Source organism: Marmota flaviventris, chromosome 17, assembly GCF_047511675.1.
Source record: "Marmota flaviventris isolate mMarFla1 chromosome 17, mMarFla1.hap1, whole genome shotgun sequence".
Taxonomy (NCBI): Eukaryota; Metazoa; Chordata; class Mammalia; order Rodentia; family Sciuridae; genus Marmota; species Marmota flaviventris.
The window spans coordinates 37,136,303-37,280,481 of NC_092514.1; the positions used below are offsets into that span (position 1 = coordinate 37,136,303).

Here is a 144,179-nt window from a genome sequence, read left to right on the forward strand (position 1 = left end):
GTTTTGTGCCACTTAATGACACGGGTATGTTTTAAGAAATGTGTTAGGTTATTTTATAATTGTGCAAACATTATAGAGTGTGTTATCACAAACCTAGATAGTATAGCCTACTAGGGAATGTAGCTCAGTGGTAGAGTGCTTGTCCAGCATGCACCAGGCCCTGGGTTCAATCCCCAGCACCACCTCCCACCACCACCAAAAGAAAAAAAAAAAAAAAAAAAAAGCATCACCTACTATATACCTGAGCTATAGGTAAAGCCACTGTGCTATATGCAGTCCATCATTGACCAAAATGTTTTTATGTGGGAAATTACTATATATCTATCTCCCAGTGTGTGCCAAGCATTAGGATGTAGTAACAAATTACCCCAGATGAAGAGGGTCAGGAGAAAGTTTAAGGCAATGTTAGAAAAAACAGTTACAGTTTATTATCCATTTCCACTTATGTGTCTAGCATTATCCTAGTCAAGAGAAGTATTAGAAGACCCTGCCATAAAATAAACCACATAGCCTAATGTGGTGGCTGCACCTGTAATCCCAGCCGTTCGGCAGACTAGGACTGGAGGATCACAGGTTCAAAGCCAGCCTCAGCAACTTAAGCAAAAAGCTTAAGTTTTTTGTAAGAAAACTTAAGCAAAAAGGTGGGGGCTCAGGGGATGTTGTCGGTGGTTAGCGCCCTTGGATTCAATCATTCCCGGTACCAAATAAAATAAGCCGCATAGAGGAAAGTCACTTAGTTTTGTTACCAAAATAAATAAATAAATTAATTAATTTAAAAAAATTGGTCTCTTTTTTTGTTTTTTGTTTTTTTGTACTGAAGATTGAACCCCAGCCTGTTTCTCATTTTTTAAATTTTGAGACAGGGTTTTGCTAAATTGTTTAGGACCTCCTTAAATTGCCCAGACTGGCTTTGAACTTGTGATTCTCCTGCCTCAGCTTCTTGAGAGGCTGGGATTACTGGTATGAGCCACCGCGCCTGGCCAATTGGTCTGTTTGTACAGCATAAAAACTAACATTTTATAATCGTATCTTATAGACATAAAGGCAAAAAGCAGGTACAGTGATGAGCTCTGGGTGGTGTACAGGGCCAGACCTTGGGAGCCAGTCATCCCATTTAATCAAGTATCTTCTGAAGGATATGTCTAATAAGATGGGGATACACTTAAAAACCAGGTAGGCAGGTCGCTGCCCTCCTGGGGCCTATCGTCTGGCGAGAACCCTGCTCTGAGTCATTGACAAGCTCTAGCTATGTGACCTTGGATAAGAAAATTCTCCGCTCCCAATTCTGTAAAATATATGGGGTTAACCCAGGGAATCTGGTACTCAAATCCGGTGACCAAAGAGTATCGCTGGCTGCTGTATTCATATAGGGGTGGGTTAGGCTCCCTGCCCCTGCGCTACCGCAAGCCTGACGGCGGGGGCGCTGTGCAGGCATGCAGAGCGTTTGCGTTCCGAAAGCGCGTGTCCCTCGCCGCATGCCGTCGTCCGCGCGGCCGCCACCGCCCGCGGAGCGGGAGGGGCGGAGCTGGCTCTGTCCGGGCTCCCGAGCGGGTAGGCTGCCCAGGAGGAGGTGCGGCGGGTCCCAGCGGCCGAGGTTCGGGCGGAGCGACTGGAGAGGCTGGCAGGTGGTGCTGGCAGCGTGGGGAGAGTGGCGCCGTGGGCTGGGCGCTCTTGGCTGGAGGAGTTCACTCCATGCGTGCGGGCCAAGCACGGCCCCTGCGAGCCTCCGACATGAAGAAAGACGTGCGGATCCTGCTGGTGGGAGAACGTGAGTCCGCGCGCCCGGGCTGGCCGCGGCCGCCCTTGTCCTTCTCTTGCCTCAGCCTTGACCCTCCTCGCCCCTCGCACCTCGGCTGCCTCTCCGTGCCACCAGGCCTCCCAGCTCCTTCGCTCTTCCCTTTCGGCTACGCGCCGGCGGCCCTTATCCTCTCACCGCACCCGGGCCCTCCCCAGATCTCCCTTTCCTGTCCCCAATGCTCCTCGCAAGCCTCGTCTCCTTTATCCCCTAACGCCCGACCTCATCCCTCTGAAGGTCCTCTCATCCTGCTCCTCCTCGCGTCCTTTCCTCCTGGGCCTCAGCGCTTCCCAGGCCGCCTCTTTTCACCCTCTCTTCTTCTGTGGAGATTTCCTTGTCAGTCACTGCCTGGCAGATGCTGGAACAGCAGCCTAACCAATTGGGATTGCGGGAGCCGACTCCCGGGGAAGCTAGGGGGAGGGGTGCAGAACTATGCCACTTGGGGGCAAGGTCAGGTCTCTCTCTCTTTCTCTCCTTTTTGCGCTCGCTGGCGGTCCTCGCTTTCTCGGTGCGTTGACTCAGAGCGTTGGGCTGTAGTCTAGCTTGGTGGTAGAGCACTTGCCTAACCTGCGCCAGGTCCGGGTGTTCGATCCCTAAGGCCGGGTGGTGGCGGCGGAGGAGGCGTTTCGTAGCGATCCTTGTGCTTTGTATGGGAGTAACTCCTGGTACTGGACATTTACTTTCAACTTCACGTTATCCAAGTACTCAATTAGTAATAATTATCTGGGGAGAGTCCGTTAGTTGAGTCAATGATAGTTACCCTAAAACCTAATTCTTCCTACTTTTTTAACCATTGTTTATTCCGCGACTACTTGGTAGTTAATTTATAAATATCAGCAGGCATACAAGACTCCAGCAGGTATATATACACAAGACCCGCTCCTTACCCCAACCCCGCGAGATTCTAAGATTTCACTTTTTGCCGATATAATAAAGGAGAGATGCTTCTGCTCGGTGACATATAGATAGAACAGCAGGGACTTTTCTTATTTTTACTTTTTTTTTTTGTATTAGGGTAAACCCAGGGGCACTCAACCACTGAACCACATCCCCAGCCCTTTTAGAGACAGGGTCTCGCCGAGTTACATAGGGCCTGGCTAAATTGCTGAGGCTGGCTTTGAGAACTCACGATCCTCCTGTCTCAGCCTCGGGAGCTGCTGGGATTACAGGCATGTGCCACGATGTCCAGCAGCAGGGACTTCTTAATACCATTGTGTCAGTTACATCACTCAATTGCCAGGATTAAAATAAAAAGAAAGTAGGCTAGGGAGGGCTGGAGTTGTTTGGTTTTGAATCATTAATTAATGCTCCATTGCTGGTTTTTTTTTTTTTTTTTTTTTTTTAACAGGGATTGAACTCAGGGGTGCTTAGCCACTGAGCTACACCCCCAGCACTTTTTATTTTTTATTTTGAGACAGGGTTTCACCAAGTTGCTAGGGCCTCGCTAAATTGCTGAGGCTGGTTTTGAACTCATGATCTCCTGCTGAGCCTCTGGGATTACAGGTGTGCGCCATTGCATCTGGCTGCCATTGCTGATTTTAAGCATTTTTTTTTTTCCTAAACTACGTTACATATTTGAGGTCTCTGCTATGTACTCTGGAAAGTTAACATATTTTTACTCTCTGAATTGTTTGTTGAAATTTCTGTTCATCTGCTGTTTGGAGATATCTTCCTTTAGAATCAGAATTTGGAAGCAAGCTTAGCCATAGTTTATGTTTAGTTTGCAGTTAATGAATTTTAAGTTATAACTGTATTTAATTGTATTTTTCATGGATTTTCTTGATAAATTTCAGAAAGGTGTTATTTAACATGATTCATGAAGATGCATTTGGAGCAAGATTAGAGAAAGTGGGTGACTTGCTTAGAAAGCCGATCCTTAACTGTATCTTGAAATGGGTTTATAGTACAGTAATTTTTATGCTAATTTTTAGAAAAAGAAAACTCTGGTTGGGGATGTAGCTCAATGGAAGAGTGCTTGCCTTGCATGCTATCATCTACAAGGCCTTGGGTTCAGTCCCCAGCTCTGGGGGAAAAAAGATCCTAGGTTTAGTTTTGAATATAGGAAGCAATTCCACATTGTTGGTATATAAAAGATCTAAATAGAAATGTTGTCAATAGGGGCGGGGGTTGTGGCTCAGTGGTAGTTGCTGGCCTAGCAGTGGTAGGCCCTGGGTTTGATCCTCAGCACCACATAAAAATGAATAAATAAATAAAATAAAGGTATTATGTCCATCTACAACTAAAAAAAAAATAAATATTACAAAAAAAGTTGTCAATATGTAAGATACATCATCAGCCTTCAGACATTTTGGTTAAAACATTAAAGGTGTTGTTTATTTAGAAATATGTAAAATAGGGACTGGGGTGGTAGCTCAGTGGTAGAGTGCTTACCTCCTGTATGTGAGGCACTGGGTTCGGTTCTCAGCACCACATATAAATATATAAATAAAATAAAGGTCCATCAACAACGACAAAATATTTAAAAAAGGAAATATGTAAAGTAATTCAAATATTTGTTACAAAAATCACAAGCTGTATTCTGTAGAAATGAAAGCAAGTAAAAGAGTTGATAAACCTATATATTAGAGTTTTCTGATTACAGGGGGAAACTTGACACAAGACGAAGTCTTATGTTTTGAAGGTGATACTTAAAGAGGTTGAAACCAAAAGCTTTAGGTCATCTACTATAAATAAATAAATAAATGTAAATATTCATTTTTGAAATATTAGAAATAGAGTACATTTAATTAAAGTATATTATTTTATTTAGTCATTCAAAAAGCTGATGTTTGGGGGGAAATATTTGAGACTTTATTTTTGGAGATTTAAAGTAAGTATCTGTCAGTTGTTAGCTCTTTAAGTGTGACCAAAGCTATTTTAATATGGATCTGATACATGGATTTATCTATACCACTAATATTAGAAAACAGTGGTAGCAATTTGAATTATCACTTGCTTACTTAAGTGAGCATAGTTTTCAGATGCCAAGGCGAACAGAAAAGTAAAGAAAATAGAGCATCCTCTCTGGTATTATTGTTTTAAAGCTTGTTCTTTCATTCTGTATCACTTTGTTACATTTTATTGCTGTCAGTTTCTGTCCCTGAACCATGCAGTAGCCGCTTCATTCACTGAAGTTCTGAAATAGTTTTGAGTACTTTCAACATTCTATTAGCTAAACCATTCTACTGTACTGTTGAGGTGCAATGGATCTTTTTTTGGCCCACTTCTGATTTATCCAGGCTTTAATGCTAATTGCTTAATGTTTATTTAGCTTAGATCAAAGAAGTTTGTCTCTCTATACATTTTAGGTATTTGTTACAGAGAAAGTGAAAGTGTCTTAAATGTAATATGTATCTTAGCTTAATTATTGAACATAGCAAATGCTATTCAGACCAGACCAGAAGTCAATTACTATTTTTAAGCCAAAATAAAAATTTAAAAATCTTTAAAAATACACTCACACAGAACTCAGTTCTTCAGGGCATAATTTTTCATGGTCAATTTGTTGGCTAGAATTTATACTTAACTAGATTTGCTTTAGTATACTTAACAGGTATCCTTGTTACAGTAGAATTAGCAAGCACTGTATTACCCTTTTATCTAAATCATGTTGCTACATTAGTAGATTAATGAAGGCTTGAGATATATTTGTCTTCTACTGGTAAAAGTCATTAAGAAAATGGAACTGTTATTTTGTTTTCCAAAGAATCTGGTACCTCTAACCTGGTTTGTCTTACCTAATTTATCTCCCCAACTTCCCAAACTAGTTCAAGCTTCAGTTGTTGTGGCCTAGACTTTTGCAATATCTCCTTAACTGGTCTCCCTCCTACTTTTGTCCATTCTCCGTGAAGCAGGCAGAATCACCTTCAAAAAATATCTCAGATCTTGTTACCCATTTTAAAAATTCTACTTTCACTTAAAGCCCAGACTTTTTAAATACAGGTCTCCGAGACTCTTAACAATCTTGCCTTTGCTTCACTCTCATGCTACTCTCCTTCATTGATTTCTCTACAAGTAGGCCCTGATTTGGGAAATATCCTCATTACCGAATGTATTTTTTTAAAGAGAGAGAGAGGATTTTTTTTAATATTTATTTTTTGGTGGACACAACATCTTTGTTTGTATGTGGTGCTGAGGATCGAACCCGGGCCGCACGCATGCCAGGCGAGCGCGCTACTGCTTGAGCCACATCCCCAGCCCCACCGAATGTATTTACTCATTTGCTTTCCTGTTTCTCGAAAGAAAGCTTCTTGAAGGCATGGGATTTGTCTTATTTGTTCCTCTCTCTCCAGCAGCTAGAACAGACTCGGCACAAGTAAAATTGCATTCAAGTGTCTGTTGAATGAATGAGTTCCTTTTTCCAAATGACTCCTCTCATTCATAAAAATGTGATCATTCCCCTTTTCTCTCTCTCTCTTTTTAAAAAAAATTTTATACTTTTATTAGTGCATTATAGTTGTACATAATTGTGGGGTTCTTTGTGACATATTCATACGTGCATGTACCATAATTTGCTCTATTTCATTCCCGCATACTTCCCCTTTCCCTCCTTCTCGTCTCCTTCCTCAATTCTACTGGTTTTCCTTCTATTTATTTATTAATTTATTTTAATTGGTGCATTATAATTATTCATAGAATGGGATTCATTGTGGTACATTTATACATGCACATAGAATAAATAATTTGGTTGATTTCATTTCACAGTCTCTCCCCTTTCCCACCCTTCCTCTACTGGTCTCCATTCTATTTTCATGAGATCCCCTTTTGAAAATTTCTAATTTCCCTTTAGCTTCTGCATCATTCTCCTTTCTTAAATCCAGGCTCATGTAGTCATTGTTATGATATGAAGGAGTAGCATTCTTCCAATTCTCTCCTTTTGTGTCCTTAGCTCATGTGTGTGTGTCCCCATCCCATGTGATGCTGGGGGTTGAACTCAGGGCTTTGAGCATGCTAGGCAAGTGCTCTACCACTGTGCTACATCCCAGCTCCTTAGAGCTTGGGGCTGGAGTTGTGGCTCAGTGGTAGAGCACTTGCCTGTCATGTGTGAGGCACTGGGAGATTTCTGTGTTCTGGCAGTAAAAGTAGACCAGTGAGTTAGGATGACAATGCCATGTCTAGTTCATGTTTTGGCTGCCAGGAATTCTAGTCCTTGTCAAGAAATCAGCTTTTCCTTGAAACATCAGAGGCTTTTCTAGAGTATGGAAGTTGTTGAGGAATGATTCTTTAGCTGTAGAGTAGGTTTGAGTTTAAGAGACTTCAGGTATAAGCTGGCATTTATTTTAGGGGGAAAAAGCCTTTTAAGGTAATTTTAAAGCCTTATTGCTTTCCATTCTGACCTTTGTTGGAATACTATTTAAAGATTAAACTGCTCCAGTTTCAATTACACTGTGTTTACATATAATGTATCTAGATGATATTCTGTGGCTCAGGATGTTTGAATACATAGAGTTCATTCTGCATAGTCTGTTCTGTACATAGAGTCTTCTATATCATGCTCACACATAAATTGAAACCTGCTTTCTACTGTCTTTTTGCTCCTTTGGCACCAGCTTGGCACGAGTGTTGATCTGGTTTGAAGGAGAGGGATGGGTTGTAGCAGTGGAACAGCCTTTGTCCTGTATCATCTGCATATGATCAGTGAAATCTTCCTTCTACAAATACTAAAGATTATTAGTTACAAATATAATTCCACGGTCACCCTTGCCTCCTCCATGTATTCTAATTACAGTAACTTAGGAAGGGCCAACAATTCTTCTTAATAAAGAAACAAATAAAAAGGAGGCGTTAGTTCTTTTGTCACTTGGTGCAGCAAGGGGTATCTGTTACCAAAAAAAAAAAAAAAAAAAGAAAGTAGGCAATATGGCTAAAAGGGTGGTAACTGGAACCTCAGAATGTTATTTTTGCTTCATGATTATCAGGACTTTACTGTCATTTGGAACTAGAAGTTTACAAGATGTGATGAAAAGACAAAGGAATTTGTAGACTGGATAAATCTAGATAATTTGTTCTATAGTAATGAATTATGTTTTTCATGGATGACCTACTTAGAAGCTGGGAGTCTCAGAACTGTAGCATGTGGTGTTGAACTGATGAATCACAGGCCTCTGTCTTTGGTTGTAATTGTGGCTTTGCTTTTAGTAGATCACTTCAATATTTCTCAGGCAAAATAGAAGAAATAGAGAACATTAAATAACTGGCTGAGAAAGAATAATTTTTTTCTTTTCTACATTAATATTAATACTTACATCAAGTATTTACTTCAAATGAATTTATATTGTACTTTATTTCATTATAAAATTTTATTTGTAATAAATTATAGATTTTATTATTAAAATGTTTATATATAATATTTGCACTACAATCTTTATGTTAAATATAACATTTATTTAGTATAATAATTTAAGAAGAGCTTGGAATTTTATGTCCTTATGAAAATGATTTTTTTTCTGGAGTAGTTAAAAATATGCAGAAAATATACTCATAACTGCCATTGTTAAGGACCTCTTTTTTTTTTAAATTATAGATTATAGTAACTGTCATTTCAGTGCCCCTCCAAAAAAGTTGTAGATAGACACAATTTATTTATTATTATGCAGTTCTGAGGATCAAACCCAGTGCCTCACACATGCCAGGCAAGTGCTCTACCACTGAGCCACAACTCCAGCCCCAAGGGACCTCTTTTAGATTGTAGACTGACTTACATGGATTTTAAAATTTGATAGTCTAAAATGTTTTTATTACTGTTAGGGTACTTCTCAATTAAAATTAGCTTTAAGAAGCCTATTTTAATTCTAAACATACTGCTACATTATTTCTTTTGTAGTCTTACAGGGTTATAGGTAGGCCATAAGGGAAATAAAAAGCCCTAGTTTAGATTCATTGAGCATTTCTTAAATAAATTATATCTTTGTAATCCTTCATTAAAGTAACTATCATTTCAATGCCCTATAAAAGTAAAATTATTGATGAAATGTGCTCATATATTCCTAAATTCATTGTAATCCATCTCTCTTGTTCTAATTTTGAACTTTTTTAAAAAAGGAAATCACTCTTTATGTGGAAGAGTCATGTTCTTTAATTTTTTTATTTTTAGCACTGTGAATTGAACACATGGGTGCTCTAGTATTGAGCTACATTCCCAGCCATTTTTAATTTTTAGACAGGGTTTTGCTAAGTTGCTTACTACCTTACTAAGTTGCTGAGGCTTATAATCCTCCTCCCTCAGCCTCCTGAGTCACTGGGATTACGGGTAGGCACCACTGTGCCTGATTCATTTTTATTATTATTTTTTAAATTTTGAGATAGTATCTGGCTAGGTTGCTGAGGCAACTTAGATCCTCCTGTATCAGCTTCCTGAATAGCTGAGATTTAGGTTTGTGCCATTGCATGAAGCTATATTCTCTGATTTTAAAAAAATATTTTGGTTCGTTGTTGATGGACCTTTTTTTTAAAATTTATTGATATGTGGTGCTGAGAATTAAACCCAGTGCCTCACACATGTTAGGCAAGTGCTCTACCACAGAGCCACAACCCCAGCCCTGTTCTCTGATTTTTAAAGTCTTTTATTATCCAATGACTTCACAAATTAGGTGGGATTTAAGTGTTATAGTGGTGTTAATTGCCTCAAATTCTTTTCCAGATGAAGCAAAACATAAATAAAGAAAAATGTCATGCTTTTTTTTTTTTAAATGTAGTTAAAAAAAAAAAAGTCGTAAACAATAGAAGTAACTTACACTGAATTATCCCCAGTCTTGATACCATTGTCCATGTGCATGTTCATTTCTTCAAACATAAGTAAAGCTTATTATTTTGGTCTTCACAATGTCTCTGAGGCTTGCCCTGTTGGAATAGACCTGATGGCAGCTTTGTACCTTGGCAGGAGCTTGTTGCTATTCAGGCAGCCAGAACTGCCCTTCAGACTAATGAATTGAGCTGTGAAGAAATCTGAATTTCCAAATAAATTTTGGTCTTTCTGTTCTGAAAATATTGCTGAAGACATAGGTGGTCTCTGTGAAAAGTAGGAGACTATGATCAGGAAAAAGTTGTTCTAATAATGTGTTAAGGAGAGAGGTGGGCTGGGGATGTGGCTCAAGCGATAGCGCGCTCACCTGGCATGCGTGCGGCCTGGGTTCGATCCTCAGCACCACATACAAACAAACAAAGATGTTGTGTCCGCCGAAAACTAAAAAATAAATATTAAAAAATTCTCTCTCTCTCTCAAAAAAAAAATCCCCACTGATTTCTTCTTAAAAAAAAAAAAAAGGAGAGAGGTGAGGAAGAATGGTTGATTTTTTTTTTTCTTTCTTCTTCTTCGATTTTTTGAGTTGTATATGGACACAATACTTTTATTTTATTTATTTTTATGTGGTGCTTAGGATTGAACTCTGTGCCTTACACATGCTAGGCCAGTGCTCTACCACTGTACCCCTGAGCTCCAGCTCCAGCCCCAGAATGGTTGAGTTTTAAGGGTCATAGAGGGGGAAGGGACTTTGAAGATAACATGGAATACCTGTTGCAAGCCTGAATTTTGCTAGGGGATCCTAAGCAATTTGGATTAAGGAGCAGTAAATCCATCACTTTCTAGGAAACTAGTAGCCTTTTATTGTAGGTGATTCACTTAATTTTGAGCACTGTGTAGTAGTTTCTTCTGAAACTGGTGAGGACCTTGGAGTGGTGGGACATAAGCAAAATTTCTTCAAAGGCTATTAGGTGAAGAATCAAGAAATTATGGGTGTTAAGGTAGGCAAATTTCTCAAGGATCAAGAATAGGACTTGTTTTCCTCTTGGTTACCAAGGAGCATCATTGGTAACCATTTTTGAATGTGTGCTTCATTTTTCCCATTCTTTTTTTTTTTTAATATATCTTATTTTTTAGTTGTAGTTGGACACAATACCTTTGTTTTATTTATTTATTTTATGTGGTTCTGAGGACTGAACCTAGGGCCCTGCACATACTAGGAAAGCGCTCCACCACTGAGCCACAACCCCAGCCCATTTTTTTCCCATTCTTAACATAGTAGGTCAGAGATAAGGTCATAGAGATGTTTATCTTTTGTTATGCATAATCATGTGGAATTAGGATAGATATTATGGAAGTTGAGAGAAATACTACCTTGAACTATCTGAAGGTTTAGGGTTGCTGGGACTTTAAGCAAGGGCATTATGAAGGGAGTTATATAAGAAAAAAGGACTTTGAAATGTTGTATATAAGTCGGCAAGTTCTAGAAATTCCTGAGCTCTGCATTGGCTTGTTGAGTCCTACTTTGTTCTTGTAGATAGATGAATGGTCTTGCCACATAACTTTCCCATACACAATAAAACAGACAATTTGTGGATGTGTCTGTCATTTCTAGAATACTATATCTTACCTAATATAATATGCATTTTTTCTTGTTTTACACACCTGTTTTCTAGGTGTGCTGATAAAGCATATAATATAAGCAGTTAGATGGCATGTAGTCCATTTTTTTTTTTTTTAAACTGACTTAACTAATGAGAAAATTGAGGCCTAAAGAGAGTCAGTAACCGTTCAGGGTCATACTGATAATAGTGAAAAGCTGATTCTGGAATCCATATTTTCTGGCCCAGAAAGGCCCTCACTTAACTCCTTTAATTCAAATTTGTCATCATTCCAAGAAGAATTGTTAAGAAGTATCATACACTTCTTTTTTTTTGGTACCAGGGATTAAATACAGGGATGCTTTAATACCATATCCCCAGCCCTTTTATATATATATATATATTTTTTTTTAGAGACAGGGTCTTGCTGAATTGCTTAGGGTCTCACTAAGTTGCTGAGGCTAGCTTTGAACTCACAGTCCTCCTGCCTCCAGGTTCATTTATATACTTAACGCATGCTAGTTATTGTACTAAGCATTATATAGCTGTCATCTTAATTAATTCTCTTAACAATTCTATGAGGGTTGTCAGTACTAAATTTTATAGTTGAAAAAATTGAGTCTTGATGAGTTGCCCCAGAAAACACAGCTAAAAATGGCAGAACTAAGATTTTTGGTCCAGTTCTGTCTTGTTCTAAAGCCTGTGTTCTTTTTCTTTTCTTTCTTTCTTTATGAATGTGTCACCAAAACAACAAAAACAAATACCCATCACTTAACTTAAGAAATTAAAAGTGTTACCTGTCCCCAGGAACAGTGGCACATGCCTGTAGTCTCAGAAGCTCAGGAGGATGAGACCAGAAGAATCACAAGGCTGAGGCCAGCCTGGGCAATTCAGCAAAACCCAGTCTCAAAATTAAAAAAAAAAAAAAAAAGTTACCAATCAGTTGAAACTCTCTTTTGATTTTGTTATCTTCTTTCCCTTTTCAAATCTGTGCTGTTAACCAGTAAGCTATGCAGCTGCATTTTACTAAGGGCCAAGTGCCTTGTGATTTGCTGGAAGTGAGGGAGTGAACAAGAAAGACATATTCTGTGTCCTTGAGGAGTTTCCTATGGGTGATAGTTAAATAATTATTCCTTATCTTCTTGGATCATGTAGACATATAAGTTAATATTCTTTGTATGTTCTTTTAGTGTTTTTCCTTGTTAGGTCCAGGGGATGAGTGTGTGTGTGTATATATATAAAACTACTCTTTTTGGATAAAAGATGTGCTACAATGTTTTGCAGTTTTTTGAGCTATAATTACTTTATTATTATTTTGTTTTTATTTTTAGTTGTAGATGGACACAATACCTTTATTTTTATTTATTTATTTTTATGTGATGCTGAGATTGAACCCAGTGCCTCACATGTGCCGGGCAAGTGCTTTACCACTGAGCTATAACCCCAGCCCCCATAGATTACTTTAATAAATACAAAATTTTCTTTTCTCTTTGTGTTCTGACACTAATTCTCTGATATCTACTGGGTGTACTACAATTCAGTTCAATTTTTGGGGGGGGCCAACAGGGGATTGAATTCAGGGGCACTCGACCACTGAACTACAACCCCAGCCCTATTTTGAATTTTATTTAAAGACAGGGTCTCACTGAGTTGCTTAGTGCCTCACTATTGCTGAGGCTGGCTTTGAACTCGTGATCCTCCTGTCTCAGCCTCCTGAGCCGCTTAGTTCCTTGCTAAATTGCTAAGGCTGGCCTTGAATTTGCAATCCTCATGCCTCAGCCTCTCAAATCAATAGGATTACAGGTGCACCACCATGCCTGGATAGTACTAATTTTCTATTTCTATCTGTACTTCTATGCTAATGAGAATTCTACTACATGGAAAACTTTCCCTTCTGATTCATATATATTTATGGACTCATGGATTTCTATTTTATGAATTATAATCCACAATCATAATTATTTTGGAGGTTTAAATTGCTCCATTTTACTTTTTTTGGTACTGAGGGTTGAACTTAGAGACACTCAACCACTGAGCCACATTCCCAGCCCAATTTTTAAATTTTATTTAGAGACAGTTCACCAAATTGCTTAGCACCTCTCTTTTGCTGAGGCTGGCTTTGATACTCCTGCCTGAGCCTCCCGAGCTGCTGGAATTACAGGCCTGCACTATCATGCCCAGCCCCATTGTACTTTTCAAAATCATATTTATGCAGGTATAAATCAACACATGTAATATGACTACGTTTTTGAAATTTTTTTTTAGTTGAAGATAGACGCAATACCTTTATTTGTTTGTTTGTTTGTTTATTTATTTAATTTTTTTGTGGTACTGTGGATTGAACCCAGTGCTTCACACATGCTAGGAAAGCATTCTACCACTGAGCTATAACCCCAGCCCCTATGATCACATTTTATAATCATGAATGTGGATAGGAAAAATCCTGCAAGAATATAAACACCAGGCTGAGGTTGTGGCTCAGCAGTAGAGCTCTTGCCTAGCATGTGCGAGGCCCTGGGTTCGATCCTCCACATAAAAATAAATAAAATAAAGGTATTGTGTCCAACTACAACTAAAAAATAAATATTAAAAAAAAAAAGAATATAAACACCAAGAATGGTTATCTCGGAAGTAAAAGTAACTGTAATTATTTGTCTTTTCATATTTTCTAAAATAAAAGTTTTACTACTAGAAAAGGTCAATAAATACTATTTTAAAAATAATTTTTGATAGTAAAAATTGGCATGTTCTAAACTTACAGATGGTAACTGAAATTTATCTAAAGAATGTCAGGTTATGTGCATTCTTTGGCCAGGTGCAATGGCATATGACTATAATCCCAGCCTTGGGAGGCTGAAGCAGTAGGATCACAAGTTCAAAGTCAGCCTCAGCAATTTAGCGAGGCCCTAAGCAGCTTAGCAAGACCCTCAAAATTTTAAAAAGGGATGGGGATGTGGCTCAGTAGTTGAGCAAACCCTTGGTTCAATCTCTGATACAAAAAAAAAAAAAAGAGCTACTGGAGAACTGTAAATGGTAGGTAAGAGCTGAGGCAATTAAAAAATTCCAAAATTATTTTGCTCAATTTGTTTTTAGTAAAAATTGTTTTTGAAATCAAATAACATTAGAGAGTGTGATATACAACATAATACATCTGGTCTTTGTCCCCAATTTCTGGCACAGAGCTTCAAAATCGCTTTGAATTTCCTAATGATAGGAGTGTTTTTGTTATGAATAATGAGCCCCTTCAACCATAGTTGAGTTCATCCTATTGAGGTAACTCATTCATGAAGGGGGTTAGTCACCAGAAAAACCAAGTCCCCCAAGGATGAATGAGGGACTAATGTTTGAATTCAACCATATTAACCAATGATTTAATCAGCCACATCTACATAACAAGACCCCCTATAAAACCTCTGAGCATCAAAGCCCAGGAGAGCTTCCTGGTTGGTGAACATGTCAATGAACCAAGGTGGTGGCACACCCTAACTCCATAGGAAAGAAGCTCACAGGATGTTTACATGGTTTCAAAGGATCTCCTTCCAAGATACTTATTAATTACCAAAAGAAAAATAATAACTCTCCTATGGAGAAACCTCAGACATCACCATATCCAAGTGATCTAGCTAACATCCCCAGTCATGGGGCATCATCTGCTGTCTGCTATGATGCACTGAGAAAAACATACTGGAATATTCCTGCCCAAAGGTTTAAAAGAATTTTAAATGTTAATGTTAGGAAAGACAAGAAAGGAAGGAAGGGAGGGAGGGAGGGAGGAAGGAAGGAAGGAAGGAAAAGAAAAGAAGATTTAAGAAATTCTTTCAGGGCTGAGGCTGTAGCTCAGTGGCAGAGTGCTTGCCTAGCATGCATGAGGCCCTGAGTTCAATCCCTGGCACCACATAAACAAACTAAACAAACAAAGTAAAGGTATTGTGTCCATCTACAATTTAAAAAAAAAAAAAAAAAAAAAAAATATATATATATATATATATATATATATATTTTTTTTTTTTTTAAGAAATTCTTTCAGATTGACAACAAAAGCAACATTTGCTCTTAGACCATAAAAAATAAATCCTTTTCTGTAAAGGATAATGGTCAGACACATGAAATAATAGTATTGTGTTTGTGGTTAATTTCCTACTGTTAACAATATACATTGGAGTTTGCTTTCAGGAAATATGTGCAAAGATGTACTTATTTTCAAAGGGTCTTATGTAAACCTATTTGTAATAGATACAAATAAAGATATATAGATAGATGGGAGAGGGGGAAAATGATAATATAAATATGGTAAAATGATGTTAGTATGTGAGGAATCTGAGTAAAAGACATGAATACTTTGTATTCTGCAGTTTCTCTGTAAATCTGAAATTTTTCAAAATAAGTTTAATAAAGTAAAATTGAACAAGATCTGGTTGCCAATGAAATGGTGACTTGCATAATTGTTGTTTATTTATTTTGCTATATGAGGGATCAAACCCAGGACACTTTACCACTGATATACATCCCCAACCCCTTTCATTTTTTTTTTATTTTGAGACAAAGTCTTCCTAAATTGCTGAAGCTGACCTTGAACCTGTGCTCCTCCTGCCTCAGTCTCTTGGGTAGCTAGGATTGTAGGGGTACATCACTCTGCCCTGCTAAATTAGTGAATATTTTAATTATACTATGTGATATTTGTTTATGTATGTGATACATGCTGATATAGTCACCATTTCCTGTCTATATTATTAAGTTTTATTAGCAATTTTTTGGAAAATATAGCATAAGAGAAAGCATTGACTTTGCAATCTGCAGATAGATCTGCAACTAATATTTTTGTAACATCTTGAGAAAATTTTTGTCTGTAGGTCCCAGGTTCCTTATCTGAAAATTTTATGAAGAGCTATATAATTTAGCATTGCTGCTAGGTTCTAGCAATTCTGTGATCATGGCTTTGGACTCACTGATGTAGTAGGAACTCAGTCACACTTTATGGTCAGCCACTTGAAAAAGGCCCAGCCCTTCTCACACAAGAGAAGGTTTGTAGAAATCAGAGCTGGAAAACATCTATTAAAACATCTAATCTGTCCGTCCACTAGTACTCAGTTGTTCACAGCAAATCCTCTGCTATTTTGACCAGTACTCATTCTCCTTCCTGTGGTGTAACCATTGATTATAGCCCTTTCCTTTAGTCATCTAGGAAGAGATTGTGATTGTTCTTAACTCTAAAAATATCTATTCTTTCATATTTAGACTTTACTTTTAAAAATTATAATTTGCTACTATGGCAGAGGCTAATAAGCAAGTTGTTTCCTCTGGAATCACAAAAGAGTTTAGATGATAAACAGTTGAATGTCTAATAAAAGTAATTACATGATAATAAAAATTATGTAAATACAAGTCAAATTTCAGAATAAAAATCAAGATTTTAAAGATAATATATTTAAAATGGAAAATGTAACAGGATTTTTTTTTGTTTTAAATATATTTAAAAAGAAAGAGTGTAGGAATGTAAAGAAATAAAGCACTGGTATTCTGTTGATGAAGATATAAATTGGTTTATTTTAGAAATAATTTATCTATTAAAAACAAATCATGCATCATAACTAAAATTCTTAAATTCCACTACAAGGAAATTATTTTGTAAAAATACTAATTACTGCATTGTTTGTAAAAGTGAACATTTGGATTGTTTCCAAATACTTTCATTAAAGTGACGATTTTTATTTTCACAGCTAGAGTTGGGAAGGCATCATTCATTATGTCTTAGTTAGTGAACAATTTCCAGAACAATCCAAATGTTCACTGTTGGGAAATCACATTAATAAATTATAAAACTTTATACAATGGATTCTTATATAGAACTCCCAAAAATAACGTCGGAGGTTTTTTAATATTGATATGAAACAGATTTATTATTACTATTTTTAAAAAATTATATATATATATATATGTATATATATATATATATATATATATACATATATATATATGTATGTACATGTATATGTATGCTTTTAAATATTTTATTAAATTTGGATGCCTTTGATTTTAGCTAATAAGTAATATATTTCCTCTCTGGCTGCTGGATTTGAGCTTATATAGAACCAAACACTTTCATTAAAGTGATGATTTTTCTTTTCACAGCTAGAGTTGGGAAGACATCACTCATTATGTCTCTGGTCAGTGAAGAATTTCCAGAAGAGGTAAACATTTTGATTTCTTTTCCATATTTAGAATTTTTAAAAAAATTATCAAAAGTAAGGGCTGGAGAGCTGGGGTTATAGCTCAATGATAGTGCGCTTGCCTCATGCATGTGAGGCACTGGGTTTGATCCTTAGCACCACACAAAAATAAATAAAATAAAGTTATTGTGTCCATCTTTCTTTTTTAAAAAAAGTAAGAGCTGGGATAGTGGCTCAGTGGCAGAGAGCTTGCCTCACATGTATGAGGCACTGGGATTAATCCTTATCACCACATAAACATAAATAAATAAAGGTATCCATCTACAACTAAAAAATATTTTTAAAAATTATCAAAAGTAAGTTAAAGTGAAATAACTCTTACTTTAAAAAAAATGTTTCCTTTTCAACAGTTGAAACTTTTTTTTAGTTGTTGATGGACTTTTTATTCATTTATTTATATGTGGTGCTGAGAATCAAACCCAGTGCCTCACACATGCTAGGCAAGCACTCTATCTCTGAGCCACAACCCCAGCCCCAGATGAAACTTTTTAAAGGTTTATATTAGTGTATAGAGGCATATCTGAGAAAGAATCAACTAGATCTAAGTTTACCAAGTCCTTTGTGTTTCCTGCTTTTGACCTTGTCTAGGACATTTGTCATCTTGGTGCCTTAGTTGTCTCATCTGTAAAATGGAAGTTGAAAGAGATAATGAGATTGTATAACTCATTCTTAAAAATAAAATGTTACTTATAAGCCCCAAATATAAAAGAGATGATGAGTATTCTGTGAGTTGAAATTAGGGTGAAAAATCTGGATCTCTGCTTGTTTTCCACTGCCCACTCTTTTGAGTGTTTTTGCAGAACCACTAGAATTCTAACACACATATTTGGGAACATTTATCTACCTACCTCATTTTACAAATGAAGAAACTAATTCATTCTTCCTTTGCTCACCTAAAAGAATTGTTTGGATCACAAATGAGATGAGCTTAGTAATAGTGAAGTGCCACCAAAAATCAGGTGGTTTTATTATGATTGACAGTATATATTTATTTCCACTTTCAAAGTTCTAGTGTGAGGGGCTGCTAGCTAAAAGTTAGGCTATTGCTATGGGGAATGGGATAAGTGGAATAGAATGAAAATGATTTCTGTTTTTTTTTCTTTACATAATATTATTATTAATAACACAGTTTGCATTTACCCCTTCTTTGCTCTTTTTTAGGTAGAAATAACAGTGTAATTTCATTGTTCAGGTAGAAATTTGATGTATCCTGTGTTAGGTTTTTTTGGTGCTGGGAATTGAATCCAGGGCCTTGTGCATGCTAAATATGTACTTTCCCACTGAATTACATTTCCATATGATAGTGTTTTCAACATCCACAACAACCATATGACCATTCATTGTTTCTTTCGCTTCCTGCCCCCTTAAATAAGATAGTCAAATAAGTAATTACTTAGTTTGAGAAGTGAAGTATATTTTCATTTGTGGAATTGTTAACATTAATTTATAGTCAGTTGGGAAAGAGGTATAATACCTAAAGGTTTTCTGCAAAAATTTGACTTAGTTTAGAACTATTTTAGCATTGCCCTCCTGAGTATGGATAAGAGATTTTTAATTAATTTAAAAATTATATAGTCTTGGGCTGCGGTTGTAGCTCAGTGGTAGAGCGCTTGCCTTGCAAATATGAGGCACTAGATTTGATCCTCAGCATCACATAAAAATAAATAAATAAATAAGTAAATAAAGATATTGTGTCCATCTACTACTAAAAAATAAAAAATATTTTAAAAAAAGAATTGTTTGCTAATTTCTTTCTTTCTTTTTTTTTTTTTTTTTTATATATAGTCTTGGGGCTGGGGACATAGCTCAGTTGGTAGAATTTAGGTGCACTCTACCACTGAGCTAAGTGGTTCTTTCTTTCCAGCCCCTTTTTATTAAATTTTCATTTTAGAGACAGCATCTTGCTAAGTCTCTGGGGCTAGCCTCAAACTTGCAGTTTTCCTGCCTCAGCCTCCTGAGTCTGTAACTACATATGTGTTCCAACATGCTAGCTGAAAAATGAGATTATTAAGCATATGGCACATTAGGCAGCCAACTAGTTAACTTCTAGAAGTTAATTTGATAATTTACTGATTAATTTAAATATTGCTTTGTTGTTTTTTTGTGGGTTTTTTTTTTTTCAGTTCTTGAGATGGAACCCATGGCCTTGTACATTCTAGGCAAGTGTTCTACCACTTAGCTACACCTCCAGCTCCTGAAAATTGTGTTGGATTACCATAGTTCCTCGTCTGTAGAGTATCTTAGGCCTTCAATAAAATAGAATGAGAATAATATATTTTAAAAACTAATGTTTGAAACACCAAATTAATTTAAGAATTGTTTTTGTCTATATCGGATAAAAAGTGTCCTTAATATGTCTTCTACCTACATAAGTAGAAATGTGCATTGTTTTTCAAAAGAAAAACCTTTTTTAGTTTTCATTATGCTATTAAAAATGTTTTTATCATATGTTTTTCATATATATTTGCATCTGTGATGAGTAAAAAAAATAAGAATTTAAAAAGTTAAAATAAGAATTTACAAGGGACTAATATAAATAAATTTATATAATCTGTTAACGAATTTGATAATATCCCCTAATTTTTTCCTTTTCTGCGTTTGTTTGCAAAAAAGGTTCCTCCTCGGGCAGAAGAAATCACCATTCCAGCTGACGTCACCCCCGAGAGAGTTCCAACACACATTGTAGATTACTCAGGTAATGGATGTCCTTTTGTAGGTGAAGTTCTAGAGTTAGTTTAATAGTCCTGAAGACAGTGTTATTGAGCTTTTAAAAATTCTCAGAGGCTGAGCACAGTACATGTCTGTAATCTTAGCATCTTGGGAGACTGAGGTAAGAGGATCATAAGTTCAAAGCCAGCCTCAGCAAATTGGTGAGGCCCTAAACAACTTGGTGAGACTTTGTCTCAAAATAAAAAAAATAAAAAGGGCTGGGGATGTGCTCAGTGGTTATGTGCTCCTGGGTTCAATTTCTGGTACCAAAAAAAAGAAAAAAAATCAGAGAGAGATGGTCCTTTCTCTGTTGTAGTATATGATATTCCCCTAATGTCTCTTTCAATCTGCATCCCCCATTCTACTCCCTACCTAAAGCCTCCATTTGGTAGTTCTGTGTCCCCAAAATACCAAATTGGGTTCCATAATAATAAAAAAAATAAGGAGAAAAAGTAAATGGCAAATGATATATAAGTCATTACCCTGCTGAAATTGGCACGTTTACAGAAAGAAGTTCTGGATCAATTTTGTTGTTATCCATTCAGATATGTTTTGATGATTTAGAATTCTGAATTTAAGAATATATTGAATTCTGAATTTATTTTTTGTCAACTTTACTAGTCGGTTTTCTGTTACTGACAAAATACCTGAGATAACAACTTAAGAGGAGTAAATGTATACTTTGGCTCATGGTTTCAATCTATGGATGCTTGGCAAGGTTGCTTTTGGACCTGTCATGAGGCAAGCCATGATGATAAAAGCACATGATACAAAAATGTTTACCTCGTGGTGGCCAAGAAGCTTAGAGAAGGGGTCTGAGACAAAATGCACCCTTCAAGGGCACATCCCCAGTGACCTAATTTCTCCAATTAGGCTGTATTTTCTAAAGTGTCCATCACCTTCCAATAGTCCATTGAGCTATGAATCTATAATTGGATTATCCATTTATTATGTCAGAGCACTCGTGATCCAGTCACCTTCAGAAGGTCTCACCTCTGAACACTGCTGCATTGAGGATCAAGACTTCAACACATGAGCTTTGGGGGACATTTAGGATCTAAATCATATCATCAACCTTTGTCACAAGTAAAACATTTGTCAACTTGCTTATATATCAGAAACACATCTATAGTGCTTTCAATAACTTAAAAACTTTTTACATAATACTACTTACATTTTATTCATTTAATTATTTCTGATCTAGAACTTTTTAGAACATGGATATAAATATAATGATAATACTTTGGATAAATTGATATTCCATATATTTTCAAAATAAAACACTATAACTGTACTGTCCAGTACCTATGGCCATTCTAAATTTTTAATGTTCTATAGCTGGATATGGTGGCCCATGACGGTAATCCCAGCAACTCAGGAGGCTGAGACCGGAGAATCACAAGTTTGAGACCACCTTTGGCAGCTTAGTGAGGCCGCAAGCAACTTAGGGAGACTCTCTTTCAAATTTTTTTAAACAATTTTTTTTAACATTCATTCATTCATTCATTCATTTATATGTGGTGCTGAGGATCCAACCCAGTACCTTATGTATGGTGGGTGAGTGTTCTATCACTGAGCCACAGCTCTAGCCCTCATCTCTCAAATTTAAAAAATAACAAAAAGAGCTGGGGATATAACTCAGGGGTAGAGTACCCCTGGGTTCAAATTTATTTTTTAATTTTTAATTTTTATTTGTAGGTGGACACAACAACTTTATTTTATTTATTTATTTTTATGTGGTGTTAACGATTAAACCCAGTGCCTCACACATGCTAGACAAATGCCTTAACACTGAACTACAACTCCAGCCCTGGTTTCAATTCTCAGTACCAAAAAACAAACAAAAAATAAAGTGCTATAAATTTAAAATGCGGGGCTGGGGATGTGGCTCAAGCGGTAGCGCGCTCGCCTGGCATGCGTGCGGCCCGGGTTTGATCCTCAGCACCACATACAAACAAAGATGTTGTGTCCTCCGAGAACTAAAAAATAAATATTAAAAAAAAATTCTCTCTCTCTCTCAAAAAAAAAAAAATTAAAATGCAAGTATATTTTTAAGTGTTAGCATAAAAAATGTAAAAGTGTCTCATTAATTTTTCTATTGAGTGGGAGTTTTAATTTAATTTTTTATATTTTGGGTTAAATAAAAATTAATTTTACCCCTTTTATCTTTTTTTTTTTTGTTTTTTTTTTTTTTGGTATTGGGGATTGAACTCAGGGGTGCTTGACCACTGAGCCACATCCCAGCCCTATTTTGTGTTTTATTTAGAGACAGGGTCTCACTGAGTTGCTTAGCACCTTGCTTTTTGCTAAGGCTGACTTTGAACTTGATCTTCCTGTCTCAGCCTCCCAAGCTACTGGGATTACAGGCATGCGCCACCATGCATGGACTCTTTTTACCTTTTTAAAGATAACTACTAGAAAATTAACAATTACATATGTGGCTTGCATTGTATGTATGTTGAACAGCAGTATACTAGAAATTGAAGCCTCATAACTAGCTTTATTTATAGAATTATTCTTTTTTGATACACACAGCCTTATAATTTGATTAATTTAATTATTAGAATTGAAGCCTTGTTGACTACTCAACATATGGAAAAATATTAAATATATAGCCTTTTTTTTTTTTTAGCATAGTATAACATACCATTACTAGTTTCTTTGTGAGAAATAACAGGCATTTGGGGGGAGACATGTAACCTAAAATGATCTAAATTAATTGCTCTTGATTTCTTTGCTTCCTCGTCCTAGCTCTATCATGTATACCCTTTGAGAGCAGTTCTGGCTAGAAATATGTGCTTGATTCTTCATTGTCATGCTATAGTTTTGTTTCTGGGTCCTGGTTATTATTACTTCTACCTGCTATCTAGATTGTAAGCTTGTATTGACCAGATTCTCACCTGGCCTTTTGGACCCTATTATATAGACTCACTCTGAGCTTCCGACTTTAAAGCACTCAGTTTTCTATCTTGAGTTGCTGATCTCTTTTGCCTGACCCTTTGTAACCCTGGATCAGATGCTGGCCTAGATTTATCACACAATGTCTCTGCTCTTCTATGCTCCGGCTACCTTCTTATGGATGTGTCTTTTATCATTAGCCAGCTTCCTTATCTTAGTTCAACTTTCTCTGCTCCTGGGTTACCCTGGTCTTTGCTACCCAGTCTTGATTTCTTTGCTTCCTCATCCTAGCTCTATCATGTATACCATGGTAGAGCTATACCATGGCATTTTGAAGGATAGTAATTGGGTGTCACATGTATTATAGGTTGACTATTGGTTATAATGAAAGTGTTTAAAATGTGAACATTGACTTTTTGTCACTTGTAGAAGCAGAACAGAGTGATGAACAACTTCATCAAGAAATATCACAGGTAAGTTTAAAAAAATAGTTGTATGTTTTTGTGGAAAAACAGTGATGACCCTAAGAGTGTGCTTTTTTCATTTTCTCACTTAGCAAGAATTTTCAATTCTTTGTTGTTGATGCTAATTTTGAACATGTTTTTATTGTGGATCCTTAGGAATATTTTACTCTTTAGTGGTAAGCTTTTTTTTCCCCTTCAAAATTTTTCTGCCTTTGAGCCAAATATATTAACTAGTTGGTAATTAAATGCTAATGTTTGTATTTTTATTTTAAAATGACATTAATTTGTTAATTTTTCTTCTAGGCTAATGTCATCTGCATAGTTTATGCTGTTAACAACAAACATTCTATTGATAAGGTATAAATATATGACTTTTTCCCATTATATTTAGTTAAATTTCAATGGAGCACTTTCAAAGTTGATCCTCAATTTAGAATTTTAATGATTAGAGGACAAAATTTTTAATGATGATCTACATCATGACTTTGCTCTTGTTCATTTTTGTTTTAGGTAACAAGTCGATGGATTCCTCTCATAAATGAAAGAACAGACAAAGACAGCAGGTATTTTTTCTCTCAAACTTTATACTGAAAAATTTCAAATAGGAATTTTACCAAAAAGATGTGAGAAATAGTAATGAACATCTGAAAACCCTTCACAGATCCATCAGTTGTTAACATTTGCCACATATGCTTTGTCAGTTCATCTGTCTGCTTACATACCTCCATACATCCCCACACTTCTGTTTTGGGAGGAATCACTTGAAGCAGTAAGTATATTTGAGAGCAAAGAAACGGCACTATGCTAATAATTCATAAATACAGACAGATTAAATATTTTGATAATCTTACATTTTTGTTTCTCAAACTGCTGCTTGAAAGTCTCAGTTTTAGAGTGTATCCTCACCTGTATTTTGTGTGCACACACACCCTCTATTTTTATGGTGGTGCAGATTGAAATCTAGGACCTTATACATGCAAGGCAAGTACTCTACCACGGTGCTAGACCCCCAGTAACCCTCTCTCCTATTTTGTACTCCTTTGATGAAATATGGCATCATCGTTTACTCACGGTGTGGGCAATTATAGTTGATTGTATACAGTGTAGTGTATGTTAGAGCAGGAACTTTGAAAAAAAACGAATAACCCTTGAAATCTGGTTTGACCCTTATGAGCTTGTAGACTTTGACTTGTTAGTTTCCTCATGTATAAGTGAGGATAAGGGTAATATCTGTCTTAGCTACATGTGGTTATATTGAGAATCAAATGAAATAATGCATATGTAAGTACTTTATAAATTCTTTAAGGAACTCTTTAGGAATTCATAAAGAAAGATTTCTTTGTAATTCTTTGGAAGATATAAGTATGACAGGGAAAAAGTAAGAGAGTGTGCATTCTGTATTTTTCTGAACCAGAATAGTAGTTCTGAGCATAAACATTTTAAATTTAAATGGAAACAAAATATTTTCTTGCAATATTATTTAATTGGAATAACATTTATGAAGCGCATTTGAGTCTTAAATGTTAAGAAATTCAAACTCATATTTATTAATTGAGCACATTTGGTCCTGTACTCAATTTTTTTAAAATTTATTTTCAGTTGAGCATTTTTGTCTTTTGAAACTTTGAAAGCCTAGTTCTTTTTTTTTTTTTTTTTCGTTTTTTGGGGGTTTTTTTGTACTGGAGATTGAACCCAGGGGGTGCTTGACCACTAAGTCACATCTCCAAACCCCTGTTTTTTGGAGGGAGGAGTACTGGGGTTTGAAGTCAGGGGCACTCAACCACTTAGCCACATCTCCAATCCTATTTTGTAATTTATGTGGAGACAGGGTCTCATTGAGTTGCTTAACACCTTGCCATTGCTGAGGCTGGCTTTGAACTTTGCCATCCTCCTGCCTTAGCCTCTCGATTTGCTGGCATTACAGGAGTGTGCCACTGCACCCAGTCAAATCCCCAACCCTTTTTATTTTTTATTTTGAGACAAGTTCTCTCTAAGTTGCTTAAGGCCTTGCTAAATTGATTCCCTTGTCTTAGTCTTAGTCTCCCGAGTTGCTAGGATTAAAGTTGTATACCACTATGCCCAGCTGAAAGTCTGGTTCTGAACAGATTAATGTGATCATTCATCTGTTTTACTTAGTTATGGAAGAGCAACTTTGGACTGAGATGGCATTGTAAGTGCTATGCCTAATGGTGCCTTCTTATCATGGTTTTAAACTTTATGGTGACTTATTGACAAGATGGAAAGGGGAGAGTGGACCCTTCAAAGATGTGGTTCCCACTGCACTAGTCTCTAGTCAGTTGTGGCATTTTAACTTTAAATAAATTAAAATTAAATAAAACTAAAATTATAGTTTCTTCAATATGTTTAATCACATTTTAGGAGCTTTATAGCCACATCTGGCTAGTTGTTAACAGTAATGAACGGGGCAGGTAAAGAATAGTCCCACCATCATAGAATGTTATATTGGACAGGGCTCCTTTGGAGGATCCAATACCTGTATGCTCCTGATATTTGTTCTTCTTCATTAAGCTATTTCTGGGAGGGACTCTTCAGAGAAGGCATTTCTGTATACATCTGTTATTATAAACCACTATGTTTTTGGAAAACCTTCTGGATTGGTTGGGAATCAATATTTGGGTAATAGAGTGGGTCAGTTTCTTTAAGCATGATGGTCATAGCAGGGAGGTAAACTAAATGCTTCAAGGATTTCTATTGCAGTTTCGAGTTCCAGCAAGATAATTTGCTTTCTGCAAGCTGTCTTGTAGGATTCCTAAATAACAGTTCTTCATTAGACTGATCCTCTTTGATAACCTATTTCGATTTCCCACAGTCTTCTCCAGATTTCACTTGTCTAAAACAAAATCTTTAATTCTCTGCCCACCCACTCTCCCACCAAGAAACAAAACTCCCTCCATCTTCTATGTCTTATGGAATCTCTTCATTTTCTCTAGCCAAAATCCTGTATATTTTCCCCTTTCCTTCAGCTTCTGTGTTTATCAGATACTAATATCTGTGTTAGTTGTACTCCTAAAATGTCTTAAATCTGAATATTTCTTCTTCAACTTCACTGTGAATGCTCTATTCCAAGCTATCAGATTTTTAAAAAGCCTTTTCTAAGTGGGCACAGTGACATGTGGCTCAGGAGGCCGAGACAGGAAGATTGTAAGTTCATGGGTAGCCTCAGCAACTTAGTGATACCTGCAGTAATTTAGCGAGACCCTATCTCAAAAAATAAACTAAGTGCTAGGGATGTAGCTCAGTGGTAAAGCACTCCTGGGTTCAGTCCCCAATACTGAAAATAAAAGGGGAAAAAAAGCTTTTTCTTTTTGTTTTGATGGGAGGAGGGGTACTGGGTATTGAACTCAGGGGCACTTTGGCCCCTGAGCCACATCCCCAGCCCTTTTTTCTTTTTGGTATTTTATTTAGAGACAAAATCTCACTGAGTTGCTCAGTCCCTCACTTTGCTGAGTCTGGCTTTGAACTCATGATCCTCCTGAGCCACTGGGATTATAGGCACACACAACTGTGCCCAGCAAAAAAGCTTTTTCTTAATGAAAAAATCAAACATATACAAAAATAGAGAGAATAGTGTAATAATTCCCATGTATCTGTCATCCAGCTTCAACAATTAACTCATTGCCAGTTTCATTTCATCTATTACTCCTCCCATTCGAGTCATTTTGAAGCAAACTAACATACTATATCACACTATGTATCTTTCAGTATGTATGTTTTAAAAGTAACAAATCATTGCATTTAAAAATGTGGATCAGATCGTGTCATGCTCCTGCTTTTAACCCTTCAGTGTCTTCCACTCTCCTTACTGCAGCTTTTAAGTTCTATATGTCTGGCCTTTGATCGTGTCCAGCCCCATTTCATAATTTTCATAACCTCTTTTGCTCAGCATCTCTTCATTCCAGCATCTTTGCCCCACCAGGATCTTTTTTTTTTTTTTTCAATTTGAGGCCTTTGAATGTGGTGACCCTTCTTCCCAGGTAGCTTTTCCTTGCTCTTCATATAACGAATTCTAATCTGGTCTTTCATTCCTTTGTTCAAATACTACTTTGTTGGAGAGTTTTTCTCTGATTACTATTTGTAATTAACTTCTTCCATGTGCTCTATCCATCCTATATGCCCCTTTTCAGTTCCTTCATAACACTTACTGAATTGAAAAATTGTTTATTTACTTATTGTTCATTTTCTGTTTTCAGTGTTAGAATTGGAAGAGATCTTCCTTGTCTTGTGTCTTTAATATGTTTGTGGTTTATTATAGGTACCCATTAAATATGTGTTCAATGGTTAGATGAAACTGACTATAGTAAGAGTTCATGAGTTTTAATAAGATTTTTACTTAGAAATTCTGAGTTATGATGTGAATTAAATGTAGATATAAGGTCTTTTCCCTTTCTTATTACAATTCCTATTCATTTCAGGCTGCCTTTGATATTGGTTGGGAACAAGTCTGATCTGGTGGAATACAGTAGCATGGAGACCATCCTTCCCATCATGAACCAGTATACAGAAATAGAAACCTGTGTGGAGGTATGCCTCATGAAAATTTATTATTGGTGAATTCTCACTAACCTGAGATTCTGAATAGGAATGGGGGTGATGTGTGATGGAATAAATTTTCTGCTCTTTGTGCACTCATGTAAACCCAAGTACAACAGAACTAGGTTGTGTGTAGACATGATATTGTGATGTCCACAAAGGAAAATGCAGTTTTCAGTTTCTTCACAAAATCTGCCACCTTATTTTGATAGTTTTAAAATACATTTTTTGTTCTCATAATTGATTTTACAGTATAAAATTTTTAACCTTTTCTTTTCAGTGTTCAGCAAAAAACCTGAAGAACATATCAGAGCTCTTTTATTATGCACAGAAAGCTGTTCTTCATCCTACAGGGCCTCTGTACTGCCCAGAGGAGAAGGAGGTAACCACCAGACTTGTTTACTGGAATGTAGGAGAAACTCTAGTATGATAGTACTTTTTAGTAACTCTTATGTGTTTTTTGCAAAAGTTAAACTTTCAAAATTCAAAATTTATTACTTTATTAAATAGCAACATTTTCTTAGTATTTATCTAATTATTTATACAACTTTGCTATTATAAAATCTGAACTTAACACAGAAACAAAAAACTTGTGCTTTTCTAACAATCGTAGTACTGGGGATTATGTATGTTTAGTGCTCTTGGTAGCTTTACCACTGAGCTACACCCAAGCCTTTGTGTAGTTTTTAGAAATGAGTACAATATATAACTTTAATGCTCCTTTTTGTTTTATAGCTAGAAATACAGTTATTCCTTATTTAAATATCTAAAATTTAATAATATGTTGCCATAAACTTAAGAAAAACTGATTATATTTTTAAAATATTTACATGCCATAAAATTCACATTTTAAGATAATTCAATTATTTGTAGTATATTAAATACATTATGCAAATATTATCTAATTCTAGAACCTTTCATTACTCCCAAAAGAAATCCTGTTCTCATTAGCAGTCACTCTGTAAACCCTCTTTTTCCAAGCTCCTTACAACAGTTAATTTATTTTTTCTGCATTTAGTTTTGAACATAATCAAAGCTGTCATCATGGGCTTGGGCTGTGACTCAGCTGTAGCGTACTTGCCTGGCATGTGTGAGGCACTGGGTTTGATTCTCAGCACCACATATACATAAATAAAATAAAGGTCTATCAACAACTAAAAAACTATTTTAAGAAAAAAATCTATCTTAAAAAAAAAGTGGGGTGGCTGGGGTTGTGGCTCACTGGGAGAGCTCTTGCCTTGAATGTGTGAGGCACTGGGTTCGATTCTCAGCACCATATATAAACAAAAAATAAAGGTTTGTCAACAACTAAAATGAATAAAATAATAAAATTTAAAAAAAAAATTGTTTGGGGCTGGGGTTGTAGCTCAGTGATAGAGCGCTTGCCTAGCATGTGTAAGGCCCTTTTGATCCTCAGCATCACATAAAAATAAACAAATAAAAATAAAGATATTATTGGGCTGGGGTTGTGGCTCAGCAGTAGAGCACTTGCCTAGCACATTTGAGGCCCTGGGTTCGATTCTCAGCACCACATAAAAATAAAAATAAATAAAATGAAGGTATGTGTCCAACTACAACTAAAAATATAAATATTAAAAAACAATAAAGATATTGTGTCCATCTACAACTAAAAAAAAACTTCTCATCATTACTATTGCCTAGCATGTGTGAAGCTTAGAGTTCAATCCTCAGTATTACATAAAAATAAATAAATTAAAGGTATTGTGTTCATTTACAACTAAAAAACATAAATAAATAAAAAAGACGAAAATCTCATTACAGATCAGCCTTAACATGAACATTTGCAATTGATTTTCACAGTAGTGAACACTAATTTTGATTTCCAAATAGGCACAATATTATCCCTCCAATAAAATCTGTTCTCATTAGTAGACCTATACAGAAAAGTTATACTCATTAATATATTTTGAATTTATCAGTAAAAACTTGATGAAAATTTGATTTATCTTTTGCTATGTAAGTACCTATATGGTATCCTTGATTTTGCCTTTTGGCTCCAAAGCCTAAAATATTTGCTGTTTCCCTTTACAGAAAAAGTGCTGACACCTTGTAAAACTAATTTGTGTTATCCGTAATCTGATCATGATTTACTCTTCCTTATTCCTGATTTACAATTTCTTAATTGGGATGCTTATTTCTGATTCACTCTAAGCCAGTATTTCCCAAACTTGCCTCATCATAATAATTAGTAGGTATAGATATATTTATTACAAACACATGCCATTCTTATTAGTCAGGTGCTGTATTTTATAATAAAGGAAATTGGAAAGTGCTTTTATACTATATTTACCTCTGAGGCCTTAGTCTGGAGGTACATTAAACTCCCCCATTAGTTCTCAGTTCTTTACTTGCTACTTTGTTCTCAAGACTATTATTAGTTCTGATAATCTGCTAATCCCCTGGCTCTTCCCCTAGTCCTGCAAGGGTAAAACACCTACCACCATCTGTTGCTCATTTCTTAAGTACACCTGCCTAATAGATAAAATTTTCAACTTTAGGCCGTATCTTATTCGTATATATGTACAAGCTTTAAGTCTAAGCTTATACCAGAATCTTTTATTTCAACAACAATAAGTGTTTTTTGGTTTAGTTTTTGTTTTTGTTTTTGTTACTGGGGATTGATTTTAGGAGCACTTAACAACTGAGCCACATCCCTAGCCCTTTTTATTTTTTTTTATAGTTTTTTTTTTTTTTTAGTTGTAATGGACTCAATACCTTTATTTTATTTATTTACTTATATGTGGTGCTGAGGATTGAACTCAGGGCCTTGCACGTCCGAGATGAGTGCTCTACCGCTAAGCCACAACTCCAGCCCCCCGCCCCCCCCCCCCCTTTATTTTTAATTTTGAGACAGAGTCTCACTAATTTGCTTAGTGCCTTACTAAATTTGAATTCTGCTTCTTCAGCCTCTCATATCACTGGGATTACAGGCGTGTGTCACCAGGCCTGGCCAATAGTAATAAGCTTTTTTTTTTTTTATATATATTTATTTTTTAGTTTTCGGTGGACACAACATCTTTATTTTATTTTTATGTGGTGCTGAGGATCGAATCCAGTGCCCCGCGCATGCCTGGCGAGCACGCTACCGCTTGAGCCACATGCCCAGCCCCAGTAATAAGCTTTTAATACAGATTTGAATCATCAATTTCAAAATTAAAAGCTGAGCTAAAATGTTAAATGATGATTAACTCTGTGTGACCTATGTTGTCCACATTTTACCTACTAATGAAAAAGATGTGACTACTATGTAATAATAATATTTATTGTGTGAGTAGATCTCTCATATAGAAAATGTTTTTATTGCTGGGCATGGTGGCACACACTGTAATCCCAGTAGTTTGGGAGGCTAAGGCAGGAGGATTGCAAGTTTAAAACCAGACTCAGGGCTGGGGTTGTGGCTCAGTAGCAGAGCATTTGCCTAGCATGCATGAGACACTGGGTTTGATCCCCAGCACCACATTTAAAACAATAACAACAACAACAAAAAACTAAATAAACCAGACTCAGCAACCTAGCAAGGCCCTGTTACAGAATAAAAAGTAAAAAGGGCTGGGATATGGCTCAGTGGTAAAGCACCCCTGGGTTCAATCCCTTGTACCAAAAAAATATAGTTTTTATTACTGTAAAATTTTTTTACAGTTTTACTGAGGTATAATTTTTAATACTTTCTACTAGTAGTCACTTTTTAGTGTTATATTTTAGGTAGTTAGCACTTTAAAAATTTCATTGAACCAACACTTTACAGCATTTTAACTTCTGATGCATTCCAAGTTTGTTTGTTTTTTAATATTTTTTTTAGTTGTTGATAGACCTTTATTTTTTAATTTATATGTGGTACTGAGAATCGAACCCAGTGCTTCACACATGCCAGGCAAGTGTGCTACTGCTCAGCCCCAGCCCCAGCCCAGCATTTCAAATTTTGATGAAAAATGCATTACTGTTTATATTTTGCTCACAGTATTATTTTTTAATGTCTTTTATTATGTGAGGAAAAACCACTTGAACAAAATGAGAAGTTATTTTTAGGTTCTGTTTTGTGCATCATTCTAGCTACTGCTTCTTTTGTAAACATTTAGATTATTGTATAACAATTTTTTCAAAGAGAATAAATAAAATATAATAATCTTTATTAATCTTGAATGTTAATGTTAGGATCATATTTATAGAAGCAATATATTGCCATTTATTTATTTAAACAGAAGTCACCCATGAGGGCTGGGGCTGTAGCTTAGTGGTAGAGTGCCTGCCTCACACGTGTGGGGCACTTGGGTTTGATCCTCAGCACCACATAAAAATAAATAAATAAAGATATTGTGTTCATCTACAACTAAATATACATATATATATAGATGAACACTATATATATATATATATATATATATTGTCACCCATAATTGTAGATGTTATATAAATTATGGTCCACTTAGTACTCTTGTAAAAAGAAAGCCATAGCCAATACTCTTTAAATATTTAACTCTTCTTGTTTCTTTCTAATATCTTTGTAGCTTTCATTTTATTTTTTCTCACTATGTCAAATTGCTAAGAGACCTCATTTAACTAAGATTTATTGAAGAAAACTATTTCCTATCTTTTAAAGAATATTTTTTCTGCATTTAGTTTTGAACATAATCAAAGCTGTCATCATGGGCTTGGGCTGTGACTCAGCTGTAGCGTACTTGCCTGGCATGTGTGAGGCACTGGGTTTGATTCTCAGCACCACATATACATAAATAAAATAAAGGTCTATCAACAACTAAAAAACTATTTTAAGAAAAAAATCTATCTTAAAAAAAAAGTGGGGTGGCTGGGGGTTGTGGCTCACTGGTAGAGCACTTGCCTTGAATGTGTGAGGCACTGGGTTCGATTCTCAGCACCATATATAAACAAAAAATAAAGGTTTGTCAACAACTAAAATGAATAAAATAGTAAAATTTTAAAAAAAAATTGTTTGGGGCTGGAGTTGTAGCTCAGTGATAGAGCGCTTGCCTAACATGTGTAAGGCCCTGGGTTTGATCCTCAGCATTACATAAAAATAAACAAATAAAAATAAAGATATTATTGGGCTGGGGTTGTGGCTCAGCAGTAGAGCACTTGCCTAGCACATACGAGGCCCTGGGTTCGATTCTCAGCACCACATAAAAATAAAAATAAATAAAATAAAGGTATGTGTCCAACTACAACTAAAAATATAAATATTAAAAAACAATAAAGATATTGTGTCCATCTACAACTGAAAAAAAAAAAAACTTGTCATTACCATTTTGCTTGGGATAGCCATATGGCTGAAGTTATAAACTAAAAAGTATACATTTTTCTCACCGTGCCATCTCATTTCTCCATAATAGATGGGTCCATAAGAGATCTACCTCTAAGTCTAAACAAACTTCAAAGATCTTCCTGAAAATTTTTTTGTTTTTTTGCAGGGTTAAGGATCAAACCCAGGGCTGGGGATGTGGCTCAAGCGGTAGCGCGCTCGCCTGGCGTGCGGCCTGGGTTCGATCCTCAGCACCACATACAATAAAGATGTTTTGTCCGCCGAGAACTAAAAAAAAATAAATAAATATTAAGAAATTAAAAAAAAAAAAAAAAGGATCAAACCCAGTGTTTCACACTTACTAAGCAAGCACTGTGTCACTGAAACACATCCTTAGCTACTGAAAGATTTTTTTTTTTTCATTCTCAAAATTGTTGGCACTGGTGACCCTATGCTAATTATGCAAACTAGAAAATGTGGACCTTATTTTTATTTACTTAGTTTTTAGGATGAGAGTTTATATATATATATACCTTTATTTTATTTATTTTTATGTGGTGCTGAGGATCGAACCCAGGGCTTGCACATGCTAGGCGAGCACTCTACTGCTGAGCCACAACCCCAGCCCCAGAACCTTATTTTTAAATATTCAGATATTCTATTCTTTTTATATCGTAAGATAATTGAGGAAGCTATCAAAACATATTTCCAACAGCATTACTTATAAAAATTTTACAGGGACTGGGGTTGTGGCTCAGTGGTAGAGTTTTCGCCTAGCATGCATGAGGCACTGGGTTCCATCCTCAGCACCACATAAATGTAAAATAAAGATATTGTGTCTACAATAAATAAATAAAACTAAAAAATAAATATTTTTAAAAAATAAAAATTTACAAAGTCTCAAAAGGCAAGATTGTTTTCTAAATGTAGATAATTCTTAAGCAGGTGTAGTTTTGCATGCCTATAATCCCAGCAATTTGGGATTGCAAGTTTGAGGCTAGCACAGGCAACTTAGTGGGACTTTGTCTCAAAATAAAAAATAAAATGGGTTGGGGGTGTGGCTCAGTGTAAAACACCCACCCCTGGGTTCAAAAAAAAAATAAAGATAGATTCTTATCTCATAATACAAAATTAGTAAAAGTTTTTTACATGTATTAACCAATGATATTTTGCCATCTGTTTGTGAATAAGTTCATTTTACATCCTAGCTCTAAAACATATAAGGGGTAGATCAAAATATCATGTCCTATTCTACTACCAGAAGTTGGGAAGGAGAGCCTTTAATATATTTATGTCAGTTCAAATTCATTATGGAATGAGGGAGGACATAAATATATAATGAATCTCCCTGAATCCTCACCCAATGATGAACTTCTTTATTATGATTTTTTTTGGCCTGTTCTCAGAGGAATTATGGCCATGAGAGAAGAATGTAGCCTTTCTAAATATTAGTGCAAGTAAATATTGCCTCATTTACCTAAGGCTCCAATGTAAAAGTAAATGGTTTTGCTTTAGATCATTTTTCATGTTGATTATATTTGCAGTTATGTGAAAACAGTGACAGTTGTTCTTACCTTTACTTATGAAAATCATATTTAAAATCCTACTTTAATTTTTTACAGATGAAACCAGCCTGTATAAAAGCCCTTACTCGTATATTTAAAATATCTGATCAAGATAATGATGGTACTCTCAACGATGCTGAACTCAACTTCTTTCAGGTAAGTGATTTTAGTTTTAGGCATTATCATGTCTTTGTCTTTGTTGATAAAAACTATAAAAATTTTTTAAGCTTAAACAATAATTTGTTGCTTGCCTTAGTCTCTTTCTTGTAAAACTATCACATGAAGCTACTTAAACTCTTATGGTATAAAAAACTCTTATATGTAGGAATTGAGGGGATTCTTTGATAGTTTCATTTCATGGTATAGAATGGGTATATTAAGAACTTGAAGTTTGAACTATGAATCATTTTGCTTTCTTAGTTTTGTGTAACGTAGCTATACAAAGACCCTTGTGTTTTAGAAACAGGATGAGGGGAGTTGGGAAGTTTCTTTTCTTCTAAGTAAATTATTCAAAGTGGGGACTATTTTAATTTAGAATTTATTTTGGTTGCAACTACTTGATTTTTTTTTAATTGGTTGTTCAAAACATTACAAAGCTCTTGACATATCATATTTCATACATTTGATTCAAGTGGGTTATGAACTCCCATTTTTACCTCATATACACATTGCAGAATCACATCAGTTACACATCCACGTTTTTACATAATGCCATACTAGTGACTGTTGTATTCTGCTACTTTCCTATCCTCTACTATCCCCCTTCCCCTCCCCTCCCATCTTCTCTCCCTACCCAATCTGCTGTAATTCAATTCTCTCTCTTTTTTTTTTTTTTAATACTTATTTTTTAGTTGTAGTTGGGCACAATACCTTTATTTTGTTTATTTATTTTTATGTGGTACTGAGGATTGAACCCAGGGCTTCGCAGGTGCTAGGCGAGCGATCTACCACTGAGCCACAACCCCAGCCCCTTATTTTCTATTCTTAGTAGATTATTGTTTTATATTTGTGGTTTTAATGCTGGTTTATTTTTAAACTTATTTTTATTTTATTTATTTGTTTATTTTTGCTAGAGAATTTGTTTCAATACTCCATTAGCTCCTCAAGCTCTGGAAGATGTCAAGAATGTAGTAAGAAAACACATAAGTGATGGTGTGGCTGACAGTGGATTGACATTGAAAGGTGGGTTAATGGTATTTTTTCAACACTTTTAAATTTAATATTTTTGAAATTTCACAGAAAGTGAAGGTGTTTATAGCATTATTTATGCCTTAAGAAAAATGCCTAAAATCTGATTTGGATATTTAAGAGTTGGAAGATAGTCCATATTATCTTTACTATCACTATAAATTAGAGGTAGAAAACTTGGTTGGGGGCTGGGGTTGTAGCTCAGTGGTAGAGCATGTGTGAGGCACTGAGTTTGATTCTCAGCGCCACATAAAAATAAATAAATGAAATAAAGGTATTGTGTCCATCTACAACAACAACAAAAATATATATATGTGTGTGTATATATATATATATATATGCACAATTTTTTTTTTTTAATTGGTTCCATCTCAGGGATGCTCAGGACCATCTAAAGGAAAGAGATATCTGGAACAAATAAATTTATCTTAAAGTCTTTTCTACTCATAAATAGTCTTTAAATAGAAATTATTTTCAGAGAATTTTGTCTACAAGTTATACTTATCAAGTATAGAATATTCCCTGTTGAATATATTATAGAGCCACAAGTAAAATAAGAAATAAAATTGAATTCCAGAATTTTCCATTATAGAAATAAACTCAAAATCTAAAAAACATTTTCATTTGCTTCATCATATAACTGTGATACATGTATTCCTTGGAACGTAATTTTGGCCCTTTCATCCAGTGGTGTCTTGCTGAGCTGGGTGTATATGTAACTCAACTCTGAAATGAACTCTGTTTCATTAAGGCAGTTGTGAAATTTGTTTTGATCTTCACCGTGAAACTGGTATATGAATATTTACAAATCTAGCTCTTGCAATTATATGCTTTTCTGTTGTGTGACTCTGTACCTTCCTTTACATCTATTGTATTTACTTTATTTCAGGTTTTCTCTTTTTACACACGCTGTTTATCCAGAGAGGGAGACATGAAACTACTTGGACTGTACTTCGACGATTTGGTTATGATGATGATTTGGATTTAACACCTGAATATTTATTCCCCTTGTATGTACCTTTGGTTTTCTAATTTTTTTTCAAATTGTTTTTTAGTTGTTGGTGTACTTTTTTATTTTATTTTTTTATATGTGATGCTAAGAATCGAGTGCAGTGCCTCATACATTCCAGGCAAGCACTACCACTGAGCTATAACCCCAGCCCACTTGCCAAGTATTTTTAAATTTTATTTAGCATACAGATTGGCAGGCTTCAAGTTCCTCAGGAGTAATTTAGATTTATAGGCAAACGTTTGTAGCAGGGTTTCTCAGTTTTGGCACTATCAACATTTTGGACCAGATAATTCCTATACAGCCTGTCCTGTGCATTTGAGATGTTGGGCATACTTAGATGGCAGTAACACCTCTTTCTTTCCTTAGCTGTGACAACCAAAAATATCTCCAGAAATTGCCAGGTATCTCCTTAGAAACTTAAAACATCCATCCTTGAGAGCTACAGACTTATAGCAGGGCTCAAATTCTTGCTCTTCTTCTCACAGAGAATACAAGTTATGTTTTTTTAATTCATTTTTACTGGAGAAGGAGAAAAAGAAGCCATATAAACTTGGTTTTGAGTCAAGAGGTCAAAAATATGCATTTTTCTTTAGTTCTTCAATTTTATAGCCCGTTATTAGCTCAGGATAAAGTATTTTCCCTAAATACCTGGTCAGTTTGTTTTATTTTCCTTTGATAATGCTGTTTAAATACTGTTTATTTAAAAGTGGACCCAGTGCCACCTCATATAGAAGAGTGATGTGCCATAGGATGCCTCTTCTTTACCCTGGGGACATGGGCTTCTCAAAGTTCATGACTTCCCAAGATCTGGCTTTGGAGCCTTTGATCTTTCTTCCTCTTTTTCATGGTGTTATTTCATAATGTCTTTTTTAAATTTTAGAATCGCATCTCCAGCCAACTATGTAATGGTTCAGAAAGACGTAGTTGTTCCCTTCCCCATTGGAATCAGAAGTCTTTCAGATTAAATTCCTGGTTCTTTCATCAGTTTTAAGTTCAAGCTTTCCTTGTCTAAGGTACTAAATCTTGGCTCAAGTTAATTTCCCAGGGGCTGGAGTTGAAGCTGAGTGGTATAGAGCTTGCCTAGCACATGTGAGGTCCTGGGTTCGATCCTCAGCACCACATAAAAATAAGTAAATAAAGATATTGTGTCCATCTACAACTGAAAAAAAATATTTTAAAAAAGTTAATTTCCCATATTTTTTGATCAATACATAATGAATGAATTAGTCCTAGGACCCCTCAAAAGTTTTCTTTCTTGTGCTGTTTATGTGGGCAAATATATTCTATAGGTGGTTGCTTATTGCTTTTTTAAGACAGTTAGGAAGTGCCATCTCTTATTGCTTTGTGGCTTATACTAATCATCTCTTTGAGTTTCTTTATACTTTCTGCATTTAACTTTCTGTAAAATAATCCCCTAGAGCCGCCATTTGCATTTTTATTTCTTATTAACTTTCTGCTCTGTTCTTCACCTTGCTACTAGATTAGTGTATGTGTACATTTACATACATATACACAGAAATTTGGCCATGTCACTTCTCTTCAAGGCACAGCATAAAGTCAAGCTTCTTTTTTTAAAAAATATTTATTTTTTTTTTTTTAGTTTTAGGTGGACACAATATCCTTATTTTATATTTATGTGGTGCTGAGGATCGAACCCAGTGCCTCATGCATGCTAGGCAAGTGCTCTACCACTAAGCCACAACCCCAACCCCCAAAGTCAAGCTTCTTAATGTGGTATCTGAGGTCATTCATAACCCCCTCTGCTCATGTTCTCCCCTGCCTTCATTCTAGAAGTAAATACCAAACTATTTTTAGTCCACAAAACATATGTTGTTTCCTACTCCCGGCTTTCATCTATGCTTTTTATCATTCTATCTCCTTTTCCCCAATCTTATTAATGCCTCATACTTCAAGTTTCAGTTTAGGTGACAGTGACTCTTAGCAATATTGACACCTTCCCACTCCCAGGCCAGAGATGTTCCCCTCCATGGAAGCTCTTCTAGCATCCTTAACTTACGTACTTAGCACTTACCTCATTCTGTTGACATCTGTTTGTGGTCTACCTCCCACTTGAATGTGGTTCCTTAGAAATAGGGAGCCTATCATTATCAAAATGACACACACACAAAAAAAATGGTAAAGATGAGAAGAAAAGGAAACTCTCAAACACTGTAGGTGGAAATGCAAATCAGTTCAGCCATTATGGAAAATACTATGGAAATTCCTCAGAACAACTGAAAATAGCTAGGCATGGTGGCACGTGACCATAGTCCCAGCGACTTGGGAGGCTGAGGCAGGAGAATCACAGTATAAGGCCAGCCTCAGCAACTTAGCAAATCCCTGTCTCAAAATAATAAATAAAAAGGGCTTGGATTATAGCTCAGTAGTAGATGTCCCTGTCTGTATTCAATCTCTGTAATAAAAACAAAACAAACAAAAAACCCTGAAAATAGAGTTACCATCTGATCCCATACCCTTGCTACTAGTTATGGAATCATTAGATCAGAGAGATACCTACATTCCTGTGTTTACTTCAGCACTGGTCACAATAGCCAGGATAAGGAATCAACAGAAATGTCCATCTATGGATGAATGAATTTTTAAAATAGCGCATATATATGATTGAATATTATTCAGTCATAAAAAGGATGAAATCCTGTCGTGGGTAGAACTGGACGACATTATGTTAAGTGAAATAAGCCAGGCACAGAAAGACTAATACCACATTTTCTTACTCATTTGTGGAAGCTAAAAAGGTTAATCATAAAGAAGTAGAGAGTAGAATGGAGGTCACTAGAGGTAAATAAGGGGAGTGATGCAGGGTAGATTGTTAATAATGGGTATCAAAATACAGTGGCAGGGGGAGTAGTTCTGTTTTATTTATTTATTTATTGTTTTATTTATTTATTTTTATGTAGTACTGAAGATCTAATCCAGTGCCTCACATGTGCTAGTCAAGTGCTCTACCACTGAGCCACAACCCCAGCCCCAGTCTATAACAATTAATTGAATATTTCAAAATTAGAGAAAGATAGATGTGGTGGCCCACATTTGTGATCTCAGTGGTATGGGAGGCTGAAGCAGGAGGATTATGAGTTCAAAGCCAGCCTCAGCAAAAGTGAGGCACTAAGCAATTCAGTGAGACCCTGTCTCTAAATAAAATACAAAATAGGGTTGGGGATGTGGCTCGGGTCAAGTTCCCTGAGTTCAATTCCTGGTACAAAAAAAAAAAAAAAAATTAAGAGTTTGAATGTTTCCAGCATATAGAAATGATAATATTTGAAAAGACAGAAATGCTAATTATACTGATTTGATCATTATACATTGTATACATGTATCAAACTTTAATAGTATATATCCCACAAATAAGTATAAATAGGGCTGGGGTTGTGGCTCAGTGATAGAATGCTCGTGTAGACAGGTGAGGCACTGGGTTCCATCCTCAGCACCACATAAAAATAAATAAATAAAAATAAAGGCATTATTTCCACCTATAAGTAAAAAAAATATTTAAAAAATAAGTGGGCTGGGGATGTGGCTCAAGCCTGGCATGCATGGGGCTCTGGTTTCGATCCTCAGCACCACATAAAAATAAAATAAAGATGTTGTGTCCACCAAAAACTAAAAAATAAATATTAAAAAATTCCCCCCCTCCCTCCCTCCCTCCCTCCCTCTCTCTCTCTCTCTCTCTCTCTCTCTCTCAAATAAGTATAAATATTATATGTCAGTTAAAAAAAAAAAAGTAGAGAGCCTGTCTTGTTTTTGGTCTCCCTAATACTTAGTTCAGTGAATTTAATTAATATTTATTGAACTAAATTTAAGATGGTTCAAAAGGTGAAATAACATCTATTCATATCATTTTCAAGTTGTTACATATTGGCATTGATATTAAGGCCATAATTGTGATGATTTGTTTATAGGAAAAACAAATCTATTATAGTTTAATCATTACTATTTGTAAAATTTTTATTTCAATGTGCCCTTCTGATATTTGGGAAAAGATCTATGTTATTATTTTTTTTTTAGAATTTTTTTTTAATATTTATTTTTTAGTTTTCAGCAGACACAACATCTTTGTTTGTATGTGGTGCTGAGGATCGAACCCGGGCCGCATGCATGCCAGGCGAGCGTGCTACCGCTTGAGCCACATCCCCAGCCCAGGATCTATGTTATTTTGGAAAAAGCATTTGGAAAAAGCATTATTATGACTCTTCTGAGGAGTGTTATACTCCAGAGACTTACCCTGGGAAAGTCTAAATGGCTCCAGGGGAAGAAAATTTTGTAAATAGTGGCATCCCACAAAAACACTTGTTGCAATTTTGTATTCATTTCTTAAATTAAATTTTAATATTTGATTAATGATTTATTTTTAATTTTTTCATTAACAGGCTAAAAATACCTCCTGATTGCACTACTGAATTAAACCATCATGCATATTTGTTTCTCCAAAGCACCTTTGACAAACATGATCTGGTGAGCATTTAACTGACATTTTCCATGATATATGGTAAAATATTCTTCTGTGGGAGATTTTTCTCTGTTTCCTTAGCAATGTGATACTTATGTATGTAGCCCAAACTGTTCAATCTCTCCAAGTGGAACTAGCAAAAATATTTTCTACTTTTACTTTCATTGTTTTCTTGGGGATGAAAAAGTGCAGTTTCTGATAGATTCATTATTATATTTTTATAGTTTTGATGAAATGTAAAATTTCTTATTGTTAGTTCACATTTTTAGAGGCAAGTCTTTCATGGACTATGGGGTTTTTGTGTTTGAGAATTATTCTCTTGGATATCTAAACATTATGTATACTTCCTTGTGTTTTGTCAGGATAGAGACTGTGCTTTGTCACCTGATGAACTTAAGGATTTATTCAAAGTTTTCCCTTATATACCTTGGGGACCAGATGTGAATAACACAGTTTGTACAAATGAAAAAGGCTGGATAACCTATCAGGGATTCCTTTCCCAGTGGACGTGAGTATAGAGCTCACTTCTTTCCTCTAGAACCACCACTAGTTTAAAATTGTGGTATATTATATTCATTATTTTGTAAGCTTGTCAGAGCCTATGAAATTCTTCAATCATAACTGTTTCTTAAGCAGGATTTGTAGTGCTGCTGGGATTATAAACACTTTATAGATTTATCAGGAAGCGATTATTTTCTTTTGGATGATGTACTAGGAAACAGTAATCTAAGTCTTACATCAAAAATGAACTTTATTTTAATACTTTTTTGTTCGATTAAGAAAATTGGGGCTGGGGTTGTGGCTCAGTGATAGAGCACCTACCTGGCATATGTGAGGCACTGGTTTCGATTCTCAGCACCGCATATAAATAAATGAATAAAAATAAAGATTCATCAAAACTAAAAATATATATAAGATTTTTTTTTAAAAAAAGAAGTTTGGAGGGCTGGGGTTGTGGCTCAGTGGTAGAGCACTTGCCTAGCATGTGTGAGGCACATGTGGGTTTGATCCTTAGCACTGCATGTAAATAAATAATTAAAATAAAGGTCCATCAACAACTAATAAAAATATTTTTTTAAAAAAGAAAGAATTGGAAATGATATTGCTGTTGCACAATTACTCCTTCAGCATATGAGGAGTAGCATATTTTATTGGACACTGAGGTCTTACTGCATTATTTGTTGTTGTTAATAAAAATTTAGTAAAGTTTAGAGCAGATTTGTCTACAGCTTTGTTATGTTCTGGTTGACATTGTATTTAGTGTCTTCAGGGAATTCCCTGGTCTTGTGTGATGACATAATTATTTTAACCTTGGTGAGACTAACTTTTTCAACATTACGATCTTTTTTTCAAATAAATAAGAAAGGATAGCTGATTTCAGAAGTCTTTTAGTTATTTTTGTTCTTTTGTCAATCCTTTTCCGATTTTTTAAAATTATCATTAAGTCTTCAGCTGGTCAGTATTTGCAGAACCCACCATGTTTCCAACCCAATATTCCCAACCCACTTGGGAAGCAGATAATTAAAATATTCCTACTGTGGTTTTTCAAGGCACTATCTGTTTACCTGTGTGGCATTGCTTTCTCTGGCAGTGGAATAGATAGGGGAATCTGCCCCATCTTGCATTGTCTTCCCTTTCTTTCTGCTTTAAGAATGGCAGTATAGTGGGGGGAGGGGGGTTGGGTTGTGGCTCAGTGGTAAAGTGCTCGCCTAGCACATATGAGGAGGCCCTGGGTTTGATCCTCAGCACCATAAATAAATGAATGAATGAATGAATGAATGCACGATTAAACAAAAGCTAAAAGAATTCGCAGCCAGAAAACCAGCACTGCAAAGCATTTTGAGCAAAATACTACAAGAAGAGGAATTGAAAAATAGTGCCCAAAACTAACAGCAGGAGGTATCTCAGTAAAGGGGGAGGAAAATAACCAAAAAGTAAAAACTAGCCAAACTAAAATAAATAAATAAATAAACATGACTGGAAGTACAAATCATATTTCAATTGTAACCTTAAATGTTAATGGCCTAAACTCACCAATCAAGAGACATAGGCTAGTAACCTGGATCAAAAACAAATCCAACAATATGCTGCCTTCAGGAGACTCATATGATAGGAAAAGACATACACAGGCTGAAGGTAAAAGGTTGGGAAAATCATATCACTCACATGGCCCTCAGAAGCAAGCAGGAGTGGCCATACTCATATAGAATAAAATCAACTTCAAACCTAATTTAATCAAAAGGAATGAAGAAGGAACCATCCACCAACAAGACATAACAATTATCAATTTGTATGCACCAAACAATGGAGCTGCAACGTTCATAAAACAAACTCTCCTCAAGTTCAAGAGTCAAATAGACTACAACACAATAATTATGGGTGACTTCAACACACCGCTCTCACCATTAGACAGATCCTCTAGACAAAAGCTGAATAAAGAAACTATTGAACTCAATAGCACAATCAATAACCTAGACTTAACCAACATATATAGAATATATCAACCGTCATCAAGTGGATACACGTTCTTCTCAGCAGCACATGGATCCTACTCAAAGATAGACCATATACTATGCCATAGGGCAACTCTTAGTAAATATAAAGGCGTGAAGATAATACCATGCACCATATCTGATCATAATGGAATGAAACTGGAAATCAATGATAAAAGAAGGAAGGAAAAATCCTACATCACATGGAAAATGAACAATATGTTACTGAATGATCAATGGGTTACAGAAGACATAAAGGAGGAGATAAAAAAAATTCATAGAGACAAATGACAATACAGACAAAACATACCGGAATCTATGGGACACAATGAAAGCAGTTTTAAGAGGGAAATTCATTTCTTGGAGTTCTTTCCTCATAAAAAGAAAAAACCAACAAATAAATGAACTCACACTACACCTCAAAAACCTAGAAAAGGAAGAGCAAAATAACAGCAAATGTAGTAGAAGACAAGAAATTATTAAAATTAGAGCAGAAATCAACGAAATTGAAACAAAAAAAACCATTGAAAAAATTGATAAAACTAAAAGTTGGTTCTTTGAAAAAATAAATAAGATCGACAGGCCCTTAGCCATGCTAACGAAGAGAAGAAGAGAGAGAACTCAAATTACTAACATACGGGATGAAAAAGGCAATATTACAACAGACACTACAGAAATACAGAAGATAATTAGAAAGTATTTTGAAACCCTATATTCCAATAAAATAGAAGATAATGAAGATATCAATAAATTTCTTAAGTCATACGATCTGCCCAGATTGAGTCAGGAAGACACACACAATTTAAACAGACCAATAACAAAGGAAGAAATTGAAGAAGCCATCAAAAGACTGCCAACCAAAAAAAGCCCTGGACCGGATGGGTATACAGCGGAGTTTTACAAAACCTTCAAAGAAGAATTAATACCAATACTTTTCAAGCTATTTCAAGAAATAGAAAAAGAAGGAGCTCTTCCAAATTCATTCTATGAGGCCAACATCACCCTGATCCCGAAACCAGACAAAGACACTTCAAAGAAAGAAAACTACAGACCAATATCTCTAATGAACCTGGATGCAAAAATTCTCAATAAAATCCTGGCGAATCGAATACAAAAGCATATCAAAAAAATTGTGCACCATGATCAAGTAGGATTCATCCCCGGGATGCAAGGCTGGTTCAATATACGGAAATCAATAAATAGTATTCACCACATCAATAGACTTAAAGACAAGAACCATATGATCATCTCGATAGATGCAGAAAAAGCATTTGACAAAGTACAGCATCCCTTTATGTTCAAAACACTAGAAAAACTAGGGATAACAGGAACTTACCTCAACATTGTAAAAGCTATATATGCTAAACCTCAGGCTAGCATCATCCTAAATGGAGAAAAACTGAAGGCATTCCCTCTAAAATCTGGAACAAGACAGGGATGCCCTCTATTACCACTTCTATTCAATTTAGTTCTTGAAATAATAGCCAGAGCAATTAGACAGACAAAAGAAATTAAAGGCATAAAAATAGGAAAAGAAGAACTTAAATTATCGCTATTTGCGGATGACATGATAATATATTTAACAGACCCAAAAGGGTCTACAAAGAAACTGCTAGAGTTAATAAATGAATTCAGCAAAGTGGCAGGATATAAAATCAACACGCATAAATCAAAGGCATTCCTGTATATCAGCAACAAAACTTCTGAAATGGAAATGAGGAAAACCACTCCATTCACAATATCCTCAAAAAAAATAAAATACTTGTGAATCAACCTAACAAAAGAGGTGAAAGATTTATACAATGAAAACTACAGAATCCTAAAGAGAGAGATAGAAGAAGATCTTAGAAGATGGAAAAATGTACCCTGTTCATGGATAGGCAGAACTAACATCATCAAAATGGCGATATTACCCAAGTTCTTTACATGTTCAATGCGATGCCAATTAAAATCCCAACGGCATTTCTTGTAGAAATAGATAAAGCAATCATGAAATTCATATGGAAAAACAAAAGACCCAGAATAGCAAAAGCAATTCTAAGGAAGTGTGAATCTGGAGGTATAGCAATACCAGAGTTCAAACTGTACTACAAAGCAATAGTAACAAAAACAGCGTGGTACTGGTACCAAAACAGGCAGGTGGACCAATGGTACAGAATAGAGGACACAGAAACCAATCCACAAAATTACAACTTTCTTATATTTGATAAAGGGGCTAAAAGCATGCAATGGAGGAAGGAAAGCATCTTCAACAAATGGTGCTGGGAAAATTGGAAATCCATATGCAATAAAATGAAACTGAATCCCTTTCTCTCGCCATGCACAAAAGTTAACTCAAAATGGATCAAGGAGCTAGATATCAAATCAGAGACACTGCGTCTGATAGAAGAAAAAGTTGGCTACGATCTACGTACTGTGGGGTCAGGCTCCAAATTCCTTAATAGGACGCCCATAGCCCAAGAGTTAATAACAAGAATAAATAAATGGGACTTACTTAAACTAAAAAGTTTTTTCTCAGCAAGAGAAACAATAAGAGAGGTAAACAGAGAGCCTACATCCTGGGAACAAATTTTTACCCCTCACACTTCAGATAGAGCCCTAATATCCAGAATATACAAAGAACTCAAAAAATTAAACAATAAGATAACAAATAACCCAATCAACAAATGGGCCAAGGACCTGAACAGACACTTCACAGAGGAGGACATACAATCAGTCAACAAGTACATGAAAAAATGCTCACCATCTCTAGCAGTCAGAGAAATGCAAATCAAAACCACCCTAAGATACCATCTCACTCCAGTAAGATTGGCAGCCATTATGAAATCAAACAACAATAAGTGTTGACGAGGATGTGGGGAAAAGGGTACACTTGTACACTGCTGGTGGGACTGCAAATTGGTAAGGCCAATCTGGAAAGCAGTATGGAGATACCTGGGAAAGCTGGGAATGGATCCACCATTTGACCCAGCTATCGCTCTCCTCGGACTATTCCCTGAGGATCTTAAAAGAGCGTACTATAGGGATACTGCCACATCAATGATCATAGCGGCACAATTCACAATAGCTAGACTGTGGAACCAACCTAGATGCCCTTCAATAGATGAATGGATAAAAAAAAATGTGGCATCTATACACAATGGAGTACTACGCAGCAATAAAAAATGACAAAATCATAGAATTTGCAGGGAAATGGATGGCATTAGAGCAGATTATGCTAAGCGAAGCTAGCCAATCCTTAAAAAACAAATGCCAAATATCTTCTTTGATATAAAGAGAGCAACTAAGAACAGAACAGGGAGGAAGAGCATGAGGAAAAGATTAACATTAAACAAAGACGAGTGGGGGGAGAGAAAGGGAGAGAGAAGGGAAAGCATATGGAAATGGTAGGAGACCCTCAATGTTTCACAAAATTACATAGAAGAGGATATGAGGGGAAAGGGTGGGGGGAACAAGGGAGAGAATTGAACAACAGCAGATGAGGTAGAGAGGGATGATGGGAGGGGAGGGGAGGGGGGATAGTAGGGGAAAGGAAAGGTAGCAGAATACAACAGTCACTAATGTGCCATTATGTAAAAATGTGAGTGTGTAACTGATGTGATTCTGCAATTTGTATTTGGGGTAAAAATGGGAGTTCATAACCCAATTGAGTCAAATGTATGAAAGATGATATATCATGAGCTTTGTAATGTTTTGAACAACCAATAAAAAAAATAAAAATAAAAATAAAAAAATAAAGGAATTATAATGCTGGCTAGACTTGGCACCAGGGTACCTGGCCTTCAAAAAATGCTGAGAGCAATAGGCAATGTTCAGTGAATAAATAGAGATATGTGGCTAAATGCTCAGGTAGAATTATGCACAAGAAAACACAGAGGTACAGAGGAGTCAGCCTTTAACAACACCTAGGCATGCAAGGGAAGGTTCTCAGGCAGGGTTCTCTTGTGTTAGAAAGCCTTTTTTTTGCCAGGTTGAGAAAGAGGAGAAGCAAATTTCATATATTCTGATGGGAAAGAAAAAATACAGAGATAAAAAAGAAAAAAAAAAAAAGAATGGCAGTATAGTGGGGGGAGGGGGGGTTGGGTTGTGGCTCAGTGGTAAAGTGCTCGCCTAGCACATGTGAGGAGGCCCTGGGTTTGATCCTCAGCACCATAAATAAATAAATAAATAAATAAATAAATAAATGCATTGTGTCCAACTAAAACTAAGAAATAAATTTAAAAAAAATAAAAAATGAATGGCAGTATAGCAGTCAGCAGTGGTGGTGGTGTATGCCTTATAATTCTAGCAACTCTGCAGGTTGAGACAGGAGAATCACAAGTTTAAGACCAGCCTCAGCAACCTAACAAAACCTTGTCTCAAAAAATAAAATAAAAAGGATTGGTGGCTGGGGATGTGGCTCAAGCGGTAGCGTGCTCGCCTGGCATGCGTGCGGCCCGGGTTTGAATCTCAGCACCACATGCAAACAAAGATGTTGTGTCTGCCGAAAACTAAAAAATAAATATTAAAAAATTCTCTCTCTCTCTCTTAAAAAAAAAAAAAAAGGATTGAGGGTGTAGCTCAGCAGTTGAGTGCCATTGGGTTCAATCCCCAGTACCTTGCCAAATAAAGAAAAAAGAATGGCAGCCCCATGGTTGGGTACACAGGAAATTGAAGTAGTGTGACAAACACTGGGTCTAGTAGGAAACATTTTTTGAGCTGTTGGAAATGTTTTCCTCTCATGAGTGTTCACTTAGGAACTTTTCACCGTGTAAACCTTCCCTTTCTTAGGCTCACAACCTATTTAGATGTACAGCGGTGCCTAGAATATTTGGGCTATCTAGGCTATTCCATATTGACTGAACAAGAGTCTCAAGCTTCAGCCATTACAGGTAAGCGTTGGCTACTATTCAGTTTATGATTAGGAACATTTTTAGACTCTAGTTTCAAATGTTACAAAGAATAAAAGTAAACTCATCTTCCTTAGTTTTCCATGTCTACACTGTATTAGTTTTCCTCAAGATTTAGTACTTTCTTTTGAGTTGTGATGCCTGATTTTATTGTTTGTCAAAAAAGAAAGAGTAGAGCTTTTGTTTCTAATATACTGCCTTGGGATACTCCACTGATGAAGATGGGGAAGAACTATGGACATTAAAGGGTTTACCATTCTGTCTTGCATTTTAATTTTCTTTGAATATTAAAAACAATGCCAGGCTGGGGTTGTGGCTCAGTGGTAGAGCGCTTGCCTAGCATGTGCGAGGCCCTGCGTTCGATCCTTAGGACCAAATAAAAATCAATTACAACTAAAAAGTAAATCTTTTTTTAAAAAAGCAGTGGGAATTACTGTCAACAAAATGCCACTTAAAAAGAAAGAAAGAACAATAAAAATAAAGGTCCATAAACAACTAAAAATATATATGAAAATTAAAAAAATAAATAAATTTGGAGGCCTAGGGTTGTGACTCAGTGGTAGAGCACTTGCCTAGCATATGTTAGGCCACTTTAAAAAAAACTTAAACACTTGATCTTGATTTCAGTCTGGAACTAATTATACATTTATCAACTTTGTAATCTTTTTCCTTATTAATAAATCTTTCACAGATCTTGAATTGTAAACCACACATTCTTGCCAAAGCAGTGTACTTCATTTAAAGGAAATTCATAGGTATGAAAATAAGAAATTTAGCAATTGGTCATTATAGGATTTTCTTATATACCAATTGATGGAAACTCTGCCATGTGTTACAGAAAGCTCTTACAAGAAGCTAGCCTTTTTTTTTTTTTTTAATAATGTTATTGTATTTTTTTATACCTTTATTTTATTTGTTTATATTTATGTGGTGCCAAGGATCAAACCCAGAGCCTCATGCATGCTGGGCAAGTGCTCTATCACTGAACTACAACCTCAGCCCCAGAAGGTAGCCTACTTAAACTGACAGAACAAGTACCCTTTCAAGTTCTTAACTAATTAGTATTTAATTCGGCACCAAAGAGTAAGCAGTTAATTTCTAGCCAGCTGTGGGGTTCTTTCACTCAAGAACATGTTGTGAACATCTTTGCATATCAATAAGTATACTTCTATATATCTTTAATGTGAAATATTGTGCCATTGTATAATGTTCTATAATGTACTTAACTATTACATAATTATTGTGTATTTCTATCATTTTGACTTTGCTATAATCAGTAGTGCCTGTGATGGGCTCTACTGTTGTTGTACCTTTGGGTGTAGCTTAAGGAGCTCTCTTTACCTCAAGAAGAGATGTCCCATTTTCCGAATGATACAATATTGTTTCTGTCATGCTTTTTTTGACAGATTGATGCCTAAGAGCCCAGCTAACCCAAGAGTAAAAATCTATTTCCAGCTCCAAGAGGTTGAAGGTTTCAAATAGCATTCATAGTTGATAATTTGTTATGCCAATATATATATATTTTTTGGTAGTACTGGGAATTGAACCCATAGCATTACACATGCTAGGAAAGCTCTCTACTATTGAGCTACACTCACATTCTGTGTGACAATGACATCAAATTAGATAGGATATAATGTTAGATATATTCATTGTAATTTTTATTCATTTTATGGATATTTTCCTAGTGAAAATATACTGCTTATTTTATGCAAACTATCATTTTTTACTGAAAATTTATAGTCAACTTTCAGAAATGCATCTTTTCCACTAGGCTATACCCTTCTGCATTATATGTAGTACTTTATTTTACATAAGCTTGCCTATTTTATGTGTTTTTGTAGATTAGATACTGCATAAAAGTGATAAATAGCAATACCTTATTTTGAGAAGGTGGAATGAAGGCTCCAAGAATCTGGTACATATTTAGTGTTTTTTTTTTTTTTTTTTTTTTTTTTTTAGTAACAAGAGATAAAAAGATAGACCTTCAGAAAAAACAGACTCAAAGAAATGTGTTCAGATGTAATGTAATTGGAATGAAAAGCTGTGGGAAAAGTGGAATTCTTCAGGCTCTTCTTGGAAGAAACTTAATGGTGAGAGTTCTCAAAATATAGAATTATATCCAACAAATTTCTGTAGTTTATGTAATTTTTATAGCCATTATTAACCTTTTTAGATGATTACTAGAGCTCATTGCCCTATATATATTAGTAAAGTGTTTCATTGGTGTTAGCCATGTGTGTGTGTGTGTGTGTGTATGTGTGTGTGTGTGTGTGTGTTTATTTTATTTATTTATTTATTTGGTAGTACTGGAGATTGAACCCAGAAAGCATGCTCTACCTTTGAGCTGCATCCTCAACCCTTCTATTTTTTGTTTTTTATTTTGAGACAGGGTATTGCTTGATTGCTGAGGCTGGCCTTACAGTCCTCCTGCCTTAGCATCCCAAGTAGCTGGGATTAATGTGCATGTGCCACTGTGCCCTGCTCTCATTTGCCTTTTTTCTTTTTCTTCTTCTTCTTCTTTTTTTTTTTTTTTTTTGTTTTAACATATATAGGGCATGCTGTCACAGGAAGGCCAATATATTCTGCTTCCTGCGATGAGTAAACCCAGATTTCTGTTGGGTGTGTTGTAAACAGAAAAGCCATTCATCAGGTCTCCTCTCCTGAGCACACCCCTCATTTTTTAAAAAAAACCAGTTATATTTAGATGATGATTAAATGACTACACATACGAAAGCACCTCAAATAGTCCTTGGTAGGAAATAAATGCATGGTAAATCTTTCAAATTGAATACTAATACCTAGTCTGTTTACTTTGAGTAAAACTGACATATTTCCAGATGAGGCCAATATCAGACCAAACTATAGTGTAATGTGAATTGTCAGCAATGGCTCTAGAATCTACTTTCAAAAATACAGTTTACTTCCTCTTAACCTACTGCTTTTACTTTGTGCAAAACAAATGCATATTTTGTCTTAGACCCTAAAAACTAAAAAACATAAAATTAACATCTCTTTTATACTGATAAATAGTATTTAGTATAGAGAAGAATGTCCTTTTATTTATAACCCACCTACACATGTGTGTATTGATGAAAACTAGTAATTCCTTCCTATAAATATTGACATGTTTGGTTCTGTTTTCAGAGACAGAAGAAAATCCGTGACGATCATAAATCCTACTATGCAATTAATACTGTTTATGTATATGGACAAGAGAAATACTTGTTGGTAAGAAATTCTCAATATAAAAATTTTAATTGGTACATTTTAAAATGACAGAAACAAAATGACTTTAATTTAATGTCTGAATGTAGAATCTGTGTATGATTTCTCCCCCTCCTGGTTTGTTTTTTAGAATATTAATTCCTTTGATCTATGTGATTATTACATGAATATACATATAAGTAAAAAAAATCACCTGTAGAAAGTAAAACAGAAGAAAATGAACTTACTTTTTAGTCTCCCATTTTGACTTTTTAAAAATTCTACTGCTATTCACTAAAAATTAATATGAAAACAGTGCTGATGCTTGGTTGTTTACCTATAATCTGAATCAAGTTTATCTACTTAGCAGGAAGGAGTATAGCATAAAAATGTATGAAAGGATCTGACTGAAAAGATACCACAAAATACAGTAAAAAGAGGTTCAATATAACCTTGGTCCACCATTGATAAGTTCTGTGACCTTGGGCAAGTGGCTTATTCTCTCTGAGCTTATTTCTTAATAAGTTAGCTCCTCAATGAAAAGTTTCTAACAAATAATAGACATACTAGAAAATTCATTTGTCTATTTCTTTTTGGAAATATTTATTTTACCAAATTATCACATTGAATATTACATATATTTTATTCTTTCTGATGTTTGTCAGCTTCTTATTATATCCCTTTGTCTCCTAGTCTCCTATAAGTATAGTTTTAGATATTGGGTACTTAGTTAATATTGTTGACTGTTAATTTTCCTGTTTTATTTATTTTTTTTTAATTTTTTAAAATATTTATTTCTTAGTTGTTTTTTTTTTTTTAAGGTGGACACAATATATTTTACATTTATGTGGTGCTGAGAATCGAACCCAGTGCCTCACGCATGCTAGGCGAGTGCGCTACCACTTGAGCCACATCCCCAGCCCCCTGTTTTATTATTATTACACTATTTTTGCAAATTGTATCTTTCATGTCTTTGACTATGCATGCTATAATAGTGTTTTATTTGAATATATTCAGTCACAGCTTCTTTTTTCCCCCCAGTATTAAGGATTGAACTCAGGACCTAAGCACATGCTGTACCAATGAGCTACATCCCCAGCCCAGGATATTTCTTCAGGAAATATAATAAACATTGAAAAGATAAGGCAATGCAGTACAATCAAATGACTTTAATTAAAAAGTTTTTGCTTAGTGATTTTGTTAGGAGAAATGTTAGTGTGGTAGGAAAAATAATACACTTGGCAATTATATCTGAGTTCATGTTTTGGTCTGATGACTTCTTAGGTATGTTGTCTTTTGTATTTGACTTATTCTAACCTGTTTCCCTATCTATAGAGTGTAGACAATATACAGAAAAGGCTTGCCAGCAGCACATCAGTCAGTCACTGAATGCTAGCTTCTGTAGATTCTTAATCACCACCATTTTTAATGCACAAAATCAGCAAAAAAATACTTGTTTGTTTATACTTTCTACTTCTAAAAATGGTCTGAAAAGTTATGATTAACCAGGAGTTTTTTTATTAGGATGTCCAACCAAACAATTATAATACATCATGACTTTATCAAAATTGTGATACTTGTGTTTCTCATTATCTTTTTCTTTTTACCAGTTGCATGATATCTCAGAATCGGAGTTTCTAACTGAGGCTGAGATCATTTGTGATGTTGTATGCCTGGTATATGATGTCACTAACCCCACATCCTTTGAATACTGCGCCAGGATTTTTAAGGTTTGTAGTTCTTATAGACTATGATTAAATATAATTTTATATGGGGTTTTAATGAATTTCATGATGTTTCCTAACCAGAAAAATGCAACAAGATCATTGGTGGAGCTTTTAAAAAATATATACATCTTTGCCCTATTCCTGAAGGTTCTGGTTTTATTCTGCAATGGTAGAGTCCCAGCATATGTACTTTAAAAATTTTCTTCCACACGTGATTCTGATTTGCGTTCCTGGTTAAGAACTTTTGCTTTAATGGGGGGTTTTCTTAGCTGTTAGGAATGCATGTGGAGTATGTATTGCCATTTACCCAAGAATAACAGCCAGAGCAAGGGGATAAACCAGAGGCTTGGAAAGTGTATCAGTCACTTTGAGATTATCAGCAAGATTCAGTAGGAGGAAAAAGCTACAAATAGAAAGGTATTTATTCTAGTATTATTTTTAATAGCCTGAAAATAAAATATTCCAGATGTCTAACACTATTAAAAGATGGTTTTCTAGCCGGGTGAGGTGGTGCATGCCTGTAATCCCAGCAGCTCAGGAGGCGAAGACAGGAGTTTGCGAGTTCAAAGCCAGCCTCAGCAATTTATCAAGGCGCTAAGCAAATCAGTGAGACCTTGTCTCTAAACAAAATACAAAATAGGGCTGGGCATGTGGCTCAGTGGCTGAGTGCCCCTAAGTTCAATCCCTGGTACCAAAAGAAAAGAAAAAAAAGATAGTTTTTTATATTATGATAAAATAATCTAGGAGATTAAGCAACCATGAAAAGTGATAGTTCTGAATTCTGAAAAATAGGGGAGATACAGTGTTACATTTTTAAAGAGTTATACCTAACATGACTGCAACTATATAAACATATATAAATGCAAGTACTCAAGGATTAGAGGTAATATAAAAAAATGAAAATAGTCATTTTTAGTTTAGAGGTTAGGCGGATTTCTCTTATTTCAAAATGTTTATTGTGGTTTTTTTTTAAAAAAAATTTAGTTGTAGTGGACACAATACCTTTTTTATTCATTTATTTTTATGTGGTACATAGGATCGAACCCAGCACCTTGCATGTGCTAGGCAAGTGCTCTACCACTGAGCCACAACCCTAACCCCTATTTTTTTTTTTAATTTAAGAAATGTATTTTAAAATTATAGTGAATCTAAAGAGTTAGAATTGGTTTCTTTTGTTACCTACATTGGAAAAGTTGGGCTAATCATATTTATTATATCAGACTGTCCTAGGCCACTACCAAACTTTACCTCTTGGGTCATTTTTCCTCTTTGAAACTATTGTTTCTTTGCCTATTAGAGAAATTTTTTAGTTCACATTGAATTGAATAGTAACTTTTGAATTCTTCATCAGATTTTGATTTCATTTTTTTATTTCATAGCAACACTTTATGGACAGCAGAATACCCTGTTTAATCATAGCTGCAAAATCAGACCTGCATGAAGTTAAACAAGAATATAGTATCTCACCTACTGATTTCTGCAGGAAACACAAAATGCCTCCACCTCAAGCCTTCACTTGCAATACTGCTGATGCACCTAGTAAGGATATCTTTGTTAAACTGACAACAATGGCCATGTACCCGTAAGTACCTGCTCTGTCTTCATTTTCATGTTGCATGGTTCATAATAACATTGCATGCCATTATTAGCCATGAGGGGGGAATCTTTGTCATATAGAAGTTGTTCAGCAACAGAAAGAGACTTTATAATGAGAAGGTACAAATTTGAGCAAATCCAAGTTTGGTTTGGGTACCATAGTAAAATAATACAAACAGTGCTTCTTACAATGTTTGTATATTTTTGAGTAGGCTATAGCTCTCTTAACAGGATAATTCAATAAAGCACAGCCTCCCACCCAGCATTAAAAAATAGTCTTAGTGCAATAAAATGGGGTTAACATCATGTTGCTTTATGCATTTCCATACACAAAGTTCATTTTTATATTTGTCTGTTGATTAATTGACCTTGAGTATGTGAAGGATTCTAAAATCTTTTGTCAATTTATGTTGAACATGTGATTTCAAAATATTGTGTCTTCTTTAAGTGCTATTAAAAAAAGTATTTATAATTGGAATTTCCAATATGTAAATGTTTTGCATTAAGTATTATGAGCCACAAATTTCATGTACATTTATTATATATCTATACATACATATATGTGCAAGCGCGTAACTGGTTATATTCATAATTTACTAACTGCCTTAAAATTGCATGATTCTTAATGGCATTCTCCTCAAATAGTGTGTTTGTATAAATTCTGTTTTGTAACAAAATAGTTTTTCAGGCAGTGCGTTTCTCTAGTCTATAGCTTATGCTATATTTTATTATATTAATTTCTAATTATTTGCCTTCTTATGAAAACTACAGTGTAAAATAGAGTAATAATCAAACACTGCTACAAACTGAGGTTTTCCAGAAAGGTGTTAATTTGTAAAGATTTTTAAAATCAGTTAATTTTCCTGGTATTCCAGTAACTCACACTTTAAAAAATGCAACAAACCTTTACATTTCTATTTTATTAGAAGACAACTTGTTCCTATTAATATAAGATAAGCAAAACTTTATTTATGTTTTACCGTTGCTTTAAAACTCTCATGTATGTTATCTACAGAGAGGATCATTACAGAGACAGACTCTGCCGAGACATGGGCAACACTGATAGAATAGAGAATTTGAGAAAAATCTGGGTCTTTCTAAAAACTGCTTTGTAAGTTACTTTTTCTTTATGACTTCTGTAGAATTTTGTTTACATTTTCTTATAGGGTGACCAAATCTCCTTTCTTGCTATAATTAACATTTAGTAATTATCTAGAAACGCACTGCTTGGTCAGGTTTAACCTGTTTATTATGGTGTCGTCTTTACTATGTAAATGTACTTTTAAAAATCCTGTAAATAACTGCAACTGTGTTTTTAGATCTGCATCTTTAAAACAGTTTACTTTAATTCTTGTGTGTGTGTATATATGATAAATGTACATACATGGACACTTGTTTATATGGTTAATCCCAAACTACTTCTCATGAAGCATCTCCCTGTTGCTAAGCATACTTTGCATCTCTCCTTTTTGGTGGGTGGAGCCTTGTATATGTTGAAGAATCAGATTCAATTTATAAAATAACAGATGGATTCCAGTATGACAGCTGGCAGTGACTTAGTAGCAGTGCTATGTTCATCATCACAAGTCAGGTTTTAAAAAGGAATGTCTTGAGCATTAATTTTCAAAATTAATTCTTGTTTTTCTCCATGTTGAGAATTAGGCATTATTGGGATGCTGCTAATCTCCACAACCATGCTACCGTGTGCTGTGGTCTCATCAGATCTTACAAGCTAAGCCAAGTCAGATTGGGCCAGTCCTTTGACTGAGAAGCCTCTAAAAATGATCAGGTGTTACAGGAAGTGATGGCATTGAATCATCAGGCGCTCTTCTGAATGGGTTCTGCGCCAGTGCCTCTTCACGGGTGGTGTGATGGTTTTGTATGTCTGAGTGGCTCCGATCACTGAACAGTCATTGGAGACCCCCTACTTTGGTAGATAGGGCCTAGGTGATATGGGTTGCCCCATGTGCCTGCACCAACTAGTGCAACTCCACTCAACCAGAAAGGAGTCAGAAAGCCTCCCTAAATTTCATATCTAATTTCAATTGGATCCATTGTTGATTTTTACATCCTTACTCAGAGTTTCATATTATCATACTTAGCTGCTGTGTTTTGGTAGCAGATGAAATCAACCCTATATTTTGTTGGAAATTTATGAAGCACTTTGATTTCCTTTGGGAGCCAGGGTGCTTGATGAATTAAAGACGATATTGTTCATATCTTCTCAGGGTTGAATATACTCATCTTTTGACTCTTTTATGTATTTGTCACTCTTCTCCTTCCTGGTTTTCAGGCATGTGTGTATGCTGAGGGAGGAGGAGGGAATGGTTATTTAAATGCTAGCAAACTTTGTCCTTTTGGTGGGTGCTATGGCTTATTCAATTTTTATTTTTATTAATTTAGATGAAGGTGCCATCTATTGCTGTGCATACTTATTCCACTAAAACTCATATAATAATTCCACCCCCCTCCAAAAAAGCTAAAGTGTTTAGAAAATGTTCCCTAGACTTTCTATAGGGAGGGAGGAGGAAGCTATTACTGGTTATTCTGTTTTTGGTACATGTGGAATTCTGCACAACTTTAGTATGGCCCACACTGTCCTTTTTCTTTCTTCAAAGAGTGTTGCTTATGCCTAAATCTTTTTTTTTTTCTTTTTAGTTGGCACACCCTGACTTGTGCCATATTTGTAAGTAAGAACTCAACCCTGTCCTTCTGTGTGTTTTCGCAGCCATGCCCGGTTACGCTGTATGTGCACCTGCAACAGGTGCACATTTTGCATCTGTCAGAACTTCCTCAACTCAGACTTGCTGCAATCTGTAAAGAACAAAATCTTCACTGCAGTTCTTAACAGGTTCTTAACTTTATTTACTGGGTACCAGGCATTCTGTTAAAATACAAAAAAAAAAAAAGTGGATAACTATTTATTATACAGATATTCACTACATACGCAACAAACCAACTGACACCCAACTAACTTCCACTAAAATTCTCACTGTGACCACAATGTTCAGTTTTTGAAACAACCATAATAATGTTTTTAAGTTAATAGGTATATTTCAAGAATATTTTTTGTTAATTCCTTAGGAAAGTTAAAATACCTTTCATATTAGAAGATAATATGTGTAGGGAGATTAAAATCTTTTTGCTGTAAATCCTAGAAATAGATTAGGACTTTTGTAGTAATGAAAAGAGACATTCATCCCAAGTAAAAGATTATTTTGCTGTGCTCAGCTAATATTCAGATAATGTATCTTAGCAAAACTATACCAATGTGAACAATATTTCGGTTTGAAAAAATTCTCTAGTCTTGAAACCATTTATAATTATAATCTACCTTTACTTATTTTTAAAAAAGTACTTGGAATGCTTATTTGAAAAGAACATGATTTCTGGCAGTGAGGATAAGAACCAGCTTTAAGGACTCAAAAGTATGGAAAAGGGAAAAAAAGAGATGTGAAGTATTATTTTTCATATCTTATTATTGAGCCAAAACATGAAATGTTCCTATAAAATAATATGCTTTTGAAAAGAAAAAGAGAAAAAAAAGGATGTATACATTCCCTTAAAGCAATGAACTTGAAAGGTTATATTCTTATTCTGATCATGCTGCCTTTGTTCAAATCAGTTTTATTTTTTCTGAGCATTTAAGAACCTATATAGTATATATGTATCTGGTTGTCAAATTTATATGTGACAGGATTAGGGTTTTGAAGTTACTTATATATGTCATTGAGAGCTGGGCTTGATTACGGTGGATGATCAAGCTAAATACAGATTTTGATTAGAAATGGGTCATTTTTTTCCATTATTGAACACTTGCTAAATAATAGACTCCAGCTAGACCAAATGATCATGGTTTATGTCCACCAGCAATATAATAGTGGTGTCTATGAGATGGTTACCTATTTCTTATGTGAGTCAGAAACTGGTTTTGAAGGCATTTTAAAAGCATTTCAGTGGTTTTTTGAGCACTACCAGCTCTGGAATAAGAATGCAGCCATCTCAGGGACTGCTTTGAAGGGATTACCACATTGATTTGTAAAGTTCTGCCTCTGTTCTTTGAGTGACACCTGTAAAGGAGTAACCCAGATAGAGTCCCTCATGATGACTAGCTGAGAAAATGCAAGGCTAGTTCAAACCAAACAACATTCAGGAGCTCCACTGTTGGGAATCCTAGTGTTGGAAGAGATTCTGGAATTCATCTGGCCTAACCTCCTGGTAGCAAGCCTTCCTGAGAGAGTACTGTTTGTTTGCTTATGGCTTTTTTCTTTGGTGAGGGTTTTTGCTTTTGCTTTTATTTTTTAAAACTAAAATATTTTCCCTATAACTTTCTCTCCTTTAGTTTTAGTTCTGCCCTTTAGAACAACATACGACTATTCTACTCCCTCATCAACATAGCAATCCTTCAGATATTGAAGACGATCATCATGTCTCCCCTAATTTTCTCTTCTCCAGGTAGAACATCCCCATTTCTTTCAGCCTTTCTAAAAATTAGATGATGTAGTGACTTCATCATTCTTGGTTGGTCTCATCTGAAAGCCCCTTAAGTTCTCAGAGTACTTCTTAAGTGGTGCCACCAAGGATGGAAAGATAACAGTGCTCCAGATGTGGTCTGACTAGTCCAGAACAGTGGGCAGTCATGTTCCACACTTAAGACAACACCTGTCCAGTGCATGAATTAACTTTTTAGTTGCCTACTGTCGACATAGTATTATCTGGGGGTTAATCGAAATTAAAAAAAAAATTTGTATGATGTGCTGTTAAAGCAGATGTCCCTTCCTTTCTAACTGTGTATTTGATCTTTGAACTTAAATGCAGATACATATGTATCTCTATTAAATGTCATATTCTTTTTGATCCATTTGTTCTAGCTCAGTCATTTCAAACATTATTTCTATCATTTGTCCCATTATATATATTTTGTTATTTGCAAATTTGGTAGATATGTCATATCTTTCAAGTTATTAATAAAAAATAATGTCAATTACCCAGAGGTTGGAGAGAGAGAGAAGTAAAGCAGCCAAGCCCTATCATACTCCAATAGGCAACTCTTGCCAATGACAGGTTCAGATTCTTGGGGAAGGAATTTTCAATTAAAAATATGTTATTATCCAGCACATATTTTATCTTGTCTTATCAGAGATTTCGGAAAGGATTTTTCTAAAATCAATGTAATTTTTGCCTCATACTTCTGACCCACCAATGTAGTAATTGTATCTATATACTAAGTATTTGATCTCTTATTTTTTGTGCACCTATCTTAGCTCCCAGTAATTGCCCATTACAAACTACATATCTTATTATTAATTCTAGATTGTCCATGATACTAGATTGATTCACTGTCTCCATTTTTGGTGATATTTTTTTTTCTAGGATGGTTTAATCAGCTTCCAAATGAAATGAGTTAAGATGTGTGTTAAATTGATGTACTTACTCATAAATTACTCATAGTAAATCCTCAAAGAGAAATCAGTATATTTTGTCATATCTATTTATATACTGGAAATAATTTAATAGTCATGTCAGCACACATACTGATATCTCTGGTAATCAAGAATGAGAAGGATGAATAGGGAAACCAGTGTACTTTTCAAAGAACTCCTTCCTTATCCCTGTTGGTATATCAGTCATTTATTTGATGCAAGTACAGTGGAATTTTAGGGGGTCTATGTTGAAGTTACTTCCAGTGTTTGGAAAAAGATAGGTAATTAAGGTAGGTGGGTGGGGGTCAAAAACTCAGTTCCTGGAGGATCCAAATGGATAATGGAAAGGAATGAAGGTAGCCAAAGTGGAAGAAACAAGGAAAGGTGGGGTCTGAGGCCCTGTCTAAAAGGCAGCACTGTTCACTGGTGGCCCTTAGTTGTACAGGCCCAGTGTTGCTAGGTTTTTTTTTATCTACAAAAGATAAGAAATCAAGATTTTTATATGAAATTTAATAATATTTAAAGAATAGCAATTTAAAAAAGTACTAATCAGAACAAAACATGTTTATAGGCTACTAGTTTGTAATCTTAGTATTAAGGCCTGGAATCAAGAAAATGAGCAAAAAAAGGGAAAAAGGGACAGCAAATAAATGAGAATCTGCCTGTTCACCTCTATCCCGTAGTTTATTCCTTTCCCACACAAAAGTTCTTGAATAATGGGGTGAGAAAAAAACCTCCTTTCCCTATTACTTGTCAGATATTGGCAGCCTTTGGTGGTTGGTCACTATTGGTTTGCCATGCTAGATATATCTTAATTCTGAAAAAGCAGAGGAAATATTTAATTAATTAATTAATTTAAAAGTCATTTAAGATATATTTTACTTTGTTCCTACTTAACACTAAGTCTTGTATCTTTGTTTCTGGAAATCAGAACTTCCATGCTTAGTATTTGATTTAGAATTTACTGTAAAAGATTATAAAAGTTTTTTATTTTTATTTAAGCCAAAAACTTCTTTAAATGTATGAAAAGAGCTAGGCACAGCTGGGCACACCTGTAATCCAGGCCACTCAGGAGGTTGAGGCAGGAGGATTGCAAGTTTGAGGCTAGCCTCAGCAATTTAGCAAGACCCTGTCTCAGAAATTAAAGAGCTAGAGATGTCGCTCATTGGAAAAACACTCTTGGGTCCAATCCCAGTATTAACAAAATTTTTAAAAAAGAAAAAAAATAGGTAAAGAATTAAATTAATAGACAAATATCAGTAGGTACATTCTGGTCTCAAATTAGTACATAGTTTTAGTACATTTTATTTAAATGTTCATCACTGAAATAGAAATCACTACCAGATACAATACATGTTTGAGGTCACATTCTCCTATCTTCTCGTACTCCACCTCTTCCCCGACCCCCAATTCCTTGATTTATTCATTTGGAATATTTCCAGTTCCTGCTCTGGATAGTAACCTGCTATGAAGTGGGGCAAAATTTGAAAATGAAGATAGGTTACCTGCCTTTATCTTTCTAAATATTGTATCATTTAAGATATTTCTTTTGAATTTTAGTTACATTTTTAGTGACTTTAGTCCATCATATTGAAACTAACTGCTATCGTCTGCTCATAGTTTAGGCAGTTTCAGTGAGTAAATTTCTGAAAACTTAGATTTTTCTTCTTTTACCAGAAAAAAGAAAAAGAAAAGTCTTTGTTCTTGAGCTTTTTTACTGACACTACATATTTTAATAGAAACTACTAATAAAAATGTTTTTCTTTCTGATTTAATTGATTGTGTATTCAACATATTAGAGTAGTGTTAAATCACACATGGATCAATCTCACATAACTTTGTTCTTTGGTAACTATGGTCTCACCCTTAAAATCTGTATGGGTTTATGTTTTTCTTTGGAATAATTTATGAATAACTAGAATTGTTTTGAATTTAAATACATTTGGAGGATCATTAACGTGGTCAGATGATTTTAATCTTTGGGAATATTACTGGGGAAAAACATCTTTTGAATTTTAATTTTTAAATACTTTTAAAATATGAAAGTATTAAACTGGTTGTGTAGGAATGAGCTTGATTGTTGGTTTGAACTACCCAGGATATCTATTTATTAAGTATTTATTATTCTGACTTGAGAACACTTCTATTTTGCATGAGAATGTTACTGTATTGTAGTGTGCTATGAATTTTCCTTAGGCATTCATTTTCTTGTTTGTCTGTGGTACTTAGTCGCTTAGTTTTTTTTTTGTTGTTGTTAACACTTTCAGTCTTTTTTCTAGCTAGGTTTCTATGTATAATTCTCCTACTTCTCCTAAACTATAATCAAATTTTTTATTTTATAATTTATTATTTTGATGTTATTTCCTTTGAAGCATATTTTGATTTTTAGGATATTTTTTTCATTCCATTTTATTATTTGCATTAGCCATATAAATTATTTGTTCATGTTATTTCTTAAGTTCAATAGTAGCATTTTACTTTGGCAACTAAGAACATAATTTAAAGAGACAAAGATATGATGGATAGCCATCCTACCATTGTATTTTTACACTATTTTTAATGTATTTTTAAATTGACTATACATACATTTATTTTAAGCCACTCATTAATGATTTACTTCATTTACTCATATTCCTTTAATAATCACCCAACTTCCTCCTTTATGTAGTTTAAACTCATGTTATTTCATATGGAAGCCCTTTTTTAAAAGAAAGAATTTTACTATCATCAGACTAAAATGAACTGCTTTTTTGTAGGATTGCCTTCTGAAGAGGATGGATTCTTAGAATCTTAGTGTTAGATGTTGGGATTCTTAGAATCTTAGTGTTAGATGTTCTTGGAATATCTGTTATAGTAAAATAACACATTCAAGGAAGTGCTGTTTAGTTTCTTATGAAACTTTTACATTCCTTGTATGGAAGTTCTTACAAGGTTGTTCTTTATACACACAGTGAAATTTAAAATTATACCAGAGTTTGTGTTATACATTCTAAGTAAATAAGTAAGCTGCTACTGCTCATAATTTTTTAAAAATTTGCCATTTGGTTAGTGTATTAAAGGGCTTAGGAAGGTAGAGTTTGCATAATTTTATCTTCAAGTATCTCTACTTAACAATTAGATAGTGGAGCATTTCCTCTGCATTTATGATCATTTATAAATTTGGATTTTTCTTCTGCTGAATGAAGCATTTCTTGATACTGGCATTTATCTGTGTCCTTTCCCAAAGTACAACACTATTTGGGCATGCTCAGTTAACAGCTTGCTTATGATTGGAGTTGCAGTTCATCTTTACTATATACTATACATCAACTTCTTAACCTATTTTGAGAAATATTTTATTAAAATATTTCATGTCTTCCAGTTCAATTAGGAGAATTATTATTAGCAGGGCTGGGGATATAGCTCCCTGTAGAGCAGTTGCCTGTCATGCACAAGGCCGAGTTCTATCCCCAACATTGAATTGGGGCGGGGGGCGGGGGAAGGAAGAAAGAAAAAGGAAAAAATACATATATACATACTCTCTCTCTATATATATATATAGAGAGAGAGAGTATGTATTATGTATGTATATTCATATTATTAGCAGTAATGACATTATTGGAAATAAATATAGAAAATGATAGGTAGAAAAATTTGAAGGAATAAAAGAAAGGAGGTCCAGAATTATTTTTTTCTATTTTTTTTTTGAAATAGAAGACTATTTAAAAACAAAACTTTTATTATTTTTGTGAACTCAGTATAGTGTTCAATTGAGATACATAATTACAAATGATAAAAGGTGATATATGATAACTCTGTGCCCTAGTAACTTTAAGTACACATGCATTACAATTATATAGGCCCTTTCAAATTATTTTTTAAAAATTTGTATTCAAGATACATAAATAAATAGAGTTATAAAATTAGAAGACCATTCATACTAGTGTATCTGTTTACCTCTGAGTTCTATTTGGAAAGGATAAAATGGCAAGACAAGAGGAATGAAAAATTCAAATTCATTTTTGAGAAGTGTAGGAAAACTGATAAAAATGACTCTGTGGGTGTCTTACCTTTGCTGCTTTTGAGTATGTTCTACTAAATTTTTCTTTTCCTTAGTATAATAGCCAATAGTGTAAGATAAGATTGGTTGAACTGCGGTTGTAGCTCAGGGATAGAAGCACTTACCTGGTATGTGTGAGGCACTGGGTTCAATTCTCAGCACCACATATAAATAAATAAAGGCCCATTGACAAAAATCATTGATTGTTATCTGGATCTTTCAGAGTTCTCACCCTTTCCTAAATTCTATATGTTCAGTCTTTTAGGTCTCTGCAATATAGTTTCTACATTGTCCATATAAAGTCCTATGACAGATGATAAAAAATCTCAACTAGAATATTAAAAATACCCTATTTGGAAATAACTAGAATAGATTTAATTCCTTTGGACCCTTTAGAATTTGGTATTTTATGTTTCTAAATAATTACAGTGATAATTTCCCTTTTTTATTATTGTTTAAATATATTGAGCCAATAAAGCATTTTAGTTCATGTCTTTATAGTCACCATAAATTGTTGAGTTAATCAAATGTGTTTTTGTCTGCCTTCTTTTAAGGTAGTCATTGCAAAGTCCACAGGATCGTTGTCATCCTACATATGCCATGAGGGACTGTTCATAGAAACAATTCATTTAATTGCCTGAATTGTGAAACATTTTCTTCCATCTGTATTATTAAGAAGAAACCATAATGATACCTAAATCAGAACATGTTGCTTCTCACACCAGTGTGGAAGAGAGTAAAAAGAGATACTGCTGAACTAAATGATTATATTCCACATACAGTAGGAAAAATTGGGGATTCTGCTGTATCACTGGGTACAAAAAAGAACCTTTCTATATACACACATACACACACATACACATTTTTGACCATGTAATATTCATTTCTGTGAGGTCTAAGTAAAAGTATCCTAAACAGAAAAATTTTATAGGAGAAAGATGCTCATTATTTTTAGTAATCAGAAAATGGAGATAGCCAGAGTAGGAGGATGGAATACAATGCAGCTGTTTAAAATGATATTTCTATAATCTATAGAAAAATTCTTATAGTAAGATTACATATAAATACATATAATATGTACTAATATATATGTAAATTACACCTTGTGTTTGAAGCTATCTGAAAATGCATAGAAAAAAACTAAAAGGAAGTACTCAAAATTTAGATATCTTAGTTTCTTCCTTCTTTGCTTTATTTTCCAATGAGTGTATATTACTTTTTTATAGTTGAAAAGAAAGTAAACTTTAAAAAAGAAGAAAAGTTATACTATAAGATATTATAATTTATTCTGATGATATATGTGAGTCATTTTGAAAGAATTGTTTTTGAATGTGGAAGAATTATTTCTGCTTGAGTTTAGAGATGAACTAGATATAGTTTTATAAAACTGTTACTTTGCTTCTGTTTGAGACCTGAAATGAGAAACATAAGTCATTTTTTTATACTTATGGGACACATTTAAGAACACACTATTCTGTATTCAGAAAATATCAATTATCTAAGCAATGACAAGTATGCCATCTATTATAAATACTTTCTCTTATAAATACAGCCTGGTAATGCAGCTTTTAAATGTTCAGTAAAGACATAAAATAGTACTTTAAGTAGCTTTTCATGTCTAAAAGTATCTTAAACAATTTGTATAACATTGATGGAGCCATTGAAATATATTTTGAGTTAATAGTTGCCTTAAGTTTTAAACTGGCTTGTCTAAGTATGTATCTATACTGTTTGATAAATAAATACATACCTCTATTTTACCTCTGAAGGCTATATCATAGCTTGGGGAAAATACAGTTACATCTTGAAATGCAGAAAAAAACTAAGCAATGTTGTCAGTCAGAAGACTTTTATTTCATGAACGATAATGCTGTCCTAAAACACAACCAAGGGAGCTATGTGAAACAGATACCCCTATGTAAAGACTATTTACCAAGAAGTCATTTTGAGGTATTGGAGTGGTGCCTCAGTGGTGGAGCACTTGCCTAGCATGTGAGAAGCCCTGGGTTCGATTCTTAGCACTGCATGTAAATAAATAAAATAAATGTCCATTGACAACTAAAAAATATTAAAAAAAGAAGTCATTTTGACTTATCTTCATTATGAGTATGACTAGCTATAATCCTAATGCCTTTCTTCCCCCAGATTAAAGAACAAATGTAAAAATTGGAAAACAAAATCAGCTTATCAGTGAAGATAAGTACTGGGAAACCAAAGCTGAAGCAAAAGCTCTAATAGACATTTTCCCTGTGCTTTCACTTGAAATTCTGCACATCACTATTAGAGATGTAAACCTTATTTTCTCATCACAAGTCATTGGTGGTCTATGAGTTTGGGATGTTGGAGTCAATTTTTCACAGATGTATATTTGTAGTTTTTGATAGTTTTGAATTATAGAAGCATCAATAAACTTCATGACTAATAATTGCTAACCTCATTTTGAATGAATACTGTGATTATCATATGTTGTCAGGTACTGTTTTGGGTATTGTTTTCAAGGACTTCTGTTAGTGTTTCAGATATATCAAGACTAGCCTCAGAGTGATATATAGAATGTATGTGACAGCTTTAGGTTTCCTTGTTGGTGTATGAATGTTTAAGAGTACATACAGAATTTTTTTTTTTTTTTTTTAGGTTTGGCAATTTGCTAGGGAATACATTTATTTTAATTATAGAAGGCATGAGATGCATCATATAGGGTGGCAACTTAGTATACGCGTGGGACGTTTAATTGAGAGATGTTATTTTGAGTCCCTTCTTTCATGAGTTCTGCTGTGAACTGCAAACTGTGTGCATGTGTATAAAAGGTTAAGAGCCCGGGTAGCTGAGTGGGGTGCCATGCTGTTAGCAGACGACGAAGGCAGTATTACTCACCAGGTGCACGCCGTCAGCTCTGTAGAAGATTCCATCTTCATGGAGTCATCTCCTGGTCCACTTTTTCTTGAAGCCAGGTAACATTTCCCACAACAATGGGTTGACCTTGTTAGAGGTTTTCCAGCTAGAAAAACTGAAACCTAAATATTCTCTAACTTTAAAAAAAAAAATAAAACATTGCCTGTTGAAAGAACTAACTTGGAAGGTAAAATGAACGTGTGTTATCACTATGCTTTGTGAAAAATAATTATATGAGGAATGATTTTTTTTTTCTTCCTTAAACTGGTGAGAGTGAGAAATGGGAATGGCATGTGTTACTTGGTCATGGAGATGAGCATGGAGCACTGAATCGTGGAATTTTGTTTCTAGGGATGTACAGACTGCATTTTGTGATAACTAATCTAATCATTCTGTGACTGTTACTGAGGCACAGTAGTTTTTTTGCAATTTGAATTCATACTCTTGCATATATCAGTGTCTTGGTCTTTTAATGATGTCTCACTTTTGCTTCAATCTGTTAAACTTAGTTGTAAAATAACCTAAACTAGATAGGCTTTCCAAGCTTTTAATTCTGGAAGTTTTTTACATCACCTCAGTTGTGTTCACTAAACTAAGACTTCAGTGACACTTGAATAAAATGTTCCAACCTTTACTTTAAAGCTTTATCCTCTTCATGGTAAGCTGTCATACTTGAGACTCTTGAGGGTGCTTAGCAGTGTTATTAACTGAGCATGCTCACAAACTCAGTTTGTGGTACAGGCTGTCCCCATTCTTGTCATGCATCAGATGATTTCTTTTATGTCATTACCTTTCAACCCATCATGTTACATTATGTCCTTTATTTGGTATCATTATCACTGCCTGTCTGACTAACATCAGGGTTTTGTTTTTGGTTTTGGTTTTGTTTTCTGTTTAATTAGTAGTAACCAAATGAATGTAAACTGGCAAATCTTACCCATTCCCTTTGGGATTTTTGGGGGGTAAACTTTAATGGAACCCACTGTTTCCAAAGTTGACTTTAATCTTTGCTCTTAAAAAAGTATTGTCACTTGTCGCTTAACTGCTTACAAGATAGCTTTTGGTTCCTGGGATAGAAGATTGTACCTTAGTTACATTCCATGAATATGACCCTCAAAATTATGAGAACCCAGCCTTAATTCTCATTTCACAGGGCCATGGTGGTATTAAAAAGTGGTGGATTGATTTCTCTAATTTCATTTACCATGTGAAGAAATTTCAAAATTTTAGATGCCAATACCCAAGTAGTATCAAAGACATTTGCTTTTACTAATTTGTCTGCATTATATTATTTTCTTAAGATAGTGGTTATCTAAGCAATGTGTATACATGGCTGTACTGATAAAGGTTTTGGTAAGCATTACTGTATGCAATTAGTCTGACAAGTGTGCTAATACTTCCCTAAAAGTAGACTGTTATATGACTGGTGTGAGATTTTCCTACTAACCATGTTTTAAATATTAATTATATTTTCTGACTACAGGCATGTGACACAAGCTGACCTCAAGAGCTCCACGTTTTGGCTCCGAGCAAGTTTTGGTGCTACTGTTTTTGCAGTTTTGGGGTTTGCTATGTACAAAGCATTATTGAAACAGCGATGATTAAAAAAAAATACTGGCCCTACCAAAAACAGATACTTTTATGTACATTCTGAATGCTTTAAATTCTGCTAGAAATATTGAGATATTTATACATGCAGAATTACTTTATTAATATTTGTAATTCATGCATAAGAATATTTTAATGATAGTAATAACTACAGTATTGGCTAGCATATGGAAAGAAAACAGCTTCATAGCCAAACTAAAATGGCTACATTTCAGAGGCCAAAAGGGAATATTTTGTAAATAATGTATATATTCAGGTAAAATATGGTCTCCCAAACTGAGTTCTAGAAATGATGTTTCTAGACATTTCTACATGGTATTGTTAATGGTCACTTGGCTCACTCTCCTAGGTTTAAGTCATTCCAGAGATTATATTTACTCATGGATCACTTATTTATTTCACATTTACTCAAAATGATCCTTTGGGTACATGAGACACAATTTGCCATTTTCTCTCTATTTTTAAAAACACACAAGTCAATGTCTGCTTACCAACACAATTTACTTTCAGTCACTTATGATAGGCCAGCCTTGAAGCCGTTGTGCAGTCTAGAAAATTGTATAGCTGAGTGTATACTCTCCTTTAAGGATGCAGTAAGGTAAAAGCAATGAGCTGAGGAGTTCTCTATGTGATTATGTTGCTTCCTTTGTCAGTATGTGAAATTTTATAGCCCTTTCAATCAAATGAGAAAAATAATTTGTATATTATCACTGTTTTTAGTTTAAATAAACAAGTTACCCTTACTACTGTTGGAATTTCCTCCCAAAGTATAAATCATTCTATAATGGCTGTGTCTATTATAGTATATTACAGTAGCTGCATGTGTCATAAAGTGTTCTATATCTGCTAGGATAACCTAGAAGCAGCACTTTTTTAAATGGTAAAATAAATCTAATGAATATAAACTCTCATGATAAACCTATTTTTTTCCATCATTGACCTTTTCAAGTATTTAAATAAATAAATGCTGTGTACTGTGATCTTGAGTTTTTTGTCTTACAAAGTAAATATTTCTGCACAGATGTGAGTCCAGTCCTCTGGTTTCTATCTTTATTAGTTTGAAAAATATTTTTATACAAAAAAATTTGGAAAATAGTGAAGTATGATTTATAAGTTTAAGAGGATATCTATTTAAAAGTTATAAGGAAATCTATTCTTAGAAAAGGTCAATAGTTTTTCCCCATGTATACCATAATAATAGGGCTTCTGTTGTGGTTTCCATGTTCATTTTCTCCACTAACATAATTTTTCTTCTTTGCTGTTTTGAGGAACATTTTCTCATAAGATTAGACTTCCCAAACAACTAGTGACAGTATAACTCACTAACTATAAGCTTGTAAAGTAGTATACACCACATTTTAATGACAATTAATTCTCCCAAGTTTTTTTTTCCATTTCAACTGCAATATTGTTTAAAATGAATGTGCTTTATAGAAAATTACATTTCTGAGAAAGAGAGGAAAGAAGGTAGTTTGCCAAGAGGCAAAAATGGTGACTCTGTATGTTTAGATTTTCTCTCTCAATCTTTTCATTTGAAGCTAAGTGTCTTTGATTCACAAGAAGGCAGAGTGGTAGCTGCCTTCATCTATATCTCCTATTCTTGGCAGGACCCCCTCACTCAGGCTGGGTAGCAAGCAGAGGGCATCCTCACTGCTTCCTCCTCCTCAGCCTGTAGGCTCATGTGGACATTTTCCTTTATTCCACATGTACTTTAAGGACAAATTAACGTGGGGAAATACAATAATAGGCTTTCTTGACTTTCATAATTGCTCAGAAGATGCAAGCTATAAGAGTGCTAAGGAAAAATGAAGAAAATAAGACTTAGAATTAAAAGGAAATCTTTGATTTTACACCAGTTGCATTATCTTGTAAAATGGACAGTTTTGAGGCTGTTTGCTATGATGTTTTAATAAGTAATACAGCAGTTTTGTGAAGAAATATCACTTTGAAGGTTTGTAGTCCTATGGCTAAAGTAACTTCAAGGGTCTGTTGCTTTTTGCCATTCATGTCTTTTCTTTTTCACATTTGACCAAAAAATGAGTAATTTTTTATACTGTTGGTGCTGATAAATGCCAGAATAGGAGTGAGCTCAGATGTAAGGCATTTGGAGAGCATATCACCATTTTGAAATGGCTTGTAAAAGAAGTAGGCCAGGCCCAATGATGCACGCCTATAAATACCATTTATTCAGGGGGCTGAGGTAGGAGAATCACGAGTTCAAAGCCAGCCTTGGCAAATTTAATGAGAACCTATCTTAAAAAAAATAGGACCATGGATATCTGGACTATCTGTTTGTGCATATCTACATGTCACCTCATATCACCTGTTAGGGAATGCACCAAAGAAGATATAACCTGATGAGTCAGTCTTGAATGAAATGAGAATTCTCTTGACCTGAGGGAAGGCAGCTGAATAACGAATGTCAGGGAGGAAACAGAGGTGAGTGCACAAGCTCCGTAGTAGAGCATGAATCTTCTCTGGCCCCTAGAATACAACTGTGGTTAGTTTGATGTCCCTTTTGTATGAACTGCATAAGTCAGTATAATGTTGTCTTCAAACTATCCAGTTGTTCATCTGTATCCATGAAGGATTGACCCCACTCAAAAACAAAAATCCAGCCAGGCATGTAATCCTAGTGACTCTGAAGGCTGAGGCAGGAAGATTGCAACTTCAAGGCTAGCCGCAGCAATTTAGTGAGGCTCTAGGCAACTTAATAAGACCGTCTTTTTTTTTTTTTTTTTTTTTTGTGTGTGTGTGTGTGTGTGTGTGGACATAATATTTTACATTTGTGTGGTGCTGAGGTTGAACCCAGTGCCTCATGCATGCTAGGTGAGCACTCTACCACTGAGCCTCAACCCCAGCCCCAAGTCCCTGTCTTAAAAGGGAAATTTATTTAAAAGGCTGGGTTGTAGCCAGGCACAGTGGTATGCATCTGTAATCCCAGCAGCTGGGGAGGCTGAGGCAGGAGGATCACGAGTTCAAAGCCAGCCTCAGCAAAAAGCAAGGCACTAAGCGACTCAGTGAGACCCTGCCTCTAAATAAAATACAAAAAAGGGCTGGGGATGTGGCTCAGTGGCCAAGTGCCCCTGAGTTCAATCCCCAGTACCAAAAAAAAAAAAAAAAAAAAAGGCTGGGATGTAGCTCAGTGGTATAGCACCCCTGGGTTTAATGTCTAGTACCAAAAAAAAAAAATGGGCTGGGGATATAGTTCAATGGTGTAGATCATTCTGGGTTCAATCCCCAGAATTGAAAGGAAAAAAAACTCACAAAAACACTGTTTTTCTTCTTTAGCATTTTTATTCATAGTTTACATTTGCAATTTATAATCAAATAACCCAGTGATACAAGTAGATATGCTGTATTTTTTTCCATAAAGATTTGACAGTATATGAGACTTTGACAACTACTAAATTCTGTGTTAGCATGACAACAGTTATAGACAATATATAAAAACAAAACTGCATTCTAATAAGACTGTGCACACTGAAATTTGAATTTCATGCAATTTTTACCTGCCACAGAATATTTTATTTTTCTTTACCACTTACAATGTAGGAGCCATTCTTTGCTTATATTCTATACAAAAATTTTTAGTGCTCTGGATTTGATCAACCCCTAGTGGAACTGATGGAAAGATGCATGGCAGCATTTATTAGGCATCAAATTATCTGGTTGTCTTAGAATTTGAAAAATTATAGTGCTAGGAAAGATGTAAAAATACTGCAGTCGTGTTTTGTTTGTATGGAAACTAAGATTGGGCATATAGGAGACTTTTTTTTTTTTTTTTTCCACTTTTCCTGATTATATTGCTCGCAGCAACATGGTGCTCTGACCAAGCTGGGGTTAATAACCTCAAAGGGCAATTTGACATTCAGAAGGTAAAGGGAGATCAATTCCACTTCTGAGCACTTGCTTGGAGCTATTCTGTTGGTCCTTTATCGATGTTTGTTTTCAGTGTGTCCAATTGTGTAAATGACATACATGATAAAAGAATCTCATGAGAATGTTCATTGTGAACTCCAGTTACCTGGGGAAAATACACCCCTGTGTATATAACCATGTGATGTTTCTTATTTCCTTAGATTTTAAAGTCAAAATAGACAACGTGCATTGGTCAAACTCCACATTTATAGCATACACTGAGCACAGAAAGTGAAAATGACTGATTCACAGCCATGCTATTAGTCTGTGCCTGAGCTGAAACTCAGCTCAGGACTGAAACCCAGCATCCTGGTTCCCCATATAGTACTTATTTCACTATAGGAGCTGACCTTTACCCAGTGGGCTTTATTATCTGCATTTTAATAAATTTGTGGTTTATTTGTTTAAAAAGCCAGGCTGAGCCTGGTGTGGTGGCACATTCCTGTAATCCCAGTGACTCAGAAGGCTGAGGCAAGAGGATCACAAGTTTGAGGCCAGCCTTAGCCATTTATTGAGGTCCTAAGCAAACTTAGACCCTGTCTCAAAAAATAAAAAAGGCTAGTAGTATAGCTCAGTGGTGAAGCACCCCTGAGTTAAATCCCCAGTGATGATGATGATGATGATAATAATAATAGCCAAACTGAAGGAAAAAATGAAGGATAAACCCCACTGAAGAGTTTTGACATTACTAAAAAGAGTTAAAATTGGCAAGGCAGAGTTTCTGGAAGCCTCTCAGTTCTTCCAAGGGATTTTCCCTCATCTGTGGTAGATGTCACTAGGTAATCACTGGCATCTGTTGAGAGGGAGGGGTATAGGCACAGTGCTTAGATTTCTTTTAGGTATAGATAACTGAGGGAGTGAAGTAGGGATAGAACTGTTGACAAACACCCTTTATGACTTCATTTAATTGTTCTTAAATTGCTAATTTGAAAAAAATACTGTTTTATTTTTTATCTATATCCTATTATAAATGAAAAAAATACCTTGGAAAGGGAGCCTGTTATTGGGGAGGGGGCAAATAGAATAAAGCTTTGTCACTAACTTAACTATTTTTATCTTTCTGCAGTCAGCCTCTGAGGTTCTATAATTCTAGCCTCTTCCATCCCAGCCACTTCTATATACAGTTTGGAGCAGGAGTAGCTGAATGTGTCCAAACATCCATGACCCTTTTTACTGATTTTCCACCTGAATCTTTTTCCTTTTCTCCAGATTCTCAAAGTGTGGTCATATCACCTGGAAACTTGTGAGGAATGCAGTTTTCACAAGCCACCCCCCCACCCCGCTAGACCAACCGAATCAAAAGACTTGCCACCAAAATCACTGTTAACAACCATCACTGTCCCTGTCCCTCTATCCCTGTTCCTCAACCCATGAGTCTGGATGCATGTAAAAGGTTTGAGAACTTCTGCACTAGACATTGAAAACCCCAAAATACAGACTTTGCCTTCGAAGAAGTTGCAATCTATTTGCTAAGTTATAAATTTGCTAGTAAAAATTTTGATTAAAAAAAAATAAAAGAAACTTTCAACGTCTTCCCCTCAGGATAAAATTTAAATCTTAAGCTCTGTTACAAGGCTCTGTAAACCTGGTCCCAGACCTTTGCAACCAAATCTGTATGTACTCTTCCCATTCAACTATAGTCACCATAAATGGGCACTTTGCCCATTCTCTGTTGGGCCTTTAGCAATGCTCCCTCTAACTGGAACCATCTCCTCCCATATCTTTATCCCTTAGGTCTTGGGAGGTCAAGGCCTGCCTGACAATGTCCAGAAGCTATTTCTTGGCATTTGATACACTTCTGTCCACCTCTCCCTCCCAGTATGGCACTCTTGCACTCACCTGTGTTTTGTCCAGAGATTCTCTTACCCATTCTAAGAGTTATAAGGTGGAAATTGATATATTAACCAGGTCTTAGTAAATTACCTTTCCTCTGTCCCTCAGGAACTGAATGTGGGGAAGCTTTCCCAGTCTTCATCCTGCCCAACCATATCTTACTGACACTGAACTGAGTACTGGATCTTTGCATCTGCCTGCCATATACCTTAAAGTACTAGGGGTGGAGGGCTGTATATCAACATGCTTGACTTTAACTTAGTTTTCTTGATTTATGCAACCCTTACTTGAGAAGCAGCTCCTCTGTCACACAGCCCTTGTGGGAATACTGACTAGTGGCCCTGGGGACTACATGATCTCTTAGTAATACTGGGAATGCAGGAGATTGTGACTGGGAGAATAGAAGCTAAGACCCAGGTTTGAATTCCAGATTCGCCATTTCTTTCTGTAAATAAATTCACCTTTGTCATTCTCTTTCCCTCTCTATAAATAAGTATTGGGATTTTTTTTCCCCCTTTATGAGTGTTATTTAACCACCTTCTCCAGGAGAATAGGAGATTCTGTAGCCCACAGGGGCTGAGAATGTTTTGATTCTCTCGAGTATTGGAGCTGTCTTAGTTTATTTGGACTGCTATAGCCATATAAAGCTTATGAAGATACAGAAATTTATTTCTCCTAGTTCTGGAGTTTGGGAAGTCAAAGATCAGTGCACTGGCAAATTTGATGTCCAGTGAGAGCCTGTTTTCTGGTTCACAAATGATGCCATCACGCCATTACTCCCATGGGAGAACAGGTGATGCAACAGTTTACTGATTTTGTTCTTTTCCTTATAAAATCCATTCTTACACCAGTCATCTTGCCACCCTTATACTTGAGTTCTTTCATGATCATTCCATCACACTTAAATAAAGCTCAGGGCTGGGTGTGGTGGTGCATGCTTATAATCCCAGCAACTCAGGAGGCTAAGGCAGGAGGATCACAAGTTCTAGGCCAGTCTAATGGCATGTTATCTCTGAGCCACATCCCCAGCCCCCCACCCCTTTTTTTTTTTTTTTAAATTTTGAGACAGGGTCTTGCTAAATTGCTTAGGGCTCACTAAATTGTTGAGGCTGGCCTCAAACTTGCCATCCTCCTGCCTCAGCCTCCCAAGCTGCTGGGATTATAGGCATGCTCCATGATGCCCACCTGAAGACAAGCTTTCTTGAAGTCACCTAGTCACCAAAGCTCCTTGGCCTGAACTCAATGATCTCTCTCTTCCTACTACTTACACTGTTTATCAGGAAGGACTTCATGCCACTTAGCCATTCATTCTTTTAAGAACTTGTATTTGAAACTGCCTTTGTATAATAGTCTGGATGGGGTGTTAGAAATAAAAATGAATTAGTTTACAAGAGGGGTACCTGATTCAAAAAGCTCTTCCAGTACTGTAGGGAGAGGTAATATGTAAATAAATATCTACCACAGGTAGAGAAATGATAAGAACTGTAATAGGTAAGATCAAGCACAATGGGAATTTAAGAAAACGAGAGATTTTCCTCCAGCTGAGAAGTTGCCAGGAACTTTATGGATGAGGTCACATTCCCTTTGCACCCTAAACAGTTCATACATAAAGAGTAGTTTCATTTATGCTGCAAGAGTTCAAGTGCCTGTGTTCCTCATACTTCTGGGACTGGAGATCAATAATCACCTCATTAGAGGTATTTCCTCCAGCTTAGTATTGTAAAAATTGAGACACTTCAGTAAAGTCTGTCAAAGTAGCAGCTGAATTTGAAAAATATACTGTGTAATAATGTTCTTGAAACAGAATAGTGCTCATCTCAAGCAGCGTGAAAGCTGTGCTAAGCTGTTATGTTTCAGTGGCTGCTGAAACATGTACCAGAATGTAACTGTTGCCAGCCAGGTATAGATATAGCATCATCTTATTTCACCACCAGGATTCTGCCACATTTTAGGATTCACAGTTACTGTGTGCCAAAAATGACTTTCTACACCCAAGTGAAGAAGCTCTGGCCCACAGTCAGAATTAAGAGATGCCTTATCATCGGCAAAGTTTTCCTATGTGACCAGGATCATGGAAATCCCAAAGCCAAGTGACTGAGAAATCCACCAAGGAAACTTGCCTTGGGTGTCTCCCAGCTGATTTCTCTGGGTCAATGGAACCACCTATCTTTAGAGCTCCCAGTTGCATTTCCTTTACTGATCTTATATTTATTCATATTTTTAAACTGATTTCCTTTTGGGGTATCATAAATTTTAGCACAGAAAATATGAGGTTCTAGAGTGTGTGAGCGACAGGATCAACTGTATGGTTTGCTTCATTAGTGCTTGTTCAGAGAAGGAAGACTGATCCTTAGTCCTCTGACTGTTCACCCAGTCCAGTTTGCCTCTGGTCCTTAAACTGCATTCCTATAAGGATGATCTTTTAATTGCTACCTCCAAGGAAGTGTTCAAGTGCTGCTTACGTTCTTGATTCCAAAAAAGAAAGAAAGAAAGAAATTTAGATTCTGAATCCTGATACTTCAAGCAATCCTGGTACTGGGGAATGAACAGGTAAAGATTTAGGTAAGTGAGCAATCTTTGTCTTGGATCAGTTCATTGTATGTGAAAGTTCTCAGTAGAGTGGTATACATCTCCTCATCTTTGTATGATGTTTAAGGGTTACTTACAATAATGAGGCACACAGACTACATATCAACCCCACTCATCAATATGAGTTCTTAAATTCCCAGCTAGCAGATTGGATTCCCATTCATTTTGCAGCACAGGCCCTATTAGGGTACCCCTTCTTAAAAAATAGAAACAACAACAACAACAAAATCCATCCGAGAGAGGGTATGGGGTTATGGCAGGCAAGGGCAAAATGTCTGTCACAGAAGTCAGATTCTTTCCATCAAAAATGAGTCATCTGTCCTCTGACTTCTCAAAGTCCTGGAGAAACAGTAGTTCAGCTGGCAGTGCCCTTGGAGGACTCCTACAGTGCTTCAAGTAATTGGTGGAAGGGATGTTTGCTTTCTGGTTATGGGCCTTTGTCAAGAGACAGGAAATTCTGGGGTTGCAGGATGAGAATGTGCACCAGCATTATTTCTACTTTCAGGAGACAGCCTGAGTCTCTGGGGATTGGGAGACTCTCAGCTTGACCTCTTCCTAGACAAAGATGGAAATGTATTTAGAAGCATCTGGATTTATCAGGTCTCCAGTTTTCCTTTCCCAGTCTCCATCCTGCCACTGCCACTGCCCCCAAAGCCCAGGAAGGGAAGAACAACTTAGCCCTCTTTAAACAATACTGCAGAATCTTCACCCACCTACCTCAGGGAAACTGCTGACCCGTGAATGCCTCACATTCTCCTAGAATGCAGCCAAGGCGGAGTTCTGACTGAACTAAGCAATTCTATCTTTGGGACCTCTTCTTCTAGCTCTCATTTTTCTTCTCCTGTTCCCTTTTTTTTCTAGAGTTTGAGAGCTGTACTGTTCATTGTTTCTACCCATCATTATTAAGGGAGAGATGGAAACATTCCCATGGTAACAGTTTCATCTCAAAATATCTGAATGCTCTTAGCCACCCTCCCACTCCAGGGAAAAGATGAGCTTTGTTTTTTTCAAATCTTCATCCTTAGAGTACAGTTGACAGGTCCTCTGCACACCGCAGGGAAGCCAGCCCTGATCAGGAACACAGGAAGGGCCCAGGGAGGTAGATTTCTTTCTTAGCTGACTGCACTTCCAGAACAAAGTGGAAATATTTCAAAAACTTAATGTTAGATGGCTCTGACACTGACCCAGAGAATTACTAGTGGAAACACTAGTGAAAATACCAACTTCTCTGGGGAAGATTAAGTGAGAACATCTGAGATAGGCCAGGATAGATAGACTTGGTTCAAAGAGCCACAGGCCACCCTATCTTACTGCAGAGAACAAACTTAAACAAATTCATCAGAGATGTGTGTTGATCAACATCAGGGAAGTGGGGACAGAAAATGGGACAAGAAAGCATGGTACTTTATATTCATGACCTATTTTATGACTGGCAAGAGACTTCTGAATTGAAATGGGTTGACAGGAGATAGGAAACATTTTTCTTTAATATGTATTGGTATCTGTTGCATGTGTAGTTTGTTATCTAAACTAGATCAAAACTTGGTAGCTTAAAACAGCAAACATTTGGGGTTGGGGTTGTAGTTCAGTAGTAGAGTGCTCACCTAGCATGTGCTAGGCCCTGGCTTCAAACCTCAACACCACATAAAAATAAATAAAATAAAGATATTGTGTCCAACTACAACTAAAAAATAAATAGCAAATATTTGTTAAAAATTTTTGTTAAAAAAAATAGCAAATATTTGTTATCTTACAGTTTCTGTGGGTCAGGAATTTGTGAGTGGTTCTGGTGGTTCTGGTTCAGGGTCTCTAATTAGGTTGCATATTGGAGTCAGAAACAGTCAACTGAAGGCTTCACTGGGCTGAAAGATCCCTTTCCAAGACGGCTCCTTCACATGGCTATTGGCAAGAGGCCCCAGACACATGGTTTGCAAATATTTTCTTCCATGTGTGAGTTGTCTTTTTTTTATTTAATGATATTAGGGATTGAACTCAGGGACTCTACCACTGAGCTACATCCCCAGCCCTCATTTTCTTATATATTAAGTGTTTTGGTTTTTGTTGTTGTTTTTTGGTGATAGGGGTTGAACCCAGGGCCTCATGCATGATGAGAATGCACTCTACCACTGAGCAAAAGACTCCTGGCCCCATAAATTTTTTTATTTTGGTGACACCCAAATTATATACATATTTAAATTTTTCTTTCTTTCTTTTTTTTTTTTTTTTGGTTTGTGCTTTCGGATTCACATCCGAGAAACCATTTCCTTATCTAAAGTCACCAAGATTTACACTTGTTTTCTTCTTAGAGTTTTTGCTTCCATTTAGGTGTTGGCGTTATGTGAGCTAGGGAACCAATTGCATTCTTTTGCATGTGGATGTTCAGTTGTCATAATACCATTCATTGAAAAGACTATTCTTTTCCTCTTGAAGAGTCATGCACATTTATCAAAAATCAATTGGCAGGCTGGGGATATAGCTCAGTTGGTAGAGTGCTTTCCTTGCATGCACAAGGCCCTGGGTTTAATCCCCAGCACCACAAGAAAAAAAAAATCAATTGGCCATAACGTAAGGGCATATTTCTCGATTTTATTCTGTTGATCTATGTATCTATTCTTATCCCAATACTACAGTGTTTATTACTATAGCTTTTTAGCAAGTTTTGAAATATGGAAGTATGAGTCTTCTCTTTTTATTTTTTTCAGGATTGTTTAACGACTATCCTAGCTCCCTTACATTTACATGTTTGTTTGTTTGTTTGTTTTTTAACCCAGACGCACTTCTCCACTCATATCCCCAGCCCTTTTCATTTTTTATTTTGAGACAGAGTCTTGCTAAATTGACTAGGCTGGCCTCAAACTTATGATTCGCTTAACTCAGCCTCCTGAGAAACTAGAATTACAAGCATGTGCCACCCTGCCTACCCCATTTCCATATGATTAAGATCAGCTTGTCAGTTTCTCAAAATAAAAGCCAAATGGATTTTGATAAGGATTACATCGAATCTGCAGATCAATTTGTGGACTATCGCCATCTTAACATTTCTAATCCATGAATGTGAACTGGCTTTCCATTTATTTTGGTCTTCTGTGATTTCTTTAATTATGTTTTATGGTTTTTAGTATACAAGTTGTTTGCTTCCATGCTTAAATTTATTCATAACTTTTTATTCTATTCAATGATATTGCAAATAAAATTATTTTCTTAATTTTATTTTCAAATAATTCTTTACTAATATGTAGAAATATAGTTGATCTTTTGTATGTTAATCTTTATCCTGCCACTGTTATCTCTAATAATTTGTAGATTCCTTAGGACTTTTTTTTGGTACCAGTGATTGAACTCAGGGACACTCAAATCACTGAGCTACATCCCCAACCCTAGTTTGTATTTTATTTAGAAACAGGTTCTCACTCCAATGGTACAGAATAGAGGACACAGAGACTAACCCACATAAGTACAGTTATCTAATATTAGACAAAGGTGCCAAAAACATACATTGGAGAAAAGATAGCCTCTTCAACAAATGGTGCTGGGAAAATGGGAAATCCATATGCAACAAAATGAAATTAAACCCCTATCTCTCACCATGCACAAAACTCAACTCAAAGTAGATCAAGGACCTAAGAATTAAACCAGAGACCCTGAGTCTAATAGAAGAAAAAGTAGGCCCAAGTCTCCATCATGTCAGATTAGGCCCCTACTTCCTTAATAAGACTGCTATAGTGCAAGAATTAAAAGAAAGAAACAGGGCTGGGGTTGTGGCTCAGTGGTAGACCGCTTGCCTAGCACATGCAAGGCCCTGGGTTCGATCCTCAGCACCACATATAAATAAATAAAGAAAATAAAGATATTGTGTCCAACTACAGCTAAAAAATAAATATTAAAAAAAAAGAATAAATGGAATTGATTCAAAATAAAAAGCTACTTCTTAGCAAAAGAAACGATCAGTGAGGAGCATCTTGAGAGCAAATTTTTACCACTTGCACATCAGAGCACTAATCTCTAGGGTATATAAAGAATTCAAAAAGCTAAACACCAAAACAACATATAATCCAATCAATAAATGGGCCAAGGAACTAAACAGACACTTCTCGGAAGAGGATATACAATCAACAAATATATGAAAAAATGTTCAACATCTCTAGCCATTAGAGAAATGCAAATCAAAAAGATTTCATCTTACTCCAGTCAGAATGGCAGCTATTAAGAATACAAACAGGGGGGCTGGGGATGTGGCTCAAGTGGTAGCGAGCTTGCCTAGCATGCGTGAGGCACTGGGTTCGATTCACAGCACCACATAAAAATAAAATAAAGATATTGTGTCCACCTAAAACTAAAAACTAAATATATATATTTAAAAAAAAGAATACAAACAGGGCTGGGGTTGTGGCTCAGTGGTAACATGTGCGAGGTCCTGGATTCGATCCTCAGTACAACATAAAAATAAATAAATAAAATAAAGGTATTGTGTCCAACTACAACTAAAAAAAATTTTTTTTTAAAGAATAAAAACAATAAGTGTTGGCGAGGATGTGGGGGGAAAAGACACACTCATACATTGCTGGTGGGACTGAAAATTGGTGCAGCCAATATGGAATGCAGTATGGAGATTCCTTGGAAAACTGGGAATGAAACCACCTTTTGACCCAGCTATCCCATTCCTCAGTCTATACACATAGGACTTAAAAACAACATACTATGGGGACACAGCCACATCAATGTTTATAGCAACACAGTTCACAATACCTAAACTGTGGAACCAACCTAGATGCCCTTTAGTAGATGAATGGATAAAGAAAATGTGGTTTTATATATATATATATATACACACACACACACACACACAATGGAATATTACTCAGCAATAAAGGAGAATAAAATCATGGCATTTTTAGGTAAGTGGATGAAGTTGAAGAATATTATGTTAAGTGAAGTTAGCCAATCCCAAAAAAAACAAATGCCAAATGTTTTCTCTGATATAAGGAGGCTGATTCATAGTGCGGTTGGGAGGGGGATCATGGGAGAATTAGACAAACTCTAGATAGGGAAAAAAGGTGGGAGGAGAAAGGGAGCATGGGGGTAGAAAAGATGGTGGAATGAGATGGACATTATTACTCTAAGTACATGTATGAAGACACAAATGGCGTGAATATACTTTGTACAATAAGAGATATGAAAAATTGTGCTATATATGTGTAATATGAATTGTAATGCAATCTGCTGTCATATATAACAAACTAGAATTTTTAAAATTTTAAAAATAATACATAATATATACTATTATAAAAAGAAAAAAAAATAATCGGGGTCTCATTGAGTTGCTTAGCGCATCACTTTGGTTGACACTGGCTTTAAACTCACCATCCTCCTGCCTCAGCCTCCCAAGCTGCTGGGATTACCGGCATGTGCCACCTGTAGCACATTTAGGACTTTTGTACACAAGATAGTTTTACTTCCTCCTATCCAAACTGGGTGCCTTTTAATTAATGTTATCTTCCTTAATTGCCCACCCAAAGCCCCAGTACAATGTTGACTAGAATGACAAAAGCAGATGTTTGGTTTGTTCCTGATTTTAGGGAGAAAACATCCAGTCTTTTCAACATTAAATATGATGTTAGCCAAGGGTTTTTTATAGATGTCCCTTATCAGATTAAGGAAATCTCCTCCTGTTCCCAGTTTTTGACTGTTTCATCATGAAAGCATGTTGGATTTTGTCAAGTGCTTTTTCTAAGTCTACTGAAATAGTTTTATAGTTTTTGTCCTTTATTCCATGAATATAGTGCATTTCATTGAGTTTTATATGTTGAATCCACCTTGCATTTTTGGGAAAATCCCACTTGGTCATGGTGTGTAATCCTTTTTACTTATTGTTGGATTTGCTTTGCTAGTATTTAGTTGAGAGTTTGCATTTATAGCAGAATGGGTGTTCTGTGGTTTTCTTGTGCTGTCTCTGATTTTGCTCTCAGAGTAATGCTGACCTCAGAATGAGTTGGGAAGTGTTCCTACTCCCATTTTTTTGGAAGAGTTTGTGAAAGATTGATGTTATTTATTATGTCTTTAACCCACTTCAATCAGGTTTTTTGCCTCTATTACTGTGCTGAAATTGTTCTTGTCAAGGTCTCCCAGTGTCCTCCATGTTGCCCAATGCAGTGGTCAATTCTCAGCCATCGGTTTAAGCTCATTAGCAGCTCCCCCCACCCAGTACTAGGACTTTGTGCTGGCAGCAAGCACTCTATCACACAGTCATTTCTGAACCTTTTTAAATTTTTATTTGAGACATGGTTTCACTAAGTTGCCAAGGCTGGCCTGGAACATGGTTCTCCTGTCTCAGCCTTCCCAGTAGCTGGGATTATAAGCAGGTGCCACTACACCCAGCTCATCAGCAGCATTTGACTTATTTCCTTGCTTCTTGGAATAATCTTTTCTTTTGGTTTCCACAATTTTCTGGGTATTCTCTCCATCATTGGCCATGCTTTGCAAGTCTCCTTTCTTGGATTGTCTTCCCCTCTCAGCCCTCTTAATAATGAAGGGCCTCAGGACTGAGTCTTTGAAATAATTTTTATATTTTCTGACTTTGGTGATTTTATTGCTCTCCTAGATTTAAACTCAACTGCATGCTGAAGATTCCCAAGTTTAGAGTCCAAGGATGATCTCTCTCTTTATCTTTGGACTTATATGTCCAGTGCCCCCTGGACATTCTTTTAAAAATATTTTTTTAGTTGTTGATGGACCTTTATTTTACTCATTTATTTATATGTGTTGCTGAGACTGGAACCTAGTGCCTCACACACACTAGGCAAGTGTTATACCACTGAGCCTCAACCCCAACCCCAACTGGACATTTTAACTTCAATATTGACTGTACATTTCAAACTTAACACGTCCAAAATAACTTTTGATCTAGCCCTCAAAAACCTGCTGCACCCCTAATCTTCCCCATTTTTTTTTTTTTTTTTTTTTGAGATGGGGTCTCACTGTGCTGCCCAGACTGGTCTCAAACTCCTGGGCTCTAGAGATTCCCCTGCTTTAGCCTCCCAAGTAGCTGTGACTATTCCCCCATCATTATTAAACACAGCTTTTCCTTTTAATTGCTTAGGCTAAAACTATCAGTGTCAAGCTTATTGGTGTCTCTCAATCCTGACAGTCACTCCATTAGTAAATCCTTTTGGGCCTACCTTCAAAATAACTAGAGCATAACCACTTCTTACCACCTTCATGATTAGATTATGTTTATCTAGCAGGGATTGTTGTAATAGGCTCTGGGGCGGGGGGCGGGGGGGTGGTATTTAAGCCAGGATTGCTCTACCACTGAGCTACACCTCCAGCCCATTTTTATTTTGAGACAGGGTCTCCCTAAATTACTGAGGCTGTCCTTGAATTTGAGATCCTCCTGCCGGAGCCTCCTGAGTAGCTGGGATTACAGGAAAGCACCACTGTGCTCAGCCATACTATACTCTTATATAATTGTGTTGGTTGTTAGTCTCCTGACACTGTAAGATCCATGAGGGCATGATTTTTTTCTATTTTGTTTACTGCTTTACTCCTTGCTCCTGGAATGGTACCTAGCACAGAGGGAAGTGTAATAAAAAGGAAAAGAATTAGTCCATTTTATAAATCTATTTATAAAGTCCTTTTCATATACCATTTAGTTCTTATAAACAAGAGACATAGCCGGGCATGGTAATCCCAGCGATACAGGAGGCTGAGGCTGGAGGATTGCAAGTTCAAGACCAGCCTCAGCAATTTAGTTAGGCCCTAAGCAACTTAGACCCTGTCTCAAAATAAAAAGTGAAAAAGGGCTGGGGATGTGGCTCAGTGATAATGCACCTCTGGTTTCAATCCCCAGTACAAAAAGAAAAAGAAAGAGAGACAGACAGATAGACAGATACTACCATCTTCCCCACTATAAATATGGCAGTACTGAGGCTAGAGGAGTTTGAGAAACCAGTCATAAACCCAGTGAAGCAGCAGGAATGGAACTTGAACCCTTGTCTACAAATGCCATGTTGGAGGTCAGTACTTGTTAGCAAAGGCCTTGGCAGAAGGGCTCCTTTCAGCTTTGATTTTGCATATGACCATTTCCCTAGAGAATGAGCAGCACTTCTGCATGGACTTGGTATAAGCAATTTTCCATTTCTGAATTACAGCATCCCAAGAAAATCCCAGCATGGCAGAGAGAGCACACCACCTGCAGATGCCCAGGAGAGCCTGGGACTTATTTTTAGCCAGGATAGGAGAAGTGCCGAATATCTTCTGGAAGAGTTGGCAGCTGGCTGTCTGCTGATACAGCTGTGTTTATGTAAGCTGGTGGCAGAGGGTTACAAAGAAGCAAGAGGAGCTTAACCCACCTCCACACTAGTCCAGTGCTTGTTGGGAAGCTGTGGGTCAGGAGTCGTTGGTGAGGAGAGAGGCTTGTGCGATAACTTGGAGACTGCAGAGAGCATGGGGGTGACTGGCCCCCACCCCCGTCCCCAAGTCAGGGCATTTGTCAAAGCATTCCTTTGAAAGATCTGTCCACTAATTCTGGTCTCTTCCAATTTATTATCCAGGAGTAAATAAAAGAACAGAAACTCTTTCAAATGGTACAGCTGTAAAGCAGAGCAGTTCACCTGATGCTGACCACTCTTCTCAGGTGTGCCAGATAAAAGTAATCTGTAACACCCCATCCCACAGAAGCTGTCAAATATCCAGTGCCTGCTTCGTCCTGGAAGCAGCAGAATAAGGTTTTTAAAAGAGTTATCTGAGGGTACTCTCAAGGAGAATTCATGTAGACCTTTTAAAGTCAGAATTGTTTTTAGGTTTAGTTATAAAAATGTTCAAGTGAAAAACAAAACTGGAGTAAAAGCTGTAATGACCCCTCATGTTCCCATCACCCAGCTTCAACAATGATCAACTCAGCCACTCTGATTTCATCTGTTCTCCCAGCCACTCTGGAATTAATTTGGATAAATCCTAAACAGCACATTATTTCTTCTGAAAATATTCCAGTGTGTACCTCTAGAACATAGGAAATGTCAACAAAAAAAAATTTACACTTGAAAAATGAACTATTTGCTGAAGATCAAATATATATGGTATTCAGATTTCACCAACTATCTAAATCTAAGCAAAATTTCTTTTTTTTTTTTTTTTTTCACTTGATTTGCTTAAATCAGAATCCAAAAAAGGTTCATCCCTTTCCCTCCAATCCCTTGCAATTTATTGTTGAAGAAACCAGGTCATTTGTCCTGTAGAGGGTTCCATGGTCTGGATTTTTCTGAGTATTCCAGTGATGTCATTTGATATATTCTTCTGAAATTTGATTTTTTAAAAATTCTTTTTTGTGGTGGTGAGGATAGAACCCAGGGTTTTACACATCCTACGCAAGTGCTCTACCACTGAGTCACACCCTCGGTCTGCTATATTTCTTAACTACCAATTTATAGAAAATATAGGAATTTATTTCCTACATTTAAATTACCTATTTTAAATTATACTTTCTGTATTTAAATTTATTTCCTATAAATTGCTAGTTACATCTAGAGACTTGATCAAATTCAGGTTCAGTTCTCCAGCAAGAATCCTTCCTAGGTGGCCTTGTACTTCCATCAGAGGCAGCAAATACCTGGTTTCTTTTTGTGGTGTTAATAGCCTGGATCATTGCCTAGACCTATTATTTGACTGATACTTAATGATTTTTTTTTCCCCTTTGTACCAGGGATTGAACCCAGGGGCACTTTACCTTGAGCCACATCCCCAGCCCTTTAAAAAAAAAAAGTTGTTTTATGTAGAGACAGGGCCTCACTCAGTTGCTGAGGCTGGCTTTGAACTTGTGATCTTCCTGCCTCAGCCTCCTGAGCTGCTGGTATTAGAGGCATGTGTCACAACGCCTGGCAGTACCTAATGAATTTTAAGAAATGAATGTGACTTCAATGGTTGTCTTCGAGTATATATGCAGAAAAGTACTTCTTGGAAAGTGTATTGTTTGTTATTTTCCAGAAGTAAGTCTGCTCTGGTGGCTTACAGTAGGGGGCACCTTTGGGAACCCCACCCAGCCTGGGGCACTGTGTGCTCTGGTTAGGTGCTGTAGCTGTTCTTCCCCACTAGAGGACACTATAGCTACAGGACTTCCCGTGGCTCCTGGCCAGTCTTGCTCCTAGCACCTTAGGAGGCAGTCTTTGGTGTACATTTATGAAGCATCAACTATGTGCTTCTTATATCAAGGAAGGAGATAAAAGAGGTCAAATACAAGGCCCGGTGGCATTGTTTCCCAAAGGTAATTTATTTGTGTGGCCCTTTAAAAAAAAAAAACAAAAAACCTGGGTATAGCTCAGTGGTACCACACTTGCCTAGCATGCTTGAGGGCCTGTGTTTGATTCCTAGCACTGAAAAAAAAAAAAAAAAATCAGATAAATAAATAAAACCCACATAGAGGAGTGTCATCTGCTGGAAACTATTTTAGTCCCCACAGGGTGGCTGCCTCCTGCTATAAACTGCAAATTTGGTTACCTGGTTTGGTTTTTTTTTTTTTCTTTTTCAACTGCCATATATGGTCTTTTTGGAATGTGAATATATCTAAGAAATATGCCAAAGTGTGTTCATCTCTGAAATGATTTATTCATTTATTCACACCATGGATGGTGTATCCAGAGGGGAAAGGAAGGGAGATGATGCCTCCTGAGAGCCACTCTGGATCAGGCACTATTCCACCCTTCTTACCTACATCCTAGTAAAATGGGTACTATGAGGCTCATTTAAATCCAAGGAAACAAGGGATTGGGGTGTAGCATAGTGGTAAAGCACTTGCCTAGCTTGTACACAGCCTTGGGTTTGATCCCCAGCAATACAAACTTTTTTTTTTTAAATGAACAAATAAATCCAAGGAAACAGAGGCCCCCTGAGGTTAACCACCTTGCTGAAGGCTGTCCTGACATATATCAGTGAAAGTCTGAATGAATAAAGGTGTACATATCCCACTCAACCCTTTGATACCACACTGACAGACATGAGACAGAGAAAGAGAGGTGTTACAAAGCCACCCTGTCCTTAAGAAGGTCATGATATAACACGAAGTGACAATCAACAGATGAATGATTACCAGATGACTCATTAATAAGTGACCACCCTTGCAATACGCCTCTATGTGGCCTCTCTGGCTGCTTGCTGTGATTCTGGCCTCCAGCACAGGGAAGCCACCATCCACTAGTAAAAGGGCATCCCAGAGGCTCTGCTTGTAATGATATCTTCATGTGGACAGCCCTCTGACCTTCACCCCATCTCCCTGATGACCACGGCTTTGGGGAGCATCACTGTGATTGAAGCTATGATCACTCTCCCACCTGCAGTAGGCAGCAAAGCCAAAATAGACATAATCTCTGCTGCTCAAAATCTGTAACTGAATGAGGACAAAGGCAATAAGTTCTTGAAAAATCTGTGCTAATGTTGGGCATAATTTTAAATGCCTTCCTGGTTTTTCATATTTTCAGACCCACTCACCCTCTCACAGCCTCATCCCTACTGCCCCCTAGGTCAGCCCTGGCAGCACAACTGAAGCCATATCATCAGAGCTCAAGCTGTGTTATTTATAAAATCTCATCAGTTAACATGAAGAAAAGAGAATGTCAGCTGGCAGTGGAGAAAACGAATTGAATGGTTTAAGTTGGGAAAGATACAGGTGGCAGGTGCCTAAAGCAGCCAAGCTGCAAGCATTTTGGAGAGGCCCAACCCAAATGCCCCTTCTGCTTCGGGCAATCACAGTGGTAAGGTTCTGGGAAGGGAGGATAAGCGTGGGTGTGCTCCAAGCCACCAATCTCCTTCAAATGAGCCTCGGATAATGAATGAGCCATCCACCAGCGCCTTTGCTCTCTGATGAAAGGACCTCCCCCTGCAGACTGTCACTCTGCAAATACAATTGTGCCCCAGAAACCATCTGGCAAACGTGGCTGTTTCTTCTGTGTTTCTGGTATTTCCCTGACTTGTGGCCCCTTTTTTCTTAGATATAAATTGTCACAGCAAGCCAAGCCAGCAGAATGCTTACGGACGCTTCCTAGGCTTTCCCTGAGCTAGGTTAACCCTGTGGCTCGCTGCCTGTGGGGCTGCTCACAGCTAAGGATGTCTTGGATGCGTGCATCTCCCCTCTCTGCTGTTCTTGTGTCTTTGGAGTGTGCAGAGCCAGGCATATGATGAGCTGCAGACCAGAGCTGCAGCCACCAGATCAAGAAGCAGGGGAAAACGCATTTCCGTTGCAGGACGTCCTTCACGGAGAAGGGACAGGTTAACTCCATTGCTCTGCAGAGGACTTGGACAGCTCCCCAAGGAGCCACAACAGGCTGCCACAGCTGTAGGGAGATCATGTGCTCTGGCAGCACAGGGGAGGATGCCCAGCAAATCGAAACTGCCCAAGGCAGTCTCTGGACCCCATTTTGTACAGAGCCCCCTTCTCCCTCTGATCTGGCTTGATGATGTGCAAGGCTGGAGAATTGTGGGTCACCTTGGGGCCATTTCAGCCAGCCTCCTAATTCCAGTCTGCTTCCCTATTTCTAATTCAGAGAAGAGATAAAGGCAAGAGATGGAAAAGGAGACTTCTTATTCAAGTCATCATCTCCTTGGTGATGTGCTTCATGGACAGGGAGGCCACATTGAAACAACAATCCTAACCCCCCTCAGCCACAACCCAGAGAGTACTGGCTTACTTAGGGGTAGGGGGGTAGGAAGCAGTTAATGCAAAGACTCCCAGAATGTCACTATCACCCTAACGACGGGCAGTTCCTATGCAGATTCACACCTTCCTGCCTTAGTACATGCAGTTCCTTCTGTCTTGAATACATCAAGCCTCATCCACTTGGCAAACTCCTACGTGGTCTTTTAAGATTCAGTTCCAGCATCACCTACTTGGACACTTTTTTGCTGCCACATGATGTTGCCTACTCAGTACCTATCACAAGTACCTGCAGGGTTTTTTTTTATTTTGTTGTTGTTGTTGTTTGTTTGTTTTGTTTTTTTCACAGCATGTCTTTCCAACCTGACTTGTAGCTGACTGAGGGCAGAGGTATGTCTCATAGCTCTCTCTGAAGGCTCAGTCTGTAAAGATGTTTATTAGCAGTATCTGGGAAGAGAAAACCACAGATCCTAGATTAGAGATGGATTCTCCTGCAGAATCTTAGAGTTCCTCTCACTTTTGCAAAAGACAAAACTAAGATGGGGCTGGGATCGTGGCTCAGTGGTACAGCACTAGTCTAGCTCATGCAAGGCCCTGGATTTGATCCTCAGCACCACATAAAAATAAATAAACAAAATAAAGGTATTGTGTCCAACTACAACTAAAAAATAAATATTAAAAAAAAAACCCTAAGATAGGAAACTGTGCCTATCCCAGAATCACAAGGCTAAATAGTAGCAGAGCTCAGACAGGAGCCCAGGTCTGCTGACCCCTTGTCCTGCTGTCAGGTACCAAGGAATCACTTCCTGAGCTCTGTTTCCCATGTCCTGCCTGGGAGCAAGAGCTGATGGGTATTGAACAGGCTTCTGGGCCAACACAGGAGTGATAAGGTTTAGAGGGACTACAAGTGAATTTCAGAGCTGGGAGGCATGTCACAGATTATCTAGTCCAACCTCTGCATTTACAGATGAGACAATGGAAGTCCGCAGTATGGCAGGGTGGGGGTGGGGGTGAAGGGATTGCCCAAGGTTGCACAGCAAGCTGGCGATGGAACTAAGCTGAGGACACAGGCCTCCTAATTTCTAGGGTGGTTGAGCCCCCACCCCCACAACCAGCTGCTATACGAGGGGCAGATCCCTGGAGCCTTTGGATCCTCTAGGCTTTTCTTTCCCTCGTGGTGGCACAACACTTAAGTAGGGTGCATTCTGCATAAATAATAATGAACGCTTCCCTTCCAGGGAGGAAGGACGGCGTCTGGGCAGGCCGTGTGACAGATGGTATTTACAATGTGCTCTGAGAAGTTCTCCCACAGCCTCACTGGGGCTGTGTGGCTGAGAGATGGAGGAAGCCCATTTGAGTGCCCACTGTCTCACTCCTCTGCCTGACAGGACCAGGCAGCTGCTGCTACTGTTCTGGCTGCTGCTGCATTTCTGTTCAGGGCCATTTCCCTGGTGTTAGTCACATTTTGCCACACTGAATGTGAAGCTCCAGGATGTCTTGCTACTGTGGCCTCTGCTGTTTCCTCACGGCCAGAAAGCCTGACTCAGGAACCCCAGGCCATTCTCCCAGCTGCCTTCCCCAGAGCAGGAGCTGGGTTGGATACACTGAGGAGACTTCTCAGGGATGATGACCTCTGGAAGGCCTTCCTTGGGCCTGGAGAAGTATTAGCAGGATAGGCTCATTCATTGAACCTTTGGGGGACTTTCTAGGTGACAGGAATCACTCTAGGAATCAAAGACACTCCTGTGAACAAGCAAGCCAAGCCCTTCCTCTTATGAACCGTACATTCTAATGTAAAGGTTGACCTAACTACACTTGGTCCTCTCAGATTCTTGCTGGGTCTTTCCCTCTACAAAGTCTATTGGACATATTGATGCCTGGCTTTGTGCAGCAGCAAATGAAAGCAAGCCAACCCCTCTTCTAGGAACACTACCCACAACACCTAAGAAAAATAAAGCAGCTGGGTACAGGGGCACACATGTGTAATCCCAGCTATCTGAGAAGCTGAGGCAGGAGGATTGTGAGCTTGAGGCCCATCTGGGCAATATAATAAGATTCTGTCTCTGATTTAAAAAAAAAAAAAAAAAAAACAGAAACAAAGTAGATAAATAGATGGGTCTTAGTTTTTGCCCCAAAGCCAGGGGCAGCTCCCAGCATTTCTGATACATGCAAGCCTAAAGCAGGACCAGCCCTGTTTGGGATCTTTGATTTAGCCCCATCCCCTTGCCTTGGGGGAAGTCTTTGCAGGAAGTGGTCAGGGCCAATGGCAGAGTACCTCTCTAGTGGAGTGGGGGTTCACCCTTAAAATAAGAATTTGGTGAGAAGAATGGAGATCAAACTTCCTCTGGACCCAGGAATTTTAGTCTCCCTCCAACCCCGATATATAATGGAAGCAGTGTATCCATTCTGAGGGCCTTTTTGAGGATGAAATGAAATGACAAACATGGAAGTATTTGAAATAAATGCAACAGCATGCAAGTGTACCGTTATTATTATGCAGAACCATCTTTTCTCCATAACATAAAACTTGCCTTTTGTTGGGGGCTTGAGAGTAATAACTATGTAATTAGACTTCATGTCATATCAAGAGAGGCATGCTCTGTTTTTCATTAAATAGACATTTGTTTGGCTTCCACAGCAAGCAGTGTTGTGCACTGTGATGGATGCAAAATTGAATGAGCCATCATCCTCCCCTTCAAAGAATGCACATTCCGGTATCAAGAAGATAAAATTTGGATAATGTAATGCAAGGTCAAAAGAAAAAAAGTGATTCAGAGGAAGGAGGGGTCCATCTGGGTTGGAGAGTTGAGGAAAGGCTTGATGGGAGAGAAAGCATTCACCAGAGAGATGCACAAGATGGGACGGGATGTTCACTGAACAGACAAGGATCTTCTATTGCATAATCAAAAGTTATACAGCAATACTGCAGATCCAAGGAGGATCCAGGAATGGATCCCTGGGGACCAGTCAAGCCCCACTGAGGTGGCTGGGAAGGAAGGTAAGACCTGAAGAAGTAAAGCATCAGAGTTTCCTGAAGGTGTGATTGGCTACATCTTAGGACTGGGAAAGTTTCCTCTGTGCTTTTCTGAGCTCAGCTTTTAAGTGCCCACACCTCTCTTTGAAAGGGTATGGTGTCTGTGAACCTGGACATCTTTCAGTAATGATTTAAGTAACTCAGAAAATTGGAGTGAAAGAAAGAGACGAAAGGAAAGGGGAAAAAAATCCGCTTAGCCACCTTGTTCTGTTTGATCTGGCAGACAGCGGGCAACCACGGAAGAAGGCTGGAGATGGGGATGGAGGGTGGGTAGATTCCACGTGGCGGTCTCCTCCCTGAGCTCTGTCTGCTGTTTGGACTTGCAGACTTCAAACATGACTGGGGGATTCCTGGAAGACAAAAGAATTCGGGGCCGAGGCTTGGATCTCAGTCAAAAATAACTTATGTCTTCATCTCCGGCAGGCAAACAGCGGCAGCTCAGGGCTGGTTTGCCAGTTTCTCAGAAGATGGGAGCTACAGGTGGGGAGAGGGTCAGCTTAGGTTTACTTTAGAGAGAGAAGGAGCTGCAGAGGGTGTGGGCCTGGCTAGGGGAAATGGGAGAGTGGGAAACCATTGAAGAAGAGACCCAGCAGAGGAGGTTCTGATGAAAAGTCACCCCTGTTGATCCACCACCCCGCCTTTCTAGGCACCTCCATTTACTTTGAGCGATAATTACAGCTTTTAATGTTCCTTCCCTGGCTTCTCATTAGCTTAAGGTATCCACAAACAAACTGCTGGCTCCCCTCACCCCTCCTCTTCCCGCGCCTAACACATCCTCCTGGCTTCTCAAGGGCAGCTGCATTGTTAGCTCCCAGGTTCAGAACATCAGCTGCTCCCTGAACATCATCGGAGGGTGCATTCCCTCTCCACTGCCTTCCCCCGTTATCCCACTGGGCTGTAATTAGAGGGTTATCTAACTTTCTCCCAGGAGGCCAGGGCTTGGGTTCCCAGCACCTTTGCCAGACCCTGGCCAACCATGGACACTCACAGTATGTCATTGCATGGCACTGTGGGCTGCTGCCAGCTTCATCTTCCTAAAATGCTACTCTATTTAGAAGCCATCCCTGCTTCCCCAGCCTCCTCAGACTGGCCCACAAGGACGTCCGCCACGTCTTCCCCATCTGCCTGGCCACGCTTACTTTGTGCCCAGCCACTTCATGGTTCCCCACATGATCAACAGCTTTCCGATCTCTGCTACAGTGGTTCCCTCTACCCAGAAACCCTTCCACATTCCCCACCCCAAAGCTGCCCCTGTCTTTCGAGGTTCATCTCAACAGCTCTTCTGAACCCCTCTTTCCCAATGTAAGAGTCCGGATGTTGAAGAGGCCTATGGATTACAGCCTTGATTCCCAGGATGGTGCTCTTGGGAAGTGTGGGATCTTTAAGGGCTGAGGCCTAGTGGGAGATCTTTAGGTCTCTGGGGATTTGCCCTAGAAGGGGATTGTGGAACTGCACTCTTTTCCTCTTCCTTTCTTTTTCTTCCCGGTCACAAGGTAAACCAGTTTTGATCGGCTACATCCTCCTGCCATGTTGTGCTGCCTCACCACAGCATGGATCATGGACTGAAACCTCCAAACCGTGAGCTGGGAACTTTTAAAAGAGTTCCTGGGTGTGGACTGCTGACAAAATGAAGAGCAGGGTATATGCCTTGTTTGCTGTCATCTCTCCCTACACCCCAAGAGTCCTGCCAGGGCAGGTGTGTGTAGCACATCCCCTGGCATCTATTAATGCCTAGCCCATGGCAGGTCTTGAGTGAAAGTGAGACACCATGACCATTCCTTCCCCTTGAGCAGAAGGTCCCAGTCCTTCAGCTGTGTTAGGCTAGAATAGGATAAAAGCTAGCAGTCTAAGATACTCCATGGCCACTCCCATCCCTTGGAGGTTACTAGGTCTTGGGTCCCAGACCCCATGTCCCATTGTCTGCTGGGGAGCTGGCTGTACCTGATTGCAGAGTCCCCTGGGACTGAGATGAAGCTGGTGTGGCTGAAGCAATGTTAAGGACATCAGGTGAGAGATTGTTGGGCATCGCAATTCATCCCAATAATCTCCAAGTCCAGATGGTTATTCTCCTTCAAGCCGGAGTCAGGGAGAAGAAAGAGATCTGCTGAAGGGAGAAATCTGGTGAAAGGCTGAAATTCTTTCTTAGGAGACTTTTGGGAATACTGCCAGTAGGAGACAACTGCTTCAGGGGAGAGAAGGAGGAACAAGATACCCCTCTGAATACCTCTCAGATCCTTACTTTGCCCTTTCATCTAACCGCTGCTGATCTTATGACCCTGCAGTGGATGGTACTACTCCTGTCCCCATGCTTAGATCAAACTTCTTATTGAACTACAGCTAGAGGGGGGTCTTTTATTTTTTGAAACAGGGTCTTGCTCTTTTGCTCAGGCTGGCCTCTAACTACTGGGCTCAAAACCATGCTCCTGCCTCAGCCTCCCAAGTAGCTGGGAGTACAGCTGAGCACCACCTGCACTCCACCAGGAGGGACATTTTAAAATGTTACTCTCATATTCATAATCCTTCAGTGACTCCCGGTTGCCCTTAGGGTGAAGGGCTTTTCTCAGGAAACTCACAGCCCTTCACAACCCTCTCCCTCCAGGCTGACTCTTTACATTGAACATCTTGGTCTTATTTTAAACCAGGACAAATGGCTTGCAGTTCCCCTCCTATGGCATGCCATCTCTCATTCCAACCCTTTGCTCATGCTGTTGCTTCTGCCTGGATGCCTCCTCTTCACCTTCCCACACATTGCCTAGATCTGGGGGGCATATCCTTTGAGAAGATTTCCTGGATCCACATGAACCTTCCCCTTTGGCTTCTGTATCCTCTGGATTCCCCTGGAATCCAGGACTTATCCTGGTATTGAGCATGACTGTTGTCCTGAATTAAACCATTTCTGGTGGACAGGGTCTGGGTCTTATTTATCTCTTACTCCTAAAGCTCTATCACTAGTACTTAGTAGAAACTCAATAAATGTTCAGGAGTTTAACTGAGACTGCTAAGGTTCCTTGCACCTGAGGGAATGGCAGGGTTGGATATGTTAATGAGAGATGTCCCTGGGCTGGAGAAGAGACAGAATTCAAGGAGCAGCTGGAGTCAATACTTCAGGGTTTCTGGGTTATCTTAGCGGAGTAGCCAACTCCTCTGTGTGTCCTCTCCTGCAAGTTCCCCTGGAACCAGGCTTCCTGGCTCACTTCTCCAGGCCCCAAAGATCTGAGTGTAACAGAGTCAGCACCCAAGTCATGCAAATGACAGCATGGAGTGAGAGAGGCAGGGACACTGACCTCAGGGTCCCTAGTAGATGCTTATCCTTCTGGGCTTCTTTCCACAAAGAAGCCAGCTCCTCTTCTGTCCCCTGAAGGCTGTTTTCAAAATCACACTCCATGCAGACAGTTTTATTTACAAGGAAATCTTGGCAGGATCTTGACTTGTTAGTAGAGTAGAGATTGGGGGAGGGTGGTGAGAAACAAAAATAGTTGAAATGATCACACTTTCTGAAACTGAGATGAAAATTGGTGTCTGTAGCAAACTCACCTAATTAGAAAGGAGTTCATTTCCTTCTTTGCGTTTTAAGGGGAGCAGTCATTGCTGGATGAGCTGGTCACAGGTGGGATCCTGGGACTGGGGTTATGGGTTTGCCTTATGAAGATGAGAGCATTAATTGCAACTTGCAGAGCCTCAGTTTCCGAGATGAAGGCAGAGGGGCAAAGGCCAGTGAGTGAGTGGGTAGTTGGAAGAGGCTTGGAAGGGCACAGACTTGGTGCAGTCTCGCTTCTACTGGGAGATATCATCAGGAAAGAGCCCTTGAGTCTTCCAGGGAGAGCTGGGCACCTGTTCCAGCTGGCCACTGCCACCAGTTACAGACAGAGCCTCTGCTTAGGGGATACGATCTTCTTGGGGGCTCTTTCCCATAGGGAAACAGCCCCAGGTCCTCCCCACTTAAAAGATCTTTTACTCTTGCTAACTTCATTCCTGCTTTTTAGTTTCTTTTCTTCCTTCCCTGGGCTCAATGTGGTTAAACGAAGTCTGGGCAGTCATGTAGTTCTGAGGTAGGGAGTTCAAGGTTTAGGGTTTGAAGTCTCGGGGCCTCTCTTATCTGACAACTCCCATCCATAGGCGTCCCGGGAGGGACCTCCCAGCATCTGGGACCCTCATGAACAGAGGTAGTTGAGGGGGCATCCCTCCCCCAATTCATTCCTTGTTAACCCTGACGTTGCCACCTTAGTGTAAATCTCTCTTCTACCTCCGTCACATATCTGTTGCCTCCAAATTATCATTAACCGGGTGAGGGAGATGAACCCCGGCTCCAAGAGAAGGCTGCTGTTCACGGGGCAGGGGAGAGCGCAGTCCCCATCCCCACCCTGGACGATGCAGCCACTTCCCCGCCAACACCGTTGCAGCTCTCCCTCCTCCCGGGGCCGCGCAGCTCTGACCGCCACGGCGCGGGCGGTGGCGTCCGGGCTCGGCTGGGGGGCGGGGGCCGCGAGCCCCGAGCGCCGCGCCGCCCCGCCCCCGCCCGCGCGCCGCCCCCGAGGAGTCCGCGGAGAGGAGGAGACTCCGGCGCAGAGCGGGGGCCGCGCAGAGCGGGAAGGGAGTGCGGGGAGCGGCGGGGCCGGGGCTGGCCCAAGGGCGCCCTCGCCTCGGAGCCGGGCGCAGGGCCGTGGCGGAGGCGGAGGTCGGCGGGGTGGCGAGCGCGGAGAAGTTTGGTGGCTGGGGGCCGGGCATCCCAGGGTCGCCGGTAAGCGGCGGCGGCGGCGGCGGCGGCTTGGGGCCAGGGCCATGGGGGCGGGCGCGGGCTGCGGGGCTGGCGCGGAGGCGGCGCGGCGCGCTCTGAGCCCCGGGAGCAGCGCGGCGGGCGCGGCGCAAAGTTAGCCCGGCGCCCCGGGACGAGCGCTGCAACAGCCGGCCGCCCCTGGACCCCACCTCGGCCATGGGCGAGCATCCTAGCCCCGGCCCCGCAGTGGCCGCCTGCGCCGAGGCGGAGCGCATCGAGGAGCTGGAACCTGAAGCCAATGAGAGGCTGCCCGCGGCGCCGGAGGATGTAAGTACCCCCTCCTCCGCCCGGGCAAACTTTCTGGGGGGCGCCAGGGAGAGTACAGTCTCCGTCTCACCCCCGCGGGGCAACTTGAAGGTCTCAAGGTGATGCCGGAGCGCCCCGATTGGCCGGGTCCCCAAGAACCTGAGGGGGCGGAGGGAACGGTCTCCCCTAGGTGCACACGCGCGCCACCCCAGCCCCTGCTCGGGCTCCCGCGGCTTCCTTGCGGGACACAGCCCTGGCCGCTGCGCCAGGGACCTGCCGGCCGCGGGAGCCCCCTCCCCGCGGCTGGTGCAGTGCCCGGGACACGGCGTTTTCCTGCAGAGGCGGCCGCGTCACAGCAGTGACTCCCCCTCCCCTCTCTTTCGCGACCTGCGGACTCTGAGCCCTGGGAAGAACGGGCGCCGCAGAATCCCCTGTCTCCCGCAACGCACACAGGTCTGGCGAGCCTCTTCTTCCTGATTAGCTCCCTCCCGGACACCTGCCTTGTCGCAACACTGTTTGAAATTCAAACTGCCCCCTGTCCATAAACCCCGCCAGAGCAGGGAAAGAAGGAGTGCTGAAAGCGGTTTTGCTCCTAGAAGGGAGCTCAAGAGTCTGAGATCACGTCGGAGCTAGGGACAGTCCCCTGGGCGAGACCAGGGAGGGGCTACCCCAAAGATCTTCCCTGCCATCTGCTGTTCGGGTCTCCATCACGCCGACCGCAGATCCAGCGCTGGGAAGCCCTGGGAACTGGAGTTGCTTAAGCTTCTGCCTCCCGGGGTTAACCTACAAATAGGAATGAAAAATTGGGCAGACACCCTGCTCGGCCCCATCCCTCCCTCAGGGAGGAAAGATGGAAGTGAAACCAGGCCCCCAACCTACAAAACCAAAACCAGAAAATCTGAATGGGGCGGGGAGTTTAACATGTCTCAGGCTTCTATGGTTAAATCTATCACTTCCTTTGGGCGCCAAACCCGTGGTAGAATCTCGTGTACCCACAGTTTAAGACTGAACCTTGGAAGAGAATGGGTGAGTTTCAGCACATTGGGAAACCGCCCTCCCCCCAACCCAAAATCCTGCAGGCAAAATGTTAATGTTTATGCAGGAGTCCTTTCTCCTTAGCAGGGCTCTTGGCCCCAGCAGGGACTGAGGGAATTGCACCTGGGCATGCATTCAGAGGCGTGGGAGTAGATATGGACATAAACTTTAGGCAGAAGTTATCAGAGGCCCTTGATCAGAAATGTATGCCTTTATTTGGTAATTTTTGAGAATCATCCTTGTTCTACTCATATCTCCACGTGACTGTCCCATACCTGAGACACCCACCTTGCTGCCCCCATCCCCACCCGCTACTGTGACTTCCCTCTATTTGTTCACTTGGGAACAGTTAAGCAGGTTTTCCCCGGATTCTTGTGGCCAGTCCCTGAGCCTAATTATGACTCCTGGGCAGTAGCTGGGAGGCTAGGTCAGAAACATCAGGAGGCTACAGAGACCTTGGTGATAAGTGTGTCTTTCTTTCTTTCTCTTCCTCCTCTCCTGCATGGCCTCCCTCTCTGCCAGCACTGGAAAGTCCTGTTTGATCAGGTATGTGAGCAGTTAAATACCCCCCCCCTTCCTTCCAGCCCTCTCTGAAATCAGTCTCCCTCTCCCTGCTTTGCGTGGGCTTCCCTAGCTCTGTGCTTCTGAGGTGGTGACGTCGGGTGGAGGTGTGGCCTAGTGCATTTGGGGCTGGGCAACACTGCTCTCCAGGTATCAGGAGGAAACCACCGGCTCTCTTAAGAGAATCCCTCCCTCTCTTCCTCCCAATTCCCACTGCACCAGAGCTGGATTCATACCATGTAGAAACCGGATTGTTTCTACAATACAACATGTGTTGAATGCCTGGGAAGTTTTCTGTAATCAAGGGACTTGCAGTAGGAGGCTGGGGAGGTGGGGGAAGGGCTAGAGTTAACCATCAGGCTTTCTTTCTACTTCCGTCATCAAAGGTCCATGGACACCATGAAGTCAAATCTCTGCCATCCTTGGGGAGTGCCTCACCATATGAGCTCTTTTGAAGGCGAATTTTATTTCTTTAATTCTGCAATAATGATGAGGGAGTACTGGAGGTTACAAATGGAAATTAGTTTGTTATCATTTGCAATGCCTAGAGTCTAGATGCCAGGAATGGAGTGGGGAGTGCCTAGTATTGGCTTTGGAGCCGGGAAATGGACATTTGACCTTCAACAAGGAAGTGGTTCTTTTCTTTGCTTGGTACTCAGGTGCTGTTGTGCATTTGCTTTCCCCTCGTGGTCTGTAGGAGAGAGATGTCCTAGTGATGGGGGGTAGTGAGCGCTGCGGTCTGAGGATGAGATGACAGTGTCATAGATGTTAAGTTACACAACTTGAAGAGATGAGTCTGTTTGGGCCAGAGGAGATATGCTGGGTTAGAGAGGGAGATAAGGCTGAAACAACAGCTTGAACCAGACCTTTATTGTGGGGAAGGGAAGTGTTTCAAAGTTTTTAAGCAGGGTTGTTTCAGGATCCAGGCTGTGTTTGGAAAGATCCTGTGTAGTAGTGAGATAGGTGAGGTGTATTGCAGGAATGAGAAGCTGGTCAGGGACCTGCTGCCAAGAACAGACTCACTTGTGTTAGTCAGCTTTCCAATGCTGCAATAAATACCTGAGATCGTCAACTTACAAAGAGGAAAGGCTTAATTTGCCTATAGTTTTGGAGGTTCCTGTTGATGATTGGTTGACCCCACTGCTTTTGGGCCTAGAGCAGCACATTCTGGTGAAGCAAAAGCCACTCACTTCATGGCCAAAGAGCAAAGGGAGGGGGGTCCTTTGAGGACACACCCCCAATGACCTAAAGACCTCCCACTAGGCCTGACCTCCTAATAGCTCCAAGCTGGGGACCAAGCCCTTAATATATGGACTTTTGGGAGACATTTATCCAAGTAATAATACAACTTGGAAGATAACAATGAGCATGGACAGAGAGAGGGACATGTGATAGGAGAACAGAAAGATCTTAATAGACCTGCAGAGCTGAGGAGGGTCCACATTACCTGAGATTCAGAAGCTAGGAGGAAAGGGAAAAGGGGGGATGGGGGAGGAGGGTTGGCAAAAATGACAACTTTGGTATAATTTGAAGAGCCAGCTAAACACAGATGCCCAAGTGGGACTGAAGCCATGGAATTTCCAGGTGAAGGACTTGGTGAGCCTGGACTGAGGATTTGGGGTTATCGTTTACATTACCCATAAGGCTCTGCTGCAGTGCATCCACCAGCTGCTGTCCTTACAGGATAGAGCATCTCTCCCTGGGCTCCTGAGTGCTACCCACTCTCCCTCTGGTTCCTAAGGGTATAGCAGCTGCTGGCCTGGCACCCCAAGCCCAAGGCAGGAGGGAGCCCACTGCTGCCACTGCTATGGCTACCACCAAGCTGCCAGCCCTTCACACCTCCTGCCAGATTTAGAATCAGAACCTAGAACAAAGTGTATCATGTTGTTTTTTTTTTCTCTGTGTCTTTCACATTTTTTGATTAATTTCCTTTGCCAGTTCCTATGGGTGTGTGTGTACATTTAAAAACAAACCATTTGGATGAATGGAGGAGAATTTTTAGTGGGAAGCATTTGGGACTCCAGGGAGCAGAGAGAATGTGTACCCAATATTTCATTTTCAGGAGGGAGGTCCTGAATATCACCAAGAACATCCCCCTGCTTCTGGAGAAGCCCACCTAGAAATCATTTCTGGACAAAGTTAATTCTAGGAAAGAAACTACCAAAACTTTGGACAGTTTTATCTCATAATAATTTCCACATGATGCCTACTCTCCATCCCTCCTGAGGCATCAGAAGCCGGTTTCTTCCTTCCTGTTGGTGCTTTGTGTTTAAGGAGAGCTGCTCCTAAGCATGACTTTGACCTCTGGCAGATGTCCAGTCCATGTGCATTCATTGCCCCCGTGCTATTAGCTATCTTTTGACTGTTCCCCTGACAGGGCTCAACAAGGAGCAGGGATGAAGCCTTTCCAGTGGATATTTGGTCTCAGGTTGTTCAGAAAGCTGTTAGAGTTTCTCCTTCCTGCCTCTTCCTCTGGGACACTGGTGCACCTGGCACACTTGGGGAAGAGGGTGGGGGTTGAGGCAGCCTCCCCATCATTTCCTACCAAGTGGACAGTCTTGGTAGGTCAAATTGTGGTGAATGGGACATGCCACCTATCATGAGTCCCTGCCTCCAGAATTCACTTTCTAGAGGTCAGTGGCAGGGGAGGTCAGTCTAGTCAGGCACATCCTTCCTCCCCTTCTTGGATCAATGGGATACCAGTGGTCACCCAGTTTCAAACTGGGGTCTGTTGGGCTCTGTGTCAGAAATGGAATTGAACCAATTCCTCCAAGCTGTGTGGTTCTTCAGCATGTGGAAACTCCTTGACACAGCATGAAGCTAACAGGACCCCATGATGTTGGCCTTGTTGGTCCCATGGGGGTCTCCCTTCAACCAAATGTTCAGGATGCCTTTTGTGGGTATTGGAGGTGAAAAAAGTAGGTGACCCCTGTCCTTGGGTCCCTGTTGTTCTGGCGTTTATCTGGTCTGCTCAGGTGGGGATGTAGCATAGCCAATCCATGCCATCCCTTGACAGCCCCCTTCTGCTTCCCCTTGGGCTGCAGAAGTCACCCCAGGCAGGAAATCTGAGGGTTACAGTTCAACTCCCAGATGTTCCATGTTTTCGTTTTCTACTCAGATTTTTCCTTGAGGGAAATATCTTTTCTTTTCTTTGGGATCTTGATGGTTTTCTAAATATTTAAATAGATTTTTAACGTTACCATAAATATGAATCTGTTGGTTGTGATAGTACAATATCGTTGTAAAAAAAATCTTATTTTTTTACTGTTGAATCAGTGGGGCTTCTCTTCCACTCTTCCTTCCATTGCTTTAGACCCAAGACAGTTTGCATCCCTCTCTGGATCTCATAAGGATGCCCTTTTGTTTCCTACTACTTTTTATGATTAAAAAAAAAAATCATATATCCCTTTACTCCACCTGGATATTACTCCTATCCAGTTTCACCAGTATTGCTTATTAAGAAACCCTTTCTTGGGGGCTGGAGCTGTGGCTTAGTGGTAGAGGGTTTGCTTAAGTACATGCGAGGCCCTTGGTTTGATCCTCAGCACCACATAAAAATAAATAAATAAAATAAAGGTATTGTGTCCAACTACAACTAAAAAATAAATATTTAAAAAAAAGAAAAAAGAAACCCTTTCTTTATCTATTGTTTGAAATGTAGTTTCGTTTGGCAAATTTTATATGTGGTTGGGTTCCTTTCTGATTTCTGATCTATGCCACTGATATTTATAATTTTGCACAGATAATATGCCCTTTAGTTACTGCTTTATATTTGTTCCTGAAAAGCTCCTTTTTTTTCAGATTATGTTCTCAGTCCCTTCCTGAATCCTAGAGAGGTTTGATCTAAGGTCAAATATTTGATCCAAGGTCAAAGAGTAGGTCAGTAGCAAATGTGGGACTGGAGCCCAGTTAACCCATACAAGGTTTCCTGGGTTGAAAGAGCCATTTGCAGGTTCATCCTTAAAAAAAAAATGCCTCCAAGATCTTTGAATGTTTTATGAGAAAAGGGGTTTGGAGCAGAGTTCTGTTAAGTCAACAAGGCACAATGGCACAATTTGAGTTCAGAAGAGCAAAAGGGAGTAGAAAGAATTGGTCATCACTTGATTTTGTCTCCTCTTTCTCTGGGAACATGCATTTCCCAGACCCCCCATAAATATAAAGAAACCCCAATTTTGTCAGTCTCTCAGATGGGAAGTAGACAAGTATGACTATCTCACCAAACTTCTAAACAAATGCTACAAACAGAGCATGGGGCAGCTTAGATGGGCTTCATGGGGCTGAACCTCATATTTGGAGGTGGCCAGACCTGAGTTTAAGTCTTACTGGCTTGTCACTGAGGACAATTATATTAACTCTCTGTGCCTCTATTTTCTTCTATATGAAATGGGGACAATGATCCTTAACTCCAGGATGACTGTGAGAATTAAGTGAAAGTGGAATCGCCTTTTGCATTATCTGATTCCTAGTGGACATTTGACAGATGGGTCTTGACTAGGAATCAAAATTTGCTGGGAGGAAACACAAGGATCACTTTTGAGATCTGGGTTCCTTGAGAGAGCCACTTCTAAGCCCAGAGGATTTTTCTCCTTTCTTTCTTCCAGAGTCTCCTCTGCCCAGCCCCATTCCTCCTAGCCTGGGGGTCTTCCCCTCGCCTGACCCAATGCCCATCTCATTTGTAGTCCTCCTGCAAGCTGGCTTAAGGGGTTCTGGGAACTGAGAAGAGGTTCAGATGAGACTGCTGAGTGGATTAGTGAGGAGCACAGAGAAAACACTGCCCCAGAGACAGCAGCATTGGCCATGGTTCCCGGAACACACGATTAACCATCAGAACAGTTCCCAGAGGGGGACAAAGCCTTGGATTTAACTGGAGCCTCCCTTTGCACTCTGTACCCCCAACCCCTTACCAAGTGGCCTCTGGGACTCTTGTGGCTGTGGACTCACCTCCACCACAAAGCCAGATTCCCTGCCCTGCCCCTGCTTCAGTGACCCCATCAATCAGCTGGAGTTAACCTTTTTATCCCTGACCACTCACAAAAAAATGCATTTGATGGCAGCTGAGCAGCAGAGACAAGGGATCCCAGATCACACACTGCCTGCCTGCCTGCCTGTCACCCATGCACATGTAAGTTTGCACAAATGGCAGGTCAAATTACAGCCCTGCATGTGCTCTCTTGGGTCAGAATATCTAGTCCAGGAGCAAGCCCTAACCATGGGCCTACCACATCCATGTGCCCCAGCATGCCTCTCCCCACCACCCCTGCCACCATGTGGCTGCCGCTACCTCCTCAAGGACTACAGGTTCTTAGAAGGTCAGTGGAAGCATCTTGTCCAGTCTGCTTGTTTTGCAAATGAGGAAAGAGAGGTCAGTGACCCTGTGAGGTCACTTTCTATAATAATGCCATAGCGTCTGTGTTCTTGCCACCAGGCCCTGCAGACTCCCATTTGCTTGCATGCCCTGAGTGGTGACTAAGGCAGGTAGGGGACACATGTCTAGGCCAAATCCTCATTCTCTCATTAGCTGTGTGACAATGGGCAAGCCAGGCAACCTCTCCAAGCCTCAGATTTCTCATCCATAAACTTCCTAGAATAATACTTGCCTCTCAGCATTGTGAGGACAGGGTGGTGTGTGTGGTACCTGGCACAGTGGGCAGTGAGCACCCGATAAATACTGTTGTATATTACTGGAATTTAAAGAAATGAACACTGTTTTCAAAATAAGCTCTGACTTTGGTCTTTTTGTTTGTTTGTTTGTTTTAACATTCTTTTAGTTGTCAGTGGTCTGTTATTTAATTAGTTTATTTATATGCGGTGCTGGGAATTGAACCCAGTGCCTTACACATGCTAGGCAAGTGTTCTCCCACTGAGCCACAACCCCAGCCCCTGACTTTGGTCTTGAATCAGTGTCTGGATAGCCAGTCTGGGTTCCTTTCTCCCCATCAAGTTGCCTTTTTTAGGGTAGAAACTGGGAAACCACACTCTTCACTGAACTTTCCAGAAAGAAAGATGAGAAGGTTTTGGACAAAGGGTACCTGGGAAGTGCTGATGCCCAAGTGCTCCTCTCTGGTCACCTGGCTTGACTGCCTGCCTGGTAGAGATGAAGAGGCAGATGTCTGGCCACCTAGTGGGCTAGACCAGCCTCCTCTCTGCCTGGCATTTCCGTCTGGCAATTCTGGCTGGACTTTCGTTGGTGACTGGTGGTGACATTGGGCCCAGGGCGCTGTCCTGTTAAAGGGAAATGAATCCAGTGTGTCTTGAGCTATGAACAGCTAGAGTTAGCCCTCAGCCTCTTTCCCTGGGTGGGTTTTTTTGCTTGTTTGTTTTTAAACAAAGTACAGGTCTCTCTGGGTAAAGTTTCTTCTGAGAGAGCAAACACCTAGTGTCTACTGTCTGCACATGTCTGTCATCTCATTTTTACTTAGCAGCCCCAAGAGAAGTATTGTCCTGTCTTTACAGAGAAAGAAACTAAGGCCTGTAGGGATGGGTCCTACCCAAAGGCACAGAACAAATGAGAAGCCTCTGTAGCAGGTGTGTGTGTTTGTCCCCAAGTCCTCTGAGAGGCTTCTGAAATGTGGTAGAAGGGCTGTAGGAAGTGAAAGGGCAGTTTGGTGCCCCTTTATCCTTCCCATCTTCTCCTGGTCTGCTTCCTGCTCTCCTCCTTCTGCCGGATCTCTCAATCTCTGTTCTGAGACACTTTGGTGGCTTCCAGGAGAATCAGCAAGGGATAAGAACTTGGGCTAAAGGGGAGACATGGGGCAGATGACAGACCCCCTCTGCTCCCACCCACTCCTGCTGCTCCCTGTCTGCTGCTCCTTCCAGACTCCTGGCTTTATGGTCTTGATGTAGTTTCAGTCCCCAGGTGACCCCGACAGACTGGGCCAGATGAGTCAGCCTGGGCACTATGCCTGCTCCTGGTACCCAAGGGGCCTGCCTCTGAGTCACAGCCCCCAACGCCCCCTCAGAGCCTGTGACATAGCAAAGGCAGGGGATCCAGGGCTGTCTGCCTGAGAGGCCCTGGGGGTGGTGCTGAGCAGGGAGGAGCAGGGGCTTCTGAGGTATATTCTGGGGGGGGGGGGGGGGGGGCTGGGATCTGGTAGAAAGTCTCACCTCCACCCCCCACTATCCACCCCATCTTCTTGCATTCCAGGGAAGATCTGGGGTCTCCTCTTCTGCTCGCTGCGCAGGTGTCAGGAGAGCTAGGTGGTTTTCTAGACAAGCTGACTGTCCAGACACTCAGCCTCCATTCAGACCAGGATGCCCCCTTCTCTGCTGAGGGAATAGTGTCTGGCACCTTAATGACCCTGCCAGCCCCAGTCCCTAGGATTCAGCTCTGTGACCTACAGATGCTCAGGAGCCTGGCCTGGGGCTTTCAGGAGAAGTCTCTTGTGAGTCCTGAGCTGTCCCCAGAGTGACGACAGCTAAAAGAACAGAAATAATACAACTGGGAATCCTGGAATCACTGCAGCTTCTCCAGCTGGCGAGGGAATGGTCTGGCCAAACCCCAGGGGAACAGGGAGCACCAGGCCCCTACTGCCTCCATCTGGGGAGGCTGGAAGACATGAGGGTCAGAACCTGGTTTTAGGAGCAGTTCCCTTCCCCTCCCATGGAGGCTCAAGGTCTCTGGAAATCCCTGCCTCACCGTCTTGGAGCTAGCTGGAGGTGCCCACTGTCCTCATTTGGAATGCTGTGATCGTTCAGGTTGGTTATCTCCATGTCTCCAAGATCTCGGTTTCCTTATCCGTTAAATGGGACTAGTTACACTTAATCTGGGGTTGGTGGGAGAATAGCAACAACAGAAGAATTGTGAAAGGGAGTATTTTGAAGAGTCAGGGGAAAGAGGTCAAGGGAAGGGCACACAGTGGTTTTCTCTATGGGGCAAATTAGCATCCACATTTGCAAGGAAGGAAAACTGAAAGAGAAAGCGCCTTCTTCCATCACCTCACCTCCTGACCTCGGCAGCTGCAGCCAAGACCTAATTTATGGGGTTGTAAATATCCATGAATGCATCAGAGTTCCCTGGTGGGCTCTGGCTGTTGGGTGGGGACAGCTCTGTTGAGCCATAAACCCTTGAGCAGCCTCGTTAATTCTGCTCTGCTCAGAAGCTTTGTAATGATGCAAGGAGCCAGCAGGTGAGCTGGGGTCCCCCCAGACCATGGGGAGGGCAGCTGCCTGCGCTTACCCCAGTTCCAGTGCGCCTGTGCTGTGGTCATTTCCCAAGATGCACTCTGCCTTGGTGGACAGCAAGGAGACGATGGAGATGGGGATGGGAACCTGTCTCAGATCCCAGGTTCTACCTTCCAGATCCCTGAGGTCTTCATGGGGTAGCAGCTGGTTTGTGGGTCCCAGGGGCTGCCTTTGGGGTCTTCGTGAGTGCTCACAGCTCTCAGTGAGGTCCTGGGCCCCTACAGAAGTGGGAGAGGGAGGGTCTTCCTAGGAGAGAGACTTCAAGTGCTGGCAACAGGAACCATAAACGTACTTGTCCTAGAAATGCATTTTGTGCAAGTCACACATACATAATAGATACGAAATAGATGGGTTCCCCTCTTCTTTGTCTTACGCTCTGTTGGTGCTGAGGAAATGCCGGAAGCCTTGGCCAGGCTTGCTAGCCTGCAGCCGGGAGGGGGAAGCGGAGCTGCTGTCCTGGGTGCTGAGCAGGCAATCCCAGCTCCAGCGGAGTTGGTTCCCTGAGCGCTTAGCTCAGCGGCCCCATTAGGCCAGTCACTGATTTCTCAGGCTCTCCTGAGACCTGGTGTCCCCAGTCAACCCTTTGGCTGGGCCTGCATCCCACAGATTTCTAGCTTTGCTGGAGGACTCCAGCAAAGTGTCAGCTGCCTTGAGAGGCTGTGCCATTCATGAGGTGGAGGGGAAGGGTTGGTTTTTACCACCAGCAAGGGGGCTGCGTTACCCGAAAGGGAAATATGATTCTACTGTGGACGCATGCGTTTTTCCTAGAGAGAATTTCACACAGTGTCACTATGAAAAAACACTGTGATCTAAGGTCAAAGTCGGTTGGGAAATGCCAGCTGAACAGAATCAGACAGATTTCTCCACTTTTCCTTGTAGAGCCCTCTTCACTATGCAGCCTTCTGCCCATCATTTCCTTCTAAGAGGGTTTCCCAAACTATAGGACCACAGAATCCTTGTCTCGTGTACTGTCTTGGACTGGAGTTCCACAAAACACACACTGGGAAAATCCTGCATCAGGGACTCTATTTCATAAAGCTGAACACGATGCAGAAAACCAAGGGAAAGCAGGGGGTGGGGATGGGGGGCAGCAAACCCAATGGAGGAACCTCAGATCATGTCCATCTTGACTGCTGATGAAACTCTCTTTGAGTAGTTTCTTTCACTCCCTTGGCTCCCGGCAGCACCTGTTTCCCTGTAACTCTTTCCCAGTCCTCCCATAGAATGAAGGGTACCTGGCCCACAGTTGATCCTTAGTAAATAGGTGTTAGATGAACACATGAGAGGATGGAACTAGAGTCTTTCAAACTCTTTTTAGTCACTAAATCCTACTAATGGAAGAGAGAGCAGGCTTTGAGCCCTTCTGTCTGATATGAGTTTATCTGAACCAGTTACCATCTGTGCAAACTTCAGCAACTCAGTGCTTGGTGCCTTCATCCTCCCTCCCACCCCAAACAATTTATCAGCCTAGTTGGGGCACTTTGAAAATGAAGGGGACGCTGTTTTTTTTTTTTTTTTGTAATGCTGGGGATTAAACCCAGGGCCTTGTGCATGCAAGGCAAGCACTCTACCAACTGAGCAACATCCCCAGCCCCAGACACTGTTAATAATCATGCTGAGAGAATAGGTATAAACCATGTCAGTCCCAGGTAAATCGAGATGGATAGTGGCCTAAGATTTCAGTGAGGTAGCTCAGGTACCTGATGCGGAGCAAACATTCCAAATATTTTAGTTCTTACTGTGTTGTCCTTGGGGTGGGTAGTAGGTAGAAGGCCAGTATATACACAGGCTCAAGGCAGAGCTGCTTGGCCTGAGGAAGCTGGTGGCTGCTCAGCAGTCCCCCTCCGTGCTGCTTGTGTGCATCAGAAGCCCCACAGCCTCTAAGAACTTTGCAGTGCAGTTTGAAAATCACCAAGGTTCCTTCCAGGTCTTTGAACCATGATTTATGAGTCCCTAACCTGTTGTCCCTCTCTCCAGTATCACTAGGACCCTAAATGATCCCACCCGCCATGTAGAGCCACCTCATCCTGGTCCCAAACCTGCCCTTGGCCCCTTGACTGCGCTAGGATTCAAAATGGATCCACTGCCCCCCTGTGCAGTATGGGCTGTGACTCTTTCCCTGTCTTCCATCACTGATGGTGTGCATCTCACATGCACGGGGATAGATGTGGACCCTTTACATTTCCTGGAGAAGGGAGAGCTCCTGCCACTTGATTGATGGAGACACTGAGGCAGTGTGGCAGAATGAACTGCCCAAAACGGCACAGCAGCTGGGGTGGGGTCTTCTTCCGGGGACTCTCCTCCCAGCCCTGGTCCCAAAGAGGGGAAGTAAACCCAGATGGCAGCAATACAGAGAAAACTGGGTAGACCATTTGTCCAGCCTAGGTGGGCTAAGTGCCCCGGGAAGGGGCTCAGGGTAGGAGAAGGGAGATGACTGAGAGTTGTGTGTGTGTGTGTGTGTGTGTGTGTGTGTGTGTGTGGCTGGCCTCAGTCTGGGGAGAGCTAGTGACCTAGGGGATTAGGGGCCTGAGGGCTTGGCACTGGTGGGATTAAAAATCCTGTGGAAGGGAAGGTCTTTTCAAGGCCGAGGCAGGTGGGTGGGGGGTGTGGGAGGGCCAGCTTCTTGCCTCCTTCCTTTCTCCTCCCTTTGCCTCTCCCATCCTCCATTCCGGTTGAATGTGGACTTGCCCCCTCACCCATCTCAGGCCCTATTCAGGAGGCCCCCGTGCCATTCACAGCCCATGTTCCTCCAGCTGCCCAGACCACACCACCAGGCTGCCTTGAACCCACCCAGCCCCAGCCTCATCCCCAGAGCGCCCCACTGCCAATGCGGGTAAATCCGGGGCACAGAGTACTCGAGGGAGGGGGGCATCTCAGGAGCCTCGGCACATTATTAACGTTTACAGGACTAGTTTCCCGAAAGCTCAGAACCATGCTGCTAGTATGATCTCCCCCACTTTAGAGGCCTGAAGGAGGCCAGCGGGTGCGACGTGCCCAGAGAGGGTCTGCCACACCTCCTGGCAGAGAGGTGTCCCCTTGTTTGAATGAGGCAGGTGAAGCTGGTGTCACAGCCCCCGGACCCTGGCAAGCTGAGCCCTATTTGCTTCAGCTCAGTCACAGATGGGGCAGCCGAGGCGCCAGCTGTTTACCCTGAGTTATACCAACCCTCACTAGTGGCCAAGACAAAAATAGGATTTTGCCATGTCCCTTGCTGCCCCCCAGCAGGGGCGCAGGCTCCTTTAGAAGCTCCCTGCTTCCTTCTGGGGTGCTGGACCTACCTCTCTCCTGCCTTCTGGGCATGCACTCTCCCCCTGGTTCACTCTCTTTCTCTCTTTGTCATCTTCGCTCTGTCTCTGACCCCATGTCCCCTGCCCGTCTCTGCCCTTGCCCTCATCTGCCCAGGTGTTGGATGTGGTTGAAAGATATCCTGTGTGCATTCAGGGAGCTCAGGAGCTGGCCCCATCCCTGCCTCTCCCTCCCCCTCAGTCAGTGTCTGGAATCCCTGAGGCTTCAGTATCAGGGTAGCAGTGACCCCCCATTGTCTGGCCTGTCTGGCCCTGGCATGAAAGGTGGAGTTTTGGCAGAGAATGGAGGCTCGGCCCGATTCCAGCTCATTCTCCGCAGTGTGGAGCCTGTAATGTGCTTGGGGCAGGGTGGGCAGGCCGGGGTGGGGGCTGGGGGTGGAGGAGCTACAGGGCAGCCCCTGTCACTAGGACAACAGCAGGGAGCCCTGGAGGGGGAGGCTGAGGAGGAGAGCAGGTGGCTCTTTGTCTGGTGCTGATCCCAGCCCCCTACCCCAGAGCCCTCCCAGGCCTTCCAGGAGGCCCCTGGGAGGGGATTGGTGTCCCTGCTCCCAGAAGATGCAAAACCATTGGGCTTCCTCCCCGGCTGCGGGCCAGAGAGGCTTCACACCGTGTGGCAGACCACTGTGCCCTACAGTGTCCACTGGGGGTCTCCCAGGACCTGTACCCCACCCCTGCCACCCATCTGCCCTCCCGCATTGAGGCCCATATGGGACCAGGTGAGGCAGGCGAGTGCTTTCCCATGATAATTGGAGTTAGCACAGGTGGCTTCCAGGGATGGAAGGGGTTGCTGGCACCCATTGCCATGTTCCTTCTCTAGGCTCACTTTCTGCCTCTGAGTGATAAGGAGGCCAGAACTGTTGCTGTCTGGGGGCTCTTTTCTGCTTTAAATATCTCTGTTTAAGGTAGGAGTGTGAGAATTCTGGAGCCCCCGCCTTTTATGAAGTTCCTGACCATGACTCCTGACCGTTGCTCTGGATTGTCTAGAAATACAGCACAAAGAATCTGCTTCCCCAAAGTCACTTTCCTTCACCTCATCCAGAGACGTGGGAAATGTGGCTCTGGCCTTCTTAGGTTCCCTTGTCCTGTACGCACATATATCCCCAATGTCTGTTGCCTTTTATTATTTTTATTTTTAATTTTTTTTTGTAGTATTGGGGCTTGCCTACCAGGGTCTTGTGAATGGTAGGCAAGCTCCCCACCACTGAGCTACAGCTCAGTCCCTCTATTGCCTTTTCTGTGTGTGTGTGTGGTGCTGGGGATGGAACCCAGGGCCTTGTGCATGTGAGGCAAGCACTCTACCAACTGAGCTATAGCCCCAGCACCCCCTCCATTGCCTTTTAAAGCCTAAGCAACCCACAGCAGCATCTTCAGGGATGCCCCCAGAGACCTATGGAGAAGCCCTCTGCAAACAGGAATACCCTCAGCACCCAGGAGAGATGACAGACACGGAGTAGTGTGGAGTGTCATTTCCTAGCAGGGAGCATGTGGAGATTGGCATCCAGTGGGCTGTGTGGGCAAGGAAGGGCAGACAGGTTAAGAGCGTCTCTGGGACAGATGAATATGATCCTGCTTTTTCTAAATGAATCCACGAGAGGTGTTTCCTGGAAAATTAGCGCCTGTCTGTTCATTTGAACATCCCCCGCCTGTTCATCCGGCAAATCTTGATTGAGTGCCCGAAGCACAGGCTCTGTGTGCTAAGTACCTGGGACAAGTCGTGATGCCAGCCTTTAGGGAATTCTCAGGCCGGCTAGGAGGTGAAGGTGGTCAGAGAGCAGTGTGAGCCGGAGGGAGGCCCAGAGCCTGTCCAGAGTGTAGGGGAGCAGCCAGGACGGGCTGTGCCCCAGGAGAGCCTTCCAGAGAAGAGGATATGGGAATAGTTGGGAAGAGAGTCTGAGCCTCCCAGGGAGATGAGGGAGGGCAGGAATCCTAGATGGAGGGACCCAGGTGTGCAAAGCAGCAGAGGATAAAAGAGATTGATGTTAAACACACTGTAGTTTGTAGGCAAAAACTACAGAGCCCAGCACCTCTGGAGGGGGGGTGCCAGTCCTGCGGGTGTGGGTGTGTGAGTGGGTCCTGGGAGGGGCTGGCAGCAAGGTGGGGAAGGGCTTGCCAGGCTGTGCTTCCTGTGCCCCCCCACCCTGCACCTGTCCCCAGGAAGGTCTTCCCTGGGACACCTCCTCCCACCCTCCTCCCTGCCCTAGGCCCAGCGGCTCCTTCTCTTCTCTACTCAATGCCGTTTCATTCCTGCCTTCCACCAACATCTGCTGGGCTGAGGGGAGCCCAGTTTCCTTGTCCTCTGAGAGGGTTGGATTGGGTGATCCTGAAGGGGGCCATAGGGACATCCTGGACACCACCTGGGCCTCCACTGGCAGAGGGCTGGTGACAGGAGCCTGTGAGTGGTTGTGGGAATCTGAGTCCCCACGTGAGTCCCAGGAGGGGGTGGTGTCCTGCTGAGCCCTCTGCTGTATGCTTCTCCCCTAGTTTGACCCCGGGAACACAGGCTACATCAGCACAGGCAAGTTCCGGAGCCTTCTAGAGAGCCACAGCTCCAAGCTGGACCCGCACAAAAGGGAGGTACTCCTGGCCCTTGCCGACAGCCATGCGGACGGGCAGATCTGCTACCAGGATTTTGTCAACCTGGTGAGTGCTCTGGGGCCCTCACCACTGGGCAGGGCCTGTTTGGGGATTGTGACTTAGATACATGAAAGAGATTCAGACAAGGGGATCTGTTGACTCACAGTATTTTTAAAAAGCCCAGGCTTCAGCAAACAAAAGGGTACCATTAGGGACCAGGTAGATAGGTCTCTGGCTTTTGGTTCTGGTTTCTGCAAATAGCAGCTCCTCCTCAAAGCAGCTCCTGTCCGTTCTAGAACCTCCCATTGTGACAGCGAAGTAGCTGCAGCTGTTCCAGCCCTTACATACATAACCCCCAGGCCATACCTTACAGTCTCTTCTTGTGGTAGCTCATGCACAAGTCCTGGGTTTCCTCCCTTCCACTGACCTAGATTGTGTCAGTAGATTTATCGATTGACTCAAACCAATCAGTGTCTGTCCCTAGAGCTAGGAGTGGGATCACTTCCGCCAAAATGAAGTCTAGGAGTTGGGTGGTTATTGCTGGCAGGAGAAGAAGCTAAGGAGTAGATGCTTAGGAGGTCAGACCAGTCCTCCCTGGAAGATAGCAGCTGAGCAACTTGGCCCGGCCGGCAGATGCCAAGGGGAAAGAGATGGACGTCTCATACGTCCAGCCCTATGGTCGGGCATCTTGGAGCAGAGACTTCCTCCTTACTGAGAGTAAATGCTGTGCTACTTGGGGGTTACTGTGGTGGGTTGGAATGGGGGTCAGTGGGGTTAAGCAGGCAGCTTTTTGCCCACCACTGGGTGAACGGGACATCAGGAGAAGCCGCGCGAACTCGTGAGATGAGTACAAGACTAGTCTTTGGTTTCCCAGCTGTGGAGGGGGCAGGGGTGGGGTGACTCCCATGAAGTTCCCCAGGCCCCTGGAGCTCCAAGGTATCATGTGGGGCACCCGTACCCCACACCTGCCATCACACCTGCCATCACACCTGCCATCACGCCAGCCATCACGCCACGGAGACCTCTGTGATGTGGGTACCCAGTGGTTGCTCTCACAGCCTCCTGGCCGAGCGGCTGGCCATGTCCCTGGGGCCAGTGCGTTTAACAGCTGCCACAGGGAGCTGCACAGAGGCCTTGTAGGCAGAGAGGACTCTCCTGCTGTTCAGAGAAACCCAGGGAGCAGAGCTCCTGGAAAGCCTGGGGTAGAACTGAGCCGGAGCTGGGAATGTGGGGATACTCAGGACTTATGGGGTGGACAACAGAGGTGAGTCCTGTGACTTGGAGCCCAGCATTGTCACCAAAGACTGTGCCATGGGATTGAGCCTGCACAGCCCCAGTGCCAGCATGTGTGCTGCCACAAGATACCTGCCCAGTCCCACAGGAGTACCTCCCTTTTGTGGAGGCTGAGGCAGGAGGATCTCCATGATCAAGTCCAGCTCAGCAACTTAGTAAGGCCCTGTCTCAAAATAATAATAATAAATAAAAAAGGGCTGGGGATGTGACAACTGCTACAAGAGTGGTAAAGTGCCCCTGGGATCAATCCCCAGTAACAAAAAAAAAGACAACTGCCCAGTTTCAGGGCAGAGTGAGGGCTTGCTGAGCCAGAGAGAAGCTTCTCCATCCCAGAGGCCTCTGTGTGAGCTCACAGCAAGTAACTTGTTACTGTTAAGATTTCTGTGTTGGGGCTGGGGATGTGGCTCAAGCGGTAGTGCGCTCGCCTGGCATGCGTGCGGCCCGGGTTCGATCCTCAGCACCACATACAAACAAAGATGTTGTGTCAGCCAAGAACTGAAAAAATAAATATTAAAAAAAAAAAAAAAAAGATTTCTGTGTTGAAGTTCTGAGCTGGAGCAGCCAACCATAGCCTGGAGTCATGTGGGTGGTGCTGCCCTGTCTCCAGGGTCTCACCAGGGGGACCCTCTGGGGAGGGCAAAGAACTCGCATCCTGGAGGGAGGCCGATGTGGGCCCTGGTTCTCACTCCACCTTTGCCACTCACTGGGAAAGATTCCCTGGCCTCCGTTTTCCCATTTGTACAATAAACCCAAAGATTCAGGGTTATTGCAAGGATCAAGTATGATAAAGGACTACATTTGGAAGTTTTTGTCGTATCTTAATACTCTTCCTCCACGTAGTCTGCTTTGTATCTTTTGTGAGCCTCCACCAGTCCCAACCTAAGCAGAATGAATCAGCCTTATCCAGAGCTTCAATAGCGAGTTTCCCAGGCCCCTCTCATGACACGGAACACATTGCATGCAGCTGAGCAGACTGGAGTGTCGTGTAGGGGTGTGCAGGTTGTGGACTACACAGGATGCCTGCCTGAGGAATGAATGGGGGACTGAAATCTTGGCCTGAACTTTCCTCACTAAGGCCTGGAGGAAGAGGCTTCTTTAATTGGCATAAAAGCTCCATGTAGGATACTCTGCCCCTGGAGTCAGGCAGGTCTGGATTTGAATCCTGACTCTGATGTACTATGGATCAGTTCAATTTCTCACCCTAAGCTTCAGTCCCCATTTTCATGATGTGGCCATGCTAACATGCACCCAGTAACTAAGAGCACCCCGTCTTCTGCTGCCATTCACCCTTCCCTCCCTCGTAAACTCCGGGAGGCCTGAGACTCTGGTAATGACTGTGCCCAGCACAGCTTTAGACGTGAGGCGGACACAGCTGCGTGGTAAGTGCCTACGGATCCTGCTTCTCCTGGGCTTGTCCTGAGCTTCTCCCTCCTCCGGACCATCCCTTGGCCATTGGCTGCCAGTGTGTGTGTGTACACACATGCTGTGCATGCCTGCATACCTGGAACTCCCGAGCCTCCGAGCCTCCGAGAAGCAGCCCATCCCAGCTTGGTAGGCTTGGAGGGGACAGGAATTGGACTAGCTGGAGGGGTTCAGCTGTCATGGCCTGCTGCAGAGCGGAGGCTGGAAGCCAGACACTGGAGGCGAGAGACAGAGGGCTCAGGAGTGAGAAGGGGGCTCTGCAGAGGAGACTCCCACCACCTGGCCTGGTCTGAACCCAGATCCTCCCAGCTGTCCTCCTCCGACAAAGGCGCCGATCCCTGTGCCTTGCTCCGACCTGGTTCTCCTTGGCAGCTCTGCCCAGCTCCTTCCTTTAGGCCCAGCCCGATGTCTGCTGCTGGCCGGTGGCCCCAGGAATACATTGCTAATCCCCTCACTAGTTGGGTTCTGGGGATGGAAGAGCTGTGTCCGTAGGGTTTCTCCCCATGGGAAGGGTCTAGAGTGTGTCCCTGGAGTGTAGGGGAGAGGCTGCAGAGGCTTCTGGAGGCTGGAAGTCGGCAAGGCCACCTCTGGTCTCTGTGAGTCAGGATGACCTCTGCGCGAGGCAGCCAGAACTCTATGGGGGATGTGTCTGGGCTGCTGAGGATAGGGCCTGGCCTCTGTCTGGGCTCCACCCCCACCCTGGGCTCCATGGGCACTGCAGATAGCAGATAGGGCTGCTTGTCCCTTCCCTTTCTGCTGTGTCTGAGGACTCTGCTTCCTACTTATTCTTTCTTTCTCAGCGGATGTCACCTTTGCAGGGAAGCCCAGGCTGACCACCTCAGGACAAGTTGGGCTCCCTCTTGTGTGCTCTCATGGCAGCTGTCTTGCTGGTGACTTCTTTGTCCTGAGCACCATTGTACCCACCCTTTGCCCCTGGGTCTGGCAATGTGCCTGGCACTTAGTAATTGCTCAGCAAATTGTGATAGATGGATGATGAAGGAGTGAATGGAAAGAAGGTAAAAGTGAAATCAGGTACAGGCTCTGGATTTGAACTTGGTGGGTTCCTGAAACACTCTGTGCCTTAGTTTTCTATCTGGTAGAGCAGGAGTGTTCCTAGTCCTCATCTCACAGTTGTATCAAATGGGCCAAAACATGTAAAGTGCTTAGAATAGCCCCCCAAACATAATCAGAGGCCAGTGAGTGTTGCTTCATATGTGGTGCTGAGAATTGAACCCAGTACCTCACACATGCTAGGCAAGCGCTCTACCACTGAGCCACAACCACAGCCCCCTAATCAACTCTTTTTTTTTTTTTTTGGTACCAGGAATTGAACCCAGGGGCGCTGCTTAACCACTGAGCCACATCCCCAGCTCTTTTTTTATTTTCTTTTAAGACAAATTTCGCTAAGTTGCTTAGGGCCTTGCTAAGTTGCTGAGGCTGGCTTTGAACTTGTGATCTCCTGCCTCAGCCTCCTGAGTTGCATGGATTACAGACATGTGCCTGGCTCTAATCGACTCTTATAAAAAGAAAATGAAATGTGGAGTTGGGCCTGGTTTAAGGTACATGGTTACAGGGATACCGTTGGGCGGGGGGGTTCCCGGAGGTCCCAGCTCTGACCCTCTCCCCACCCTGTTTCCTGCACAGATGGGCAACAAGCGTTCCAACAGCTTCCGCCAGGCCATTTTGCAGGGCAACCGCAGGCTCAGCAGCAAGGCCCTGCTGGACGAGAAGGGGCTGAGCCTCTCACAGCGGCTGATCCGCCACGTGGCCTATGAGACCCTACCCCGGGAGATTGACCGCAAGTGGTACTACGACAGCTACACCTGCTGCCCCCCACCCTGGTTCATGATCACAGTCACCCTGCTGGAGGCAAGGACAAGGGTGGGGAAGGGGCTGCCCAGCCTTGGGAGAGCAGGGGAGGTGGGGATGAGAGGAGAGGAGCCAAGAGGATTCAGAGATCATGAAGGGGAGGAGGCACACCCCTCCAGCGAAGGATGAAGGTGGACTACAAAGATGTTCCAAAGGTTATCACTTCAAGCCATTTAAAAAAAAATGTTTAATTGTCGTTGAACCTTTATTTAATTTATTTATTTATATGCGGTGCTGAGAATTGAACCCTGTGCTTCCCACATGGCAGGCAAACGCTCTACCACTGAGCCACATCCGCAGCCCTTCAAGTAATTTTTGCTGTAGCCAAGTCCCCAGATGGCCACCCCTGCCAAAACAACGGGCAACAGAAACCGTGCGATTAGTTCATTGATTTGGTACATGGTTGCAGGGACACCAGTGTGGGGGTTTCCCCTGAGGCCCCTGAGTCAGCCAGGCAAACTCAGTCGAGTCCATTTATTTTAGTTCCTCCCCGATGGGCAAGGTGGACCAGTCATTGGCTCCCCTGGGACTCCATGTCCCACCTGTAAAGCGGGAGTAACCACACCCGCCCGCCGGCCTGTAGGAAGGATCCCTCTTTCAAGTGAAAGAAGGACTGGGGTGTTTTCTGAACACAAAAGCATCACACAAATACCTCTGGGAAGGAGTATTTGTGAACAAGTAAACGTGGGCTAAACATATTTTTAAAGAACATTCTCCCCTAAGAGAATCAGCCATACCTATTGTTATGCAAAAAAAAAATCTGCTTAGGCAACAGAGTTGGGAGATACTTTTTGCACCATGGAGCTCAGCTCTCATGGCTGTTCAACCCTGGCACTACTAAGCCCCCCTGCCCACCTCCAGTTCCTGATGAGTGCTTGACTTCCCTTTGATATTGCATGATCTCGCCGCGCTGTTCCTTTCCCGAAGCCTTGGGCCCGGTCATCGCCTCTGCGTCTGTCCTTGCAGAGTTCCTGCCTCATCAGATGGCAGGATGGCTCAGCTCCGTGGCATATTTCTTCTTCATCTTTTTGGTCAATCAGTCTGCTCTGTGGTTCAGAGCTCCTGTTTGTTGTTACGGCTTCCTCCAAGTACATATTGAAGTTGCAGGGTTTTTTTTTTTTTCCCTGAGATATTCTTGGACTCGTTCTTCCAGCGCTGACTGTATTGGTCTATTTATTAACTGCTATTTGAGGACCAATAATAATGAGATGCCTTGGAAGCTGTATTTGCTGCCAGGCCACCCGCATGGTGTGAGGTGGACGGAACAGCTTCTCAGAGAGCCCCGAGGAACACAGCTGCCAGCGCCTAAGCCATGCCCAGGCTGAGCCCAGCAGGTCTTAACCTGACACTAATTATAGCTTCCTTCTCTGAGTGTGTGCCAGGCACGAGGCTGGTTCCTTGTGTGCTTTATTACTTTTATTTTGGGTACTGGGGATTGAACCCAGGGGTGCTTTACCACTGAGCTATGTCCCCAGACCTTTTTATTATTTAGTTTAAGACAGGGTCTTGCTCAGTTACATAGGGCTTTATTAAATTGCTGAGGCTGACCTCAAACCTGGTGATCCTCCTGCCTCAGCCTCCTCAATCACTGGGATTACCAGTACTTTATCACTTTTAAACTTCATGACCATGCTGGAAATCTAGGTACCCATATCCAGATAAGGAAACCAAGACTAGAGAATTCAGATAATTTGCCCAAGTTGGTCCAGAGGTGTCAGATGTATCCAAAATTGGCTCAGATTTCCAGACACCTCAGCTACATGAACTTGAACTGCTAATTCAGAAGAAACCGGAAAATGCTCAAACAGCTGAAATAAACTGTCTCAGAGCCCTTCATGGGAAAGCCGAAGCCTTTTGTTTTACATACAGTTCTAGTAACCTGATTCTCTAATTCCATAATAGGTAGAAAATAGAACACAGAGGGGGGTGGTGTGCTACTACATAGGGGCCCAATGCTAGCAAGCAGTAAGAAGTTAACAGCTGGCAATCTGGCAGTGAGAGAAACAACAGAAGAGAAGGAAATTGAAAACTAGACCTGAGCCAGTGTGGTGTGCATGCCTGTAATCCCAGTGCCTCAGGAGGCTGAGGCAGGAGGATTTTGAGTTCAAAGTGAGCCTCAGCAACTTAGTGAGGACTTAGGCAACTCAGTGAGGACTTAGGCAACTCAGACGCTGTCTCAAAATTAAAAAAAAGGGCTAGGGATGTGGTTCAGTGGTTAATCCCCACTGGGTTCAATCCTCAGTACCAAATAGATAAATAAATAAATAAAGCCAGGTGCGGTGGCGCAAACCCATAATCCTAGTGTCTCAGGAGGCTGAGGCAGGAGGATCACAAGTTCAAAGCCAGCCTCAGCAAAACCAAGCTGTTAGGCAACTCAGTGAGACCCTGTCTCTAAATAAAATACAAAATAGGGCTGGGGATGTGGCTCAGTGGTTGAGTGCCCCTGAGTTCAAACCCCAGTACCTCCCCCTACAATAAATAAAATAAAATAAATAAATATTTAAAAAATAAAAAGCAGACCCAAGTCTTAAAGAATTTGGGACCATTTAGTATAGGAGTGAAAACACCGTCTCCTTTGATGGCTGGGGAAGAGGTCACTGTCTCAGCCCAGATCAGAACCTGAAACATCCTTAAAATGGTATTCATATGGTCTAAGAACACAGGGACACAAATGGTACATTTTAAAAAGAGTTTCAGGAAAAAAATAATAAGTCAAAATAAATACCCTTTTAGGGCTTAAATAAGTACATTTTTGTCATGTGCAGAATCAACTTACAAAGACAGTTGGTGAAGATGTGGAGAATCTAGAACCCTTGTGCACTGATGGTAGCAGTATAAAATAGTGCAGCCGCTGTGGAAAATACTCTGGTATTTATTTGAAAAATTAAACACGATGCAGCAATTCCACTTCTGAGTGTATACCAAATGAATCAAAAGCAGGGACAAGAAGAGGTATTTGTATGCCCATGGCCATAGAACAGTATGCACAACAGCTCAAATGTGGAGGCCTCCCAGACATCCATGGATAGATGAATGGATAAACAGAATGTGGTAGATCCATACAATGGAGTATTATTTAGCCTTTAAGAGGAAGGACATTCTGACACGTGTCACAACATGGGTGAACTTGAAAACATCATGCTCAGTCAAATAAGCCCATCCCAGAAGGAGAAGGACTTGTGATTCTATTCTATATATATGAGACAGTTAGGGTAGTCACGCTCATGGAGACAGAAAGTGGAATGGTGGTTGTCCAAGGCTGGAGTGAGGGGAATGGGGAATTGGTGTTTAGTGGTTGTAGAGTTTCAGGTTTGCAAGATGAAAGGAGTTCTGTGGATGGGTGGTGGTGACAGTAGCACATGTGAATGTACTTAATGCTACCAAACTGAGCACTGAAAAACTGGTTAAGATGGTAAATAGATGGTAGATTATATGTGGATTTCACCACAATTTTTTTTTTTTTTTGGTGGTACTGGGCAAGCACTCTACCACTGAGCTGCATCCCCAGTCCCTACAATACTACATGGAATGGGTGAGTGAATGATTACTAGAATTACAGTTAAAATCCTCCAAATCTGCCTGTGTAGGAATTGTGGACAAAGACACCACGTGACTATGTTAGGAGCATTGAACACAAAAAGATCAACCAGAAGTAGGTTGAGGCCTGGCTGGCCATTGAGCGGGGTGCTGGCTGTGAGGTGTCTTTCCTTCTCTGAGGAAGGAACCCCTGGTGTGGTTCCCAGTGTCCATCAGCACACGGATGGGTCCTGGGCAGTCCCATTCCTAGTGACAGGTCCTTTCTATTCTGTGCTTCATCCAGGTTGCCTTCTTCATCTACAATGGAGTATCACTGAATCAATTTGTGCTGCAGGTGACCCATCCTCGTTACCTGAAGAACTCCCTGGTCTACCACCCCCGGCTCCGAGCACAGGCTTGGCGCTACCTGACATACATCTTCATGCATGCAGGGTGAGCTCCTGTCTTCCTATTTTCCCTAAAGGGAAATAGTGGTCCAAACACTGGGGTTGAAAATTGTACACACACACACACACAATTTGGCAGTACTGGGGATCGAACCCAGGACTTTGAACAGGCTAGGCAAGTGCTCTACCACTGAGCTACATCCCCTGAGGCCCTGAAATTGATTTTTTAGTTTATTTTTATCCACTTGGATACAGGATTTGAGATGGCTGCTTGAAGCTTATCTAATACCAAAATGCACAGGTCAGTTATTGAGAGAGTGTGGGAAAGGGAAAACAGGGGAACGCTAAAAAGCCAGAGGAGAGATTAGCACAGACTCGCATAGCACACAAGTCTGTGTGTTTGCTAGAGGTAGGTTGAAAGTTTGTCCTGGGCTCCTGGTAGCCAAAGCAAGGAGGGACATGGGATCAGCTGCCAGGCTCATGTATGTGTTAGTGTCCCCATTAGTGAAATAAAGGAATAATTTATTAGAATCACCTTCTTCCCAAAGTGGTCTCCAGGTGTGGTGAGGAACTTTGGAAATATTCATAATTTCTGTTAACAGAGCCCCAAGGCCTCTTTTGGAGCTATAGTGCAATCATTTCTCATTGGCACTTTTTTTAAAAAATTTATTTATTTATTTTAGTTTTCGGCAGACACAACATCTTTGTTTGTATGTGGTGCTGAGGATCGAACCCGGGCCTTAGGCATGCCAGGCGAGCGCGCTACCGCTTGAGCCACATCCCCAACCCCTCTCATTGGCACTTTTTAAAAAAATATGTATTTTTTAGTTGTAGTTGGACACAATACCTTTATTTTATTTATTTTTATGTGGTGCTGAGGATCAAACCCAGTGCCTCACACGTGCTAGGCAAGCACTCTATCACTGAGCTACAACCCCAGCCTTCATTGGCATTTTTTAAAATACCTTTATTTTATTTATTCATTCTATTTTTTTTTTCTTTTTAGGTACTGGGGATTGAACTCAGGGGCACTGAACCACTGAGCCACACCCCCAGCCCTATTTTGTATTTTATTTAGAGACAGGATCTCACTGAGTTGCTTAGCACCTTGCCATTTCTGAGGCTGGCTTTGAACTTGTGATCCTTCTGCCTCGGCCTCCAGAGCCGCTGGGATTACTGGTGTGTGCCACCGCGCCCGGCTATTTATTCATTTTTTATGTGGTGCTGAGGATGGAACCCAGCACCACCCAATGCTAGGTAAGCGTGGTGGCACTGAGCCCCAGCCCCAGCCCCTCTCACTGGCACTTCTTACCATAGGATAAGGACTCACGAGCAGTTCAGGTGACCACCCAGGTCCAAATGCCAGAACGGCAGCAATCTTGGCCAGAGAATGTTCTTAGGGTAGAAGCCCCAAGTTGGGAAAACAGAGACCCCGGGCACCAGCCTTGGTGGGGTCTCCTGCAGCCCCTCCCATGTAGTGAAGGAGCTCACTCCTAGCCGGGAAAATGCCTAGGGATGCCTGAGTTAGGGGGGAAATGGAAAGATCCCCCAAGCCCTACATCCCTCCATAGCAGGAACAAGAGCCCACCCCTATCTGCTGCCCCGGCTGGAGAGGTTGCTCTAGGGTGAGGAATACCTCAGTGTAATTGCTGAGGCATGTCACCATTCTCAGCCAAGAAGGACCATTGGTTGAGGCTGTTCCCCTGCCAGTCCTGCCCTGCACGGGGCTGAGGAGCAGAGGGAGGGAGTATCATGCTTCAGCTTCTCATGAATCAAGCTCCAGAGACCACAGAAACTGGGGTTTTCCTGCTTGGGCTCCCCAAGCCTGTGGCTGCACATGGGGTGGGACTGACGACAAGCTTTATTTTCAGGGCTGCCCTCTGACCTTTCCTGGCCCCACAGAATGAGGGAGAAAAAAAGCCAATGCCTCCAAAGCCACCTCTCCCCTTTTCTTTGCCTCCTGATGCTAAGAGCAGTGTCCTACGGCAGACAGGGCACAGATGTCCTCCACTGGGGCGCCCAGGGTGGCCTTGGGCCTTTTGCCAACAGTTGCTTCTCAGGAGGCCTTGCCTGCCAAGGGAGAGCCTGTGAGGGGATTCTCCAAGTCTGTGGGTTTTGAGGAAAGGGCTCTTGGTGTGGGTATAGTAGACAAGAGATAGGAACAGCTGGTCAGTACTTAGGGAGGTCCGAGCAAGGTGACCTATTATTGAGAGACCCTGTGAGCCTAGGAATCCAAAAGTCATCATGTGGAGAAGAAAGAGTAGGAGCCCCGGGTTTTCCTTACCTGGCCTCTTCTAGTCTCAAGTTCTTAGACTGTGAAATGAGGGCCCCAGAAAATCTCTCAGCTTAGTGACTGTGACCCTGTCACCAGCCTCTTTCCAGTGAGTTTTCCTGGTATTTCTCATCTCCACAAAATCTTTGCTAGCCCAGTCCCGTAGTGCCCTCCTGAATAACCAGGTGCCCATGTGTGTCCTCCATGTAGCCCAGGCAGGGCTCTGCAGACCAGGAGCAGGGCTGTGACCAGGGCCAGGGCCCAGCCTCCTTGTTACGGACTGTTACACCATAACTGGAACCTTCCCTGGGGAGCTGTCCATGTGCTGTAGGCTCAGTTTAAATGAGATAATGGATGTTAAAATGCTTTGTAAACTTGAAAGCTGCGCATTGATTTAATAATAGTAATGTTACGATCTTTTCTGGTAATACATGGACTTGGCTAGACACCCTATGCTTTTGGCGACATGATCTGGCCCCAGATGAGTAGGAGTGTGCAATGAAAGGTATTCACAGAGTAAGGAAGCTTGGGGTCTCTCTCCCCTCAAAAGATAAAACTCCCTGGAGAATGTCAGAGTGGAAGGTCCCTTTTTACACGAGGAAGAAACCTCCTCCACAGGTCATTTTCTTCTCTGGGGTTTGTTTGTTTTTGCCTATAGTGGAGATTGAACCCTGGGGTGTTCTGCCACTAAGCTTCATTCCCAGCACTATTTATTTATTCATTTAGGTACCAGAACTGTACCTGGGACGCTTAACCACTGAGCCACATCCTGAGCCCTTTTTTTAAATTTTGAGACAGGGTCTCCCTAAGTTGCTCAGGGCCTCTCTATGTTGGTGAGACTGGCTTCGAACTCACAGCTCTGCCTCAGTCTTACAAGTTGCTGGGATTATGGGCATATGTCACCGTGCCTGGCTCAATATTTAATTTAATTTTATTTTTTGGGGGGAGGGTACCAGGGATTGAACTTGGGGGCACTCAAACACTGAACCACACATCCCCAGTCCTTTTAAAGTCAGGGTCTCACTGAGTTGCTTGGTGCCTTGCTAAGTTGCTAAGACTGCCTTTGAACTAACTCATGATCCTCCTGCCTCAGTTTCCCGGGTTGATGGAATTACAGGTGTATAATACCACACCCAACTCGATTTTTAAATATTTTTTTAAGTAACTTTTTTTTTTTTTAAGAGAGAGTGAGAGAGACAGAGAGAATTTTTTAATATTTATTTTTTAGCTTTCAGCGGACACAACATCTTTGTTTGTATGTGGTGCTGAGGATCGAACCTGGGCTGCATGCATGCCAGGTGAGCGCGCTACCGCTTGAGCCACATTCCCAGCCCTCGATTTTTTAACTTTTGAGACAGGGTCTTGCTGTGTTGCCTAGGCTGGCCTTGAACTTGAGATCTTCCTGCCTTAGCTTCCCAAGTAGCTGAGATTACAGGTGGGTGACACCAATCCCAGCTCCCCTATGAGACTTCAAAGGAAAGATTTAAATTACTAAATTACAGGAGATCTCTTTAATACTTGCACTTATTTTGAGACCATCTTTCTCTTTCAATATCAGTAGTTCTTGTGTATAACAAGTTAGAACAAATAAATAAATAAAATTTTAAAAATATAATAGAGAAGGACTGAGGATGTGGCTCAGTGGCAGAGCGCTTAGTAAGCATGTGAGGGGCCCTGTGTTCAATCTCAGTACTACACACACAAATACGAGAGAAAGTCAGAGTGACCACAGGGCCTGGTGAATGAAGGGGAGCAGTCAGGTAGGTTGGAGACCTAGCCACTAACTAGCCGTCTAAGGCATTTACTGCCTTCTCTGAGCTGTGGCTTATGCATGGACCCATGGAGCTGCTAGATGTGGTTAGTCCCTCTCATGGTGGCAGGTACAGATACTGCCAGTCACCACCTTGTCCATGTGCTTCTGTCCACTGGAAGGGCTACTCTTTCCAAGATGGTCTGTCTGCATTGTCATTCCTCCTCCCAGATCATGAGCTCCTCAAAGGTAGAGACAGTGTTCTTCCCTCCTGGATCCCCAGCATCTGGGCACACTGTGTTGAATGAATGAATGAATGGATGTGGTCTGTCACAGGGTAGAACACCTGGCACTCAACGTGGTGCTGCAGCTGCTGGTGGGGGTGCCTCTGGAGATGGTGCACGGAGCGACCCGCATTGGGCTTGTGTACGTGGCCGGTGTCGTGGCAGGTAGGCCTGTGGGCCCCGCGTCCAAGGGGTAAGCCTCACCAGGTGGGCTGAGGGAGGGTGGGCCGTGGTCTGATGGGTGTGATCAGCCCCAGGCTTCCGGAGCGCACACAGGCTCCTTATCACCAAAGCTCCTGTCTCAGAGGCAGACCCTTCTGGAAGGCTGGAAGGGGACAGCCACCTGGAGCGGGAGGTGTGTCAGGGTAAAGGGGAGAGGGCAGGATTTGGAACTGGCTGACTGGCTTTCAGTTTCTGCCCTGCCATGTGGGAGCCACGGGAGCTCTGGGAAATCCCTGAACCTCTCTTGGTCCTATTAAGTTTGGAGAGGGAACTAATGAGATCTGCCTGTAGGGTCCCTGAGGGGCTGGAGTGAGGCAACAAATGGAATAAGGGTGCTGCATAATCTGCAAGGGTGCAGCCAGGTCACTGAGAGGGCATCGGAGGTGTGGGTAGAGGCGGCACCTGCCTGGCCAAGGTAGCACTTGAACCCAAAGGGAGGTCTTACCTCTTCCTGTACCAGCCACAGACCCCTTGACTGACCCACTGCAGACAGAAGAGTCTGGCCTTTGAGGCAGTGGCCCTCTGGAGGAGTCAGGCCTCTGCCTTCTTCCTATTCTGCCTGTGGGAGCAGGGACGGGGCAAAAGACTGGGGAGACCAGAGCTGATTTTTTTTAGGAACGGTTTCACCCATCTGGTTTCTGAACACAGGGATCTCCCTTGTGAAGTTTCCAACTTTATTGCTGGCTTTCTTTTCTTTTCTTTTTTAAACAAGTTTTGCCGCCTCAGCTCTTCAGCTTGACAGCTGTGCCCAGGGGAGCTTTGTGTGTATGTTTAAGTAAGATCTTAATCCTTTCTGAGTGGCATTAAAGTCGCCATCAGGAGAGTAGGGCAGCTTCAGCCTTGTAAACCACCGGCAGGCAGGGACCCTTGGTGGTGACTGATGTGGTCTTAGAAATTGAAGAGGGAAGGGTCCTAACCCCCACACATGGGGCTGGTCCTAGGAGATTCTCCCTGCACCATCTCCATCTCTCCTATGGGTGGCCAGAACCTTCGACCTTGGACAGCACCTACTGCCCTTCCCAGAATCCAGCAGCTACCAAATCTCTCACAAAGGCCATGGTGCAATTCAAGGACAGCCTTGGCAACTTAGCAAGACCCTGTCTCAAAATATAAAATAGAAAGGGCTGGGGGATGTGGCTCAGTGGTAGGGAGTCTCTGGGTGCAATCCCAGTACCCCCCCCCCAAAAAAAAAGAGCCGATGAGTACCTCTATGTTCTAGACTTGTTCAGCCACCCACAACCCCCATCCTGACATCTGGGAATTTATAACCACTTTTTCCATACCCAGAGTCCCAGATGTTAAATGGAGAGGAACAGGGAAGACATTCGTAACACTTGCAGTTCGCAGTCAATTACATGGGAATGCCAATAACCTGGAAGACAGAAATAAGATTCAAAATGACTCAGACCTCACCCAAAACAGATGACACACGGTAGGAGACAGTGCGGAAATCACTTCCCAGTGATGTCACTGCAGAGTGGGAAGCTACACAGACTGAAGCACAGGGCTCATCAAGTAAATGTGAGGGTGTGGGGCTGTAGCTACCAGCCAAGGGCACACCGTGTTCTGTCGGAGTCATTGATCCAGACCAAAGGGCATTCTGGTTGCCACGTATAGCTTGTCATTGATCTCCAGGATTGAGTTGATTGATCTGCCTGGGCTGGTCCCCCTCTTCCGCCTCCATTCCCCTCCTCTAAGAGGGAACCTTTTTGCAGATAGCTGGACTTCAACTGGATAGCCGGTAGTTATCAGTGCCTCCCATGTGAGGCTATAATTAATCCTCACAACCCACCCACACAGGGCAGGTACCAGGACTCTCCACCTGGTGCATACAGAAACCTCATTTTAGACTCCTAGGGGTGCAGCTCAGTGGTTAAAGTGTTTGATGTGTGGGCAGTCCCTAGAGGCTGAGGATATAGCTCAGTGGTAGAACACTTGCCTAGCATGCACAAGGCCCTGAGTTTGATTCCCCAGTATTGCAAAAAAGAACGGGGAAAAAAAATGTTTTAAAATAATATGTGGAAGGCCCTTGATTCAGTCCCCAACACCAGAAAAAAAAATGAAGAAGCATAGATAAGTGACCCCCAAGAAGACACAGACTGCACATGGTAGAGCTGGGCTTACACCCTTTAAACACTACCACAGTATGAAGAGAACTAGAAGGTAGGCCTTGTCCTTTGTGCAGGTAATTTATTATCAGAAATCAAGGGCAAGCCCGCACGGTAGCTCAGGCCTGTAATTCCAGCAGTTTAGGAAGCTGAGGCACTAAGCAACTCAGTGAGACCCTGCCTCTAAATAAAATACAAAATAGGGCTGAGGATGGGGCTCAGTAATTGAGTGCCTCTGAGTTCAATCCCAGATACAAAAAAAAAAAAAAAAAAAAAGAAATCAAAAGAGGCCTTAAATAGGAATCTAGCCCTCCTCCCTAATGTCTCTAATTCCTGCTGAATGAAAGCATTCCAAACCCAAGGCCCTCTTGTTTTGTAACATGGAGGCTGACTTCTGGGGTGTACAGATGGTGCTCCAGCCATGTGATACAGACTGTTGTTTATGTATGCCATCACCTGTATTCACAACAGTCCTGTGTTGTCACCCCTACGCTACCGGCAGGTCAGTGAGGTTAAATGGCTTATTCTATTTGCCAAGCTTAGAAGTAGTAGAGCTGGGGTGGAGCCCTGTGCTTCTAGCCAACATCTGACGTGAATATGTCACTTGTTTATGGCTAAGAATTATGGAGCTGACAGTCTAAGTACTTTGAAAACCAGTACTTTCGATACATCACCAACCTTTTATTATAGATTATATGGATTTTAAGCCACATGTGCATCCCCAGAGCCTGGCACCTGTTAGGCAATAAATATTTGTAAAGTAAATGAAGAATACATGAATACAGTTACATGGCTTAGGGGCTGGGGTCGTAGCTCAGTGGTAGAGTGCTTGCCTAGCATGTGTGAGGCACTGGGTTCCATTCTTAGCGCCACATATAAATAAACAAAATAAAGCTCCATTGGCAATTAAAAAAATATGTTAAAAAAAAAGTTACATTGCTTAAAGGTAGATGTTCTACCAGTTGTTGCTTGGATTGTTTTAATGGCCAAGGGAGATGCTGGAGAACACCTGCCTTAAAACTTTCCAGCCTAAATTACTGCACCTGTGCCTTATGGTGAGGTCACCATGGACCCAGAATGTTTTTTTGGAAAACACGTAACCCTGAGTAAAACCTGCCCCTTAATCTGCTGCAGTGTAGAGAATGGATGTCACTCTAGTTTGCAGTTCTTTCCCAGTCCTCTGTCCCCACAACCTCCTTGGAATTTGTACTGGCCTTATGAGCATGTCATCCATGAGGTTCACAGTGCTTATGAAGGAACCCTGCTTGGCCCTCATGTCCTGCCCCTGGTAGCCTTTATTACTTTATTTATATGCACACATCCCTGTGTTTGTGTTTGATGCCAGTCTCTCTATCCCTGGCTGATCTGTAGGAGCCTTAGGAAGGTCTGGGCAGGTGGGGCTAGGTAGTTACCTTCAAGGTTCCAGAACCATGATCTCAGCCTTGGTCCTGGATCTTGGGACAGACCTGGGATCATTGAATTTCCTCTCTGGAAGGAATGCTCCAGGACCCTCCAGTGGGTGGCAAGCTTTTCTATCCAGTCCCCACCCCATTCAGTCTAAGCAGTTCCCTCCATATGTTAGGGGACCCCTGGAAAGGTTTCTTTGGAAAAGGGGATTTTACTGCTTACAATTTGGAAAGCCTTAGACCTCACATTTTGTAAATGTGAAAACTAAAGCCCAGAGAATCCAGGGTCATACAGCTAGCCAGCTGCACCACTATCCCATATTCCTGCCACCATCCCAAATTGACCCCTGGCTCTGGGGTCAGCACTCTAAACCATGGGTTGGGTGAGGGAAAGGTCAGCATTGTGCAGGCTTGACCCTGGCAAGCGCCCTCCCATGCCTGGAGTTGCCCTGACTCCTGCCTCTGGGCCCCTGGTAGACCAGGCTGGGCGGGAGGAGAGAGCAGGTTTGCTAGGACCTGCGGGAGGAAAGGAGCCAGCCCAGGGAGGCTGGGGCTTCCTCTGTCCAAATGGTAATTAATGAGGAGCGGCTTGGGCAGCCAGCCCTGTGCAGCCCTGCAATGCAGCCTTCTCAGACGGTGCTCCAGAAGAGAGCGTGGGAATCCTTTGTCATGCAGATCCTGCTGCCTGTTTGTTTGCCACCCCGGGATTTTTCTTTCTTCCTTCTTGTTATATATGGCTGACCCCATAGCAAGGCCATTAAAAAAAGAAGACAAGGAAGAAGAAAAAGAAAAGAAAGTTATCTGACAATAGATCAATACCTAATTAAAGCCGGAGGGAAGGCATGAAAGGCAGGAAGAAAGATTTATAGTTGCCCTGGGAGGGGAGAAGGACTTGGGAGTCCTCAGTTCAGGACAGTTTGGTCCCCCTCCCACCCCCCACCCCCCCAGTGATGACATCTCCCTTGAGACCAAGGAATTGGTAGTGGGGATTCCTTCCTTCCCTGAAGGATCTCAGTGAATGCAGAAGACTTGAGAGGGCTGGACAGAGGCAGGTGACCTGACCATGTCAAGGTCAGGCAGCTAGCTCTCTGTGTCCAGGTCCAGATGGTTGGGTGCCCTTGTTCCTGGGCTAGGCCCAGTTTTCTTCCAGAGGGATCCTCCACCCTATAGAGCCTGCAGAATTCCGCTTTCTGCCAGTGCCCCCCTCTCTCCGGTGGCTAATTGGCTCATGAGCCTGCGGGCATTTTCCAGTGGTGATTTCTGCACACTCACCCAGGCCAGCCACAGCTCATCCTCTATGCCGTGGACTCTACCTCCTAGTTATTTTTAGTCTCTTGTGTCCTTCCCTGGAAGCCAAAGCATTGATCACACTTAAATGAGACCAGAACAATAAATTTCCCATCTCCTCTCTGCCCAGCTTCCCTCCTCCAGGACAAAAGTTTGTCATCCCCTAAACCAAGAGAACTGTAGACCTCCCTTTCCCCCAGAGAGTGTGACATCATCTCTTTTTCTTCCTGGGGGACTTTTCAAGGACATTTTTTCCTCCAGAGAAGCCCTACTTGGGAGATTCTGTTGGCCTTTTGTGATTTAGCTCAGCTGGAGAGAGGTGGGTGGTGAAGCTCTGCAGGTTTCTAGATGCAGCTCATTAGAAGTAGCCATGGGGAAGGCAGGGACAGCCTCTTGTACCAGGTTGGAGGGTGGCTGCCAAGAGCACTGGCTTTGGTCAAGACCACAGGTTTGGGGCTAGGACTGTAGGTCGATGGTGGAGTGCTTGATTAGTAGACATGAAGCCCTGGGTTGGATCCCCAACACTGCAAAAAGAAGGAAAGAAAGAAAGAAAGAGGAATACGGGTTTTGGGTTTTGTATCAGGCAGACCTGGCTCAAATCCTGGGTCCAGCACTTCCCACCAGGGGTCTCTGGGCTCAGAGCCTTTCCTCATCTCTAAAGCAAGGTCATTAGCACCTGCATCAAAGGGTGGTCTTCAGGGTCTGACCCAGTGTTCACTGCAGGGCAGCTGTTTCCATGATAACTGCTGTTATTGGTTTCACTGCTGTTCCCAACCCCAATGCCACCTCAGTGTTAGGCAGAGGCTAGGATGAGAGGCAGGTGATACGGGTTGTAACCCAAGTTCCATCTTGGGCAGGTCACCTCCCTTCTTGGAGTCTTGGTTTTCTATCTGTAAAATGAATAGGCTGAACCAAGTGGTCTTTTCGGCCATAAACCAATCCTCTGGGAAATCCATAGGAGGCTCCAAGGCAACCTAGTATCAGGAAGAGGACATGGAGCCTCTTGCTATAGGGTCTTCCTGCCCAGGCAGCCGACTCGGAGGGCCAGGGCCGGGGTGGGCAACCGAGTCCAGCATTCTTACGAACTCCTTCTCTTTTTCTGAACCAGGGTCCTTGGCTGTGTCTGTGGCTGACATGACCGCACCGGTAGTGGGCTCTTCCGGAGGGGTGTATGCCCTCGTCTCTGCCCATCTGGCAAACATCGTCATGGTGAGACCCTTCTGCTCCCACATGTCTCCCTTCCTCTCCTCTGCTGCCACTGGACCTGGCCATTAATCCACTGGAGCTGGCCCAGCCCAGACCTGTCAAGTGCCAGCTGGACGGGAGCAGGGTTCACAAACACCCTTCCCCCTCCACAGGCCCATCTCAGTGGAGTCCCTCCCATACCCATTTATATTTTCTCCATAGCTTTGCCTTGGCCTATGAATGTACCCAACTCTTTCCCATTCAGTGACTTAGAAAAAGTGTTAAAATTTGGCCACTACTGTGTACAATCTTTGGAATGCCTTGTTTGTCAAAAGTTCGTTAAAAAGTCAAAGGGCCTTAGAGATTATTTCTCCAAAAGTATCAAATAGGAAAAGAGGTTCTGAGAGGTTAAGTGATTTGTCCAAAGTCATAACCAAATTGGTTGCAAAAACCAAGACTTGAAGCCACATCTCCTGACAGCCAATCAAGTGTTGCTCCCCTGTGCCAGCCCTTCATGTGGTGAAGCACCCTTCCGGTTCCCACTCTCTTCTGCCTCTTCCTGAAGGGCAGTGCTGTGTGATGGGTAAGAGGAGGGGCTCTGGAGTCAGACAGCCTGGATCTGACTCCCAGCTACCCACTTCCTAGAGGGTGACCTTGGGCAACTTATTTAATCTCTTTGGGCCTCGATTTCTATGTCCATGGAATGAAATGATACATAATAAATGAGGTAAAGTAAGAATAAGCAGGCTGGGGATACAGCTCAGTTGGGTAGAGTGCTTGCCTTGCATGCACAAGACCCTGGGTTCAATCCCCAGCACCACACACACACACACACACAAAAAGAATAATCACTGAAAATAAATGTTAACCTAATGTCTCCATTCCTCCTGGAAGAGGTTCAGACTAGACTCAACCTGCAGGGCAAGAAATTGGGAAGAGCCTGATAGAGGTTGTCCAAGCCCCTGTGTGGAGGACATCTGAGTTTGGAGGTGGAAGGGAGACTCCCTGGCCGGGCTTGGCTGCCCTGCCCCACGCCCTGCTGCCCCAATACCTGCAGGCCTTATGCATCTATTTCCGCCCCCTGTACCTGGCCCAGGGCTGGGTTCATGCTTTAGACGGCACCTGCTAAATTTTTGGTGAAGGAAGGAATAATATCCAGAAAAGGCTTAGCCTCCCTCTGGGGCCCTCGGGCACCCGCCTTGTCCTTCATCACCATATGACAATCGTGTGACTGCTCAGTTATAGCAGTTTGGGACATTCTTAAATTCACGTTTTCTTCTTGATTTGTCCTGTTCTTACCTTCCCTACTCGCAACACCACCCCTTCTTTTCCCACCACTGTCTCCTTTGTAAGTGGAGAGGGTGGGGGGAGGCAGAGGGAGAGGGAGGGAGCCGGACTGCTCTTGCTCTTGGCCTGGATTCTGGCAACTTCCACTTCCCGTGAGTGCTCTGAGTGCTCAGAGAGAGGCCCTGGGTGTGGGAAGCATGCGTGAACGGGAGAGCCTGGAGAGTGTGTGTCGGTGCACGTGTGTTCACACACAGCTCAGTCTGCAGAAAGCCCCAGAGCACAGGGCTGCCTCACATGGCCCTTTTAAATGGGTCATTCTGTATCAGTGCCACATCTTTCCCCAGACACAGCTCTTCCTCTGAATTCGGCCTCCTCCACTCCCCCGCCCCCTGCCCCAATTCCTCTCCGTGGGGGAGGACTGACCTCCTCCCTCCCACTCCCCCCAAGATGTGGCTGTAGCTGCGCATGGGGGCTGAACAGGCAGGACTGGAGAACATGGGAAAGAAGGAGCAAAGAGGAGTTGGAAAGCCTCATGGGAAACAGCCCTGGTGCCTCAGCAGTTCCCATGGTGAGCACTGCCCACCCCTGGACCACAGGACAAGGCCGAGGGGTCCAGGGAGGTGTGAAAGTAGTTTTGTTCCAGTTTATGCTTCTTTCTGGCAAGTAGCCCAAAGCTGGTGGCTGTGGAGATGAGCAGTCCCATCTGAGAACCCAGTGTCTTCCCAGAAGGAAGCAGCTTTCCCAGCCACCTGGGAGCTTTGTAGGCCCTTGAGTCTGGCATGTGGGGAGCCTTCTCTAGAAAGTCATGTGATGCTTGTCCATGGTGAAAAAACTAATTTACTCACTAGAAAGGTCACTTTCCCCTTGGTCAAGGGACATTCTTTGCCCAAATTAGCTCAGTACTGAGCAGTTCAGAGGTGCATTGGGTCAACCCATTTGAAATTGCCATTTCTGTGGCCCCGGAGCTTTTGAACATTGGCAATTTCATATGGTTCAACTTAATAAATATACTCTTGCTTTTAATTCTGAAATGAAAATTTGGAATATCTGTGCCTGTGCACAATAAAGTCCCTCATCACAACAGAAGACAAAAAGATATGGATTTGACAGAAAATCTGGTTTAGGGGCTGGACATGTAGCTCCGTGATAGAGTGCTTGCCTAGCATGTGCAAGGCCCTGGGTTTGATTCCTAATGCTACAAAAAAAAAAAAAAAAAAGAAAGAAAGAAAAGAGCTGGGTGCAGTGCCACCCACCTGTAATCCCATCTACTCGGAAGGCTGAGGGAGAAGGATCACAAGTTTGAGGCTAGCCTCAGCAATTTAGAGAGACTCTGTCTTAAAATTAAAAAGGACTGGGGATGAAGCTCAATGGTAGAGCACTTGTCTAGCAAGCACAAAGTCTTGGGTTCAATCCCTAGATCCCCAGCGGCTATGAGATCCTGTGTGTGTGTGTGTGTGTGTGTGTGTGATTTCTCTATTAATTCTGCCAGCTATTTATATAAAGAACAATCAGAAAATTATTCTTTTGGCTTCAGATACATCTTAGAAAAGTGTCTGGCACTTCTGTTCTCAGGACCATTTAAATAAGAGAATCTGCCTTAAATTAAATTACATTTTATTTTTCCTAAAAACACATTGAGTTTCAAAAACCTTGCAGTTTACATCAAATAATTAAATTCAGAAAATATTTCAACAAAAGATCTGGGTTGCAAAATCACCCGCTATTAAGACTGCTAAACATTAGAAATATAAAGATCTGCCTAACTGAATAATTTATTAATTGCCTCCTGCTGGGGCCCATAGGCCAGAGATACATTTTTAAATATACAAGATATTTACTTGCCCTTTGCTCTATATGTTAGATGCTTTCCTAACACAGTTGAGATCTGGATTTATGCACATTGTTCCATGTGGTGGAAGCACAAGGAAAAATATTTATCTGGAAGACACAGAAGATTTTGGCTCTAAGGTTTATGTTTAAAAGTAAAAACCCTTTTGTAGAGCTGATGATCACTCCCAGTTTTATCTGTAACATGTTTATATGTTTCCTGTGTTGGAATTTCTTCTTCTTTTTTTTAGTTGTAGATGGTCACAACCCTAACCCTTTATTTTATTTATTTTTATACAGTGCTGAGAACCCAACTCAGTGCCTCACACCTGCTAGGTCAACAAGGCCTTACCTCTGAGCCACAACCCCAGCCCCAGGGGATTTCTTTAAGTCATTTGATAAGAAACTTTCTACCAAGGATACATAAAGCTGATTTGAATGGAAGCTCCCTGACTGGATTTCCATTTCTGTGCTCTTATATTTAAAAAAAAAAAAAAAATATATATATATATATATATATATATATATATATATATATATATTTTTTTTTTTTTTTTTTTTTTTTTTAATTTGTGGTGCTGGGGATGGAACCCAGGGCCTCACACCCGTTGGCAAGGCTGGACCCCAGAGCTGCTCAGGCAGCCCCTGCCTCTGAGCTCTCAACTGGCTGGCTGAGTGGGATGTCAAGGCAACTGGTTTACTGACTTGTTTGCTGTGGCTGAGTTCCTATCTCACCCTGTGAGGCTCGGGGAAGAAAGAAATTAAAGGGCCTGCAAAGGGTTTGTGTTCCCCAGGGGCCACGGGCTTTTCCACATTTATAGCAGCAGCAGTGCAGGCTGTGGGAGAGATTTTTTTCTTCTCTCCTGGTGTTTCACTGCACTCGTTTTATTGGAGGGAATAATGGGTTGGGAAAATAAGGCAGCCGGTGGGAAGGGTTGACTTTCTAATTTAACCCCTCAGCTGCTAGGAGACGGGTCATTTACTGTCATTCACTCAGCTCTGGGGGCAGCTGGCTCAGACAGAACAGGCAGATGGACTGTGACCCTGTCTCTGACATGTGGTGGATGCAGTCCTGCACCCAGAACCCTAGCAGCTCACCGCAAACTCAGTATGACCTTGAACTAGCCCTCCTGGGTCCTCAGGTTCTTCTTCTCTAAAGTGCTGGGTGGAGGGTTGGACTGAATCAGCTTGGCAGACTCCAGTACCTCTGGCTGGGTGCCAGGCAGGTATAGTCAACTCAGGAAGCTAGCTTGGGAATGCTCTGGTCAAACAGGAGCCTCCGCCCTCCCTCTGTCCAAGGTCATTTGGATTGTGAATCTTTACTGTCACTCTACAGGAAAACTCATTGTCTTTGCACCAGATCTAAATACTAATATCAGACATTTATAGGTCACCCACTATATGGCCAGATATTAGTGCTTTGCACATATTCATTTATTTCATCCTTATAATCACCTGATGAGCTAGGTAATTGACATGAGCGCTGTTGTTATCTGAAATTCACAAATGAGGGCACTAGAGAATAAGAAATTCTGAGCAACCCCACCAGTGACTATACAAGACTAGGAATATGGATGGTGCTTTTTTTTTTTTTTTTCATATGAGAGATTGAACTCAGGGGCACTCAACCACTGAGCCACATCCCCAGCCCTATTTCGTATTTTATGTAGAGACAGGGTCTCCCTGAGTTGCTTAGTGCCTCGCTGTTGCTGAGGCTGGGTTTTGGATGGTTTTTTTAAGACTAATCCGACATCCGGCCCAGAGAGGCCACACTGTGTTCAGAGAAGATACTCAGAGACTTTGATGAGGAACAGGGACCTCAGAAGTGTTCCCTATGGCTTCTGTTTGTACTGTGGCGAATACACCTATTACCAGCTCCACACTTCAGAATGTTGCTCACTGGCATCGAAGACATTCACATTGTCATGCAGCCGCCGCCACCATCCTGTCTCCAGGGCTTCCTCATCTTCCCAAGCTGAAACTCTGTACCCATTAGACACTTCCCTCCTCATATCCTCTTCCTCCAGCCCACGACAACCACCATTCTACATCCTGTCTCCACGAATTTGACCACTCTAGGCACTTCACACAAGTGAAATCACTGCAGTGTTCAGTGTTTTTGTTGTTGTTGTTGTTGTTGTTTTTTGTGACTGGCTTATTTCACTCATCATAGCATCAGGGTCCATCCACATTGTAGCATGTGTCAGAATTCCTTTTTTACGATTGAGTAATATGCCACGTTTGTATGTGTGTCTACATATTTTGTTTATCCAATCACCCATCTCTAGACACTTGGGTGGCTTCCACCTTTTGGCTGTTGTGAATACTGCTGCTATGAACATGGGTCTTATTGATTTTTTTTTTTTTTTTTTGGTACCAGAGATTGAACCCAGGGCCACTTAACCACTAAGCCACATCCCCAGCCCTTTTTATTTTGTATCTTGAGACAGGGTCTTCCTAAGTTGCTTAGGGCCTCACTAAGTTATTGAGGCTGGCATTGAATTCATGATCCTCCTACCTCAGCCTCCCGAGCTGCTGGGATTACAGGTGTGCACCACTGCGCCTGGCTGGGTCTCACTTTTAATGAAGAATAAAAACCCATGGATAACTGGGCACAGTGGTGCACATCCTGTAGTTCCAGCTACAAAAGAGTCAAAGGCAGGTGAATCACTTGAGGCCAGCCCAAGCAACAGAGTGAGGCCCTTTCTAAAAAACAAAACAACAACAACAAAAACAGATGCATAGGTGGCCTAGCAGGGAGGCAGAGCCTAGAGAACAACAGGAGGAGGAACTTTTCAGTGATAAGAGCCCTTTCCAGGGCTGCCTCGGGAAGTAGCCAGCTTCCCTTCACAGGGCTGAGAGCCTTCTTGTTGGCTACTTGACCGCAGGTGTCCCCTTTGGGAAGAGAAGGCTGGCTGGCTCGTGATGCCGAGTTCCTTCCCTCTGAAGGCTTCAGCCTGGAGGGGAGCTGGTGGCCCCCCACCTCCAGCCAGTTGAGCTGGCCCAGCTTGCTGCTCCCTGCAGCAGGGGCACCCGACTCCTATTTTGTTCCGTCTCTTGGCAAGGTCCCTCTGTGGGCAGAGACCAGCAGGGGACAGTGTTATCCTGCCATCTGCTTCTTAGCATAGAACATGTCTGCAAGCAAATTGAGACTTTCCACCTAAAGAGGGGCCACATGTGGCCCAGCCCATCTTTTGTGAAGGCAGGGCTTGTGGGTCAGTGAAGAACAATGAGGAACAGGGAGGAGGGGACAAGGATTTCTCCCTGTTCTTGGCAGCTTCCCCCACGTCCTGCTGGCTCTGCTGGCGCTGTCATAGACGGCATTGTCCATGCCAGGGTTCAGGGTCTCCGTGAATTTGAACTAAGGGATGTTCTTGTAACCTCCAAGGAGTGTGAGATGTGCCCTGGAGGGGACCCTGGGGCAGCCAGCCAGGGCAGATGGGGTGGGTGGGGGAGAACAGAAGTCCCCCTGGCCGTGCCCAGTTGCCTCCTTCCCTGGGCCGCTGTGTTCCAGGAAGCTCGCAGGCTGGTTCTGGGCTGTGTGCTCACATCTGTAGAAATGGAATAAGGCTTTGCGCTGCAGGAGTGCCCCTTAAAGGAACCCTGTGGTGAAGTCTTTTGTAAAGTGAAAAATCCTTTTGTAAGGTGAATAATTATACTGTTGATCTGCCTTGGTGGTTCAGAGTTTTCCGAGATTCTCAGGGGAAAGAGAGACTTGTTTGGAGGCCATCTGGCCCGCCCCCTTCTCAATGCCTGATTCTCCTCTGGAGCAGCTCTGTCTGAGTGATGAAGTCCCTGTTTGGAACCTTCAGTGATGGGAAACTCACTACCCCCACCCCGCGCTGGATCATTCCATCTTTGGACAGTTCTGCTTATCAGATGTGAAACTGACCTTACACTAGAAGATGCATCTAAGGGAAGTTGGTTTTTTGGTTTGGTTTGTTTTGGTTTGGGGTTTTTTTTTTTGGTACTGAGGATTGAACGCAGGGTGCTTAACCACTGAGCCACATCCCCAGCCCTTTTTAAAAATATTTTACTAGAGACAGGATCTTGCTGAGTTGCTTAGGGCCTCACTGAATTGCTGAGGCTGACTTTGAACTCATGATCCTGCTGCCTCAGCCTCCCAAGCTGCTGGGATTAAGGGTGCCACCCTGGCCTCTGGGAAGTTTTTATCTATGGAGTCTCCTATTTGCAGTTTGTGCTGGATACATCCTTTCCTCATGTTGACTCACTTGATGCTTGAAAACAGTGAACTTGACCCCTGAGTCTTTGAGCTGAAAGATCCTGGTTTTCTCATTTGTTCTTCACAGGCAGGATTTTGAGTTCTTTTATCATCTTGATGATGATGGTTCTGCTTTGATTTGCTTGATGTGCTATTCCACATCATGTTCCATCATATCCCTTGTCAACTGCAGACACAGTGCTATCTCAGGTGCTATTTCACAGTGATGTCTGAGGAGGAGGACACGGGCTCTGGTCTCCTGAGACGTAGATTCTCTACTTCTGTTAGTGGACCTCAAGAGTTTTTATGACAGGGGCTGGGGCTCAGCAGTACTGCACTTGCCTGGCATGTGTGAGGCACTCGGTTTGATTCTCAGCACCGCATATAAAAAAATAAAAGATCTATCAACAACTAAAAAAAGGTGTTTTTTAAAAAAAGAGTTTTTATGACAGGGATAAACTTACCTTCGTCTAAAATCTCAAAAGTCCTGCTGGTGTATTCTACTACGAAGGCCCAGCTCTCTCAGGAGTTCATGGAGGTGATTTCTTTAAATGTCCGCTTTTCATCCCTACCTGCAGAGGAGCAGCCTGATCTTCAAGTAATAAATCTCTCTCTTTTTTCTCTAGAACTGGTCAGGCATGAAGTGCCAGTTCAAGCTGCTGCGTATGGCTGTGGCCTTGGTCTGTAGTAAGTACTGATGGGGGGCGGGCTGGGGAGAACACCAGGCATTGGGTCCTAGGGATACAGAGATGTCACAGTCCTTGCCTTTCAGGGGCAAAGGCTTGTGATCAAGAAAAAAAAGTGAGACACATTAGTACTGACCAACAAGGTGGGGGCGGGGGAGGAGTGAGGTGGTCTGTCCCTCTGCACTGCTTCGTCACCTTTTCTCATCTTTTTTATGGACATAAAATATGCAAACAGAAAAGTTCTCAGTGACCAGAACCCAGATCAAGAGAAATAGCTTCTTGACCTTTTGCATCATGGAGTTGTTTGAGATCCACCATTGGAAGTCAGAGACCCCTTCCTCAGAATACATGTGCATATATGTGCATACACACACATGCACATTAAAACTTGCATTTTTATCAGTTTCACAAGCTATAACTACTCTGTGAGCCCCTATGAGCAGGATGTGCTGGAGGCTATAGTCAGGAGAGGTCAGTTCTACCTACAGAGGTCTTGTGAGTGTTAAAGGCAAGCAGGTATATAGCAGGGAGATGAGGTGCCAGAGGCATGTTGGGCAAAGGTGCACTGTGAACTGAAGCACAGGTGGGTGTGAAGGTCATTGGCTGGCACACTGACTGTCAAAACTCACTAAGGAGGCTTGGGACTGTGTGTGGCTGTGACCGGAGATAAAGCTAGTGAGATCCTGGAAGTCAGATTGGAATGTTTTTAAAGGCAAGAGGAAAAAAAAAAATGTGCTTCCTCCCCAGTGTACTGGGAGGTCACTGGAGGACTCCATAAGAGGGAGAAATAGATTTGAGGTTTAGAAAACCAGTCAGGATGCCATGTGGAGGGTGGGTAGTGTGAGAGGGATGAGACCAGAGGTAAGGAGCATGTCCTGAGCCTGAACAGAAGCAATGGAGGTCCAGGAAGAGAGAAGGGAGACACACGCTCTCTCCTTTCATCCTCAGAAGATGCCTTCAGAGAGCCTATCATTAAGTCAAGTCACAAGTAGGAACTTAAAGCTCAGAGAGTTAAGCTTCTGGCTCAGGGTTGCCCAGCAAAGAGGTGATAAATCCAGAATTCAGAGCCAATCTGTGCCGTTTCGAATGCCCATGCTTTAGCCAAGCTGAGCGGTGAGCGCCTGGCTTTCTCAGCCTGGGGCAGCTCCCTGCTGCAGGGCCAGGCCTGTGAGGGCTCCCCTCTAATGTACGTCCACATTCCTTGCCTCTGGCCCCATGGCTCTCAGGAAATCACGTCTGTCCCTGACCCACAGAGGGGCCCTCTGGATCTGTTTCCTGGATGAGACTAGAGGATTTCTAATCCCAGAGAGAACTTTTCAGACTTAAAACCCTTGACTCTGAGCAGGGGACCAGGGGCGGGAGCATGGGTGAACTCTGCCGCTGTGTCTGTCCAGACTCTGCCCTTCACTTGCTTTCAAAGAAGGAAGGAGAAGCGTCATAAAAACTAAAATGCTGTTTTGGAGTTGGGAACCATTGGTTTTAATGCTCCTGTATTGAACCCAGGACCTGTTCAGCAGAGGCAGAAAGGCTTCCCTGGAGGCTGGGTGGAGTGGGGGGAGCTGAGCCTCAGTCCCCAGCTGCTCTTTTTCCACCACCTATTGGCCACCTTGGGAGTTGCAGGGCCAGTGCAGAAGGTGGGGCAGTCCCCAGGGGAATGCAGGTCCCTGGCAGTTCTGGCACTCCAAAATGGTTAGGGTAGAGAGGCCCACTGGTTAACTAAATGGTAATGGAACAACTGCAAACCTTCCCCTCAAAGGGCTTTCTTTCGGTCTGTAGGTTTGCCTTGGTTTCCTCACCTGTTAAGTGGGAAAGTGAGCTCTCTGTGCTCCTTTGGTGTTGGGAAATGAGGTTGCCTCATACTTGTCCCTTCAAGACATCCCTATTTGGCCCACCCAAAAAATTCACAAAAAAAGGAAGGATCGGAGAGCAGATGGTGGTATCTTAGAATTGTCTTAGGGAGAAAGTCCAGAAATTCTCTGGGATGAGGGTGGAGTGAGGATCGCTTACTTCCATTCCTTCCCTCTTTGTCCTTGTCCCTCTCCATCCCTTCCTCCTAACCACAAAAGCAGTGGTTCTGAGAGTTTTCTGAGGGTTTTGAGATAATGCATGAAAACACAGCATGTGCTGGGCACATATTGAAGTTGCTAACAGGCTCCACCAGTGCAGCCTGGCGCACCGAGGCTGAGACTTCCTACAGTTGGACAACCTGGGATCCGGGCCCCAGGACTTGGTGCAACCTCAGCTTTGCCAGGGCCTTTGGGCTTGCAGTCAGCCCCTGCCCTCTCCCGGGAACACCCTCCTCGGGCTCTCAGGGCAAGACCCCTCTGAATACTCAGATCACAGATTAAAGATTGCCTCCGGAGGACCTACCAGACTCCCTGAAGAGTCCCCTCCTTATGCCCGGCATTGACTTTACGTCACCTATTTTTTCCCCATAGATGAATCTCTTAATGAAATTGTCTTACGTGTGTAATTGTTGGCTGGCTTATCACCAGGCCCCATGAGCTCTGGGAGAACGGTTTTGTCCGTCTCCTTGATTCTCGTGTCCCCAGTGCCTTAGATGGTACTCGGCCTCACAGCCATAAACGCATTAATCAGAGGGTGGTGGTCTGGGGTGCGAGGCCTCTGTCCCTGCAGCCCCCGCCCGGGGCCCTCCTGTGACTTCTCTGTGCTTCCTCCTCCTGCAGTGAGTCTGGAGTTCGGGCGGGCCGTGTGGCTCCGCTTCCACCCGTCGGCCTACCCGCCCTGCCCTCACCCGAGCTTCGTGGCACACCTGGGTGGTGTGGCCGTGGGCATCACCCTGGGCGTGGTAGTCCTGAGGAACTATGAGCAGAGGCTGCAGGACCAGTCGCTGTGGTGGATTTTTGTGGCCATGTACACCGTCTTCGTGCTATTCGCCATCTTCTGGAACATCTTTGCCTATTCTCTGCTGGACTTGAAGCTGCCACCGCCCCCATAAGGGGCTGAGGACGGAGGAGGTGGGGAGGGGAGGGAGAAGCAGCATCCAGAGGGAGCACCTGGATCTTTTTCTCATCACCAGCTCAGTGAAGCCAGAGAGGAAAGGCAAGGACTCCGCTGCTGC

The 144,179-nt window shown here is 41.3% G+C and overlaps 2 protein-coding genes and 1 non-coding gene across 11 annotated transcripts; 2 read left to right on the top strand and 1 right to left on the bottom strand.

Moving 5' to 3' along the window:
- The first annotated feature begins 1,600 nt into the window (after positions 1–1,600).
- Positions 1,601–70,344, top strand: Rhot1 (ras homolog family member T1). 8 transcript variants are annotated; one of them, XM_071603753.1, is made up of 22 exons: positions 1,601–1,768; positions 17,264–17,322; positions 19,975–20,056; positions 23,398–23,441; positions 23,736–23,789; positions 23,943–23,995; positions 27,866–27,974; positions 28,264–28,365; positions 34,881–34,979; positions 35,897–36,005; positions 36,901–37,021; positions 41,412–41,496; positions 41,854–41,999; positions 48,754–48,854; positions 50,835–50,965; positions 52,020–52,103; positions 53,690–53,809; positions 55,186–55,388; positions 56,418–56,513; positions 58,131–58,253; positions 67,672–67,815; positions 69,240–70,344. In XM_071603753.1, the coding sequence occupies exons 1-22, from the start codon at positions 1,693–1,695 to the stop codon at positions 69,355–69,357; spliced, it is 2,259 nt and encodes a 752-aa protein (XP_071459854.1). In that variant the 5' UTR covers positions 1,601–1,692; the 3' UTR covers positions 69,358–70,344. The 8 variants fall into 8 exon arrangements, 7 of the variants coding, with proteins under 7 accessions (XP_071459854.1, XP_027779970.1, XP_027779967.1 ...); XR_011705116.1 differs by lacking the exons at positions 56,418–56,513; positions 67,672–67,815 and adding an exon at positions 59,745–59,857 and having other exon boundaries at positions 69,240–69,299; XM_027924169.2 differs by lacking the exon at positions 67,672–67,815.
- On the bottom strand, positions 51,420–51,548 carry LOC114083071 (small nucleolar RNA SNORA11). Its single transcript, XR_003581092.1, has one exon. It is a non-coding gene; the product is annotated as a small nucleolar RNA SNORA11 (small nucleolar RNA).
- Positions 70,345–98,308: 27,964 nt separating the features above from the next.
- Positions 98,309–144,056, top strand: Rhbdl3 (rhomboid like 3). 2 transcript variants are annotated; one of them, XM_027924191.2, is made up of 9 exons: positions 98,309–98,419; positions 99,956–99,979; positions 113,962–114,120; positions 118,414–118,638; positions 122,459–122,607; positions 126,920–127,032; positions 132,999–133,099; positions 141,038–141,098; positions 143,785–144,056. In XM_027924191.2, the coding sequence occupies exons 1-9, from the start codon at positions 98,309–98,311 to the stop codon at positions 144,054–144,056; spliced, it is 1,215 nt and encodes a 404-aa protein (XP_027779992.1). The 2 variants fall into 2 exon arrangements, with proteins under 2 accessions (XP_027779992.1, XP_027779993.1); XM_027924192.2 differs by lacking the exon at positions 99,956–99,979.
- The last annotated feature ends 123 nt before the right edge of the window (positions 144,057–144,179 follow it).

What these genes read in the sequence shown, in the direction of transcription:
- Rhot1 (XM_071603753.1), top strand. Translation starts at nt 1,693, where the DNA reads ATGCGTGCGGGCCAAGCACGGCCCCTGCGAGCCTCCGACATGAAGAAA. An exon ending in CCTGAATATTTATTCCCCTT is followed by an intron (nt 37,022 to 41,411) that starts GTATGTACCTTT and finishes TTTCATTAACAG; the next exon opens with GCTAAAAATACCTCCTGATT. An exon ending in TCAAGCTTCAGCCATTACAG is followed by an intron (nt 48,855 to 50,834) that starts GTAAGCGTTGGC and finishes TTTTTTTTTTAG; the next exon opens with TAACAAGAGATAAAAAGATA.
- Rhbdl3 (XM_027924191.2), top strand. Translation starts at nt 98,309, where the DNA reads ATGGGCGAGCATCCTAGCCCCGGCCCCGCAGTGGCCGCCTGCGCCGAG. An exon ending in TGCCCGCGGCGCCGGAGGAT is followed by an intron (nt 98,420 to 99,955) that starts GTAAGTACCCCC and finishes CCTCTCTGCCAG; the next exon opens with CACTGGAAAGTCCTGTTTGA. An exon ending in GGCTGTGGCCTTGGTCTGTA is followed by an intron (nt 141,099 to 143,784) that starts GTAAGTACTGAT and finishes CTCCTCCTGCAG; the next exon opens with TGAGTCTGGAGTTCGGGCGG.